We start from the raw sequence: 143,021 nt of genomic DNA on the forward strand, positions 1-143,021 counted from the left end.
TGTACACTTGGCAGCTCAAGTGTCATCAGAGAAAGTGGGCCACCAGCAAGGCCATCTCCCCACCTAGTGAGAGCTGAACTTCGTTCCATGTACTCAAATCTGTCACTCAAGGAACACCGCTGTCTACATGCGCCACAGTGTCACCCACTGCCCAACCAGCTCAAAACGGTCTCTGTGAAGCGAGACAGAGGGAGCCCTTACAAGGGCAATAAGCACACGGGTCTGTCCCTGCAGGACTGTGCTGCACAGAATGCAATGCCTGGTAGCTCTCTGGCGCAGCCACCCAAGAAAGGGTAGTCGGGTGGGGAACATGGTCCCTACCTAGCTCCCCCGTTGTCATCTCTGACCCTAAGCAAGACACTTAACCTCTCTGAGCCTCAGCTTTCTCCTCTCTGACCGTTCAGACCAATGGATGGAAAGACAGAAATGACACTACCCCTCAGGGCTATGGGCGTCAGTGAGTTACCCCTCTCTCCTCACCACAGACACAAGCCAACAGGTGACACGATGCAAGGTCATCCAGCCCCGACACGTCTAAGGGGTCAATTCCCAGGCAAAGGAGGTGAGGGTGATGGAGGAGTTTTCCTTACGTTTTCTGACACACATGGTCCTTTCACGTTCAGAGACACACAAGGGCCTATGGCTCCGGCAACCTTCAGTTCCCGCGAGGTCTGAGGCAGAATTAACATAAGAGCAGACAGTTAACAATCACCAAGAACCACCCCCTCACAAAGGACACAACTAAAACGGCAGGGTTATTATTCCACCAAGGGAAAATCCTACAGGGATTCTAGCATGCAAAAGCTTGTATATGCGTCTCCAGGGCTGCTGTGAACTGACTAAAACTTTAATAAAACCCTCCTTTAGTAACAGAGTTATCTTTGTTCCAAAGATGCAGCAGCATGTTCTACCTTCTCAACTCTGAAATTATCGTGCACACAGAAGACAGCAATTCTACCAATACTACATTCTTCTCCTGTGCCACAAACCTGTTGTAACTAGTTACAAATGTCAATCAGGGAATATGCTGTTTTGTGTTGCTTTAAAAATACTTAATTTATGAACTCCAACACAATGACGAGGCCAACATACTCAGACTTTTAAATCTGAATTCATTTCAGCAAAGTCCATCCTTCTTCAACTTTTTAAAAAAACCTCCAACATTTGACAACGTTGTTTAAAGTTTAACCTAGATGATTTAATGATTATTGCCAATTTGCAAAGTAATATTTGCCATCATATTTTCTAACGGCCCCTTTGAATGTTTTCTCAATGACTCAGAATCAAGCGTATAGAGCGATCAGTCCCTACGTGGAAAAACAAAAGCCAAACTCCCAATGCTGCCCCATTTTAGAGCGCCCTGGCTAGTCTGCAGGCAGGCGCTAAACACAAACCGGTGGCTGGGTGGGCACTTAGCCCACCACCTTCGTAAGGCCTGCTCTCCCTGCAGGGGGAGCAGACATCTCATGGTTTAAAACACTGATAAATACGCAGGTCGTTCTTGAGAAGGAAAGGGACAGAATGAATATACTTTGTTGGGATTATTTTGCTAGAAACTTTTTAACTTATCTTTAGATGCCCGTGTCCTGAGGGTGAGGCTCCCCCAACTATGACTTCTAGGTAAGTAAGAACACTATTCTTTCATTAAGGTTTTAGAAATCTATTCTACCTTTACTTCCAAGGTAGCACCAAATGCCATTCGGAAATTGCCATTAAAATCTTTACTAAAAATTCTTTGGAATGTCTGCTTGAAGAGAGAAGTGTTGAAAGAATCTCCCATCACCATGTGGCCTCTAGGAAAGAAAAAAGGGAAAAGAAAGTGAACCTTTAGGATGACTCAAAGCCATTCAGATGCTTCCTGGGTATTTATGAACAATTATTTTAGAGAAGAAGAAAAAAGCAAGCATGTCCACAGAGGTGCTACTGATCACTTACTGATAATGGAAAACAGCCAGTTCAATTTGTACTCAAGAAAGACACTATTTTTAAAACATTAAACATAGAATTCTTTAGAACAGTGCTGTATCTTGATCACTGTGGTGGTTATACAAACCTATAGAGAGGATAACAATTTCAAAGAACTAGACATGCACACAGATTTTTAAAAATGAGTGCATGTACAGACTGGTGAGAGCCAAGTACAGTCCGTGATGTATCAATAGTTAACTGTGCTGTACCAAGTCAGTTTCCTGGTTCTGACATGGTGCTGTATTTATGTAAGATGCTACCACTGGGAGATGCTAGATAAAAAGTATGGACAGACTTCACTGTACTATTTTTGCAATTTCTTGTGAATCTGTTAACTGTTTCAAAAATTAAAAGTTTAAAAAAATAAATGATGATATAATCTGGATAAGGTGTGACTACTCCCAAGGAAACCAAGACTGTGATCTTCCTTGAAGATAATGGACCCCATAACACAGCCCAGGGTCACCTCGCCTTTGCTGGAAGTCATCCCCAATGGTTGGCTCACTTCAAGCCATCAACTGAAACCTCTAAGTCTTTTTTTTTTTTCAGTGTCACTGTTCACACATTTCCCCGATACTACAGTTGTGCAACAGGTGATGTGCCCTAAATACTGTCACTCAGGGGTCAAAGGCCTCACTGAAAGTGTGAGGGAAGTGCTGGTCCCTCTTCACAGAGGAGAGACACATACACGTGAACTCTGGTGTATAAGCTCGGGGGTGTTCACAAACACATGGAAGTTTTCCTGTGATGTTTCACGACAAGAACTCCCGCAGGGCACTGGGGGGAGTCCAGCGTATTAAGTGAACTCAGCGGCACAGCCAGGCCAGCATCACTGGTCCTCTATCACCTCATGCGCCTGCTGGTCCCCAGGACAGCTGCAGATGACAAGGGTTCTACCCCGTCCCCTTTACTCAGTGAGGACCCGCAGCACCACCTGGGAGCTCCTTATAAATGCAGAACACCAGGCCCACCCACAGCTCTCTGCCACTGCTTTTCCAGCTGCGTGTGAACAAGACCCCAGGGGACTTGCACACAAATGCAGGTTCTCCAGACGCTGTCTGTGTTCAGGCATGCCTGGAGCACACACGGGCCGCACCAGTGGTTCTCAAACTCTGTTCCACGTCAGAAGTGCTCGGGAACTTTAAATATGCTGATGCCCAGGCCAGGCGCCATGCTAATTAAATCCGACTTTAGGAACAAGACCCAGACCAAAAGTAGTTTTGAATGTTCCCGGGTGATTCTGATGTTGCAGCACCTTCAGACTAGTGGTGCCACAGGTGGTTCTCACCAGAATCCCCGGAGAGCTTGTTAAAACCCGGAGAGCTTGTTAAAACCACCAGGCTGCGTCCTCAGCCTCTGACTCAGGAGGTCTGGGGTGAGGCTCGAGTGTGCCCTGGGCCCCAAAGGCAGCTGGCTGGGCACCATCCCGCTCTGAAGACTTGGGCTCCCAGCCCGCCCTGCACCGCACCCTCCAGGCTGAGTGAGTGCCGGCTGTCATGAGGTGCGGTTACTAAGCCACGTGAGGGGGCTCCTAATTGCTCTAGCATTCAGCCTACTTCCCCCCTTCTCACAAGGAAGTGCTGAAGGCCACATACTCCATGCTTGCTTTCCTGCCTTGGTGTCTGCAACAACTCTAAGAAGTTAAGTTACTCTGACACGACAAGTTCACAGTGAACCCTGACCTCCTTCTGATCACAGCTTCTTCCTCCAAGAGGCCCACAAACCCTCCCCAGGCACCGAAACTGCAGCCCAGAGCCACCTGAACGCTCATCTGAGCCAGCCTTGGCCATTCCCACGGTTCCATCACTCAAGTCTCACTCCTTAGAATAAGTACTCTCACTTTTCCCAGGGGTTCACTGTCCACATACCCAGTAAGGTTTGTGCAGCACTTCATCTCTAGAAGTCCAGTCTGATCAAGGGCACAAGCGTAAATATCAATGCAGTGACCGTTTGCAGCAGCTCGGTTAGCAAGCATCTCATAGTGCTGCAAAGAGAGAAAAATTATCTTTATGGAACAGCAACATCACTAACTAGGCGTGCCTTACCGCACCAAAGGGATGTGATCAAACAGTTTCTCTCATAACATCCAAATAAAATAAAACTGCAGTTTTCAGTCTCAAAACACTTTTAGCAGTTTTAGGGCCACCCACTCTAACCAAGGTCTCAGAACTGGGACAGATACTTAACATCAGCCGAGATCTGGAAGGTCATCTCAGCAAGAGGTACTCACTGACCACAAAGCATGGCCTCAGCAGAGCAGCTGTCACTCCAGGGCAGCCCAAACCCCACCTGGGTGACCACACTTACAGCCTTGAGCCAGGAGCACCTACCTTGGTTGCCTTTTTCATGAAGCGGGCGTTATCTTTCTCAATATCGTGCCAGGAACGAATAGGAACCTTTAGTTCATCTCCAACCACCATGCCAGGTCCTTGGGTAGGGGGACCCCCAATAAACAGCATAATCCTGGCTCCCGTGTTTGGAAAAGTGCCCTAAAGCAGTAAGTGGCAGCATTTTAGGAACATACAGCCCACCCCAAGCATGTTTCCCACAGAAATGCTCCAAATGTGAGTTGTCCTCAGCTGTCGTGACTCCTGATGATACTGCAGCAAAACGCAGATGACGCTGCCGAGAAGCAGCTTCTCTCTTCCAACCTGAGGGTCTGGCGCACTTTTATTTCCTGTGATCCTGGTGCCCTAATGGCCTTGTGAAATCTCATGAAAACTTTTTGTATTTTCAAAACACCAAGGGCTCCTTCAGTGTGGATAATAATAATCACTGAACCACCTTCTGATAAATTAACACTGCCAGCTGACTGCGGTCACAGCTGATTTTTCAGACAAGGCCAACAAACACACCTTCTGTGAGAAAGCTTGTGTGGTCCGATAGGTCCCAGTAAATTCTGAGTTACCTCCAACAAGCCAACAGCAATGGACAAAGCAACACCAGTGGATCGCAACGGTCTCTTCCCCTGAGGTACGGGCCATGGGTCCCTCTGCAGCTCCCCAAGAAGATCAGTGAGGTTCATGTCGATCTTGTGAATGGGCTGCAGAAATCTGCATGATATTGAATGGACACATCAAGCCTGATTTAATAAAGTACTCTGGTCTTCAGCCTGCATGACACATAGTTACTGCTCTTCAAAATAAGTATCAGAGTACAAAAAACTTGCAGTGTTTTTTTTTTTCCTTCAAAGTTGTCTCTAACTACAGGGCTTCCCTGGTGGCGCAGTGGTTAAGAGTCCGCCTGCCGATGCAGGGGACACAGGTTCATGCCCCGGTCGGGGAGGACCCCACATGCCGCGGAGCAGCTGGGCCCGTGAGCCATGGCTGCTGAGCCTGCGCGTCCGGAGCCTGTGCTCCGCAACGGGAGAGGCCACAACAGTAAGAGGCCCACGTACAGCAAAAAAAAAAAAAAAAAGTCTCTAACTACAAACACAAAAAACTCAAAGCAATTTTATTCAGGAATGTCATTTAAAGCCTAGTATATAGCAACCTGCATATGTAGCATGGAAAAAAAAATCAATTTCAAATAGGAGCAAATCAGTTTAATTACATTTTAAGCAGCAAAAAAACCCTAAAGACATGCTAACATGAACTCAGTCCATGTAAGGTTCATGGACGTGGACAATCTTCATCGTTCTGAAGACTCCATTTGCGTTTCTCTTGAACCTTGGGAGTCATACAGGGAGGAACACCAGTTTCTTAGAGAAGAGGCTGTGCCAGGCATGTCAGCAAAGCATCTTATCATGTTTGCCAACTGTTAACCCAGCCTTGGGCAGCCCTAGGAGCACAGCGGGCCAATCTCAGGCTTGTTAGAGGACACCCAACAGAAGCCTTTTCAGTTTCCCCAGCTTTACTTAAGAATCAAAAAGGACAAGAGCCATGTATCTAATAAGAGGGGAATGACTGCGTACAGTGGTCTCAAAATCTCTGTGATGATACAAATCTAACCAGGAAAAATATTTTGAGCAAATCTGCCCCACGTGTATGTGTGTGTGTATATATATATTTATATATTAACTTAGTTATAAATTTTAAACGTACACTGACTTGTCATGTTTGTTATTAAACATTAAATATTGGTTAGGCTGAGTCTTTTTTTCCCCTCTAAAAATAAAAAACAAAAGCCCTCCTGCTGTCCCTCCCTCCCGCCCACAGCCGCCGCTGTGCATGTGCACGTCCAAGCTCACCTGCTGGAAATGGAAGGGTGCTCCTGTGGCTGTGCCGGGCGCGCTGGGTGCACGGGCACGGCAGGCTTGGTCAGGCCCAGCATGTCCTACACAAACCAGAAAGACTCATTTCCCTTAACACTACAAGTGAATGACATTTTTTTCCCTTTTTCCTAATGAATTTTTAAGAAACATCCCTGGTCCTGCTTGGGGACAAGCAAGGCACTAACCTGTATCTGCTTTGCAGTTAAATCCTTCGTACCCCGGAAGACATAACTCTTGGAAATCCCCTCACAGCTGAGTTCATGGACCTGCACCATCCTCCCAAACGTGATCAAGCCCACCAGCGCATCGGGAGGAAGGAGACTCAGGGACATCTGCAGGGATTCCTTGAGTGCCTGGAGGTCGTCTTCTTCCAGGCATGTGTCCACCACGTAGAGAAAGATCAGAGGGGACTGAGCACCTCGCTTTATGCAAAGAAAAACAGCACAATGATCAGTATACAAGTAGACATAACCAGCTCTTTTTAAAGCAAAACAAGGGAGTTCCCTGGCGATCCACTGGTTAGGACTCCACGCTTTCACTATCGGGGCCCAGGTTCAATCCCTGGTCGGAGATCTAAGATCCTCCAAGCCACATGGCTCAGCCAAAAAAAAAAAGCAAAACAAGTTATGTAAGTAACAAGTCTTTATTTATACTGACTGTCAGTGATAAGAACATCGAAACAAACCTCTACTTACTTCATTAAACGACAAGTTTTATCAAAACAAACTAGACGTAAAGACTACTTTATATCCAACAATTTATTCCACATTTTTGAACGCCAGGCATTGTTCCAGGTCCTGCGATAGATACATCAGCGAACCAAAAGGCCAGAGATCCCTGCCTGCCTCAGGAGCTAACTTTCCAGAACAGAGAAAGGGGGAGGGATTGTGAAGGCCGGGCATGGGGGGGTGGGGGGCAGGAAGGCTCCACCATTAAATGGGAGGTCAGGGCAGCCTTATTAAGAAAGTAACATTTGAGCAAAAACCTGGAGGAGAGGGAGGGAGCAATACAGATACAGGAGAGAAAGCTCTAGCCTGAGGAAAAGCCAGAGCAAAGGCCCAGGGGCACGTCTGTTCCCAGCACGCTTGAGCAAAGTCAAGGAGGCCCATTTGGCTGAACGAGGACCCTAAAAGAAGCTGAGGTCAGAGGGGTAATACGGCCAGCTCACACAAAACTCTGAAGACTATTACTCCAGGTGAAAAGGGAGCCATTTTCGCCACTGGAGGTTTCTGAACACAGACCTAATGTGATGTTTTTAAAGGGTTACCCTGGCTGCTGGGTGAAGAACAAAATATAAGTGGGCAAGGGTAAAGTCAGGGCGAAGAGCTAGGAGACTGCCCCAATAATTCAAGTGAGAGGCGGGGGCTGGCCCAGGACAGGAGCTGTGGGGAGAAAGAAGTGGCCGGATTCTGGATCAACTGTAAATATCGACTGCAAGGGATTTCCTAACAGATTAGATATGGGATGTGAGAAAAAGAGAGACGTCAAGGATGAATCTAAGATTTCTAAGCTGAACAACTAGAAGACGGGGTACCATCAACTGAGACGGACAAGGCTGTGGAGGGCGGGTTTTGAACTGAATCAGTGCTACCTTTTTGGTAGCCTTCTATGGAGACGGGAAAATGATGCCATCACGTGCACACGTACCATGACCTAATGTTCAGGATCCTGTGGGCCTCACAGCTTTAAATCGTCCAGACAGGCAAGAGACACAGAAGACAAAGTATTTCAAAAGAAGCTCAATTTAACACTGCTCCTTAAATGCGCAGCAAACAATTACCTGTATCACGTACTCAACTGTAGAAAACTGGGGCATCAATTCAGCAGGCTGATTCACCTCAGATATGCCTGCGTAAGCCGGAGGAAACTGGAGAGAAGAAAACAAAGCAATGCTTCATGAGGGCTGAAAGATACATTATGCCTTTTATTTTCCATTTATAAAATAATGACCACATATTAATTCTGAAAGCACAAAATGTAGAACATGTTACTAAAATACAAAAATCAGAATTTAAGAGACTTCCCTGGTGGTCCAGTGGGTAAGACTGTGTGCTCCCAATGCAGGGGGCCCAGGTTCAATCCCTGATCGGGGAACAAGATTCTGCATGCGTGCCGCAACTAAAAGTTCTCATGCCGCGACTAAAGATCCTGCATTCTGCAACTAAGACCTGGGGCATCAATCAATCAATCAATCAATCATTTTTTAATCAGAATTTAAAATCTATAACCCTGTTCTATATCTATATCACACTGGAACTTTTTCTTAATGCAGTTTTAGGTTATCGTGTAACTTCTAAATCATTAAAACACACACTATTAAAAACCATTTCCAAATTGTTGCCCTGTAAATTAAGGGCTGAAATTTTAGCTGTCTCATCAATAATCTACATGGAAGACTAAAGCTTTTATTTGGGTTTACTACTCTAGCTGTTATCAATAAAGTAATACATGTTAATTGTAGAAAAACTGGCAAGTACAAGAAAAATATAAGATAAAAGATACAAACCCCCCGTGCTCCTATCACCCGGAGGCAGCTACTGTCAACATCTCAGTGTATTTCCTTCCACACTTTTTCTACCTTAAGCACAGCTGAGGTCACCTTATACACACAATTTTGCAACCTGCTTTTTGGTGCTTAACATAATGTCATAGGTGTTTTGTTTTTTCTCTACAAACATTTAAAATTTGTAGCTTGTACATTGATTTTTTTCCCCAAACTTTAAAAATCATGGTAAATTTTACCATCTTAACCTTTTTTCAGTGTACAGTTCAGTGGTCTTAAATACACTCATAATGCTGTGCACCCATTTCCACCATCCATCTCCAGAACTTTTTTCATCTTGCAAAACTGAAACTCTGAACCTGTTAAACAGTAACTCCCCATCACCCCCACCCAGCCCCTGGCAACCACCTCTCTACCTCCTCTTTCTATGAATTTGACCGCTCCAAGTACCTCATACAAGGGGGATCATACAGTATTTCTTTTGTGACTGGCTTATTTCACTCAGCAATATCATTAAGGTTCGATCACGTAGCATAAGTCAGAACACCTTGCATTTTAAGGCTATTAATATTGCATTGAACATACAGACCACATTTGCTTATCCATTCACCCGTCAGCAGACACTCGGATCAGTTGCTATGTTTTAGCTATTGTGAATAATACTGCTATGAACATGAGTGTGTAAGTATCTCTTCAAGACCCTGCTTTCAGTTCTTTTGGGTATATATCCAGAAGTGGGAATGCTGGACTATTTGGTTAACATCACTAATGAATAATACTGCTAGGAACATGAGTGTTTAAGTATCTCTTCAAGACCCCACTTTCAGTTCTTTTGGGTATATATCCAGAAGTGGGAATGCTGGACCATTTGGTAAACATCACTAATAATTAGTGACGATGAGTATCTTTTTATGTGCTTAGTGGCCATCTGTCTATCATCTCTGGAGAAATATCTATTCAAGTTCTTTGTCCATTTCTGAGTTGGGCTTTCCTGTTGCTGTTGAGTATTAGGAGTTCTCTATATATTCTGAATATTAATCCCTTATTAGACACATGATTTGTAAATATTTACACCCATCCTATGGGTTGGACTTTTACTCTGTTGACATCTTTAGATGCCTTATAATTTTAACAATAAATTACATTAAACAGACATCAATTCTGAATATAATAGGGTGTAGGAATGTTTTTAAGATCTGCAAATACTCTGAATCGCCCAGGGAGACAAATCTCGTACGGTATCTGCTTCTAATTCCCAAGACTATACTTAAAAGTCATCAACTGCACACTGGTCTCTTCACCACTGGACTCAGTGTGTGCTATCTGAGAATGAGACTGTTAATCAATTATGATCAAATATAAGAATAAACAAGTGGATGTTATTAATATCTTAAGATCTGCTAGAGCACTATATATTATGTTGGGCATAATTATTTTCTAACAGCTTTACTGAGGTATAGTTTATATACCATAAAATTCACCCATTTTAAATGTACAATTCAATGATTTTTAGTAAATGCACAGAATTGTGCAATAATCACCATAATCCACTTTCTGAACATTTCCTCCATAGGCACAGTTCATTTCAAAGAAAAGTCTCTCTCATCATTTGTGAGCTCCTAGTTTAGTAGTTAAAAATGTTTAAATCAAAACAAGATCAACTTGACCCTAAAAGTTAGAAAGATCGAAAATGAAAATCCAGTAATGTACACTATCCAATTAGAATAAACTGAAATCAAATGTAATATAAACGCCTTATCTGTTTTCTAGGGTAACATACTCAGTACTTACAGAAAACCTATTTTTAAAAAAAAAGGAAATCTATGTCCCCTCCACAGCAAAGACAAAGACTCATATAATGAAGCTGAATGACCATTCAAAACGAAAATCACATATGTTCAACATTCAATATTAGGCTTAAGAAATATCACCTTAACAGGTGCCCTGTGCCAGGGCAGACACAAATTCAACCTCACTTAATTTTTTTCAGAGTAGGACAACTAAATTGAAACACAGGAAATACTTGTAAAATAATTACAGTTCACATACCTGATTTCTTTGGAAACAGAAATTACAAGCCCAAAGCTTTGCTCGATAATCAACCTGACTGTGAGAAAAATAAATATTACAACCAGATACCGTTTTCATTTTTCAGGTAGAAAGCATTTAAGTGTGAACTTCTTGTTCAGTAAATCGCACGGATGTGTGTTCACGTATGGGCGCCTCAGTGGAGGAAGGTATGCAACACATTCTCTGCACCTAGAGCTCTGGCTGCTGAGCGCACCGAAAGGCTCCTTCAAGCAGCAACAATGAACAACGACTAAATCCTTTTTGCTCTTTTCCGATTTCCTAGATAATATTTAGAAATTCATGAGTTATAAAAATTATAGGTTATTTCCTTTTGCCCTGTTATCTAAACATACTCTTTATGATTTTTCTAATGTCTTTATTGTTCAAATATATGAAACTATGAAATTTTAATACTAAAAGGACATTTAACACACAGGAAAAACAACTCAGACTTTAACCACACTTAGTTCACTTGAAGAAGTTGAGCAGAATGCTTCTGGGTTGATACACTTCCTAGAACTGGTTCAAGATAATGCTTTATAGTTGCTTTCCCCCTCTTTCTACATTTAGAAAATTAACGATCAGCTATTATTTTAAAAGAGCAGCAGCATCTTATACATGGGTACACCAAGTAAGAGCAAGGAGAATGAAGTAAAAAATGCTCCCTCATATAAAAATTTTATCTTTTAAAGAGTATTTATGACACTCTTCACTTGCTTAAAAATTCTTTCAAAGAGTGCCCACATTTAAGAGAGCTATCAAAGGTCACCATTTCAGGCACAAAAAAGTTACACTTAGGGCTTCCCTGGTGGCGCAGTGGTTCAGAGTCCGCCTGCCGATGCATGGGACATGGGTTCGTACCCCGATCCGGGAGGATCCCACATGCCACGGAGCGGCTGGGCCCGTGAGCCATGGCCGCTGAGCCTGCGCGTCCGGAGCCTGTGCTCCGCAACAGGAGAGGCCACAACAGTGAGAGGCCTGCATACCGCAAAAAATTAAAAAGTTCCACTTAACAATAAAATCATCAAGAGTTCAAATTTCTTCTGCCTATTACCTCTTCCTGCCATACAGCATCACCATACCAGGTAGGTACAACAAAACTCTCTAAAGCTTTTGGATATTTTTTGGAAAATGCTTTGAAAGGCACCAATAAAATCAATAGTTAAGGCAAAAGCAAACTGAAAATCAGAAAAACAAAAAATTACAAATCCTTTCCCTCTACCTCCACCTCATTCCCATAAATTCTAATTCCATGTGGAATATCAGGCCAGGGAGACTTCCACAAACATTCATCACCTAAGACTCTCACCATTTACTACTCATCTCAAATTTGACATCTTGCCCAACTGAGTCACTTTTAGGAGAATCATGGGAAAGTCATAATTTACTGTATTCATCATTTTTGCTAGTTGTTAAAAGAATTCATACCAAAGTGGATTGAGAATGGCTTTGCAAGTTGGCCTGCTGCAAAGCACTGGTTCATACTGTACAGGGGGCAGGTCTGGACGTTCTTTCAAAGGAGTAAGGATACAAGCCAGGGGAACAACCATTCTTGTAGCCTCGAGACGGCTGGAAGGCCACACATTCCAACTAAAACGCACGCCATCGCGTTCTTCATTCTGCTGAATGAATTCCAGGTATGTTGCCATTGTCTAAAAAAAAAAAAACACTAAAGATAAAGTTTAATCGTATGTGAAATTCTCAACTGAACTTCAAAAAAAGATGACCACCTAACGCCACGTTTCTTAAACACTTAGTCTGGAAGAACCTGTCACTGGAGGATGACAACATCTCACTTCTCTCTGACCCCCCAAGAGCCAATTAACTTCACAGCTACCTCTCCCATTCCTTTCTCAACCCTCCTTTCTAGCCCTTAAAAAAATAAAAGGGGCGGAAGGTTTACAATCATTTGGTCATCCCTAAGCTGCATGTAGGTGAATAATAGTAATTTAAATCTCCTCTTAGATCACAGATCATCTCAGCCAAGCCAATTTCAGCCCCGTGCTCAAGGGTTAAGTCTCAAACCCTGTTTCAGCATCCAGTTACCTTCCTCCCTAACCCCCTTTCCTCCTTGCTCTATTCGAGTAAATACTGTATTATAATTTACATTCCAAGTGATCTTGGTTTTGTGCCCTTTCTCTCCTTCCGTTATTATGGAGAAAAGAACTGGATACTGAAGTGCGAATCCTATTCACAAGAACAGCTACCAGTTCTTAGCCAAGGTACTTCTACTTGGGATCACCAAAATTACAAAGGCACACTTGCTATTATGCTAAGTGAGTTCCTCACCAGCTCCTGTCCCCTCACCACAGTCGCTTGTGCTCATGCCTTGGAAGATTCCAGTTAATGAAACAGCCATTCAGACTAAGTACGTTTTTCAAACCCAAATAATGCCAACTTCATCCTGTTTACATACTAAATTCTAGGCTAACACACACTTCAGCTATTAGGGTTCAAGGGAACAAAACTCTCGAGAACAGTGGGAAAAATGGCAAATTAAAGAATCTATTATAGGGCTTCCCCGGTGGCTCAGTGGTTAAGAATCTGCCTGCCAATGCAGGGGACACGGGTTCGAGCTCTGGTCTGGGAAGATCCCACATGCCGCAGAGCAACTAAGCCCGTGAGCCACAACTACTGAGCCCGCGTGCCACAACTGCTGAAGCTCACGTACCTAGAGCCCGTGCTCCGCAACAAAAGAAGCCAAAGCAACAAGAAGCTCACGCACAGCAACGAAGAGTAGCCCACGCTCACCGCAACTAGAGAAAGCCGGTGTGCAGCAACAAAGACCCAACGCAGCCAAGAAAAAATAATTTTTTTAAAAAAAGACTCTATTATATAAGTGGCCTCTAGTGCTCACTTATGCAATGCTGAATAATGACTGTCTCCAAGCTATTTTGAGAAGTGCCATACTGTTAATTTGGACTAAGGGAACAACATAGGGCTATAAATGCAAATGAATTACTCTATTACACACAACGCGGAGCACAAAAATTCCAATGTTTGTTCCAACTGAAACTCTAAGGCATCTATTTGTTATCTCTGGCCAAAGCAGGAAACTATAGTTCTGTGTACACAGAAAACACTTCTGCAGCTTCCTGGCTAGTAAAGGGTAATTCAGGTGGGAATGAAAGCAAGTTCTAACATCCCAATTCTCAGCAAACACCTTGGCAGACTTCATTAAGTGGCTGTTTTCCTTCTCAAAACAGATCATTATTAAAAGGCACTATCTCCATCCCATGTCCCCAGGCATCCACATATTAAAACCTGCGCTCTCCATTTCCCACTGCCTCTTCCGCTCACTCCCTCCCTCAAGAGCATGGATTCATAGCCAACAGGGGACTTCACAGGGTCAATAAGTCCTCTGAAACTGTATGCAAAATTGTGTGCATGAGCCAAGGTGCACTTTTCTAGAGAGACAGGTCTACCACTAACACCATATTTTCAAAAGGGAAGGCTTTCAGAATAGGTTAACAGCTGAATGAATAAGTAAAACTGTAAAGATCCTGTAGACGTATCTGTCAAAAAAAAAAAAATCTGTACCATTCATTCCACCTTAAGGTATGATTTTTCAGGACACAACTAAGGTAAAGCAAGGTTTAATCCTTAAAGGGAGTCCGAAGACCTGGGTTCTAGCTCCGGCTCTGTCACGACGCATAAGTCATTTAACCAGCATCTCGAGTTCCTCAACTGTAAACTGGACGTTGGGTCCTTCTGTCTCCCACGACTCCGAGGGATCCTGCGCCAGAATCCGGCCAGCCGGCCGCCCCACCTGGCTGGGACCACGTCACTCTCAGCAGACCCCTGGGTCTTCGGGCCCTTCAGCTCCTCTGACCGCCGGGAAAAGGCCTCGCCCCAGGAGCAACCCACCTGCCCCTAGCAGAGACTCCGGCCCCTGCCCTCGGCCTCTCATAACCTGTGCTCCCCACTCACCTGGCCGGAGCCGCTCACCTAGCCGCAGCCGTACGCACCCACCGCTGCAAGAGCCGGGCTCCAGTTCCCACCGCCAAGTCCAGCTCAGCCCTAAGCCGATTGGTTAGCGTCCTGTGCGTCACGCCACGGCGCCGTCCGCTGGCCAATCAAAGAGCGCCTCCCCGGCGGGCGAGCGGAAGCAAGACACTTAGAAAGGCTGCGCCGCCATCTTGGAACAGGGCAAGACAGACGTGCTTGGCTCTTCAAAATCACAATACTCAGAATACACGTTTCTCCACGTTCACCTCTAAACCTTTCTGCTTCACGAAATACCGGCGCCTAGGGAACTGTTTCCTAGGCGCAGCCAGCGCGCCTCAGGAGCTCGCCCTACTCCAATAACACGTCCGCTCACTTCAGTGGGAAGTCCCTCTCATCGCCTTAGTTACCGGGAAGCGAGAACGTTGACGTGTGGCCCCGGAAGAGGGCGAGGCTCCTCGCGGAGGAAACCGAAGCTGGCCGGAAGGAGGTGTCGGCGCGCAGAAAGGGGCGAGGCTAAGGGAGCGTGAGCCTTGAGCGTGGGGACGCATGCGCGCAGGAGTACTGTCAGTTAAACAGGTGTAGTTATTCTTCCTCACCTTGCAGGGTTTCCTTCCCTCGTTCGCCCCTCGTTCGCGCACAGGTGCCTTTCGGCTCTCTGCGGAGCCTGGCCTTAGCGCACAGGCTAATCCCTCTCGATCCCTGTCATCCTTCCATGAGAAAGTGAATAATTGGGAACTGTCGTAGTCAAACGTTTTAAGAGACTAACAAAACACCAAACTGCATAGAGCACGGCTTTCTACAGCCACCATGGCCGTTTTACCACTTCTTATAAGTGGCAAAACCGAGCACGTTTATTAATCTGACCCAGCGATATGGCCCGTCTGTAGCATATAAAAATAAGCAAAATTATATAAACTTAAAAGTATGCTTAAAGCATATCAAGGCGTCCAAGAATTAATTAGCTCAATTTAATATTAGTACAAAGTTTTAAGTGACTAACAAATCATAGAAGTTAGTTTTAGGTCGATGTGCTACGAAATTAATTGCTGTTAATATAAAAATTTGTCGAATAATGGTTCAGTTTTATTGAACAAGTTTACACTTTTCGTGTATCTAAAGCATTATGTAAGAGTAATAGTGGGTTTTTTAATACTTAAACTGGTATAAGTTCAGGAAGTTCAAATCAATTATTCTCTCAGTAAAGATACACAATTAAGATACAATACACATTTGTATCATACTTCACGGTGAGAAAATGTTACCAAGTCCAAGCTGGTGCTGCTTGCCGCACAACAGGCCAATTGAGAGATGAGTTGGGGCAAGGACTAGAGACTTTATTAGGAAGGTCGCAGACCCAGGAGTCTGGTTCTGACCTCGGGTGGCCTCGGCCTGCAGCGGCTTGAAGCAGGATTTTTTCGGTTCCCAGCCAGAGATTGAGGTATGGCCGCGGCAATAAGAGCGCTGAATCCCAGCCACCAGACCACCAGGGACCAGTGGCCAGTGACAAGGCCACGGCCCGTCAGCTGTGTAGAAATGAACTTCTACATAGAGACGGAAAGTAGTGAAGCAAGTAGAGTGTTTATTAAGAGGGAAAAGGGTGCAGTACGTGTGGACAGCCACACGGGCGGGCTCAGAGAGAGAGTCACGCCCTCGTGGCAGTCTGAATCACTTTTATGGGGCATTTCTTCATGGTTTCCTCTAACCAATCATCTTGTTTCTCCTGGTTCTGAGTCCGAATTTGGTATATCTCAGGGTTCTCCCCTGTGTGGGTGCGCATTTCTTAGCCAAGATGGATAGTAGTGAAGAGGCCTATGGGTAGTTGACGTCACATACTAGGAGGTGGCACCCCCTCCCTTTTTGACCTCCAAGGAGCCTTTCTGCACATGTACAGTCGGGGAGGTCTCCTTGACTTTGAGAATGAGGAATATGTGGTCTTTTATCTCTTATCTGGGCAGGGCCCAGCCTCCTCAATCATCCTGCTTTTATGGAGTTTCTGCTATTATGGAGTTTCTGTCCGCAGGGGAGAAACTGTTCAGCCTGGGGCCCATCTACCTCCTGCCTCAGTTCCAGCCAGACTCAGGAGGGGATGTGTTAATTTCTTTTTTCCTGCAGCCATTCACAGGGGGGCCTGGTCAGGATGTTTCCTGTGAGCTAAACAAAGGTATTTTAGCTTAACACTCAGGCGTGGGAGGCAGATTAACTTGAAGCAAAAGCAATAGAACACAAAGGTTAAAGTAAAAGAAACAGATCCAATGTGGAGTCAGATTTATTCTTCTCTTTTACAGAAAGACATAGCTGGGTTTTTTTTTTAACCAAACATTAAGAAAATATCATTTGCCAAAAATTTGCTTGACTTATTTGAACCTGGATTCCTAGTACTAGAAATTTCTGTAAGGATTTTTTAAAATCTACCACATTAATGTATTAGAAGTTTAATTTACTTATTTTAGGAATAGTGGATTTATGTGACTGTATAGTTATCCTGATAGGCATTGGGAAGGAAGAAAATTTCCTCCTTCCTTCTAGGTTCTTCTGGCTGGCCTAAGAATTAGATCGACATGAGGCAGATTAACAGGAGAAAATGAAATAGAAATTTAGTAACATGTATACATGGGAGAGACCTAGGGAAAATGAGTAACTTGCTAAAATGTTTCAAGTCCTCACCTTAAAAACCATCCTCAGCTAAAGACAAAAGAGGATATTGAGGGGTGGGGAGTCAGTTATGGGAAGTCACCAGGAAAAGTGCAGTAAACAAGGGTAAGGTTGTTGAGCAGATTTAAGTCACTGCCTTCTCCACTGGTAACTTTATAGGGATGTGGCCATCCTCTTTCTAGTACAGAGAGGGAGACAACCTACAAATGGAGATTTCCCTTACAAATGTAAATGTGTCTTACAAAAGGATAATTCCTACTTGGCTAAGAGTTTTTTCCACATCTGCTGTTTCTTAGAAAATAACCAGCTTAAAATAATTAATATGGCAAGAGGCAGTGAGAACAAAGCTTCTTTAAAAGATGTAATAATCGAATTTGTTAGAACTCTAATGTTAGTAAACCACTTCATACTCTTACAAGAGGTGAAGACCTTTGCGATTACAGCCATGAAGGCATACATAGATGCACAAACACATAGAGTGTAAAACAAAGAATGTTATCTGCCATCCAGTTCTATAAGGATCAAGTCATGAGCCACTGCAGCCGCTGACCTACAACACACGCTGAAAGGAATTCAGTACAAAAACCAGGATGAACCATTCAGTGTTTTGGATATACAGACCCCTAGATATGCTAGTGAACACAAGTTCATGTGCCTGACGCAGAGCAAGGCCAAACAATATTGAAACGTCAGAGTTTAGGGCAGAGAAAGGTTTATTGAAGGGCTGTGCAAGGTAATGGGTGGCTCATGCCCCCCAAAACCCGGAAGTGCCCCGAAGGGTTTCAGCAAAGCTTTTTTTTTTTTTTTTCTTTTTTTAAGAACTAGTGTTTGAGTCCTAATTTTCTTTTGGTTTTTTGTTTTGTTTTTTGCCATGCCGCGCTGGTATTGACTGTTATTGGCTGATATTGACTATTTTATTAAGAACTATTTTGAAATCAGGAGTCATCAACAAAGAAAACGGGTTGTGTTCTGCTTCTTTGAAACTAAAACATACTTTTCTATACAAATATCAGTTAGTCTAAGTAAGAGATAACACATTCTGGGCATGTCACAGTCTGTCCCAAATAAGGGGGGGGGGGAAATGGAAGCGCCAGCAAGAGGCAAGTAAAAGGTGACTTACACAGCTACTGGAAACCCGCAAGGTTTGTCTGCGGCTGCCCTGTGCAGTAGGGAACCAGAAGCTCAGTGGGTGCGCTCTTGGCGCCCCGGAACTACAATTCCCGGAATGCCACGGGCAGGCTCCCCGGTCGCGCACGCGGTCTGAGCGCCTCAGGTCGGCTGCATTCATGGCGGCGCCCTGCAAGGCGGTGATCGTCCCCGGGAACGGGGGCGAGGATATGGCCACCCACGGCTGGTACAGCTGGGTGAAGAGGAAGCTGGAGCAGGTAGGAGACGCACCTCGCTGCACTGGGAGGTCGGGCTGGCGCGGGAGAGGCCGGAGGGCTCCCCGCTCCCACCCCCTTGTGCAGAGCCCTGCTGGGAACCCCGTCTTAGACTCTACAAGTAGTGGAGGAAGTTCGGCTGGTGAAACAGCCAGGAGGGCTACTCTCAGGACTCAGAGTACAAGCTCCACCTCTAGAAACTGGAGATCGAGCCCGCTCCCCGTATCTCCTGCGGGTTCAGATATGGGACTCCCAGATAATTCTACACCAGTCTTCTCTGCTCTCTGTCTCGGATTTTTTTTTTTTTTTTTTTTTTTTTTGCGGTACGCGGGCCTCTCACTGTTGTGGCCCCTCCCGCTGCGGAGGACAGGCCCCGGACGCGCAGGCTCAGAGGCCATGGCTCACGGGCCCAGCCGCTCCGCGGCATGTGGGATCTTCCCATACCGGGGCACGAACCCGTGTCCCCTGCATCGGCAGGCGGACTCTCAACCACTGCGCCACCAGGGAAGCACCTGTCTCGCATTTTTAAACATTTTAATATGTAATATTGATATTTACAAAAGATGTATGTAACACGTACATACATTATGAAGTATAATGTAACCAATACTTAAGGGTCCCTCACCAAACTGAAATCTAGGAACATTATCAGTACCTTCAGAGACAGCTGTATGTCCCTCCATCCCGTTTCCCTGCCGTATGAAATTTTAAAAGTTTGTTTCGCTTTTAAAACTTAATTTAAAAAATTAATGTACTTTTCAAGCTATGTATGTATCCTTTAAGCAATATGTTGTTAAATTTGGCCTCTTTGTGAGCTTTATAAAAATGGCATCTAACTGCGGGCTGTCTTGTGCATCTTGATTTTTTTTTTAAAACGTTCTTCCATAACTAGGCAATAAGACTGTGTCCTGAGTTGCCAACCTCTAGAGCTCTAGAGTGGGTCTCTAGAATAAAATTCCAGGCTTGTGGCTGAGAGCCATGGCTAGAGCTACAAACCAAAAGGTCAGGGCTGCAGCTGTCCAAGAGGATTGGATCCCCAACTTTCTGTACGACGTTTATGTACCACATTTTACTTACTCCCTGGAGCATAGTCTGATTGGCTCCAGGTCAGTTTGTCTAGAATCTGTTATGCCCTCTCTATATGTGTATGCCAGCGGTGATAAATGTACATGTGCAGTTGCACATATGAAGAGATCTGGAGAGCTGGCTAGATAGAGAACTACAGACAGATGGAGTTTATGAGGAGGGATTGTATATTCATATGTAATCCTGTAGCACTTACCCCACTTCATTTCATGATATAAACAACTACTTATTGAATTGATAAAGCTCATATCAGGTGTCTCATTTCTTATTAGCAAAGTATTAGTTGTAATTAAGCTCTTTATTATACCTTTTTTCTCCCTCTCATATCGTAGATACCTGGTTTCCAGTGTTTGGCTAAAAACATGCCTGACCCAAGTAAGTTTTTTAAATGTGTCTTTAAAAAGCCTCCTCTTGTTGGGTTTTGATCTTGTCATTTTCCGGTAGAGAAGAGGAATATCCTAGCAGAGAAGCCTAAGGGAATACATACCTCAGAGTGAATGATGGCAAGTATTTGGGGGAGGAGGGTGCAAACCAAAAAACATGATAGAAAATTCTAGTAAGGATCAAGAAGAGCACCTGGGCTCGGAAGAATTTAATTTTCAACTTTGTAAGCAACGGATTTTCCCTTCTGTAAGTCAAATCTTTTCAGGCAAAATTTATGGGTGGTTTCATTTGAGGCAGAGGTATGACAAAACTTACAGCATCTCTATGAGATCCTAATATTAGAAAATGTAACGTGGCCACTTCTGTTCTGAGTGCCTATGACTCGTCTCAGGAATTTCCTTTTTGGGAAGAAAGAATATATGTGGACATCAACTTGAGAGACAATATTGTCAAGAGGATTTTTGTTTTTAAGTTGGAAAGTTTACATTAAACTTCAGAGTTATATTTTATTTTCTTAGTATTTCCTTTCAAGAAAATGCTAAAAAATAAAAACAAAACTATTTACCAAAACTATAGATTTGAGTCTTTCAGACAGCAACACATAAAACTCTGGCCCTGGGCTTCCCTGGTGGCGCAGCGGTTGAGAGTCCGCCTGCCGATGCAGGGGACATGGATTCGTGCCCCGGTCCGGGAAGATCCCACATGCCGCGGAGCGGCTGGGCCCGTGAGCCATGGCCGCTGAGCCTGCGCATCCAGAGCCTATGCTCCGCAACGGGAGAGGCCACAACAGTGAGAGGCCCGCTTACCGCAAAAAAGAACAAAAAAAAGAAAACAAACAAAAAAAACTTTGGCCCTATTAAAACAGCCCCATCCCCCATTGCGGTCCTGCGGTTTGCTGAATGGTCCTGTGTTAGAAAGGTGGGCAGCGCTGGACTGAGACTGTCCCTGTTGAGTGACGGACTCTTTCTTTCCCCTGAACCTTAGTCACAGCTCGAGAGAGCATCTGGCTGCCCTTCATGGAGACGGAGCTGCACTGTGACGAGGAGACCATCATCATAGGCCACAGTTCTGGGGCCATTGCAGCCATGAGGTGTGGTCCTTATTGAATTGTCACCATCCCCCCTACCCCTGTGGGCTCCAGTCAAGCTTGCTTGGGCAATACTTCGTGCACATCTTAAGTTTACACTGCAGAGGAGACAGTGAGTAGTAACGTGATCTGTCCTAATTCCTTCCTGGTTTGATTAGTGGATTAAAAAGATACTTTGCTCTTACTGGGATACAGTGACCCTTCTAAAACACAAGTGCCTCCGAACCCCAGCAGCTCCCGTCACCCTCAGAAGAACTTCTCGGCCTTCAAGCCCCCCGCCCCCGATGTCGTCTCTGCCGTCTCCCCTTCGCTGCCCCCAGCCTGGTTTACAGACCTCAGTGCAGTTCCTTGAACACGCCGAGCTTGTGCCTTTCTTAGGCCTGTGCTTGCCGCTGTTCTACCTGGACCCTCTGTCCCCAGACACCTGCATGGCCTTCTCCTCTCTAGGTCTCTGCTCCATGTCCCCTTTCAGTGAGGCCTTCTGTAATCACTCCATGTGAAACAGCAGCCTCACACCACCGAATCCTACCCCCTTTATATCTTATGACCCCCCTTATTATCTGTAGCACTTTTCACCACCTGACATCCTATTCATTTCTTGTCTCTCTCCTGCCAGTCGAATGTAAGCTCCATGAGGGTGGGGCTTTGTTCACTCTGACACGAAGCCCCGGTGCCTGGCAGAGCGTCTGGCATATGGTGGGCACTGATAACTCCCCGTTGGAGGGTGGAGGCTGTTACCCGCAATGCCCTCCACTCCCCCACTACCGCCCCGGCCAGCCCCAGCCCCCGCCCCCAGGGGTCATGGGTGCCTTCCTGCTGCTCCCCATTAGAACATCACCCTGCAGGCTTATAAGGCGTGGAATGTAAGGATGGAGCTGGCTGAATAGCCTGTTAGGGTTGGGTTTCCTCTGTATTTGTGAGGCTAGATGACAAAGGATTATGGGGTTTTTTTTGTTTTAATTAATTAATTTTTGTCTGCATTGGGTCTTCGTAGCGGTGCGTGGGCTTCTCATTGCAGTGGCTTCTCTTGTTGCAGAGCACGGGCTCTGGGCGCGCGGGCTTCAGTAGTTGTGGTGCGTGGTCTTCAGTAGTTGTGGCACTTGGGCTCAGTAGTTGTGGCACACAGGCTTAGTTGCTCTGGGGCATGTGGGATCTTCCCGGACCAGGGCTCAAACCTGTGTCCCCTGCATTGGCAAGCGGATTCTTAACCACTGTGCCACCAGGGAAGTCCCAGGATTATGGTTTTTGTGTGGCTTCTTGTCCCCAGCAGCCCCTCAGGATGTCACGTGAATCGATTGTCAGAGAAATCTTGCCAAGTTCCATAACCTTTCAGCCACACCTGTGGAGGCTACGAGAATAATGCTTTCCTATGTGGACCTACAGAATTGTGGTACATAGTGTTTATAAGCTGCCAGGGGTTGTCTGGAAAATGAAGAAAGCCCTTTATGCTGAAGTCTGTGCTAACCCAAGGCCAACTGAATTTTTCTCAGGCCGCTGGCTAATAACGATGTGGCTTCTTTTAAAGACTGCTGAAATTTATTGTAGGATTGTCAGGAACTTTCTAAAAATTAACTTCTAAAGTTAAGGTAGGCAAGGAGAAAACCAGATGCTAAAGCCACGGGGCCTAAGATCATAGGGGAACAGGATACAGAGGACTACCCCACAGTTACTTATTAATCACATGGGGGAATTGTGTCTTTACAGTGGAGGGATCTGAGGGGTATCACCCTAGGGAATCTGACAGTCTCAGCAGTAATGGGACAAACTGGCATCGTGTGCCCATCGTTGTGGAGGAGTGGGAAGGACACAACATTGCCTACGTAATGGTCTTGCCAAAAGTGTTTCACGTCAGCCTAATCATGAGGAAACAAGTTCAGTTTAGGGGATAACGTACAAGAAAATGGGCCTAAAATTCTTAAAAGTCGTCAATCTCATTTAAAACAAATATAAAAGTGATTGAAGAGTCATGAAAGCAAACGCATGATCTTTGACCAGATCTAGGATTGAAAAGATGTTTTAAAGAACAGTTTGGTACAACTAGGGAAAAATGAATACAGGTCTTGGTGCTAAATTTATTAGGTGTAAGAATGATACTGTCGTTACATAAGAGCACAGCTGTGTTCTTAGGGGATACGTGCTAAAGTATTTAGGGGTGAACTGTCGCAAAATTAACGAATCTGGGTGCTTGTTCTCACTTTTTGGTAAGTTTGACATTTTTCAAAGCAAAAGATTGGGGAAAAAGTTTAGGCACGAGAACAAAATACCCTAAATCTTGCCTGGCACCAAGGCCTCCTAGAGCTCTTACCTTTCTAGGTCCTTCCTTAGCCCTGGCCTTTGCTCAGTGAGGGAACTGTCTACAGTTAGCTGAGTGTCTGTTTGCCGGGCACTGTTCTAGGGAACAGGGTCACAAAAATCGAGAAGGCTCAGACCTGCCCTTGAGGGATGCCTGTGGGGGACAGAGGTAAGACAACGCAAACAAGCGTGTGTGAGAGAGGCACAGTTCTGGGATGGTACAGTCCCAGACCACTTGCGTCTGTCACCTGGGTTGGGGAGGTGGCACGCCTTAGAATGCAGATTCCTTTGCCTCACTCACAATCCTCTGACTCAGATGCTCTGGGCTGAGCCTGGGAATCCACATGTTAACCAACCAAGTAATGCCGACGAATGCACACATCAAAGGGAATGATTACACTTTTTATGTTTATTCAGAAAGAATTAGGGAAGAGGTTTGCACTGCCTTGAAAACAGAGTAGAAACTCAGGTAGCCCAGGTGAGGTCATTAACCACCGGGCTCACATTTCTGCATTTTCCTTGCTCTTTTTCCTACTAACCTCAGCAGCCTATAGCATGTGCTTTCTGTAAGCTAAATCAAATGAGTTTTGGATGGCTTACTGACTTTCCGGGACCAGATTTAACATTAAACATCAGCTACACCCTTCCTCTCGCTCCAGGTACGCAGAGACCCACCGGGTGTGTGCTATCGTGTTAGTGTCTGCGTACACGTCTGACCTGGGGGATGACAACGAACGGGCAAGCGGTAAGTCTGAAGGCAGAAACCGGAAGAGCCCTTCCTGTAGCCACGGGGCTGCACGCTCAGGTAGTAAAACAGCACTGTCTTCCAACAGATTAACACAAAATCTAACAGCACATGAGGAATATTTACCACCCATCGTTAGGTATAAGTTAGGCACTTAGAGAGGGCAGTAAGCCACTATCTAACCCGTAGTCTAGAACTGAACCCCCGAGCCCTATCCTCCCCCTTCACCAGTAGCTATGGTATCAAGCCCTACGGATCTGAAAACTGAAGAAGGGCTTCTAACTCAACACTTGGGCTCTGATTCTCTGAGTCTCTGCCATGGTCCTCACGAGAGTGGTGAGAATGGAAAGTATCCATGACACTGAGAGGTTGTGTGTTCTTCTCATAGGATACTTCAGCCGCCCCTGGCAGTGGGAGAAGATCAAAGCCAACTGCCCTCGCATTGTGCAGTTTGGCTCCACCGACGATCCTTTCCTTCCTTGGAAGGAACAACAAGAAGTGGCCAACAGGTTGGAAGCCAAATTGTACAGATTCACTGACCGTGGCCACTTCCAGAACACAGAGTTTCATGAATTGGTTAGTGTGGTCAGGTCCATGCTGGAAGTGCCAGGATAGCCAGGGTCGTTCCTGCTGTTGTGCGTAAGGACATGGGAGTAGGGCAACGATCAGGTTATGAACAGATGACAATCATCCATTATCAGATGAATAGCAGGCATGCAAACCAGATCAAATTAAGGTCCAAAACACACACACGTTTCAATGTTCAAACTAAATTACAAACAGTATTTTCATTTTCCATAGAACCTACATCTCAAATTGCTCTGACCGAAAACAGTATTTTCCCCATTTGATAAGGGACATGGGACAGCTTAACCACCCTTACCTATCCAAAGTGAATAAGACACAAACGAAAACCAGGTTTCCTGATCCCTAGTCCAGATTAAAAATAAACAGGTTTCATGTTATGCTGTAGGAGTTGCATCATAACATGTCCTTAACATGTTGAGAGAGTGACACACAAGGAGGTTGAGGCAGGGGTCTGCAGGGTCAGGCAGGGATCGGTCTAAGACCAGACTGGCAAGGATTAGGGCGACAGGGAGAACTACTGCTGGGCCCTGTCTGGATTGTTGCCATGTGGGAATTTGGCAAGGCATTGCCAGTTTTCTCATTTTCAAGGAAAGAAATTAATACACTTTTGTATTTAGGGACCATAAGTGTATGTATATATAATCCACATGTACATGAATTCCGTTCAGTCCACAGACATATGGGTTGTTAGTTGGCAACTACAGTGTAAATAAAAAATTTGCAAACACAGCAAGACACAAAGGCCAAGCCATCCATGTGTGACCTCTGCTGTAAGTATTCACTTAGCCAGTGCTTTAGAGCTTGAGAAAAGCCTGAGAAATAGACATGATGTCAAAGGATGAAGTCATGGGAACAGTTTGGATTTTGTTACAAAGTCTTAAATATTTTTAAAAATGATCTTTGCATATCTCAGATTTTGTTCTGTAAAGTGTTCTACCTTTTAATTTCCATGGTCCTTTATATCTCTTTCAGCATCATTCCATGATTTTTCTTCTAATCATACTCCCTCAAAAATAACCCTTTTTCATTTTCCAACGTTTTTTGGCTATTATTATCCCTACGTAACATCTCAAAACAATTTCCAGTAAATTCACACCTGATACTTGCTGCAATAATGTGAATTCCCACACTGTTCATACCTAACGAAAATTCAAAGCCATCATTTGAACCTGAAAAGGCTTTTGATTTCTAGATGTGCTCAAAAAATGTCAGGAGAGATTCTCTAAATTTTTAGCAGCAGTTATCTTAGGGGATGGGAATTTTGGTAGTTATGGTGTGGTGGACGTCTCCTTTTTACATTATACACCTGGGGATTATTTGAGTTTGTGCACTGTCTTTTATAATTAAAAATAAAGATTAAAAAGTTTATTTGACAAGTTAGTGAAAAACAAAGTAGATAAGTCCATTGAATACTTTTCTTAGAGAAGCTGTTTAGCATTGATTTGACCAAGCCTATAATCAAAGCTTGATTCTATTTGAATTATTTGGAAGTAGTCATTGTTCTACGTATTCTCTGCCGTGTTTTCTGAAGTCCTTTCTTAAAAAAATTTACAAACTTATACAAATAACTGTTCATAATACTTTATTGTCCTCTTCCTCTGTAGAAAAAAACAAATATATACAATTGAGAAATAATTTGATATTCTTTATTCCTATAAAAATAACTTGAGGGGGGCTTCCCTGGTGGCGCAGTGGTTGAGAGTCCGCCTGCCGATGCAGGGGACATGGGTTCGTGCCCCGGTCCGGGAGGATCCCACATGCCGCGGAGCGGCTGGGCCCGTGAGCCATGGCCGCTGAGCCTGTGCGTCCGGAGCCTGTGCTCTGCGATGGGAGAGGCCACAACAGTGAGAGGCCCGCGTACCGCAAAAAAAAAAAGAGGGCTTCCCTGGTGGCGCAGTGGTTGAGAGTCCGCCTGCCGATGCAGGGTACACGGGTTTGTGCCCTGGTCCGGGAGGATCCCACATGCCGCGGAGCCGCTGGGCCCGTGAGCCATGGCCGCTGAGCCTGCGTGGCCGGAGCCTGTGCTCTGCAACGGGAGAGGCCGCGACAGTGAGAGCCCCGCGTACCACAAAAAAAAATAGAAAAAAAAAACCTTGAATATAGAGGCATACGATGGTTGAGTTCGGCTGATAGTACGGTAACCAGTAACCACAGGGCGCCAGCAAAGAAAATGTTCAGCTCTTCATTCACAGAAGCCACGGTTCAGATGCTCACCAGCCACGGCTGACTAGTGGCTTCCTTACTGGACACAGATATAGAGCATTTCCATCCTGATAGAAGGTTCTATTGGACAGCACTGTGCTAGAGCACGTGTTACATGCTTCCCTCACCCACCACCAACGTAGAAGTGACTCAACTTGAAGTTACTTTTGTTTGACTAGTTTGCCTATTAGTTGATCACCATAAAAATTATGATCCTATAAAACTTACTCATCACCAAACTAAGATCAGAGGAGTTTCAGGGAAGAACTCCACATGGACTATTCATTTAAACCGTCAAATCATGGCCTTTCATGATTCTGTTTGACTCTCTACAGATCTTTATAAAGCAGAGAGGGGCCTTGATAGACTCTAGGGAATATCTTTTCAGGTGAGCAAAATACCTTACACTAAATGGAAATCAAGTGTAAGGTTAGAACTTCACTTACAATTTGATTTTTTGGTGTTGTCATGAGTCTAGAGCACCACAATTTGTTTTGGTCAAAATTTACTCCTGTAGGGTAGATATCCATTTAATGATCAACAGAGGTGCTGTATTTTAAAATTATTGTCTCGGGGCTTCCCTAGTGGCTCAGTGGTTAAGAATCTGCCTGCCAATGCAGGGGACACGGGTTCGAGCCCTGGTCTGGGAAGATCCCACATGCGGCAGAGCAACTAAGCCCGTGCGCCACAGCTACTGAGCCTGCGCTCTAGAGCCCGCGAGCCACAACTACTGAGCATGTGTGCCACAACTACTAAGCCTGCGCTCTAGAGCCCGCGTGCCACAACTACTGAAGCCCACGCGCCTAGAGCCCATGCTCTGCAACAAAGAGAAGCCACCACAATGAGAAGCCCGCGCACCACAACGAAGAGTAGCCCCCACTCGCTGCAACTAGAGAAAGCCGGCACACAGCAACGAAGACCCAATGCTAAAAAAAAAAAATTTTTTTTAATTTAAAAAATAAATAAATGAATTTAAAAAAAAATATTGTCTCTATCCTTCTTTAGTTAATATTCAGAATGAAAACCATGCTAAGGGAAAAAAGTTTATAGGAGCTCTTTATTCTGGTAGGCAAGGAATACTTTTAGCTACTGATTGTAAACTTAAAAAAATCTCTGGCTGTCAAGATACAGTACAAAGTGTATTTAAAACACAAACTGCTTCCTTCGTTCCACTTCTAAGTCTCCTCCAAGCTCAGTTTTGTCATTAAATAAGACGAGCGCCCCTGTGACAGGCTAGGTCCCAGGAAGGGCAGATATTGTTCTTAGCATTCCAGCTCTCTCTGAGAGTGGATCGGAAACCCTCTGTAGTTTCAGGCTCCCAGATTCTTCTGGATCTTACACATCTTGTACTTGAAATGATCTTTGTTTCAAAGCACCAGTGTCACCAAATGCTAATTCTGTACAGCTGGCCACAGAATTTATCTGGTTCTTAAAAATTGGATACTGAGCTGAATTTTATTTTACTGTTTATCTCAAAATAACCCTTGTGTTCGTTCTCCAAACCTGGTGTTTGAACTCAGGCCCCAGCAGAGCTTTCCTTTCCCTCGGTCCCCCGCTTTTGGCCTGGACCCAGAAACTTTTAAGTGGTGCTACAAAGTGAAAATATGACAGCTGAGATCCTAAAAAGACCTATAGCTAACTTCTGTGTAACAATACATCAAGTAACCTATTGTTTTCTGTTGAGCTGAAGATTGGGACTGAAAGTGCTATTAGAACTGAGGACAATTATAATGGCTTCCTGCTTAGTTTAGACCTATTACACCATGAATTTTAGAACAGAATATGGAAAAAAATCTAAAACAGGATAAGGAAAGAAGAATGATAATCGCCCCCACCCCGCCCAATAAAGTGAATGGAGGGCAATGGATTCTCTAGTTTTAATTTTAGTTAAATACGAATCTAGGGGAAAATTCTAGCGAATAATACAATTGAGCCACAGAGTGAAACTTGTAAGACTTTTAACAAAGAAGAACCAGTGAAAATATTCCATTTAGGATGAGAGTAATTAATATTTATACACTAAAAAGATATCCTTGACAACAGCGTCATTTGGGTTTGAGGTAAGTACAGAGGCATAATCCTCTGAAAGAATACTGCGGACACAAAAAGGCATCAACAGTGTGTAGAAAAGGGATGTTCCACTGTGTCCCCCCCTCATGCCCCAAGTCTGCGTTCTCCCCTGCTATTCCTGCCCTCTTTTTCATTTCTTCTCAATGAAACCGCTGAGAAAACAGAAATGGTGACACTGGGTCATATACAAAAATTTCCCAATGAAGACCTTAATAAGTAACTTTAAAACAGGCATTTTAAAGCTCTAGCCGTTATCACAGTACTTGGTGAATATGAGCATATTTGCTTCTTTTCCCGTGAATCATCAAAAGTCTTGAAAGCTTCAGAAGGTGGTCTTCCAGGAGTTCAAAGTATTTTACTTATGAAAGAATGGATTTCACTGTTGCCTACTCTACCAATGTAAATTTAGTCTTCATAGATTAAAAAAATTTTTTTCATAGCAGCAAGTTTTTATCTTGAAGTTTGCTTTCAAGGGAATTTGATGTTCCATCATGAATCAAATTATTTGTTCCCAAAGTAACTTCATTTGCAAAATGTCAGTAAAGTTCATAGCTCTCTATTAAAATTCGAGCCACTCTGTCATGTAAATACAGTTAGATGGTGAAATCTCACCACCTTCATGGCAGTCGTCAAAAACCTTTAAAAAAGAAAAAAGGTTATATTCAAACTGAAGTTTTAAAATTATTACATTATAGGTAATGTCTTAAATATCAACTACAACAAAATTCTAACAAAATATCCAAGACCCAACCATTTATTTAAAGCAATATTAAAAACAAAACTTTCAAAGTGAAAGAGGTTAGGACTGTAAATAAGAACATACTGGAATAGGACCTGCTCTGTGATCATAGAGTGAGTGAGAGACCTTTCACTGTAGCACTAAGCCGACCATATCCACCTACCCACTGGGCAGAAGGCAGGTAACAACAGTCCAGGAAGGGAGATATATACACACTAATGACTTAATCTTAACTAACCAAATGTTTCATGTTGAGCCACCTTCCTTTTTGTGAAGGGTGCTAAATAGAATTCCCAACAGGTTAGCCTTTTTTCTAGGAGTTGAAACCAGGGCATAGAGAGCTTAGGCATGTAGACAATAAAACACGGACTAACAGCCCAAGAGTATAAATGCCACAAGGGCTGACACGGTGCCTGCAGCACACAGGTGGCTTTCAGAGACTATCTGGGAACAAAAGAATGAAGAGTGTGGGGTGGGCCTCTAGGGAAAGCACATCACCTCTGGGTGTGAGTCCTGGTTGTCGTGTCTCAGCTGAATGCTTAGGTCGCCCTCAGCCTGAGTTCCCTCACACTTAAAGGGAAGTAACATCACTAGCTCCAAGGGACGTAAGGAGGATTAAATGAGACCACAGAAATCTTCAAGAACATGTCTGGCCCATAGTAGGTTCTCAACAAATCTCATTTCCCTCCCTACTGAGGTGAAATGATTAGCCCTCATCAAAAATCGTCCATCTGGGGACTTCCCTGGCAGTCCAGTGGTCAAGACCATGCTTCCACTGCAGGGGGTGCAGGTTCGACCCCTGGTCAGGGAACTAAGATCCCACATGCCGTGCAGTGCAGCCAAGTCCATTTTGGGGCCAAGAGCAGAAAACAAATTCCCTTAACATGGTTATTCTAAGAAAGAATACAAGGTGACGATTTGCTGGTTAAAGCTCTGTCATCAAGGTTACATGGAGGTTTCCACAGTTCTTGGTCAACCCTGAGTTTGAGGAAACTAGGGTGTGCTTGCTGGTATCAATACGTCATGTGGCATCTGCACTCGGTGGCAGTGAAGTGTGAAGCGAAGCCATTGTAACTCACCGGGCAGAGTCCGCAGGGGGCCCGCACCAATCCCGTGGGCGGGATGATCGGATTGACTGCCCTGTACAGTTTCATGTGTCCGTCCACACTGCCTACGGTGCCTTCTTTTGCAGCGATGATAGTCATCTCCACTTTCCCATCATAAATGAGTGTATTTAAGATGGTCTCAATGTCCTCCATGGACAACTCTACCTACAAAAGGGATACGTTAGAAAGGACCCAAAAAGGACAAGGAGACATCATTTTGGAGGGTGTTAAAAAACGTAAAAGGCTACAATTCCTTGGTGAAATGGGGAAGGATTATGCTGGAGAGTAAATGGAGGCATAAAGAGGCTGAACAATGGCCGAAGTGAGCACAGACCCTCAAATACCAGGGGCAGGGCTCTGAGCTCGCACTGAGCTTGACACTTGCTGATGTCTTTACCCTCCCAAGGAAAATCTAGACATCTTGTAACATTCTTTGGCAAGAATTTGATGGAGGTTTATAAAATGCTTGAGCAGAAAGGTATTTTAGACATCAAATAGTCCAAATTCCTGTTTTTTTATGAAAGAGAGATCTGGAGCCCAGGAAATGAAAATGACTTGTCCAAGCAGCCACTTCAGCTTCTTCTCTGATGATGAAAAGTGTCAAGCACAGTGTGTCTGTACAGATCTTCAGAGAATGTGCTGACAATGCCACTAACATCTCATAAGTAGGAAAATACCAATAAACGACAACTGCTATGATGATGGATGTCTGGCACATATATGGAAACGTCCCCAAGAGAATCAAGAACTTGTCAGAACAGACTTTTGAATCTGGTAGTGAAATGCACTGCCAGGCTTCCACTCTGCTGCTCTGTAGCCCAAGCTCAGGTACATACAGTTCAGAAAGTGCCCGATGGCAATGACCGCCATTGCCTGACTGCCTTAGGACAGTACTTCCTCAAAGTGCGTTCTGCAGAATGTACATGGGTATCACCAGAAAAAAGGGTCTGGGTCAGCTGTGTTTGCAATACATTGTAAACTATATCCCTATGATGAAGAATAAGTTTTTAAAAATAAGATGAAAATTAGAAACCGAGTTCCAACCTTACTGATCCCCAATTCACAGATATACTTCCACACTTCATGTGATGAAGCAAATGAACTATTTCTTTGTATCATTGGATTCTGTTTGCTTTCTCGTGCTGTTTCTGCCTATAAGGGTAGAAACATAAATTTCAGGAAGAATACTGGTGCCTTCTGAATACAATTCATATAGAGTGAGAACAACAACAGGACATATTTTGTTTAGTAAAAATGACCAATTTCAATGTTTTCAATTCCTGTAAGATATGATACACAAGATTAAACATTCCTTATGAAGAAACTTAAAAAAACTATACTTGGAGTGATGTTTCCTCAATTATGCCTCACCTTGGTTTGTAGGAATTTAAAACACTGTTGGTTAAGCACCTCTACAAATTCAGATTCAAAATCCTGGTCACTGTACCAGGCTCCACCGGTCACAGAGCGGTCTGGCTGCAGGTTATAGAGCATGTACACCTTCTTTTTTGAGGCCTAGGAAAAAACACGCACAGTAGATGGTTAGAGGTAACAAAATAGTCTTCCAAAACTAAGACTTAAAAACCCCCAAAGCTTCATATTTCAGAGCAGTTTGGGATTTACAGAATTATTGTGAAGATGGGACCTTGTGCTCAGCTTCCTCTAGTACTAACACCTGACATTACCACAGTACATCTGTTATAGCTAATGAAACAATATTGATAGGTCAAAATTAATTATAAAGTCTACACTTTATTCAGATTCCCTTCGTTTTTCCCTAATGTCCTTTTAATGGTCCAGGATCCTATCCAGAATACCATATTATTACAAATTTATTATACATGAGGCAAATTTTGGTTGTGACAGTTTCTCAGACTTTCCTTGTTATTGGTGAATTTGCCATTTTTTAGAATTACTGGCAAAAAATTCTGTAGGATGTCCCTTAATTGGGATTTGTCCGAGTAGACTGGAAAAAAGACCACAGAGGAAAAGTGCACTTCTCATCATGTCATATCAAGAGTACCTGATCATCACTAAATGATGATTGATTGTCATCAATATAACATCAGCCTTGACATTATAAATCCATCACCTGGTTTGAGGTAGTGTTTCTCAGTTTTCTCCACTGTAAAGTTACCTTTTTGTCCTGACCTTTCCATATGTGGAAGGAAGCCACCACGCACAGTCCACACTTAAAGACTGGGAGTTCGCTCTACTTCCTTGAGGATGAAGAGTCTACACAAATTATTTGGAATTCTTCTGCATGAAGACTTGTCTATTCTTGCCCACTGATTTATTTATTCAAATATTTATATTAGTATGTTCTCATGAATATTTATTTTATACTTTGGGTTACAATCTAATACTACTTAAGTCTGAAACTTTGAAAACATCATGCTAAGTGAAAGAAGCCAGACACTAAAGACCATATATTGGTAGTTCCCTGGCAGTCCAGTGGTTAGGACTCGGTGCTGTCACTGTCTTGGCCCAGGTTCAATCCCTGGTCAGGGAACTAAGATCCCACAAGCCACACGGCATGGCCAAAAAAACCCCAAAACAAAACAAAACACAGCAACATTAAAAAGATATAATTTAAAAAATTAGAACAGTGTGGTGACTGCAGAACTCTGTGAATATACTAAAACCCACTGAATTAAATCTCAATAAAGCTGCTACTAAAAATAAAGATGCACAGCATGATTGGCAAAATGAAGCTAGGCATGGGTACGTGGGGATTCATTTTGTTATTTTCTATACTTTTGTACACATTTGAAATTATCCAATAAAAATGTGGAAGAGAAATAATATTCTAAATGAGGGAGTGGTAGGACATAAATACCATTGATAAATAAAACCACTGATGACTATCAAATTTTTATTTGCTGAATTTTGTGTTCAAGCACACTTTAATCTAGGAGCACCCCAGCTCCTCTGATGCCTCAATCAGTGAAATCAGCAATGTGTCTGCTGGAGCCAGCTCTGGATCCTGGAGCCCCTGGAGGATGTGACGGGGTGGCTGGCAAGAGGAGGAGGAGAAATCCCATGTGCTGGAACAGATGCTCCACCAGGGCCAGGGCAGAGAACTTTCTGTGACCTGCTCACTAATGTATTCCAAGCCCCCAGAACAGTGCCCAGCACACAGCAAATGCACAACGGGTATTTGTGGAATGGGTAATCTCATACACCAGGTTGAAATAAATTATCTTACATATCACAAAATCCAGGAAAAATGTTCGTGATCCCCCAAATTCTTTACTGAAGAGAGTAAAGTAGTTTTAGATTTTTGAGTGGGTAAGACTCTAAGAGTTAACTGGCAGTGACATATCTAAAGCAGCATCTCCAAACCATCCGATATGAGCTAAAATTTAAAAAATCTTTTTTGACCAGTTGTTTTAAATCATGACATAGCTTAAAGAATAAAAACCTGAAATATACTTGGAGTAATATATGTACAGAGAACATCCAGGGGAAGAAAAGAGATGGTTACTCACTGCCACAGACTTAACAGCTTTAATTAGCTTTTTACTTTCCAGATTCTTTAGAATTTTGTTAATTTCTGTTAATGGCAAGTTGCTTTTGTATCGGATATCTCTGCTCCATATTCCTATAAGAAAGTAAAGTAAAATAAGTTGAACACTATAGGATGTTTCTTTTCCCATTGCTTATATCTCATTATAAATCTAGCAAAATATGTATACATTCCTAGAGCATAGCTATAGGAAAAATGAATTAGAGGTAAGAGTCTCAGATAAAGTAACAAAAATATGCAAAAAAAATATGCATATAAGTTATATGTTCTATTTTCTAACTGGAAATTTCTTGGAATGCCAGTGTGGCACCTTTTAAAAAACATATGAAAAGGACATTTTTGTAATGGAAGAAAAATCTTGAATGTCACTGAATTAACATATATTGCCTTTTCCATGCCCCCCTACATCCCAACCTCTTTTTTTCTTTAAATATCACTTTAGATTGTATATGTGAAAAACAAACTTAAGTTTGGGTCTGGGTTGGCTGCCACCCTTGATGAGAGCAAAAAACACTTTATGAGAGCATCTGTGTGCATGTATGTCCATTATTTATACAGCACTATATTTGGAAAATAGAAAGATTACAGTTCCCATAGTCACTAAAAGCCTGTGCAGAAAGCTATGATTTTTCTTTCAAAGAAGGAAATATGTGTTATATGTATACAAGGAATTTATGTTAAAACATTTTGCTGTATTTTCTTCCCAACGTGAAGGCATAATAAGATAGGAAGATTTTTTTTAAATAGAGAATGACTTCTTCATATTTATTTTTAAAATTTTAATTTAACTTCCCAACACATATAAAAATTATATGACTTCAGATTACATCGTAATTGTTAAAGCTAATATCAATGACTCAAACAGATCTTAAATTGTAATAACAGCAATTTCGATAAAGTTCTTTAAGGGCAACAGGAGAGGAACTAAATAGCTCTTGAGGGAGCTACACCAGACACTGCCACACTGCACTAGGCGTCCCTCGGATTTTTGCAAAAACCAGAGAGATGTTATTATCCACCATTTACAGATAAGAGGAAGAAACGAAGCCTTCCAAAATTTAGCAAGTAAGGATTAAAAAAAAAAACTCTTAAGTTTTAATTTATTTATTTTGAATAGATAATATATTCATATGGTCCACATTCAGAAGTCTCTTTCCATCCCTGCCCACAGCCATCTAGTTCCTATCTCCCTGAAGCAACAACAGTGTCACTCCTGGGTGTCCTTCAAATGTATGTACATTATATATTGTTATATATATATGTGTGTGTGTGTGTGTTATATTTTCTTTTCCTTTTAACAAACGGCAGCATACTGAACTGACTGATCTATATCCCGGGAAGCCAGGATCTCAGTCCCCACTATCTGGTCCTAGAGACAATGTTGTTTCTGCTGTTCCTCTACATGCTTACCTTTATTTCCTGCATCCTCTATGATTTGATATACTAGTTTTTCCTGGTTATCTGATCCTTTCATTTTACTGCAGGGAAATAAAGGAGAATTAAAAAGGCAAAGAGGTACAGGATAATCTAATAATCTACAAGACTACTTAAACGAATGAGCAGACAAGGTCATCACATTGACTTATTTACCAAAAGAAGGGCTTACCTTAAAAAGAATGAGACAGGGCTGTATGTACCAAATGAAAAGATGTCCAAGATATAGTAAGTGAAAAAAAACAAGTTGCAAAACAGTATGGATATCATGATCCCATTTTTGTTAAAATAAGAAAAAAAAAAAGAGAGAGAGATTATATATAAATATATGGTATATAAATATATAATCATCTATATGTATTTATATATACCTATAAGAAAGGATATATGCCAAAATATTAACAGCAGCTATCTCTGGGAAATGGAACGCATATGGGAGGTGAGATGATACACGGGCCAGGTTTACATGATGCAATTCTGTACTGGCTTTTTTTCCCCAAACACATATTACTTTTATCATATTAAAATTTTCTTAAAATAAAAAATTAGGTGCTTACCCAGCATTCTGAGACTCCTTTATTCTATACAGAAGGCCTGTATTGCTCCTTAAGAGATCCAGCTGACCCTAAAGTTTTTTTTTTTAAAAAGAAAATAACAGTGAATTATTTTGGAGATATATCAAATCCAATGACAAACACTAATGCATTCTTCAATATTTTACAAGGACTAAAATAGCCTACCTCCCATAGTTGCCAGTTCTTCACTTGAGTACTTAAGTTTTTTCCTACATGTCACATGTGATGTACTTTTTAAAACTTAACTCTTTATCTTGCCATTTCCCCAAATATTAATACCTAACAATTTTCTACATGTTAGATCCTGGCTTGGTTATATGATCAATGTGTAAAGAATTTTAAACAAGCAGCTTTAGAATAATAAATAAAAATCCATATTTAATTCAAATAAATTCAATAAATATATATAAATATAGTAAAATGTAATTTGTCTAAAAAAGTTCAAATAAAGGCTATTCATGCAAAAATATTCTATGGTACAATGATTAAATGAAATTTACAATGTTAATAGTAACATTTACTGACATGTGTGATTTCTGTAGTGTTACATGAAAATTAGGCAGAAAGGTCAACCAATGAATAAAAAGCCTGTAGTAGTTCTGTTTTTATACAAGTCACAAGTAAAACAAAGCATGTGTGTCACGCTCCTGCATTTCCTTGGGTCTGAACTTAGGAGAACCCAGATGGCTGTACCACTGGGCTTCCAGCAGTTCAGGGAAGCACGGCTAAGAGAGGCCCCATTCCCACGAGTTAAGGCTGGGCAGACCCATGACTTGGAATTAGGTTGATATATGGATGAACAGCAATACTTTCCCTCCCTCCCTCAAACCACAAAGCCCAATTTGGAGGCTCCATTCAGTTGTTCATCTCAGCCTATGAACATTTACTGAACACCTGTACTGTGATATATGTTTGGGGGGGACAAACATGGATTCTGAAAGAGAATTACACAGCTGACTTCAATACCATCGGGTTGGCATTAAGACAGAGCTAAGTAAAGGGTGGGACGGCCTCTCAGAGAAGCAGCTTTGGCCCAGCCTGGGGGGTCAGTGAGGATCCCTGGAGTTGATAGCAGAGATGAGTCTTGAGAATAATGAGGAGTCAGTCTGTGAGGAAAGGGAAAAAGGGCCTGCTAAGCAGGGACGACAGCATGAGCAAAGGAACTGAGGCATGAAACAGCGTGATTTGCTAGGGAACCAAAAACCCATCTGTTCCTTCTGAAAACTAACTTTTGAGTTGGAGGGGTGGAGGGAGATGAGGTGGGTGCAGAAGGGAGGGGCTCAGTGTGGTAAACCCAGGAGTGTGGACTTGAATCTCTAGAGTTGAGAGAAGAGTTTTTGGTGGGAAAGTGACTTGGTCAAATCTGTATTTAAGACAGAGCAGGCTGGTTGCTCAGAGGCACATGGAGACAGGAAAGCCAGTTAAGATGCACTGTAATAGTCCAAGTAAAAGCCAAGAGCCTGAAGACATGCAGGGGTAGTAGGAATGGAAACAGTGGAACAGATTTGAGAATTGTTTAAGAGGTAAAATCAGCAACACTCGTGATTTATTAATAATTACTCCCTTGCTTAAAATTCTTCAGTAGCTCTAACACTGCCTACAGCCTGTAGCTGACAGAACTGGCAATAGGTGGGGTTGCAGAGGTGGTGAAAGAGAGTGAGGTGCTGAGCATAATTTTCAGACAGAAAGAAAAGGCTAAAAGGGAGGGTCCAAGAACAAAAACATTTTTAATTGCCACACTTCCCAGCATGCCTTGCTCTATCCATCCTGGAGTTGAAGACCTTCACAATGGTGAATTGACTAGAAAAAACCAACACTCCTTTTTCCTTTGGCTAGAACAGCGTTCAGCAATCTGGTGCACTGCTTTTTTTTTGAACTGAAGTATAGTTGAGTTACAATATTATATTAGTTTCAGGTGTACAACATAGTGAGCTCATATTTATAGATTATACTCCATTTAAAGTTATTATAAAATATTGATTATATTCCCTGTGCTGTACAATATATCCTTGTAGCCAATTTATTTTATACATAGTAGGTTGTACCTCTTAATCCCATACCCTTATCTTGCCCCTCCCTCTCCCCACTGGTAACCACTAGTTTGTTCTCTATATCTGTGAGTCTGTTTTGTTATATTCATTCCTTTGTTTACTTTTTAGATCCCACATATAAGTGATATCATATGTGTATTTGTCTTTCTCTGTCTGACTTACTTCACTAAGTATGATAATCTTTAGGTCCAACCATGTTGCTGCAAAGGGCATCATTTTGTTCTTATTTACAGCTGAGTAATATTCCACTGTATATATGTACCACATCTTCTTTATCCATTCATCTGTTGATGGACACTTAGGTTGCTTCCATATCTTGGTTATTGTAAATAATGCTGCTATGAACATTTGGGTGCATATATTTTTTGAATTAGTGTTTTCATTTTCTTTGGATATATACCCAGGAGTGGAACTGCTGGATCATATGATAGTTCTATTTTTAGTATTTTGAGGAACCTCCATACTGTTTTCCACAGCGGTGGCACCAATTTACAGTCCCACCAACAGTGTACAAGGATTACCTTTTCTCCACATCCTCACCAACATTTGTTGTTTGTGGTCTTTTTTATGATAGTCACTCTGACAGGTGTGAGGTGATATCTCATTGTTGTTTTGATTTGCATTTCTCTAAAAATGTTGCTACAATTTATGTCAGTGTTCTGCCTGTGTTTTCTTCCAGGAGTTTTACAGTTTCCAGTCTTACAGTTAAGTCTTTAATCCTTTTTGAGTTTATTTTTATATATGTGTGAGAAAAAGTCCTAATTTCATTTTTTACATGTAGCTGTCCATTTTTCCTAGCACGACTTGTTGAAGAGACTCCTTTCCCCATTGTATACCGTTGATTCCTTTGTCTTAAATTAATTGACCGTAAGTGGATGGGTTTATTTCTGGGCTCTCTATTCTGTTCCATTGATCTATGTATCTCTTTTTGTGCCAGAACTATACCGTTTTGATTACTGTGGCTTTGTAGTATAGTCTGAAGTCAGGAAGCATGACACCTCCAGCTTTGTTCTTTTTTTCTCAAGATTGCTTTGGCTATTTGGGCTCTTTTGTGGCTACCCATACATTTTCATATTATTTATTTTAGTTCTGTGAAAAATGTCCTGGGTATTTTGATAAGGATCACATTAGATCTGCAGATTGCTTTGGATAATATGGACATTTAAACAATACTAATATAGTCTTTACTTTTTATTTATTTATTTTATGGCTGCACCACGCAACATGCAGGATCTTAGATCCCCAACCAGGAATTGAACCCACGCCCCCTGAAGTGGAAGTGCGTATTCTTAACCACTGGACCACCAGGGAAGTCCCCATTTTAACAATATCAATTCCTCCAGTCCAAGAACATTGGATATCTTTCTATTTCTTTGTAGCACCTTCAATTTCCTTCATCAGTGTTTTATAATTTTCAAAGCTAGATCTTTCACCTCCTTGGTTAAGTTTATTCTTAGGTATTTTATTCCTTTTATGTGATTTTTAAACAAGATTGTTTTCTTGCTTCCTCTGATAGTTCATGATTAGTGTATAGAAAAGCAACAGATTTCTGTGTATTAATCTTGACCCTGCAACTTTACTGAATTCATTTATTAGTTCTAATAGTTTTTTGATTGAGATTTTAGGGTTTTCTATATATAGTATTATGTCATCTGCAAATAAGGACAGTTTTATTTCTTCCCTTCCCATTTGTATGCCTGGGCTCTGGCACTGAAAGCACCAAGTCCTAACCACTGGACTGCCAGGGAATTCCCTTCTTCCTGATTTTAGAGGAAAGGCTTTCAGCTTTTCACCACTGAATATGGTGTTAGCTATGGGTCTGTCATAAATGGCTTTTATTGTGTTGAAATATGTTCCCTCTATACCAACTGTGCTAAGAGTTTTTATCATGAATGGATGTTGAATTTTGCCAAATGCTTTTTCTGTGTCAATTGAGAAGATCATGTGAATTTTATCCTTCCTTTTGTTACTGTGGTGTATTACACTGATTGATTTCTGCATATTGAACCATTTTTGCCTTCCTGTAATAAATCCCATTTGGTCATGGTATATGATCCTTTTTGCATACTGTTGAATTTGGTTTGCTAATATTTTGTTGAGGATTTCTACATGTATATTCATCGGAGACACTGGCCTCTAATTTTCTTTTTTTGGTAGCATCTTTGTCTAGTTTTGGTATCAGAGTAATGGGAGCCTCATAGAACAAATTTGGGAGTGTTTCCTCCTCTTCAATTTTTTGGAAATGTTTGAGAAGGACTAGTATCTGCTCTTCTTTATATGTTTGCCAGAACTCCTCTGTGAAGCCATCCAGTCCAGGACCTTTGTTTGCTGGGAGTTTTTTGATTACTAGTTCCATTTTACTACTAGTGACTGGACTGTTCAGATTGTCTATTTCTTCCTGATCATCACATGTTTACCCCTTAACTGTTTATTGTAGTTATAGTTGATTTTTCCATTTTTTGTCTTTTAATCTTCATACTAGCTTATTTAAGTGTTTGATCCAAAGCCTTTACTATGTATTTGCCTTTACTAGCAGTAAGAAGCAAACAGAAGGTGTGAATAGACTATGCCCATAGGTAGTTGTGTGCCATTATGTAGCTTAGTGACAATTAGGTTACTAAATATAACAGTTAAAATACAAGTATTTCATTTGTCTTGTAAAATGCATATTACTTCTTCTTTCCTTAATTCAGGCAGTCTGAGCTGTTTCCTGGTTTGGAGTCTTATCAGTCACAACCTAACACACTTTTGAGAATGGTTTCGTGACTACATAACAGGAAGTAATGACAATCACAACATTTAAGTAATTACATGAACTAGTTGGGTTCACCTTACCATGGACAACAGTCTATTGATGGCCACTGCCCGCTGCTGGGCTTCTATATGCGGCATTTCATTCTGAATTACTTGGTCTGTGATTCCATGAGGGAACTGGTGACATAATTCTATAATCCTAGGAACAAAGGCATTAATGATATTCATGTTTCTACCTATCTCAAGAGGTGGTAGGGGAAAAAAATACAAGAAGAACAGTTTGGAATTGTGCCTTTTTTCACATCTGATAGATAATCTAGGTTTCTACAATGGTTCTGATTCAAAGCATATTAAAAATGAGGACGATGCTTTTGTAATACACGTTTACATTTTTATTGTATTTAAGAGAAGCATTTCTTTTCCTTATTCACATGAACTTTAAATTAGAACAAAAGTCAAATGAAAACACAGAAAGACATATTAAAGCTGAGGCTTCAGTTTTCTCAGACGGTACAAGTATGACAAAGGGAAGATACAGTGCCTTGGATAGCCATAAGTCTGTGAGCAGGAGGTAAATCAAACACTTCTGGTGGGAAGTCAAAATCTGTTATGACAATTCACCACAACTGGGACCTGCTTTTAGAATTATCCCTAAGAAACAAAAACAAACTCGAATTTTCATCTTGCCCTAGGATCATCATATGTGTTATTCATAATAGTTTTAAGAAGTGGGGGTCCTTTAAAACTATGTGGTACCCTAAAAATTGCAGTGCACGGTAGAGAACATAAAATCGGCAGAGGCTTTGGGCGCCCCCAAATCTTCACTTGTATACTGCACTAAAACCATCTGACTTGTGTTGCTTCATAATAGAAAACTGCACCCTAACTTCGGCTAAACGTTCTGCCACGGGAGTTCCCTTATTGACAAGGGCGATCCAGGATCAGAACGTGTATCCACAAGTGCTACGGGGAAAACGCCGAGTCTTCACTCTGAGCGTGGATCACCTTAATGTGGGAAAGAAGCGCATCAGTAGAGCTTCCCGAACAGCACCAGGGAAAGGTCAGCTGCACAATCTTGCAAACAGTCCGACTCGTTTCGAAATTAAGAGTTCTGTTTTCCGGGGATGAGAGGAGGGTTCCAACACCCGCGATCCCCTCCCTGCGCGTCCACTGAACTTGCGAGGGTCCCGGAGACGGGGTCCAGCGCCTCGCAGGGCCTCCCGAGCCGGGAAAAAATTCTCACCCACTGATTTACCTGTTTTCGATTTCGACCGGATCCGCGTCGGGCGGCTGCACTTTCACCTTCACCTCGGCCATGAGGGCGCAGGTCCCGGTTCCTGGGGGAAGAGACGGTCCGGAAAGCCGGACAGCAAGCGGGGGAACCCTGGAACCTGTGAAGACAGCGCCTGGCTCATGGGCCTTCTTCCTCGTGTCGCAAGCGGTCCTTCTTTGCCAGTCGCCTTGAGGTGGCCAAGCCGCGCCTGCGCCGCTACAAATTCTTATTCTGGTTTTTCCAGAATGTCAGTGCCTGTCGGACGAACGAGCCTGGTTCCCCTATTCTGAGTTGGGACGCCACCTTGTAGCACTTTCCAATCTCTGTGAGGGCAAGTTCTCGGTCGCCTACGGTGAAGCCTGACGAAAGGAGCTCGAGTCGGGTACCAGTCTCCGGGCCAAGCGCAGGGGCGGGGCTAGTTGCTAGGAAGCCGGGCTCCTGCCAATCACCTACCCGACTCTCAGGTGGCGGGGCGCGGCTCGCAGCGTCTTTGGTAACCCGGACCTCTGTGAAGGAGAGGACGAAGGGCAGTGAGCGGTGGGCTGCCTGCGTGGGGGACTGCGGAGGTACTCCGGGGTTCCCAATCAGGTCCCGGTGGCCGGAGGAGAAGGAGGAGGACGGCAGCCCTCACTCCTACTGAGAGGTAGAGGACGTCCTTGGGTGCACCTGAAGGACGGGGACAAGGACCAGGCGCGGTTCCTGATGCGGGCGGTGAGGGGGCAGTCTGGATGGAGGGGTTGCGGGGTAGGGGATGCTGTTGACGCCACACTGACATTTGGGCCTAACGGATCGGTCTACTGATTGATCCTCTTCGCTCGGGGCCCACTGGCCTACCCACTGGCAGTCTTCCAAGGGCAGCTCCTAGTCGCCGCATGAATTATTCCCTCCCCAAATGTTTTTATTTTGAACTAGCTTTTAACTGTTTTTATTTTAACTGTCTCTCACTTAAATGAAAGTGTGAGGACGGGCAAGCTCCAGAGTCCATCCCTTCTGTAGGGGCCGTTGCTCCACTATCTATATCTGTATCTGCAATTTAACTTCTTAGCCTCCGACCTGGAACTGTCCAACCAGGCATTAAGTTCACTGCTTAAGTTTAGTTATCCCACCTTTGGGTTATATTCTGTGACAAGCCTCAAACCACAGAGATGTTCAGGGCAACATTATTTATTTTAAATTTTTTTTTTTTTTTCATCGTGCCTCAGACTTGTGGGATCTTAGTTCCCCAACTGGGGATGGAACCTGGGCCCCCTGCAGTGAAAGCGTGGAGTCCTAACCACTAGACCGCCAGGGAATTCCCAGGGTAACGTTATTTAGAATAGCAAAACCCACAACTAAAAAGAAACTAGTAAATGCCTAAATGTCCAATCACAAATTTATAACTAAGATTATATAAGTACTTGGAAAATTGTAAATAATAGTGGAGGGTGCAAGAAGTACACTATAAAATTCGAGTTTTAATATAGATTTTAGTTGAGTAAAACCTATGCATCCATTATCATTGAAATTTGAACAGACCATTGGAGATGTAAATGGTTGCTGTATTAAGGTGTGGGGTTTTTTCCCCCTGAATCCTTTATGTATTAATAATTATGAGCCCCCCCCCAAGAAAAAGATCCCTAAGGTCTCCATACTTGTACTTAATTATTTATAAATACAGTAGATGGAGTGGGAGACTTTTGTGTTTTTTTGCTCACTGTTTATATCCATGCTAGCTTTCTTCCGGCTGAGGCGTGATCCTCTGCCATCCTTCTAAAGTTTCTTTTGCAGCTTTCACATGCAAGAACCAACTGGTGACAACTGCAGGGCTTTGAACCTGGAGCTCTCCCAAAGGAGTTGGCTCTAAATTAACATTTCATGCTACATACAGAGTTACTTCTGTTCCTCTTGTGTGCTGACTTGCCTGAAACCAAGAGAGGTGGCAGAAAAATGTGGTAATGATCCAGGGGTTGCTCAGGTCAGATCATCAGTGATGGTCTCTGCTCTGATGAGTTCACTTAATTTGTCCCTTTTAAAAGAATTTTGTGCTCCCATCCCATACATTCATGCTTTTTCCCCCAAAGTGAAGTAAATATTTAGATAATCAAAACCCCACGCAAGATCTCAACAGCAAAACTACAGCTGAAACAATAATTATTTCAATTAAAAATGATATTTGTGGGCTTCCCTGGTGGCGCAGTGGTTGAGAGTCCGCCTGCCGATGCAGGGGACATGGGTTTGTGACCCGGTCCGGGAAGATCCCACATGCCGCGGAGCAGCTGGGCCTGTGAGCCATGGCCGCTGAGCCTGCGCATCCGGAGCCTGTGCTCCACAACGGGAGAGGCCACAGCAGTGAGAGGCCTGCATACCGCAAAAAAAAAAAAAAGATATTTGTATTAACGCAACATTGTAAATCAACTATACTTCAATTTAAAAAAGACAAAAAAAACACAAAGAACTGAGATGAGTCTCCCAAAAAATAAAAAATATAAATGATATTTGTAGATAATGGATTAACAGTATTCTCTTTAGTTTTTACTGGTCTCACTGTATTTGAACGAGGTGCTTCTCTTCAGTGTTTGTGTTCAAATATAGGTGCCCATTGGAATTTATTTTCATCCACTGTTTTTTAATGTAAGGAGGGGAAATGACGGCTGGTTCAGTGTGTGTCCCTCAAATCATTCCCCTGCGGGTGCCTCAGCCCGGAAAAGCCAACCATGAAATTGATAACAATACGCTTTTGGAAATGAAATCAGGTAAGAATCAAATATACTTGAAATCATTTAAAATAACACTGCCATATTCTTTATATTCACCTGGTTGTTGATTTATCTCTTTACATGTTTTCTATAATCAGGATCTTGGGAAGTTTGTAAAACTTCCAAAATTTGAAACAATGGTGGTTTATAGAGTGGTATTTATACAGATTAAAACTCTTGCCAACCTTCCATTTGTGTGGGTAATAGTTGTAGCAATGCCTTGACTCACCTTAGCCAAGGGAGGATTTCCTGATGCTTCCCCAGACTTTCCCAGGATTCTCATTATTTTTCTGGGATTTCAGTTTGACCTGCTAACACAGGCTTCCCAGTCAGACAGGTTGGAGAGTGAATCCTGGCTTTGAGAACTTCTGGTGACCTTCAATACATTGCTGTGCCTTTATAAGTCTCAGCTTCCTCACTGTAAGAGAGTGATAGTATTATCTACTGTTTACAGCCATTGTGAGGTTTAATGAATCGATATGTGATGTGAGGGGCACAGGGTCTGTCACACGGTAATGCCAAAAGAAATCTTAGCTATTTCTGCAGAAATAAAGCAGTGAATGCATTTCCTATTAATGCCAGGAATACACACACACACACACACACACACATACACATATACATATATAATTAACATAAGGAGAAGGAAAAGTTTTATAGGTAGAACATATGAACAAATACTTGTTTAAAACAAACTCTGACTTGCAGCCACATGGATGGACCTAGAGATTATCATATTACATGAAGTAAGTCAGACAGAGAAAGACAGATATCATATGATATCACTTATATGTGGAATCTAAAAAAAATGATATAGATGAACTTATTTACACAACAGAAATAGGCACACAGACATAGAAAACAAACTTATGGTTACCAAAGGGGATAGCAGGAGGGGGGGAGATAAATTAGGAGTTTGGGATTAACGTATACATACTACTATATATAAAATACATAAACAAGATGGACCTTCTGTATAGCACAGGGAACTATACTCAGTATCTTGTAATAGTCTATAATGGAAATGAATCTGAAAAAGAAAAAAATAGTATACATATGTATAACTGAATCACTTTGCTGTATATGTGAAACTAATACAACATTGTAAATAAATTATACTTCGATTTAAAAAAACAGACTCTGAGACTTCAGTTATGTATTTTAATAACTAATGTGCATACAAACTATTTATCTGTAATCGATGGCGTGACACTTGGGCTTCCTAGACTAAGAGTTCCAACTAAGAATATATTACGTTATACTGTATCTCCCTTTATTTTAAAAGCCAATATTATTTTCAAAAATTCTCAAACCAAAATACAAGTCTTAGTATATGTGCCCATAACCCTCAGGAGAAGTTGGGTGATTATTGACAAATGATGACAGGATATCCAAATTCTCTAATATTGAAAATGTCTAATAAATAAAAGATTCTACAATTCAATGACAAAAATAATAATAACGCAATAGTAAAATGGACAAAGGATGTGAAAGAACACTTTATAGGAAAGGAAATACAAATATCTTTTAAACATATGAGAATATGCTTCTACTCACCCCTTCACCAGCTTGCTGAGCAGACCTTTTCCCCTGCTTTTTTTTACTCCCTTACATTTAATCACCACTTAACAGATTATATGTAATTGTTTGTTTGTTTACTGCTTGTGTGTTTTTCCTAAAATGGAAGCTCTATGACAGCGGGGACTTTGGTCATTGGTGTATCCCCAGTGTCTGGCACGTAATAGGTACTTGGTAATTATTTGTTGAATGAATGAGTGAATCTTACTCAAAATGTAAGGAATGTGAGTTAAAAGTATGAGATACTTTTCTTTTAACCTAGGAAAATATAAAAGAAATATTGGCAAAACTAAAAGAAAAAATGGTCACACACAATATGGCTGAGATTGTGGGTAAACACGCACTTCCATGCCTTGCTGATAGCAATGTGAATTGTTTCACTGTCCGTGGAGGGAAGTTTGGCACCGTTAACCAAAATTAAAAGTGCCCATAGCTTTTGACTCAACAGTACGAGTTCTACACATTTTACAGATGTACTTATAAAAAGAACTCTTTATAGGGTTATTCATTACAATGCTTGTAATAGCAAAAGAAAAAGAAAAAGAAAGAAGGAAAAGGAAAGAAGACAGTTTAGATGTTCTTCTGTAGGGATTGGCTGTTTGCCAATGATTCATCCATAGAAAGACAATACTGTGCAGCCATAATGAAGAATGGGGATGCTTTTATGTACCAATATAGGGCAATATCCAAGACAGATTGTTAAATGAAAAGAGAAATGTGTAGAACAGGGTATGATAAGCCACCATTTGTATATAAAGAGAGTGGGGAGCGCTTCCCTGGTGGCGCAGTGGTTGAGAGTCCGCTTGCCGATGCAGGGCACACGGGTTCGTGCCCCAGTCTGGGAGGATCCCACATGCCGTGGAGCGGCTGGGCCCGTGAGCCATGGCCGCTGGGCCTGCGCGTCTGGAGCCTGTGCTCTGCGGCGGGAGAGGCCACAGCAGTGAGAGGCCCGCGTACAGCAAAAAAAAAAAAAAAAAAAGGGAGGGGGGAAAAATATGTACATATATGCTTGTATGGATGTAAACTATTTTTGGAAGGATAGCTGATATTATTGGTTGCCTTTGGGCAACTTATGTCAGGGGTGGGAGGGAGAGTTTTCATTGTATATCCTTTTTTGACCTTTTGAATCTTGGATCATATGTATTTTTTACCTTTACAAATGTTCTAAGAAATGTAGGAATCATTTACCTAGTCCAAATAAAATATAACAAAAGCATTTCTTAAGCAATGCTCCAAGAATGAAAAATTAGCCTCTGCTTTCTAAGTAGGCATTGCAGTTTTAAAATTCACCCCTGCTTGATTTGTATCATTGCTCTATTGGGGAGGCAAAATACCATAGTGGTTCAAGAGCATGGCCTATGGATCCAACCTCCCATAAGTCAAACCACAACTCTGCTGTTATTTAACAAGTTTCTTAACGTCTCTGGGACTCAGTTTCCTCATCTATAATGTGGGTATAAAGTAGGACCTATCTCATAAGGTTGTACTGATAAAATTAGCTAATTCATGTAAAGCACAGTGTGTGGCACAAAGAACTCAATTATTGTTAGTTATTGTTATTCATTTCTACAGTACATTAAAAAAAAACTCATTAAATAACTGACCCATAGGTGTTATTCAGGGACTTGCTACTTTAATGTTAATACCAGATATCCTCTTTTGGGTTTTTCAGACACCCCAGATGTCAACATATATTATACCCTGGATGGCAGCAAACCTGAATTCCTAAAGAAAATTGGTTATGGTGAAAACACTACGTTGAAGTATATGAAGCCTATTACTCTGCCTGATGGAAAAATACAAGTTAAAGCTATCGCAGTGTCTAAGTAAGTTAAGAGCATAATGATTAAGATAATTTGTATTTATTATGTTTTAATTTTATTAATTTCAATGAGAATCAGTTCTGGATTAGAAGTACACTAAAGAAAAAGTTGTCTTAATTTCAGCACATATCTGTAACTTTTTTGTTTTGTTTGTCCTCTGTTGAGTTATACTGTAAAGTACACAAATCGTAAGGGTACAGCTCAGTGAAGTGCTATGTATATTAATACTGTTTTTAGTTTGAAATCCACATTGGGATTTTGGGAAGGAAGAGCCTTTTCAGGGTTTGGGACCTCCGAAGAGATTCGCCTGGCTCTGAGGAGAATTCTGTTTTTAGTGAATGGTTCTTTTATTTCCCAGGACGTGGCCTACGACCACTGTGGTTCTCTCTCTGATTTTGTATTGACTTTATTGGCCTTCAAAGCTACTGTCATTTCAGTTTGTTAAACATTAGCTACTTCACTCTTTTCTTTGTCCTTTCTTTCCTAGTCAATGATTTTTTTTTTTTCATTTTCAAATATAGAAACACCACTTAATTTGGTAAACTTCACTGTGGGTTGTAGAGAAGAAAACCCTCAAATGCTTTGCAGATTTGTGTGTCTGTGACAGAAGAATTATTTTGTGCAGCAAGACGGGTTTGGCCACATTTTTGGAAGACTTTTAAGCCCCAAACCAATACCTGGCTGGCCCAGTTAATTTAAACGAGACTCCAGGCTCCCCCTGCTGGCTGAACTACTGCGTGGCTTTTTGACAAGAGCTACAAGTTCTACACCAAAGATGATTGCTTAGGCATTAAAAAAATTTTTTTTAATAATAAAATAAAAATAAAACCAAACAAAACAACCTCCTTACACATTATTATTCTTTACTAAAGATTGGAATCTGTGTCTTTTCCCACTTGCCAAGCCATTTCTATTGAAACAAATCATCTCAATTGTTAAAAATGAATAAGCTAATTACTCTGGTGCCCAATGCTGCAAGGCAGCCCCTTTTTTTTTTTTTTGTGGTACGCGGGCCTCTCACTGTTGTGGCCTCACCCATTGCAGAGCACAGGCTCCGGACGCGCAGGCTCAGTGGCCATGGCTCATGGGCCCAGCTGTTCCACGGCATGTGGGATCTTCCGGGACTGGGGCACGATCACGTGTCCCCCGCATCGGCAGGCAGACTCTCAACCACTGCGCCACCTGGGAAGCCCCAAGGCAGGCCCCTTTATAAGCTGCAGGTGGTCATAAAGTGAAGTAGTAGTTAATGACTATGTAGTTCAAAGGAGTTAATAAAGCTTCCAAAAGAGTCTGAAAAATAAGGGCATTGTTAATGCCTCTCACCATCTTGCTCTGTGCCCACTAAGTGTCTGCTCTGAAAAACTGTTAGTATTTCAGATGCGCTCAGCTTAGGGAAAGTATCTATGCAAAAAATTTTTGAGTTTTCAAGGCAGAAAATTAGTGCTTCTATCCATTTGCGATAAAATAGTTCTTGAAAGGAAATGAATAAGAGCTTTGCCATACATGTGCTTCCATGTCCCCATATGTATGTCTATGACTTTCACATCAGAGAATGGTCTGGTAAGGAACACAGGTGGGCAGGAGGGGCCAGGGACTCGGGAACATCTCAGCAAAGGGGGAGGGTTTCAGGTTTGATGGTCTGTGTATTGATGTTCTAACCCAGGGTCTGCAAACTTTCTGACATCTGCCTTGATTCTTTAAAATCCTCCTTTGTGGTCAAGAGCTTCCTGTCTCTGATATCATCATTTTGTAGTGTTCTGGCAATGAACTTGCATGGTTCTCCTTTTTCTGTCAATGACCTTATATGGTGGCCAAGAAAAATCAAGCCTGGCTGAGGTAAAAGCTGCTTCAACTGAAGGTAGGTAACTGGGGGAGTCAGAGTCCCCTGAGAGCAACCATTTTTCTTCAGCAGAACCAAGAGGGACTTCACCGTTTGGCAGCAATGATTAATAAAGTAAACGTATCCGCAGGCTACCAGGGCATCCCACAGGCATCCATCTACCGCCCCTGGACCTAAAACCTTGCGTTTGCGTGGATGACAGATCCAACTGCCATCTCCAGAGGCAGCGACAAAGGCAAGAAGACGCTGCTTGGAGTGTGGGAAAGAGGATGGAGTTTGTTGACCTGCAGATCTGGATTTTAATCCCAGTTCTATTGCCTCCTCTTCGTGTGACCTTGGCTTAAGTTATGTGGCCTTTGGCATCTCAGTTTCTTCCTTTGTCACATGAGGTTAACAGGACGCCCTTGGAAGCCACTGTGAAGGGCAGAGGTGATACACTTGGGATCAGGCAGGTGGCAGCTGTAGTGATTGTCTTTCAAATTCTTAACAAAGGGCTAACAGATTGCTGTCATGTGACCCACCTCAGAAGGTCAGCCTCCTATTTGAAAAGTTCATGCCTGGGTGAATAAGCAGTTTCTATTCAACCCCTTCATGTTCCTAAACCAGAGGTTCTCAGTTGGGCATAATTTTGCTCCAAGGGGTCATTTAGCAACGTGGGGAAACATTTTGGTCATCACGCTGGAAACGGGAGTGTGTTAGTGGCATCTGGTGGGTGGAGGCCAAAGATGCCACTGAGCATTTTACAGTGCACAGGACAGCCCCACAGCAGCGATTACCCAGCCCCAAACATCAATAATTTCCAATAGCTTGAGAAAACCTGGCCTGGACAAGTTGCAGAATTCTTCCAGATCCAGTTTTTTTCACTCCCTTGCAATCATTCAAGTAATTATGGTGTTTTATGGAGAGGATAATAATCTTTACAGGGATAGAGCTATGAGTACTTTTTTTTAATGTCTAGTGTACCTTATATTGGTATTCCTAAAGATACATGTTTATGGCATCTGATTCCAATCCTAGCAAAAATTTATGTGTGTTCAAATGAGATTTGGGCTCTGAGTAGAATTCCTAGCTCCAACCCCAAACTTAAGCCTTTTTTGGATTACCATCAGAAAATCCTTCCACCTAGCAGGCAGTCTGAGCTGGTTTCTGGGTGACAAGGTCTATGGGTAGGAGCCCTGGCTGGGTCCCCAAGGAAAGGGCTAGCTAGGGTGGGGAGGCAACCTAGACCTTAAAAGGGGTAGAGCAAGTGGGTGGGAACCAGGCTTCTGCTCAGAGTAATGGGGCTGGTATGTGCACATTCAGGAAGCCTGGGCATTCGCCAGGATTTGAATGGTCCCTGGATGGAGACGTCTGTGAGGTCCAGGAAGTGTCTAACTAGGAGGACAGCTGTATCTTGGATGACAGACCATGGGCCAAAGATGAGCCTTCAGATGAGATGGATGTTGAGGTGAATGAGTTAAGCAGGCAGTTCATCTAAAAGACTGTCTCTATCTGCATCCACATATCCGCATCTGTAAATTTGGTTTTGTTATTAAATACAAAACAAAACATGCTTCCCCAAAGTTTAGCCACCCATGAGTCACTCCAACCAGTGAACATGCAAGTACCCACTGATCATGTTATTTCTTAAATATTGTCACTCACTGATAGGTAGTGGCCGTTTAGATCAATTGTGTATTTCTGAGAATTTTTTTCTCCTTCTAAAAATGTGGCTTACAACCTCTGCATTGCTTAGGGTTAAACATTTCTCAACTATTTTGGAACTGATGTATATTCATTTCTGAATGTTTACTTAAAGAATTTAAAGCATTTTGGGACACATATTTACTTGAAGCTTCAAGAATTTTAAGAAATATAAAAAACCGACATGTAAGAAATCTGAGAAATTGCAAAAGAAATGTTAATGAAACAGATAAAATAAATCGAAGGCCAATATGAAAATCAATGAGCAAAGCAGACAAAGAAACACCAAAGAGAGAAGGCAGCTGGCGATGTAAACAGTATTAAGTTCCTGGGCCAATCAGACAGAACCACCTGTGTTCCAGCTGTGAGCTTTCAGTGCAAATTAGTGGGAGAGAGAGTTAAACATATCAAACAAATACACCAGAGTGTGGTCACCATGATACGGCAGGGGCTGCTGGCTCTTCCCAATGTCTGTGTTTCTCTTCTTCAAGAATCATAGAGCCCATGATTTTTAGCCAGACATGTGTTTCCTAGAAGAAAGATATTTCCCAGTCCTCCTTGAAGCTAGCTGGAGCCATGTCACCTGGTGTGGCCAGTGGATGCATGTGGAAGTGATATGGCAACTTCTGGACTGTACCCTAAAGTAAGAGGCGGGCTGTGGTTCCTGCTGGCTGGAATGTGGCTGTGGTGGGCAGCCACGTTGGGTCAGAGGACACATGCAATGTCCTAGATGTGGTGGAGCAACATGGTGGAAACTTGACCCCAGACCCTGACACCATGGCTCCTCTGCACAGCTCTGGGTGGATTACAGCCCGTTGCTGCCCTCTTGTTTAAGCCACTGTTGTTTCAGTTCTGTGTTACAACAGCCAAGCCTGCATCCTAATACACTAGGGACACATCTCAAGCAAATACCTACAGAGAACATATTCAAGAGTACAGGTGATCAAAAAAGGCCGACAATATCAAGTGTTGGTGAGTGTGTGGAGAAACCGGAACTCTCAGATGATGCCGGTGGGAATGTAAGATGGAACAACCAAAGAGTTAAACCCACTGACCATATGACCCAGCAATTCTGCTCCTGTGTATCTATCCACACATGTGGCTAGACCGGGCCTTGTTCTTATTATGATTGCAAGAGGCCCTTAGCAATAATCATCAGGAAGATTTGAAAGAGATGAGGTTTATTACTTACAAGTCCTGGAAATTATGTGGCATACAGCGAGGTCACAGGTAGAGAGAGAGAGAGAGACAGAGGGAGAGACAGGGATGGAGGGAGGGAGTGAGGAAGGGAGAAATCACAGGCCAGAGGTTCTGCTTTTATTGGGGTTGAAGGAGGGGGCTAGGGTTCCATGGGCTCACTCTTTATTGGTGAATTTTAAACATAAGAGTGAGAATTTAAAGCAGGAAGAGAAAAAACAAGCAACCCAATTGGTCAGTCATTGAAACCAACCAAGATCTCTAAGATAAAGGAGCCTCCGTGGGGGGAGGTGGCCTGGATCTTTATCTAGTCCTGTGGTCGGCAGCGTGTCTACTCAAGATCGCCACCTTTGAAGTGGATGCCTCAGCAAGCGAAGCTTAAGTCAGGCACTTGTTTGTTACAAACAAGAGAAAATCCAACCTCCAGGGCTTATAGTACAAAGACTTATTTATATGTGAATGCTCATAGCAGCATTATTTATAATAATCCAAACGCTGGAAAAAATCCAAGTGACCGTCCACTTGGCAATGGATAAACAAACTATGGTACATCCATAAAATGGAATATTACTCAAGAATAAAGATGAATGAACTATTGATACATGCAACTACATGGGTGAACCTCAAAAAAAACAAAAGATGAATGAAAGCAGCCAGATATGTAAGACTATATTTGTATGATGACATTTATTTTGAATTTCTAGAAAAGGCAAAACTATGGAGACAGGAAGCAGATCAATGTTTGCCTGGAGTAGGAGGTGGAAGCAAGGAAGGACTACAAACAGGCACAAGGGAATTTTTTGGTGATGGAGCGTTCTAAAACTGGACTGCCGTGGGGGTTGCACGATTGTGTAAATTCAGGAAATATCGTCAAATTATATACTTAGAGCAGGTGAATTTTATGTGATGTACATTATACCTCAATAAAACTGTTTTTAAAACTAAAAAGTGTAGATGAGCTTCTGGTTCTGAGTTGAAATCACTGCCAGAGTTCAGTTCTGGGCCCTCTGCATTGCTTTCTCAGTGGACTCCTATTGCGTCCGAGAGGAACAAGATTCATTGTGAAATATTATGAATAAATTGAGAACTTGCTGGTATTTGAGGAATAACAGTTAAAATCTCCCAGGGCAGCATATATAGTGCTACCCACAACTGGGGTACGGAAAATCCCCATGACTCATATGGAATGAATGATACATAGGTAACCCCATTCTTTGTTTTAGAATAGGTTGAGACTTAACGTATGACATCTTTATGGTGAGTGCGATAGATGGTCCCCCAGAATGGCCCCCCATGAACCACGCCTCCCTCTGCTTGGACCTGGGCTGGCCCTGTGACTTACTTTTGACCAAGATAATGCACCAGACATGATGCTAAGGCCAGACCACAAGAAGTGTTGCAGTGTCTGCTCTGGTCTCTCGGAACATAAATGCTGGGGGAAGCCAGCCACCGTGTAGGGAGTCTGACCTCCCTGACATTTCTGTACTGTGAGGAAGCCCAAGTTCACCACCTGCAGAGGGAGATGGACAGAGAGGGAAGCAGAGAGCTGAATGGCCAGCCCAGGCCAGACTTGGAACATGAGGGGAGAGATCATTTTGGACCTCCGGCTGAGTTGGTCTTTGAATCGACTCCAGCTGACACCTGACTGCAGCCACACGAGAGATGGCAACCGGGAGCACAGATGGTGAACCCACAGCTTTGTGTTCTAAGACATTATGTTTTGGGGCAGTTTGTTGCATAGCAAGAGATAACCCGAATAAGAATAAGGTAGGGAAAGATTATAGAAGCTGTATTTTGGTTTCTCCAAATTTAAAATAGAATAAATTTAGTCTCTAGACTAAGGGGCTTTATAGAGTCATCTTAATTGCTAGGCACCTTGTCTTTGAATCTTTGTGTAACACGCAGACCTCTTCTGTTCTGAATAATGTTCAGAGACTGCAGACAGAGTGCCATGGTAACAAAGGTGTTTCAGGTGGACTATGTACTGCCAGATGCAGTCCCTTCAGAAGACGACGTGGAAAATGTTCTCAAAGACCCTCCAGAGCAGGTACGTAATGACACTCTAAGGCATTCGGATCCTCACCGCATTCTCAGCTCCCATTCTCAGTGGTCGCATCTTCCCCTTCCTTTACCACCACAGTCATTCTGCCCATTTTCAGGTCCTTATAGTTGGGGTCAGTATCAACCATTGCAAAGTATCTTTGCTGATTTCCCACCCTTTGGCCAGTCCCTCCTCCACCCTGCCCACTGGAGATTCCTAGCAAGCATCCTTGTCTCCTGTGTCCTTACCTGTCGAAGAAAGCAGGACCCTTTAGCCTGGCATCCTAAGAAGCAGTTTCTGTCCTCAGTCATTCTTTGCCTTGTGACTCCCCTGTTTATATTCCAGCCAAACTAAACTGGGCGTCAGTGCTCCGTCTCTGCTCCCCTAGCACCAGGTCTTCTCCTTTTATAAAATGCTTTGATGCTATGAATACTTTGCTCCCTGTCTGTCTCCCCCATGCAGTGTAGGCTCCCAGGTGTCAGAGAGCATGTCTGCCATACTCAGCATCTTGCACGGGGGCAGGTAGGAGAGGGCAGAGGGTGTATATTTGTTGACTAGATGCACCAGACTAGTAGAAGCCCTCAGTGGGCATGGCCTTCAATTATGTTGAAACCTTCATTGCCAAATAGCTGCAAAGCCTCATCTCTTTGGAGAATGAACTAGACCTGTCTTGAAAGGATGTTTGGGTTCTCGGCATCAGTGAGATAGATCCCAGGGTCAGAGGATGTGCCAGCCCACGACAAGGCAACCAACCAAAAAGTCTCAGTCATGGAGGTCTCGCTGGGGGTGACGGGAAGCTTTTTGGGAGTCCCTTCAGTCTAATGATTGACCAGAGGCCAGAGAGGAGGCTGTGGGAGCAGAGCAGTGGTACAGGTGTCGTGTGGGGCCCACGTGTGGTCAGGGGTCTACACTGGGCAGGGGCTGAACCCACGTGTAGCAGCAGGTGCTCAGGCTTCAACCAAGCACGAAGGACTGAGCCCAAGGAGAAGGAAGTCCAGAGAGAAGCGTGTTTATGTTTCAGGGCCACGTGTGGGCAGGTAGTGGACAGAAGTACTGTCTTGGCCTGACCCCAACCTGTCTTTGCCCCTGGGTCTGGTGGTCCCTCTGTTACTGCTCTGACTCCCATGATGGTGACATCCTGCCTGTATATGCTGCCACCTGCTTCTGGTCTTGGCCACTCAAACTGGTGGGGCTTCCCAAGCAGACAAGCTGCCCACCAAGCAGCCCAGGTTCAAAGCTGTGTGTTTCCAGGGAAAGGTGAGACAGAGGTCACTTTATGAAAACGACTGTAAACCCTTTCCAGTGAGAAGTGCAGGCTATGTCACTGTCTCTACCATGGAACTTTTAATTTTCATATCTAAATGGGAAGAATCAAGGGATTGATATGCAATCTCTTCCCTCCTAGGAACTGAAAAATGGATTTATTGAATCAAAAGGGAGGAAGAAAAATAAGAATGTTGAAAATAAACTGGGTTGGAATGTTAACCTTGGAAATTTTCCAGGTATGACGTGACAGGACGAAGATAAGATTTAATATTCTAAACCACCAAACAGGTTCAGTGCTTGTGTTCTTGTCTGCAGAAGGGTTGGATAAGAAGCACTGGAACAATAAAGTAAGCTGTAACTTGACTTTTAATGCTGTCCTAGCCAACAGCTTAAGACCATGAAGGGTAGTGCAGCTGTCCAGCAGAGTCAGATTTATCGATTCATTGCAACGTGGGAGACCACACACCAGAGGAACCATGGGATCTCATCAACCAAAGCATAGATAACAGTTATAGGGGGAAGGGTGGAGTTAGGACGAAATTTAAATGAAAGAAGAGTTTTGATAGGCTCAAGCGAAGCAGGGCTCAGTGTGAAATGGTCCTGATGTATACCTCATGAGGTATGAGGTATGGACCCGAGAAGGGGACCGGGGTTCTGTTACCTTGGAACCAACAAAGATAAATGTGGAATGTTGTGTTCAGAAACCTTTCTCTGAAGCTCTGCACCAGGGTTGGAAATTGAAGCTGCCTCTCTATGTCAAAGTGACTTGGGTCCTCCAGGCAAGAGTTGGATGTTTCATTCTTACTGATAAGATTTCAAATAGCAAAAATTCTGATAATCTGATTTTAGGGAACAAGGTTTCTTGGCAAGTAAGAAACAGTAGTCGCTCAAAGTGGGGGCTGTTACGACATGTTACAGCTGCAGTGTGTCCTTGGGACACATGATGTTTCCTGCTAACCTTGCAACTGGATTTATCCATTTTCCCAGCCTGGTGTGGAATGTTGTGGAATGTCGCAGGGCAGATTTTAATTTTCTCAGTCTGGGCTAATTCTTTTCTTTATTGCTATTAATTTAACTGAGTGGGAGCTTCTTTGTATAATTCTACTTTAGAGAAAAAATGTGATAACAGTGGTCCCTTATTAAAAGGCTCCTAACTATGAAGACACAGTTGCATGAATGCATATATAATTATAGATATTCACAGAATGATGTTTTTGATATAATCGTAGACGTGGGTGAAAGAACTGACCCTAAAACTTTGAAAGATCTTCGGTTCTCAAAAAGCCCACGGGAAATCCCAGCTTTCCGTGAAGAATCAGGCTCTCGACCAGCCACCCAGCAGCCCCAGGTAACTTCTAAAGACAATCTTTAGGGTACTAAATTCCTACTGTGGTTTTTTTTGTTTTTTTTTAAATGAATGAATTAGTTTATTTTTGGCTGCGTTGGGTCTTTGTTGCTGCGCGCGGGCTTTCTCTAGTTGTGGCGAGCAGGGGCTACTCTTCATTGCGGTGCCTGATTTTCTCATTGCAGTGGCTTCTCTTGTTGCAGAGCACAGGCTCTAGGCACGCGGGCTTCAGTATTTGTGGCACGTGGGCTCGGTAGTTGTGGCTCGTGGGCTCTAGAGCACAGGCTCAGTAGTTGTGGCGCACAGGCTTAGTTGCTCTGCGGCATGTGGGATCTTCCCGGACCAGGGCTCGAACCCGTGTCCCCTGCATTGGCAGGCAGATTCTTAACCACTGCGCCACCAGGGAAGCCCCCCCTACTGTGTTTTTAATGCTTCCCATGAAATACTTTAAGGAAGTATCCCTGCCTTGTCACCACATGCCAGGCAGTGTTCCGAAGCTGGGAATACCTGGTTGAACAAGAAAGGCCCCTGTACTCATGGAGCTCACATTTTATCGGGGGTGGGGGCAGGCAGATAATAAACATGTGAATAATCGAACAAAAAATTAAGAATAGTGATGTGTCATGAAAAAGGTAGAGCTGGGTAATGGGATGGAGCAGTGGTTCTCCAAGTGTGGTCCCCAGGCTGATACCGTCAGCATCACGTGGGAGCTCATCAGAAATGCAGGCCCTCAGGCCCCACCCCAGACCTACGGAGTCAGGGCCTCTGGGGATGGGCCCGATCATCTGTTTTAATTGGCCCTTCTTCTGAGATACACTCAAATTTGAGAACCCCTGGGACAGAGAGTGAACATGGAGGAAGAACAGTGTTCTAATTCAAGGGGATAAGAGAGGGCCCCCCCCCAGAAAGGTGACATTTTAATTGAATCTTCAAGATGAGCAGAAGCCAGCCCTGCAAAGGTCTTGGCAGAGTAACGTCAAGTTCATCAAAGTGAGGGATCACAGGGAGGCGGTAAGGATGGAGCGTGGGGAGCGGGGTGGGAGATGAGGTGTGGGGGGCCAGCGGGGCCGCAGCTCAGAGCACTGTGCTGCTCCCACGTGGCTGCCCCTCAGAGTCGCCTGAGGCCCTTCAAACCACAGCCTCAGAAATTCTGCCTTCGTTGGTCTGGTGTCAGGTTTGGGCATGGTTTTATCTTTTTAAAATTCACCCATAAGTGATTCTAATTGGCAGGCTTGGGTGGGAATCCCAGATACTGGGATGAGTCCCATTGTGAGAAGTTTGGATTTTCTTCTGATTGTAAAGGGAAACCATTTGGAGGGTAAGGCACAATCTCATTGACATTTACAAGTTTTCTCTCGGGCCACGGTGTGGAGAGTAGGCTGTACAGGCATGAGAGGAATATCGCTTATGAGGCTTTTTGCTCCACGTGAGAGGTGATGGCAGCTTGTGCCCAGGTTGTGGAAGTGCTGAGACAGGAGGCGGCGTTCTGAAGGTCGGGCCGGAGGGTTTGGCTGCGAGATCAGGCAGATGGGATCAGGGAAAGGGAGGAGCCAAGGATGGCTCTCAGGGTTCTGGCCTGAGCGTCTGGAGATGATGGCATTAGCATCTGGAGATGATGGTACCATTTGTTGGGATGAGGAAGACCAGGGAGGAGCAGGTGCTTGGGACGCATCAGACGTCCAAGTGGAGGTGTTAAGTAGACTGTTGGATATGCAGGTTCAAACTCAGGGGGAGGGTCAGGGCTGGAGATATATATTTAGAAATGTTCAATATCTATTGTAGACGGTATTTAAAGCTTGGGGCTAAGTGAGATCACCTGCCGGGGTGTACAGAAAGTGAAGAGAAGATGGCACAGACAAAATTCTTGACTTAGAGGTTGAACAGAGGAGGAAGAGCCTAAGAAGAAAGCAAAAAAAAAAAAAAAAAAATGTGCCGTAGAAGCCAAGAAAAGAAAGGGTTTCAAGGAGGAGGCAGTGGTCATCTATGCGAATGTGACTGCGCATTCGAATTAGGCAAAGATGGCGACTTGCCCATTGGATCTGACAAGATAGAGGTGGTTTACAACCTCAGTAAAAGCCACATTAATACGTTCTTACTGTGTAACACAAGAAAGATGCCCTTATACTAGTTGTCTTCTACAACTACTGTAGCACTTTGATTTTTCAGTGTTTATAGGATTCCATTTAGACTTTTGGCATCTGAGGGCACCCCAGGACACTTTGCTCTCTTCCTCCAATTCTGAGCGCCAGGTAGAGCCTTCCTGGAGTCACATTTTCTATCCAACCACAACTGCTTCTTGTGTGCCCATGATTCAAGGCTGCTCACATTAATCATCAAGAATAAGGGAGGTCAGAAGCATGAGTCCCAAACCTGGCTGCCCATCACAGCCACCTGGGGGGAATTTTAAATATGTATACAGATTGCCAGCTACCTGCTCTTGCAGTGCTTCTAGGTAGTCTAAGTCCATAAGCCTGAGACGGAGGCTGTGGATGACTGATGATCTACCCAATCTGAGAACCACCGGCCTGGAAGACCAATTATCCTGATCCTGAGGTCCACCTCCTTCCTTCCTTTCCAGTCTCCAGTGCTGCGGTATAACTCAGCCTGGCCTCCTGGGTTCTTTCATCTGCCCACCCACTGTATTTTCTGGAGGACCCCCAAAGCCCAGGCCAGAGGACTACAGACCTAGTAAGGCCTGCCTGTAAACCCCACTAAACAAAAGGATAGCCATGCCTGCAACAGAAGATTGCCCTTCCCAGTCTTCTGGGAAGGATGCTGACCTGGTTTCCAAATGGACTAGTGAGCACACACGACTCCTACGAGCAGTGCTTGCCACTGTAGCCCAAAGAAGAATACCGCTTGTGAGATGGAACAACATCATTTTGAAGAATGAATGGTATATGACAAAACATCTTCATGACTGTTTTCTGAAAAACAGTCTTATGTGTCCGTAATTATTGGTAATGTGTCAATTACTTCCTTTGTGCATGAGTATTTGGATTTCCTTGCCCACCTAGTAATTGAAAAGATAGAATAGATAGAATAAAGATCCCAAGATTCAGATTTCCCGAAAAATAGGAACATGGGGACACATTTGGGGAATTTGACTAGAGTTCAAAGGACAAAGGAGGCCAGAAAAGGACCACAAAACTTTTATCTTCCGCTCTTTTTCTTCATATGGTAAGAGATTCTTCTCAATATTCTAGCTCAGTCCTAACTGAAGCTTACTTCAGCAAACATCAGCGTTAAGGATGCTCGTGGTTGTTACAACAGGTCAATCACCAGGGAGACAGTTGTCTCTGAGCCGAGCCTCTGGCCGGGGGGGTGCCAGGGGGCGCCATCAGGGATGAGGTCACCATCGGGGCGAGGCAGCCAAGTAGCCGTGCGTTACAGCCTGGGCAGAAGGTAGATGACAGCTGACGCCTGGCTTTAGTGTCAGGGCCCAGAGCTGTGGGTTCTCTGGAACCCATACGTGGAGTGAAAGTCCAGCTGGCCACTGACGAGAAGGCCAGCAGGCTCAGCGCTGCCACATCCGAGGAATTTGCAAGAGAAACCCACTCCTGCACCTTTCTGTGTTATAACAGAATTTAAAATTTTAACAATCAAATTAAAATTTTTAAAGACACTTCTATCTCTTTTTTTAAAATAAATTTATTTATTTAATTTATTTATTTATGGCTGCGTTGGGTCCTTGTTGCTGCGCACAGGCTTTCTCTAGTTGCGGCGAGTGGGGGCTACTCTTGGTTGCGGTGCGTGGGCTTCTCATTGCGGTGGCTTCTCTTGTTGCGGAGCACGGGCTCTAGGCGTGCTGGCTTCAGGAGAGAGTCCAGATTAAGGGAGACAGAAAAGACATGACCACTAAGAGCAAAGTGTGATACTGGACTAGACCCTAGTCCAGGAGGAAATTATAGCTGGGAAGGCCATTGCCGGCACGACTAACGGAATGTGAACAAAGATATGTGGATTAGATGCTAGTATTGTATCACTGCTGACTTTTCTGGTTTTGATGTTTGCACTGTTGTGTAGGAGGACGCCCCTGTTCTTGGGAAATGCTGTAGTGTTTGTGGGGGCGAGGAGGGGAGTCATGCTGCAGGTTATTCTCATGCTTCCGAGAGAGAATGGAGCACCTGGGGCAAAATGTCAACACGAACAAAGGAGTTAGTTGTACTATCCCTGCACCTTTTCTCTATGTTGGAAATTATATCAGAAGAAAATGTTACAAAAATAAAATAAAATGGGGATAATGTTGCCTATTGACCTTAGGAGGTCACTGTGAAATGTGCCAGGCACGTTTTCCTACTCTCAGACCCTCCATAAGTGTTAGCTTCTCTCCCTCAGCCGTCCTTTCTGTTCCCTTCCCCTGCCACTCCGACCCCTGGACCATATCCGACAACCAGGATGGGCCATCACTGCCCTGCCTGTGTCTTCACACGTGGGTTTCCTCTACTTGGAATTCCCTTTGTCCTTCTGTCTACTTAACAAACTGTTCTTTACTTTCCCAGGCCCAGCTCAGACATTACAGCCCTAGGGAGCCCTTCTCCCCGAGCAGGTGAATGGGATCGTAACCTCCCCAGGTTCTCGTGGGACTCAACACAGATATGTTATGACACTGAGCCCATGTGTTTCAGTACTTTGTATGTACACCAGTTCAGCTCCTTGAGGGCAGGGACTATGTAATGTTTATCTTTGTCCCCCAACCCTGCATCAAATACAGTGCCTGGTACAAGGAGGTTGCTCAAATTAAAATATATCTAAGTGAGTTAAATGTTTCTGGATAACAGCAGATGAGTTCTCTCAGGTGAGCCCTTTTCCTAGGGATTTAATCTTTCAGAAATATGGATGCTCACTTGGGTTTCTAAATTCTGAAATCTGGTCTGTCTGATGGTAATTCAGATCTCTTTTCTTGTAAACTCTTGTTTTTAATGAAATACATGTGTCTGATGATGAACATCACTTTAATTTTTTAATTAAAATTATTAACAATTAATCATTACTTAAGACTTTCCCCATAATGGTTTTTTTTTTTTTTTTTTTTTTGCGGTACGCGGGCCTCTCACTGTTGTGGCCTCTCCCATTGCGGAGCACAGCCTCTGGAGCAGGCTCAGTGGCCATGGCTCACGGGCCCAGCTGCTCCACGGCATGTGGGATCCTCCTGGACCAGGGCACGAACCCATGTCCCCTGCATCGGCAGGCGGACTCTCAACCACTGTGCCACCAGGGAAGCCCCCCATCATGGTTTTTAAAAGATGGCTGCTGGATATGGTAGGACAAAGCACTGAAATGAACTCTTAATGTAATTTTACTGTACTGTAGCATGATTTTATACATATTCTTAATTTTAGTTCCCTGGTTTTGCACATATAACTGGCCAGAAGAGTTTGACAAGCACAGAGATCATGAGGATTCAAAGGGAGACAGACTTTCTCAAGTAAGTTTTGCATTCTCTTTACTGTTTCTTAAGTCCTGCTAAGACACAGTATGGTCAAAAAGAATTTGAGGATGGGACATAACAGTGGTATTTGCCCCAACTGTTTTTTATTAAATTTTTACAATATTTAAAGGTTCAAATGACATACAATAAACTGCACTTAAAGAGTACAATTGACATACACATATAATCTTGAAACTATCACCACAATCAAGAAAATGAACAAATCCATCACCTCCAAAAGTGTCCTACATCGCACCCTTTCGAAATCCTCCCACGTGTCCCTCCCCATCTCCAGGCAGCTGTCGGTATGCTTCTTGTCACTGCAGCTTAATTTGCATTTGATTCTGTATATAAATGGAATGATTCGGTATTTACTCCTTTGCTAGGCTTCTTTCACTCCACCTAATTACTTTGAGGTTCACCCATGTTGTTGCATGCATCAGATGTTTATTTCTTTTTAATGCTGAGTAGTATTCCATTGTACGGATACATCACAGTGTGTTTATCCTATTTCCTATTGATGTACATCTAGGTTGTTTTCAGTTTTGGGCCATTACAGATAAAGCTGCTATGAACATGTGTATACAAGTTGTCCTGTGCATATATACTTCCATTTCCCTTAGGTAAATAGCTAGGAGTGGAATGGCTGGGTCATATGGTAGGCATATGTTTAACTTTTTAAGAAAACTGTCAAACTGTTTTCCTAAGAGGTTGTACCATTGTACATTCCCACCAGTAGTGTATGATGTATGAGAGTTCCAGTCTCCCTACATTTTCACTAACACTTTTATTTCTATTTTTGGCCATTCTAATGAGGTGGTAGTTGTGGTTTTAATTTGCATCTCCCTGGGGGTTGGGAGGGTGGGTGAAATAGGTGAAGGTGGCCAAAAGGCACACACTTTCAGTTGTAAAATAAATAAGTCCTGGGGATGTAACGTACAGCATGGTGACGATAGTTAATGATACTGTGTTGCATATTTGAAAGCTGCTAAGAGAGTAGATCTAAGAAGTTCTCAGCACAAGAAAAAACATTCTGTAACTATGTTTGGTGACAGATGTTAACTAGACATTGTGGTGATCATTTTGCAGTATATACAATTACTGAATCATTCTGTTGTACCCCTGAAACTAATACAATGTTGTATTATTTAAGTCTTCTCTATCTTTACTGATTTTGTCTATTGTTTTATCAATTATTGAGAAAATTATGCTGAAATCTGTGACTATAATTATGAATTTGTCTACTTGTCCTTGTATTTCTATCGGCTCTTGCTTTATGTACTTTGAAGCTCTATTATTAAATATATAAACCTCTTGGAATCTTATGTACTGTTGCTGAATTGACCCCTTTATCATTACAGAATAGCTTTTTTTAAAAAAATTAATTTTTATTGGAGTAGAGTTGATTTACAATGTTGTGTTAGTTTCTGCTGTACAGCAAAGTGAATCAGTGATACATATACATATATCCACTCTTTTTTGGGTTCTATTCCCATACAGGTCATTACAGAGTATTGAGTAGAGTTCCCTGTGCTATACAGTAGGTTCTTATTAGGTATATATTTTAAATAGTAGTAGTCTGTATGTGTCAATCCCAATCTCCCAATTTATCCCTCCTCCCCCCCCAAAATAACCTTTTTTAACCCTGATAATATTTTTTGCTCAGAAATCAAATTTGTCTGATATTAAAATAGCCATTACTGCTTTCTTTTGATTAGTATTTGCATCTTTTTTCATCCTTTTAGTTTTAATCTATTTGTGTTTCTCTATTTAAAGTTGGTTTCTTTTAAGCAGCATATATAATCAGGTCTTGCTTTTAAAAAATCTAACAATCTCTGCACTTTAATTGGGCTGTTGAGAGTATTTATATTTATTCTGATTATTGATACGTTTGAATTTGTCAGCTGTCATGCTATTTGTTTTCTGTTTGTCTTATCTATTCTTTGTTGCCCCCCCTTTTTTTGGCTTACTTTTGGATTAATTGGGTATGTTTTATTTTATTTTGTATCCTTTGTTGGCTTATTAGCTATAAGTTTTCTTCTTAGTGGTTGCTTTAGGGTTTATAGCACACATTTTTGTTTGTGTGTGTGTGTGTGGTACGCAGGCCTCTCACTGTTGTGGCCTCTCCTGTTGCGGAGCACAGGCTCCGGACGCACAGGCTCAGCGGCCATGGCTCACGGGCCTAGCCGCTCCGCGGCATGTGGGATCTTCCCAGACCGGGGCACAAACCCGTGTCCCCTGCATCGGCAAGTGGACTCTCAACCACTGCGCCACCAGGGAAGCCCTATAGCACACATTTTTAACTTATTACAGTCTGTCTTCAAGTAGTATCATGCCACTTCATTTATAGCCTCAGAACCTTATGACAGTATACTTCCAATAACTGGATAACTACAGCCTTTGTGCTCTTGTGGTCATTTATTTTACTTCTACAAATATTATGAACCCCACAATACATTATTACTTTTATTTGACATAATCAGTTATTTTTTTACAGTCCTTTATACTTCTATTGTGGTAAAATATACATAAATAAAATTTACCATTTAAACAATGTTTAAGTGTACAATTCAGTGCGTTAAGTACATTCACAGTGTTGGGCCACCATCACCACCGTCCATTTCCAGAAATTTTTCATCATCCCAAACAGAACTCAGCTCCCATTAAACAATAACTCCCCATCCCCCTATCCCTCCAGCACCTGGTAATCTCTGTTATATTTTCTGTTTCTATGAATTTGCCTGTTCTAGTAAGCTCATATAAGTGGAATCAGACAATATTTAACCTTTTGTGTCTTATTTCACTAGCATAATATTTTCAAGGTTCATCCATGTTGTAGCATGTATCAGAATTTCATTCCATATTAAAGGTAAAAAACATTCCATTGTATATATATACCTCATTTCATTTATCCATTCATCTGTTGATAGACATTTGAATTGTTTCCACCTTTTGACTATTGTGAATAATGCTGCTATAAACATTGGTGTACAAGTATCTCTTTGAGTCCCTACTTTCAATTCTTTGGGGTATTTACCTAGAACTGAAATTTTTAGATTATGTGGTGATTTTATGTCTAACTTTTTGAGGAACTGCTAAACTGTTTTCCACAGCAGCTGCATACTTTACCTTCTCACCAGAAACGTTCAAGGGTTTCAGTTTCTCCCCATCCTCACCAATACTTATTTTCTGTTTTTCTAATAGTCATCCTAACGGGTGTAAAGTAGTATTTCATTGTGGTTTCGATTTGCATTTCCCTAATGGCAAGTGATGTTGGGCATCTTCTTTGGAGTAATGTCTACTCAAGTCCTTTGCCCATTTTTGAATTGGGTTGTTTGTTTTTTGTTGTTAGTTGCAAGAATATTTTATATATCTTGGATATTAATCCCTTATCAGATATATGATTGATAAATATTTTCTCCCATCTGTAGGTTGTCTTTTCAGTCTTGATAGTATTTTTTGATATTCAAATTTTTATGAAGTTCAATTTATCTATTTTTTTTGTTGCCTGTGCTTTTGGGATCACATCCAAGAAATCATGGCCAAATCCAGTGTCATGAAGCTTTTTTCTTATGTGTCCTTCTGGGAGATTTATAAATTTACCTCCTACATTTAGGTCCTTGGTCCATTTTGTATTAGTTTTTGTATATGGCATAAGGTATCAATCAGTCCAACCTCATTCTTTTTCATGTCACTATCCGGTTTGCCCAGCACCATTGTTGAAAAGACTGTCCTTTCCCCAAGTGGACTCAACTACAAAGGCTAGTGATTGTTGAGAGGCCGTGGTAGAGACTGGTGCAGGCTACCAAGCCATCCAGTGCACCGTATGCAAGCGTCATAGATGCTGAGCAGTTCAGATAGGTCACAGGATCGAGCAGTGTTATTCACAGGGGAGCCCAGTTCCTGGAGTCCTTTCACTTTGGCTGATATCCGGAACGAGGTAGGTGGGTGAGGGCTGAAGGATGGGACCCAACTGCCTAGGAAATGGGGCCAGACGTTGCTGGGGCAGAGCCTCGGACTCCACCCAGGTGAGTGAAGACAGAGGCAGGGCCTGACTGACAGTGACTCCGAGTGCCAGGTGAGAGGACCTCTCGCTGAGGCTGGGCTCAGTGCTCAGATGGGGAGTCAGCAAAGTGCGGCATGGACATTCCCGGAATTCCCATGTCTCACCCTCACACACGCCAGATCCAAGGTGATGGGACGACTGGGGCCCCACTTGGGAAGTGAGATGGGCCTGGCCTTCAGGTGAAGGGCACCATGAGTCCCAGCTGTACGGCCACTGTGTAATAAAATGACTAGACAAGCATCTCCCATCTTGAACTTGTTCCATAGGCTTTGAGTGTGTTCTGCTTTCTATTTTATTCAGAAAAACGTTTGAATGCTTGTCAAGATTGACACTTGACTTCTCAACGTGCACTCCTCAGAACATGGCCAGTCAGGACCCTCTTCTGTTGCAGGTGTGCCCACTGCCTTGTGCCCCGCCCATCTGACCCCTTTGCCCGCTACTGTCTAGAATGTGGCTCTTCTGTCCCGCCCATATTTGGCTGTCGTCTCCCACCCCCAGAAGGAGCTCAGGTGAGCAGCAGAATCCTTAAAACCTTCTTCCATTGGTTTATCTGATCTTTGTGTGCAGCAGGAGCAGAGTACCTGGCAAACGTGAACCACAAACGTAAATACTTGTTGAAAAAATTACTGGCAAGTGAATCTTGTACTATCCAGACTGCTACTTAGGAATGAAAAGCTTGTTTGTGATGCCATTTCTTTTGTGTGGCCTTGAAGAAGCATAGGCTCAGAAAGAGACTGAAGTCTTTTTATTTCCGTGATTCACATATGGATAAATACATGTTTCCTACTTATGTGATATTTCTCTTCATAACCTGGGGACAATAAGGAAATATATTCTAGAAATAAGTGACCAGGAGTACTAATTACAAGTCTGTATATCCATAGGATACTTCATTCTGTCCAAAGAAGCTGTTTATATAGGCTATAGATTGATCAGTATATCTAAATTTAAAAGTTTTGGCTAAGTGTAGATAATAATTGATATTATCCTACATTAAGTTTGTAGTTAGTTAGAAAACGTACTTGGCTTACTACAAATCGAAACCTTCACCAAAATGCGTCCATCTTTTATGCACATGATACTTTGGGGGTTTTTTGGACTAAGGTTTACAAAATGATATAAAAGGATCTGTGAAGTTGACTGAAAATGACCATTTAAAAAAGATAGTCACTGAGAAAAAGTCACTATTCAATAAATTCAGAGTCCAGAGTTTTAGGATTGAGTTATGCATTTAAGCAAGTGGCCAGATACTAAATGGATATGCGGTAGAAGTCACTTTACTTCCATGATATATTTTGAACTCCTCGTAAAAGATGGGACAGCAAATAAAACATGAACAGGTCTCATTGGTTTGAATTTTCCCTGCTTATATTTATGGGTGCAATGTCAAAGTTATTTTTTACTGGCCTGCAAACAGATTTTCAAGACTTTCTTTGTTATTACAGGGAGAAAAGGTTATCAGGGATTATAAATATTCAAAATGATGACATTTGCAACATCTATACTGCCTGTAAATGATATTTATTGACGTGCTCTAATGTATAAACAGCTTTGTAATTTGACCTATTGAGTTCTTATTGTGTCCTGCTCTCAGCTGGGTTTCTGGTACTCAAAGGGGCGATCCTACTCCTAGGATCCCAGACCCAAGCCACTCAGGGTCTCATTAGAGAGATGCAGAGGGGTGCCTCTTCATCCTGCCTTGTGGATTTCTCTGTAGCCAGCTGGTTGATGTTAATTTTTGTCAGTAGAGGCCCATTGCTGGGAGGGACACTGCAGGAGGAAGGTCTCGACTCCTCTTCCTGTTTCTGCTGTGCTTCCCTCTCCCTGTGCTCTGACGGTGCTCAGCTAACCTGCAGGACACCTGGTTGTGCTGAACCCCGGTGAACTGCATGGCATCTCGTGAACAGCTTCTCAGTGGGCTCCACGGGTACCCAGCCAGCTCCCAGAAAGTCTCTCAGGCATCCCAGGGGGCAGTTTCCCAGCACGTTTCATCAGCAGCCTGCACGTGGCTTCCCAGCATGTCCTGCCAGCTCCCCAGGGGGAGAGTCCTCATGAGTTTCATAGGATCCCGCCTGCTCTGGGGCCAGCTCTGGTCTGTGTCACCCCAGTGAACTTCTCTGCCATCCCGTGGGTGACAGCCACACCCAGTTCAGTAAGCGCCTCTTCCAGACCGGATCCTCTTCAGGTCCTCTGCCTCAGCCAGAGCAGCAGTGGCTCTCCCCATCCTGGGTAGTCCTGTATCCTTTAGAGTTAGCTTTACCCACTAGCAGTTAGTCCTCTGTTATTAGTTAATAACTATTTATATTAAACTGTCCCTGTTTAAATTACCCTGAGGTTTCTGTCTCCTGACTGGACTTTGACTGATACAGAGTTGGTACCAGGAGCGGCCCCAGGAACTAGACCTGCAAAGAAGGGGTTTGGTCCTTCCCTTTGCTCGGGAGCAGCGCTGAGCTCCTTGCCCATGGGAAACAGGATGCTAGTAATTCATAGCATGAAGTGGCATCACGAGAAATCAAGCTATCACGTGGGCCTGGTAGTGAGGAAGCATCACCTAAAGCAAGCCTCTTGGGTGGCCAGGTGGCCGCTGCACTTGACGGTTGTGGCAGCAATGATACCAGGGCTGTGGTGTGGACAGTTCTCCTGAGCACCTGGGAGCATCACAGAAACCGACAAGCTCAGGACCTTTCACTCATAATCCAAGAACCAGAGTGCCCCCATGACAGCCCCAAAAGAACCTATTTCTTGTAGCTCCAGGGATTTGCTGCTGAAAGCAAACACAAACTTTAGTTGAATATGTTGGTGAGTTACAGCATAAGCTGAATTCACTTTATCACCACATTTCTTTTGTGAAAGTTTGAGTATGTATTGGGACAGAACAGGACCCTGAAACTGGGAATGGAGATGTTGGCTTGGACCCAGATGAAATGCACATTCTTTCTTTTTTTTTTTTTTTTTTTTGCGGTTCATGGGCCTCTCACTGCTGTGGCCTCTCCCGTTGTGGAGCACAGGCTCCGGACGCGCAGGCTCAGCGGCCATGGCTCACGGGGCCAGCGGCTCCGCGGCACGTGGAATCTTCCCAGACCGGGGCACGAACCCGCCCCTGCATTGGCAGGTGGACTCTCAACCACTACACCACCAGGGAAGTCCGAAACGCACATTCTTGATTCCCTAAATTACTCTGCCAGCGGATGAGCTGGCCCTCCTGTCTGAGGATGCTAGCCTTCCTTTCCTTGAAATCTCTGTGATAATCTCACCTGGGGCAGTGGCTTTGAAAGGGGATGTGTATTCTCATCAAGACTCACCGTAGCCATCCTGTAGCATGACTACGGTCCAATCCCAGCTGCTCTAGAGGGACAGGTGTACTCTGTGATCCAGGACAAAAAGCTTACACATGAAAAGAAGAGCACAATTTTGCTAACATATATTGGCAGAATCTTGGGGGACAAGTCTGGGAGTGGATTTTAAATGAGGGCAGAATATAACACTAAGTTGGGCCAAATTCGCTGATATACATGCCTTTTTTATAGATTCTGGATTGATTTTAATATGTTAGCTAATGAAGCTGGCGGTGACTCCAGCTGCTTTTTGGGTTGGCTGACTAAAACTTGGACTCAGTAGTAGCCTATGGTTAGTGAGACTCGATGCTAAGTCTTTCCTGGTATCATGTTGGAGTAGGTTTGTCAGGTATATCCTGTGTGCCCCCAACTCTCAAATGCATTTCACAAGAAGGCCCAGAAGACACGTCCTTCACTAAGGCATAGACTTAGGAATACATATTAGTGAAAGGAGCGCCTGCATCCTTGAAAAGTTCCATGGCTGCTTTCCTTGGAGGCCAGACATGATCATGGGGCGATGCCACTCTTGAGCTGGGCTCCCTGATTTCAGGGGGCTAACGGGATTCCAGAGGTCAAGTGGCAGCACTTAACTGCCAAAGACAAGGTGGGCACATCTACCGTAAAAGGCCACAGCAACATATCAGTAATCAGAATCTGATCGTGGTCTTCCTAAGAATGAAACAGATGGGCAGCCTACTAGTGTCTTGCTTGGTTTATATAATAGAAAAAAAAATCACATGTTTTGTAGCCGAATACGTGACTTGAGCCACCACAGTGGAACATCCAAGGGCGTCACCCAGTTTCAAGACTTAAGTCGATTCGCAAACCCACAGCTCCCTAACTGAAGGGCGGCTGGGTGTCTTTGAGGATGGACCCTGCATCATTGCAAGTACATGTCATAGGTCATCCTTGAAGCCTTTTCCAGAGGGACCTGTGCCTTGAGGAAAAGGAAACGCCTAAACCTTTGGGGGCTTACTAGATACTAGCTCTGAGTTGATGCTGATCCTTAGAGTTCCAAAACGCCACTGTGGTCCCCCAGTAAAAGCTGGGGCTTAGAGTCGTCAGGTGATGATAGATGGAGCCTTACCTTAAGGCTGACTCATAGTTTTCGCTTCATGTATTCTGGGGACTTGTTGTTATGTTCACGTACACTTATAATTGCTGTGTCTTCCTGATTTATTGACCCTTTCATCATCAGAAAATGCCTCTCTTTGTCTCTAGGATCATTTCTTGTTTTTAAAGTCCTTTTTTCCTGATATTTACGCAGTCACTCTAGCTCCCTTACCCATACTATTTCCATTATATACCTTTTTCTATACTTGTATTTTCAACCTATTTGTATCTTTGAATCTAGGTCATGTCTCTAGTCAGGCATACCTCTCGTTTTTTTATCCCATCTGACAGTCTCTGCCTTTTGAGTGTGGTGTTATTGTCTATTCACATTTAATGTCTTTAATGATATGGTTGGATTTACATATGCTATTTTGCTGTTTGTTTTCTATTTGTCTCACGTCTTTTTTGTTCCTCTGTTCCTCCTTTACTTCCTTCTTTTGTGTTAAATAAATAATTTTTAGTATGCCATTTTCATTCCTATGTTTCCTATTTTTTTTACTATTTTGAAAAGTTCTTTTCTTTTTAAAAGTTATTTTCTAAGAGAACGCTAGAGATTACAACATACTCCTTAATTTCTCAAGTCTATTTCAGAATAATTTAATTTAAATCCAGTAATACACAGAAGCTTTGCTCCAATATATCTTCTTTTCCTCCCCTCAGAGACAATTTCTATTGACTGTTTGTTTCCCATGAGTACTGGTCACACTTTCTTGTTTTTTGCACATCTCACAATTTTTTCTTGAATTTTGGACATTTTAGAGAGTATAATAAGTCTGGATTCTGACTTTTTCTCCTTGTGTTGTTGTTTTGGTTTTTTTGTTTACTTGGATTAACTCTTTCAAGCCTGTCTTCCCTGCAATTTTCAACCACTAATATCAGGGTTTTCCCCTTGTTTTATTTATTTATTTATTTATTGCGGTACGCGGGCCTCTCACTGTTGTGGCCTCTCCCGTTGCGGAGCACAGGCTCCGGATGTGCAGGCTCAGTGGCCATGGCTCACGGGCCCAGCCGCTCCGCGGCATGTGGGATCTTCCCGGACCGGGGCACGAACCCGTGTCCTCTGCATCGGCAGGTGGACTCTCAACCACTGCACCACGAGGGAAGCCCCCCTTGTTTTATTTTTAAGCCTGGGATCAGCCCTGGGTGTGCATAGCTTAGACTTCGACTGAAGATTGGCCAGAAGTTGTGCTCAAACACCTTGGCCCTCCAAGGCTTCCAGTCTCTGCTGAGGGATCTGTTGTGGGCTGGGCGGAACATTCAAACTTCAGGCTGTTTTCAGGTCTGCCCCAGCTCCTACTTTATGCTGAGCTCTCTTGTATCTTCATGTGCAGCCAAGGATGTGTGGGTGGCTTGGACCCTCTTAGGTCTAACGCTGCACATGCGAACATCTTCCAGTCAACTGAGGGTGTGGGAGGAACTTATCAAGCCCCCTGGAGATGACCTACCTTCTGGAACTCCCCTTCAGGTCCCTGGCTAGCTGCTGGTTCATCAGTTGCCCCAGACAGGACCGTGAGCTCAGGCTAGTGGATCCACTGTCCTCCCTGTTTGCTTGCCACTGAGATCATCACCTTAACCGTGCTCCAAGTCACACGAGCCCTGCCCGTCAGCAGCCGCGAACCTCCTGCTTTTCACAGCCCTCCCTGCTCTGTGGAGCTTCCACGCTGACGGAGCTGGAGGAGGATGGGGACAGCCCAAGCAAGACCCAACAGACGTGTGGTGTCCTTGCCCAAAGTTCATTACTTTTCAGTTTGTTGTTTGTCTTTGGTTGAACTTCAGAATTTTTAAAGTTTTATCCAACTTTATGATTGCTTTTTGGAGAGAAGGTGTGTCGATTTCCTCACTCCATCATGCTGTAAGCTATTTTTTCTTTTCTTTATACCTCTCTTTTCTACAATAAACATGTTTTTACTTTAATAGGAAGGAAATAAGAATAAAAGTGGTAATTATTTAAAAGAAATTTTTACAGAAGCAAATTAAACCTTACATTTTAAGATCTACTTATACCTTCAGTTTTTGCCAACCTGACCTCGTTCTTTGTGCAGATGGGCTTATGTGCAGAATGTGAAAACCTGGTGCCCGTGAATACGCCCATCTGTGTGGTCTGTGAGGCTCCTCTCACTCCACAGCTGCAGCCACAGGCCAACCTCCGCTTGAAGGTAATGAAATGTGAATCTGTAAAAGTGTGAATAAAACACATAGAAATTAATGTTCGAACGATTAAGCATCTTTCTTCAGCTGATGGAATTGGCTAACAATTGATAAGCTAATACCTGTGAACAAAATCCACTCTCATTTTTGGAAAGGCATCTGCCCAAGAGTTTAACTTGCCAGTAGGATCTAAATATCAAGAGAGATACACAGAAATGTGTTCCCTGAACATGGATTTGGAGGACAAATTGCACTGCAGCTAACACAGACAGTTGTTTACTTCATATATTTAAACTCGAACATTGTAATTAATATTGACTTTTCATCTTGTCCTTAAAGTCACTTCATGTTTTCATTTGCTTTGTTCGATTATGGGTCTCTATTACGTAGGAAAGAAGGATTACAGCTAGTCACATGGATGAAAAAGTTAAGTATCATCATGAACATTAAAAAATCTTGTTAGACAAATGATGTCATGCCATGAAAATTTTTTTGGTAGAATTATTGAACATACAACTGTATCTTTTCTCCATTTTTCAATTTATAGTCCCATTCACCTCCTTTTTACTTGACCTCAAGTAAAGGTCACTAGAGGATGAAATAGATTTAATAAAGATAACTTTGGGGATTAAAAAAGCAAGAATTTTTAGCAATAAGGGAAGTGCGTGGACTTAACTTACAATTAGAACTGTAACACTCCAAAAATGACCTTGTGGAGTCTCTGTGGGCAAAGTTTATGAGAGAAAAGGTAAGTTCACTTTTTCTTACATGTCCCAGCTCTCCTTCACTGTGAAAAAAATGTTCAAAAGTATCCTAGGGCTTCCCAGGTGGCGCAGTGGTTGAGAGTCCACCTGCCGATGCAGGGGACGCGGGTTCGTGCCCCGGTCCGGGAAGATCCCACATGCCGCGGAGCAGCTGGGCCCGTGAGCCATGGCCGCTGAGCCTGCGCGTCCGGAGCCTGTGCTCCGCAACGGGAGAGGCCACAGCAGTGAGAGGCCCGCGTACCGCAAAAAAAAAAAAAAAAAAGTATCCCAGGCTAAGTAAACCTTCAGAAGTGAGATTTTGAAGAACTGGCTGGGCAAAAGTGAGGTAGATGAAAATTTACTAATCTTTTTGTTTGATGACTATTTTCAATCTTAAACTTTAGAAGTCACTGCAGGAAGCCACCATACAGCCCTGGAGACCTATGTCCAAACTTCCTATACATGAGAGTGAGACACCAGCTTCTCTCTTGTTTAAGTCACCATGATTTTGGCTGTTCTGTCAATCACAGCAGCACCTGTTCTCACTAATATTTACATTATCCGGGATATTTGAAGATAATAACATTTCGAACCCTTTGAACTATTCAAAACAGGAGGAGTAGGGGTAAGTGTGGGCTGAGAGCCAGGTTCAGTATATATCATGTCACTTTCAGCATTTGAAACCCAGACTTCTTCCCATGTTGTGGAAAGACAGGGGGTACAAAGGTATAAGTAAGTCCTCTGTTGAGGATAAACATAGGACTTCTATAGTGATTAGGAGTGTCAAATCCAGGAGTGACCCCCCCCCCTTTTTTTTTTTGCCTTCTCTCTTTTTTTTAACATCTCTATTGGGGTATAATTGCTTTACAATGTTGTGTTAGTTTCTGCTGTATAACAAAGTGAATCAGCTATATGCATACATATATCCCCATATCTCCTCCCTCTTGCGTCTCCCTCCCTCCCTCCCTATCCCATCCCTCTAGGTGGTCACAAAGCACGGAGCTGATCTCCCTGTGCTATGCAGCTGCTTCCCACTAGCTATCTATTTTACATTTGGTAGTGTATATATGTCAATGCTACTCTCTCACTTCGTCCCAGCTTACCCTTCCCCCTCCCCGCGTCCTCAAGTCCATTCTCTACGTCTGCGTCTTTATTTCTGAGAGTGACCCCTTTTTAAAGTACAGTTTTGATGAGAGAGAGACAATCACTTGAAACTGATTTCTACTCTATTAATGGGCCAAAGGCAGAACATATACCTTATAATGAGGAAATCAGTTGATAATTCAAAGATGAAATTTAGAAAATCAAGCCTGTTTGACATCTGATGTTGAGTTTTCAAAGAGAATCATGAAATTACTGAGTACCCAAGCTTCACATTAGCTAAAAATGCCTCAAATAGGCACAGCTTCAATAAAGGGCTCTCTGAAACATTAACTTTCTCAAGACCTTAGGAAATAATGATTTAGGGTACATTTATCATTATCTCCAGAAGTGAGAATCTCAGGACCATTTCTGTTGGCACGGTGTTTTTTTCCCTGGTGTTTTGTCTGTTTTAACATTGGACTCATACGATTTACTGTTGTTTTTAATAAAGACATGACTTCAACAGCTGTATGTCTTATACTATTAGTTACACTGCTTTAGTTGAGCTGCTTTTACCAAAGCATTTGGGTCACTCTGGGCACTCCATCCTCTTCTTTTTTGTGTACTTTACCACGTACACAATACGTTCTGCACCCTAAGAATTTACTGGAATAAGTCTGAGCTCCCAGCAGTGCCAGGTGGCACAGGGAGTGGTGTGAGCCTGAGAAGCAGTCGCTGGACACCTGCTCTAGGGTCACTGAACAGGGATGATTAGGGGAAGGAGCCTGAGGAAGGAGCGAGGTCCCCAGGCAGCTGGCATCCCTCACCAAGGCGCAGCCATGAAGCTTCCTTCAGGTTCACCCAGTGTCTCTGGGTTCCACCTTGCCCCTCCCGTGCCAGCCCTCAGGTACTGAGCAGCTTTTTCAAAGGCACCTTTTGATGTGGCTTTACCAGCTGCTGCTTCCCGGACCACCCTCTAGGGCTCTGCTCGCTGCATTCCCCGGGCTGTAACCCCTGTACCCACTGCCCCAGTGATCTGGGCCCCCGCTTGCCGTGGTGGCAGGGGGCACAGAGGAGGATTCGTCAGCTCTTATCAGGGGCCAGGGCCAGGGATAGATTTGAAGAGGGGGTGTCATCTGAGCAGAAGTTGTAGGAGGCACAGGCATTTGCCATATGGGAAGGGGTGGGACAAAGAGAAGTGATGTGTGGGTGTGTGTTCAGGTATGAGGTGGAGGAGGGGGGCGTGCCAGAAAGATGCACAGAGACCTGAAACTGCAGGATGTGCTCCAAAACTTTGCAAGCAGTTCGGTTTCGTGAGCTGCAGAAATGCTGGCGGGGGCCGTGGGCTGTGGGAAATGGCGCCTTCTCTACCCTTCTTTCCCAGTGGACCCTGGAGGGTTAAAAGCAAGGACGGCTTTTAATCAGACTTGATTTTTAGAGAGACCTTTGTCACGGTAACATCTGATCTGGTGGGAAATGCCTGATTTTTACGACGGTGGGAAATGCCTGATTTTTATTGCTGCTACCCACGGAAGGACCCTGGTTGGAAATCTTCATCCCAGTGGCTTTCCCAGAATTTATAAGGGCGACAGATTTTTAGATCACATTCTCACCCAGAGAGCCTCCTCTGAGGTCAGTGGGAACACCTGTGTAAGCTGCTCACAGAAGCCAGCGTGCCGTCCCTCCCCAAAGCGCCAGCAAGTCCAGTTGATGCCTCCCTCCCATTTCTAGGTTGGTCTCCATCTCACTCCACAAAGTGCACAAAGCACCATCGGTCCTCTTCCTGCTGTGATGCAGACAGACCCAACCGCTGTGGCAGGCTTCTCTCGTGTTGATGTAAAGCCCTTGTCAACGCTGAGGAATTTTGCTGCATCAGATACTTTTTTCTACTGCCAGGATTAGAAGATATAGTAGCAGGAGTTTCTTCTTTTATCCTCTGGCCTGTATTTCAGAATAGGAGAGGATTTTATGTTTTTAAAAATTTTCTAATTTTCAGTAACACGTGAAATAGTCCAAAGATACACAACGAAGTGTGTAATTTCCCCACCCCACCTCTGTTTCTATCCCCTGAAATAACCAATGGCAGCAGCTTAGTGAGTGTCCTTCTATGTATTTATCTAGATGCACAGAAACATATTTCTATATATTCACACATTTAAATTTGGTTTTGTTTGTTTGACTCTTCCTGCCTCCCTCCCTCCCTTTTCTTCTTTTTTTTTAAAATTAATTAATTGATTGATTTATGGCTGCATTCGGTCTTCATTGCTGCCCATGGGCTTTCTCTAGTTGCGGAGGAGGGTGCTACTCTTCGTTGCGGTACGTGGGCTTCCATTGTGGTGGCTTCTCCTTGTTGCGGCGCACGGGCTCTAGGCGCGCGGGCTTCAGTAGTTGTGGCTCGCGGGCTTAGTTGCTCCACGGCATGTGGGATCTTCCCAGACCAGGGCTCGAACCTGTGTCCCCTGCATTGGCAGGTGGATTCTTAACCACTGTGCTACCAGGGAAGTCCCTCTTTCGTTCTTTCTTTCTTTCTCTTTTTACAAAAAAACGAAGGCATCCCCTTGGCCGTTTTCTACAGTTGAAAACTAATGTCAGCATCTCCCCTTTGACCAGAACACATGAACCCTTTTGGAAAGAGACCTTCAGCTTCCTTCTGGCTCTAACTAGCAACACATGTTTTACCTCCAGGACTCCCATTGTGTCTGGGGTTCCTGGAATCTGTGAGGCTTAGGGCTGGGATCCTTGTGAAGTCATTACTCTTTGAAAGACATCTGAGGACTCACACAGCGAGGGCACAGGTACCTCCTATGAGACCCCAACCCCTCGCCCAATGATTCAGGGCTAATGCCAGTGTAACCACAGCTCTGTGTCAAGTTGACCTTGGCATCTTACAAAATCCTCTTTGAGATTAAGTTTGCCACTACCTACTGGTTTGTGTCAATTAAAGCTTATCATTTGGGAGATTAGAAAATTGTTCTTATCTTCCAGCTGCTTTGTAAGGAAAAGTTTTACCCCAGTGACTAAGCCAGGTCCACAAAATTGCTTGGAACGGTTCAACTGGTCAATGTGTTGCCAGTGCTGTGGATGAGGCAGCAAATGAGGGTATTGGCTTTTTATAAAGTGCTTGTTGTAAATGTTTAGGATCCTCATTAAGTCTGTCTGGTGGTGGCCTGAGTCCCACATCGTCCCTACGGACATACATGAATCTATGATGTAGTGATTGTGATACAAGGTTTTTATCTGTGGGTCATGGTCACTGCTCTTCAAGAAGTGAGCCACGTGGTGTCAAAAAGCCACCCCAGAAACCATGAGGAAAGCCTGTCGACCAAGAAGGCTGTACTTACTGGACCAAATACAGTGAGATAAACCAGCACGTTGACCATCTTAGCAGCATCTCAGAAGAGAGAAGATGGGGAAGGGTATTTATAGGGTTTCAGTACCGCGGTTGGGCGATTTTAAAGAGAATTTGACAGGAATGCAGCCTAAGGTAAACTGTGAGCTTTGGGAGATGAGGATGTGCCAGTGCAGGTTCATTGGTTGTGACAAATGCACCATCTGGTGTGAGATGTTCATACCGGGGGATTGTGTGTGTGGACAGGGGTGTATATGGGAACTCCCTGTAATGTCTGCTCAGTTTTGACGTGGACCTTAAACTACTCTAAAAAATAAAGATTATTAAATTAAAAAAAAACTTTTTGAATGTTATTTTATTTATTTTTTTATACAGCAGGTTCTTATTAGTTATCTATTTTATACATGTTAGTGTATATATGTCAATCCCAATCTCCCAATTCATCCCACCACCACCACCACCCCCGCTGCTTTTCCCCCCTTGGTGTCCATACGTTTGTTCTCTATGTCTGTGTCTCTATTTCTGCCCTGCAAACTGGTTCATCTGTACCATTTTTCTAGGTTCCACATATATGCGTTAATATACGATACTTATTTTTCTCTTTCTGACTTACTTCACTCTTGTTTAAAGAGAGTTTTGCAAGGCAGTATTGGGATTGGGCAGAGTTAGTTTGGACTGGGCAGAGTTATGTCATGCTAGTTGTTTTTTCTTTTAATAAATTTATTTATTTTAGGCTGCATCGGGTCTTCGTTGCTATGTGCAGGCTTTCTCTAGTTGTGGTGAGAAGGGGCTACACTTTGTTGCGGTGCACGGGCTTCTCACTGTGGTGGCTTCTCTTGTTGTGGAGCACAGGCTCTAGGCATGAGGGCTCAGTAGTTGTGGCTCGTGGTCTCTAGAGCGCAGGCTCAGCAGTTGTGGCACACAGGCTTAGATGCTCTGCAGCATGTGGGATCTTCCCGGACCAGGTCTTGAGCCCGTATCCCCTGCATTGGCAGGCGGATTCTTAACCACTGCGCCACCAAGGAAGCCCCTGTCATGCAAGTTTTCATTATTTATTTATTTTCATAAAAATTTCATATCTTTAAAGTGGTGATGTTTGTTTGTTTGTTTGTTTTTGCGGTACACGGGCCTCTCACTGTTGTGGTCTCTCCTGTTGCGGAGCACAGGCTCCGGACGCGCAGGCCCAGCGTCCATGGCTCACAGGCCCAGCCACTCCACGGCATGTGGGATCTTTCCGGACCAGGGCACGAACCTGTGTCCCCTGCATCGGCAGGCGGACTCTCAACCACTGCGCCACCAGGGAAGCCCTGGTGGTGATGTTTTGATATACATATACAGAGTGAAATGATTACTTCAGTCAAGCTAATTAACATATCCATCTTTGTATGCTGGAAATTTGCTAAGAGAGTAGATTCCAGGTGCTCTCACCACACACACACACATACACACACACACGTACACAAATGGCAGCTATGGAGGACATACTAGTTTTATTTATTTTTTTAAAGTTTACCCATTTATTTATTTATTTTTATATTTATTTATTGGGTTGCACCAGATCTTAGTTGCAGCACGTGGGCTCCTTAGTTGTGGTATGCAAGGTCTTAGTTGCGGCATGCGTGTGGGATCTAGTTCCCTGACCAGGGATCGAACCTGGGCCTCCTGCATTGGGTGTGTGGAGTCTTATCTGCTGAGCCACCAGGGAAGTCCCAGGACATACTAGTTTTAGATTGTGGGTCCTGCAAGTTGAGGGCCATTGGACTTAATAAGTAAGCAGTTTTACTTAGTTTATAGTTTTCTCTTTCCAGAGTATTTCTTGCAGCAAACAGATGGATTATTTTCATTTGATCTCACTGTATTTTAACTGAGGGACAGGAAATTTGTTTCACTTCTCAGTGGATTCTACCAGATCAGGAAGATCACTGCCTTAAATCTCACAGAAAAGCTCTGATGATCGCAGATTATGCTTTGGGGACCTTAAGCAACTGGGAAGAAAGCCGGAACCGGGAGGTGTCAGGACCCACGGAGAACAAGTCTACGGTTCTCTGCCATTTTGAGGAGCAGTGAGTCGGCCTCTGCCCTTGAGGCGTTCTCTGGGCTGGGAACTGTGGTTTTCCGAGCTGGCTGTGGCTCCTAGGAGGACCTTGGGGTCTTTTACGTAAGTGGGACTTGAGAAGGACTTGGAAAGGACAGGGGAATTATGCAGAATATTCCAGTGACTAAACAGATGTTAGTTACCAACCTCCCATGGCCGAACTCTGGCTAGGCTGTGTTAGCCATCTTTTCTTTTTCTCGTGTTGTTTTCTGTATTGCAGCTTATCCCCAGGTTCCTGACTCAGAAGGTTGAACTTACGACCCATTTTCTAAGATGGCCTTTTTACTTTTCCATTTCTAAGTGAGAAACTACAGAGCAAATCTAAATTCACATTTAATATAAAGCCCCGTGGAGTAGACCCCAGGCCAAGAACTAGGTTACTTGTAAACGTATACTCTTTTGCTGGTCTTGGGCCTTCCTGTTTATTGTTGAAGCCAGGAGATGGAGCCTACCAAGTAGCACAGTTTCCACAATGAAAAAAATAATAACTCAGAAGCAGTGCAACATAGTCAATTTGCCTTCCTAAGGCCAAATGAGTACTCTTTTTCAGTTTTTTCATTTTGGGGTTTGTTTCTTTCAAAACTATGTTCATTTGTCTGACACTATTTATGTCGTAATAATTCCTAAATCCTAAATCCAATTTCAGGGCCTGGGTGTTAGTATAGGGTCTCTAGCTGGCTGATCGGCTGGAAAGACTGCTTAATGATTTCCTTGCACAGCTGTTTGCTCAGAGGAACACCTATTTCTTTCTTTCTTTTTTTTTTTTTTTGCGGTATGCGGGCCTCTCACTGTCGTGGCCTCTCCCGTTGCGGAGCAGAGGCTCCTGACGCGCAAGCTCAGCGGCCATGGCTCACGGGCCCAGCCGCTCTGCAACATGTGGGATCTTCCCGGACTGGGGCACGAACCTGTGTCCCCTGCATTGGCAGGCGGGCTCTCAACCACTGCGCCACCAGGGAAGCCCTCTTTCTTTTTTTTTTGAACAGTACTTTGATTTATTGGACTTAAAGAATTTACATACTAAATACTGAATAAGAAAGAAATAAAAAGCATGATTAAATAAATATGAAACTTCTCAATTCTGGCTTTCATGGCTTTCAGAGTATCATGCCTTGAAATAAAACCTTAAACTTGAATCAACTTACAGATGCCACTTCAAATCAGCACAGCTACATATGGTTTCCCTTTTTGCATGGTGTGTGTGTGTGTGTTCAAACTTGTGTTCCATGTAAGTTATTTTGAAAGATAAGTTTTAGATCATGAAATCATCAGAATATCTGACTGGTAGTCATCATGGTGGTAGATAACGTACCTCTTATATTATTCCACCTTATTAACACCCTTTAGTCCCAGTATGCTATACTATGCAGATGAATTGGCAGGAAAAATGAATACATTTATCTGTGAAGAAATGAGAGAGCCTCCATGGAAACACGTATTTCTCATTCTCTGTTTTCAAGGAGAAAGTGATCTGCCGCACCTGCGGCACAGGGAACCCTGCTCACCTGAGATACTGTGTCACCTGTGAGGGGCCCCTGCCGTCATCACAAGAGGTAGGTTGATTGCATGTGCCAGTCCTGTATTTTAATGGCTGATAAATGTTCAGTGTTAGTCTGCAGAGGGGAGAGGAAGTTTGTAGGGGAGGAGAGGGGAGAGACCAAAAGAAGCTGCTCATGGTAAAGTGAAAGCAACATTTCTGTGTTCACCAGTACAAAACTGTTTTCAAAGTCTTCAGGGTGATTCAATCAAGTCGGCAGTTTCTTACAATTTCATTTAGTGACTGCACAGCAGCCAGTGGGGTAGGGGCCGTTCACATTTCACTCACGGGCAGGCACGTCTGTGTGGACTGTGCCTGCTGTGTTTTTTTGTTTTTGTTTTGTTTTGTTTTTTTAAGAAAAAATTTAAGCTTTATCTTGGTAAAACATTCCAGATTCCCTCAGATCACAGCATATCAATAAACAAAATGTATACATACTGATTTTATACTGCATGTCAAGTCCCAAATTCCCGATCCTAGGAAAGCAAGTTGCAAAGTACAAGTGCTGGTAACAACTATAGGTAGTATTTTAAACAAAAATAAGTGAGTTTTCAGCACTTAAGTGAAATGAGGCTTTAATCAAAAAGAGACTCAATTCCACAGTGTGCCTGCTGTGTTTTGAAATTGAGAACATGGTGGGCACCCATCGTTGGGTTTCCTGCCAGCCTAACTTGAGTGTTTAAAATGAAGGAATTTAAATATAGTGAATAGGTTCCGTGTAGCTGATCTGTTTTATGTTTATAAAATGCTCTGATGAAGTTTAAAATTACTTCCTGGTGGCTCTTGCCCTGGCCTAACAATTCCATGAAGAAGTCGGCATTTACTAGCCAATTTAGAAGAAAAATACTTGCTTCCTTGGGGGCGTTGTATAATATTTCTCTCTGTTTGGGGGGTTCTCATCTCGGAGCAATTACTTGGGAAGCTGGACAAGCATGTGATGGTCAGTGTAGTCAGCACGTTAGTATCAGCAGGCAGGGGGTTGCGATCCCGGGGCCGCCAACACAAAGTACCGCAAACCGAGTGGCTGGAAACAGCAGAATTTCATTGTCTCACAGTTTTGGGCACCTGAAGTCCAGAATCAAGATGCTGCCAGAGCCCTGTTGTCCGTGACGCTCTAGGGAAGGAACTCTCTCCAGCTCCCTGTGGAGTGCATCACCCCAGTCACCTGGCCACCTTCTCCCTGTATGACTTCACACCCTCTTCCCTCTGGGTGTGTATCTCTCTGTCTCCCTTTTTTATAAGGACACCAGTTATACTGGATGAGGGCCCCCCCTAATGACCTCATTTTATAATAACTTGATTACCTCTGTAAAGATCCTATTTCCAAATAAGGTCACATTTTTTAAAGAAAAAATTTAACCCTAGGTGCTGGGGTTAGGACTCCTCTTTGGAGGAGACACAATTTACCTTTAAAAAAATCTATGTATACAAGTATACTTGTAACTTTTCTCTGCTTTTATTTAAATTTTTCTTTTTAATTGTTGATTTACAACAATTCACCCCTTAACAGGAAGGTTGGCCAAGATATCTTTTTTTTTTTTTTTTAATTGGCCACACCACGTGGCTTGTGGGATCTTAGTTCCCGACAAGGGGTTGGACCCGTGCACCCCTGCTGTGGAAGCACAGAGTATTAACCACTAGATGGCCAGGGAATTCCCCAAGGTATCTGTTAATGCTTTGTCTAATTACTGATAGTCTAAGACTAGCTGATTTAAAGGAACTCTTTTTGTTCCAAGTTTTATAGAGGTATTATTTATAAGCAATAAAACTCACCTATTTTAATTTTACAGGTTAATGACTGTTGGTAGTTATATACAGTCATTTAAACCACCACCACCGTAAAGATACAGAACAGTCCCGTTACCGTAAAAAGTTTCCTTATGTTCCTTGGCAGCTGAGCCCCTCCCATAACCACCAGCCCCAGAAAATACTCATCATTTTGGACACTGTGGCATTGCCTTTTAAGGAAGTATGTAGCTCTTGTGTGTGTGTGTTTGATTTCCTTCACTTACCATAATGTTTCGAGGTTCATTCATGTTGTATGTATTAATTTTTAAAAAATTTTGATAATTGGGCTTCCCTGGTGGCACAGTGGTTGGGAGTCCACCTGCCGATGCAGGGGACACAGGTTCGTGCCCCAGTCCAGGAAGATCCCACATGCCGTGGAGCGGCTGGGCCCGTGAGTCATGGCCGCTGAGCCTGTGCGTCCGGAGCCTGTGCTCCGCAACGGGAGAGGCCACGGCAGTGAGAGGCCCGCATACCGCAAAAAAAAAAAAAAAAAAATTTTGATAATTGAGTACTATTCCACTGTATGGATATAATATAACGAATTCATCCATTCACCAGTTAACAGGCACTTGGGTTGTTTCCAGTTTCAGGCTATTATGAATAATGCTGCTGTGAACATTCCACATGCAAGTTTGTGTGTGGACGTAGTTTTCATTTCTCTTGGGTCAATACATAGGACTGGGATTGCTGGTTCCATCTAAGTTCCCCTTTAATTTTATAAGATGTTGCCGTACTTTTTCCCCAAAGTGTCTATACCGTTTTACATTCCTACCAGTGAGATATGGAGGTTCCAGTTTCTCTGCATTGTCACCAACACTTGGTATTATCAGGAGTTTTTTTCATGACTTCCCCTCTTTACCATTTTAATGTCTGTAGGATCTGTAGTGCGACCGCCTCTTTCGTTCCAGATGTTTGTAATTTGTGTTCTCAGTTTCCTCTCTCTCTCTCATCCTTTCTCTGCCTTTTCTCTCTTTTTCTCAGTCTCTCTCTCCAGCTAGAGACTTATAATTTTTTTAAAATTTATTTATTTATTTATTTTTGGCTGTGTTGGGTCTTCATTGCGTGTGGGCTTTCTCTAGTTGCGGTGGGGGGGGCTACTCTTCGTTGTGGTGAGTGGGCTTCTCGTTGTGGTGGCTTCTCTTGCTGTGGAGCACGGGCTCTAGGTGCACAGGCTTCAGTAGTTGTGGCACATGGGCTCAGTAGTTGTGGCTCACGAGCTCTAGAGCACAGGCTCAGTAGTTGTGGCGCATGGGCATGTGGCTCCTTGGCATGTGGGATCTTCCCAGACAAGGGCTCGAACCTGTGTCCCCTGCATTGGCAGGTGGATTCTTAACCACTGCACCACCAGGGAAGTCCCATAGAGACTTAAAACTTTTATGGATCTTTTCGGAGAACTAGCTTCTGGTTCACTGATTTTCTTTATTTTTTGGTTTCATTTTTTGGAATTTTGCTCTTTATTGTTTCCTTTCTTCTCTTTGTTTTAGATTTTATTTAATATTCTCTTTCTGATTTCTTAAGGTGAGAATTCAAATCTTTGATTTAAAATTTTTCTTCTTTTTAAAAAGAGACTACAAATTTATCTCTAAGAACTTCTTTAGCAATATTCCACAAATTTATGTAAGTTGTGTTTTTATTATAATTCAGTTTAGTTTTATTAAAATTTTATTAAAGTATATTTTCTAACATCCCTTGTGATTTCTCCTTTGACCTATGATTTATTTATAGGTTGGTTGTTTAATTTCCAAATATATGGGGTTTCCCTCATCTTATTGTTACTCATTTATAATTTTATTCCATTATAGTCAGAGAACATACCCTGTATGATCTGAGTTATTTTCAGTCAATGAAAATTGTTTTATGGCCCAGTATATAATCTAACCTGGAAAACATACCAGCTGCACTTAAAAGTGTGTTCTGTCATTGTGGGTATTCTATAAATATCACTGAAGTCAAAGTGTAATGTTGCACAGATCTTATATGTCTTTGCTGATCATATTCTAATTGTTCTGATAAATGCTGAGAAAGGGGTATTAAAACCTCCAACAATGATTCTGGAATTGTTCACTTCTGTCTTTAATTCTGTCACTTTTTGCATCATGTATTTTGTTAAGCACATAAACATTTTTTATTGTTATGTCTTCCTGGTGAATCTAACCTTTATCATTATGAAATTTCCCTCTCTATCTCTTGTAATACATTTTTCCCCCTAAACTTGTTTCAGCCTATATTGATACAGAACCACTCCAGCCTTCTTTTTTATTGTTTACATGGAATATTTTAATCTATGTATTTACTTTCAGCCTGTATAGTTGGACCTTGTCTGTGGCTTCCATATAGTTGTTTTTCCTTTTTATTTTTTAATTTTTTAAATTTTGTTTTTCCTTTTTAAAAAAAAATCCATTGTGATAATTTCTGCCTTAAAAGTGGAATGTTTTGTCCATCAAAGGTTAATATAATTATTGATATGTTTGGGTTTTGAGCTACCATTTTATTATTGATTTCTAGTTTTCCCATCTGTTTTGTTTCCTTTGTTCCTACTTTCTTGACTTTTGGGGGTTTTTGAATACTTTTTAGAATTATATTTTAAGTTTCTCGTTGGCTTTTTAGCTGTATTTCTTGGCATTATTTTTTAGTAGTTGCCCTAGTGATTCAAATATACATTTTTAACTTTTTAGTCTAATTAGTTATTATTGTACCACATCAGGTTAAATACAGAAATCTTGCACCTATATAGGTTCATATCCTTTCCCCCATCCTTTATGTTACAGTTATACATATTACACCTTTATACATCATAAACCCTTCAAGAATGTTGCGGTTTATGTTTTAAACAATTGTATGGCTTATAAAGAAATTAAGAGAAAAAAGAATATATATATATATACGCATATACGTATGAATGTATATATGTAAAACTGAATCACTGTGCATTTCATTGGAAGGTCTGAAGGCTTTGTATTTAGAAACCCAGATTAGCAAGTTTTCTATCAAAACCCTGCTTTAACAGCAGGATAAATTGAAATTTAAGTCTGAAGGAAAAGTTTCCAAAGGGTTTCTCCTTTGATTTTATCCCAAATAGTCTTCCTTTAATTGCACATAAATGGGGCGAGGATAAGTGTATATTAAAGGGGTCTTCTTTCTCAGAATCTGTGGTTGTTGGGAGCTGGTGTAGCCTCTTTCTGGATAGATGTCTGTTTTAGGACAACGGAGCAGTCCCTGAAGTAAAACAGGATACACTGGGCGCATAGTTTTCTTTGAGGAAAAATTATCCTTAGTAAACACTTTCTATAATGTGTGCACACATTCCGTTATCAATGGAGTCAGTTATTCATTGATCGATTGATTCATTCAGTAACTACTTGAATGGCTCCCAGGTGCCAGGTCCCAGGTCCTGTGATTGTGGGGAAAAGTGTGAAATGAGAGTCCTTTCCCTTCAGGAAATCAGGTCTAGTGGGAAGGAAGCTGACACAGGGAGCCTGACCCTGTGCTGAGCACTCCAGCGGACTGCGCTGCGCTTAACCAGGTGAAATCCCGCTGCAGGAGCGCCCCGTGAGGGAGCCACTGTGTTGAAGAGGCTTCGTGGAGTCGTGGATGAAAGCCAGGCTATAGCGTAGAGTCGGCTGGCCTGGGTTCAGATCGCGGGGCTCACCCCCGCGGTGCCTCGCTTTCCCTCGTCTGTAAACAGAGCCGACCAGGGCACCCGCGTGCCACCTCTGCCGTGGGGTTTAGCAGCGGGAGCAAAGATTCTAGTCCAGGTCCACCTGCCAGAGTCTCAGAAAGTCTCACGAGACAATCCCAACTCCCTCCCGCAAAGAAAATAATTCTTCTCCTGTGTCAGGAGTGGCAAGTAAGTTGACATTGCCAGATGGAAACCAGAGTCCGAAGGAGAGAGGATGAGCCTCGGCCGTGACCTCTCAGGCTGCCCCCTCTCCTCAGGCTTTTTCTCTAGTAACATCCTCACAGCGAGGGCGGTAGGCACGCTGTCTTTGGCGTCCCAGGTAACGGGGGCTTCAAGATATGTGAGGCACCAGTTCCCTCGACTTTCCATGAAGGAGCGCATGTTCTTTGTTCTAATTTATTCACTGGTGAAGCTCATCATAGTTTTACTCTTTGGGGCAGAAGTACCACCGTATTTCCAGGGTTTGCACTGGTCTGGGGCTTCCTTCTCTTCTGGATGGGGAGGGGGATTGGTGTATTGACCCCCCTGTGCGGCCCTGTGTCCACCCGTCCACGTGAGAGCAGGGGAAGCTTGATATGGAGCCTCCATGGGGGTTTTAACACAGCTTCTCTGTGCCTCAGGGTCCCCCAGAGCCAGGCTTCTCCCTTCCACAGCCTTGCTGAAATCGCTTCTTGGGATTTGGGTCCTAGCACCTATTTCCCTAAGAATCTGCAGACAGAGATCATTAGTTCTCTCAAATTGAGAAGGTCTCTCATTGCTGTTTTCATCTGCATTTTTTGAGGTTAAACCTTTTCATTCATCTATTGACTCCTGGTGTTTTCTTCTTTTATGAATTGTCTACTTACCTTTTTAATGAAACACTCAGAATTATTTATTGGAGTAAGGGTCACATGTAAATAATGCAAGAGGTTTTGTGTGAAGGGTTAGTCTCCCTTCCCATCCTAGTCCCACAGCTCCTACCCCCAGAAGTAATCACTGTTACCCACTTTCTAGAGGTCTTCTTTCAGCCATTCGATGCTTTAATAAGTAACTGGTAGTCTAATATGAACACAGACCCAGTTCTTTGCTCCTAGCAGTGTATCTCATTAGTAACCTCCTCATTTTTTCTGCTGTCTGTATGTCCCGTGGTGCGTTTAGACCATCCCCTGGTGCTGGACGTTTAGGGCTGGCTGTTTCCAGTTATTTCCTCTAAAACCACAATCCTGCAGGGAATCATCTTGAATATACTTCTTTGTGAATTTGTCCATCTGTAGGATAAATTCTAGAAGGTAGAATTACAGGGTCAGAGGGTATGGGCATGTGTTCTTTGGACGGCTGCAGATTGTATGGTATGGGCGTAATTTGTATGGGAAAATTGTGTCTCTGATATTCATGAAAATATAAAAGTATTTTCTATTCTCTAGCCTGGCGTTGCAACTTGCTACTCCGTTTGTTATAAATGTGGAGCCAGCAATCACCCATCTGCACGATTCTGTGGCTCCTGTGGTATTTACGTGAAGTCCTTGGCAAGACCTAGTGTGGAGAACAGCTTGGCTCCAGCTGCTGGAGAACCTGGCCCTTTTGCTGAGGTGAGGCCTCCATGGTAGTAAGAACTGGACCCAGGAAGGGGTTGTGACTCTGAATTTGTGTTCTCGACCCTGTGAGCCAACCCAGGGGAAGAGAGCCGAAACACTTAGACCTTTCTCGTGGACTTTCAACTGGGTGTGTAAATACCTTCAACCACGTTATGTTTTAAACACTCGAGTGATTTCTTCAGAATTCAAAGATGTAAATATGCATTTATCTATAGTAAATCGAAGTCTAACTGCGTGTGCAAGGTAATAGATGTAATGTCATTAGGGAGCTTTAAAATACATGGGATAGAATGTACTCTCGTCTCGTGAATTTCTTATGTAGCACGCCAAGAACTTTCCCCCTGCTCTTTTATATTTTAGAAAACTTATATTGGGTTCGTAAAATTGCTTTTGCCACTTATAACAACTGGGCATATTTGAGGAAAATCTCACAAGGTTATTTTCGGAAGGACTTAATCTGTAACCAGCTTTGTGTTAGACTTTTATGAATTTGTCTAAGCTACAGAAAGACTTTTCGGGTTTCTTCTCTTCTTTAGATTCTTCAGATCTCTTCATTAGAAGAATTTGAAGCTTGATGATTGTTAGAATGCACGTGCACTCAGCAACTTTGCATTCATTTTTAGGGAGTTCATGGTTTCTTAACCCAAATGAAAACACTTGCAGATCCCGGGACTGCCAATAACCAAGGTGGCACCTTTGTGCAAATGAGACATGGTGTTTTTTTTCTCAAGACAATTGACTGCCATCTGTTGGAAATTGATTGTAATTTACTAATTTTGTTAGACATTTTATTTTGCCATAAAAATTGTCCTAATAAATATGCAAGCATACAATGTCCACTATGTGAATATTACCCCTTTAGATGCAATGCTTTTGTGCAGTGTGCAACGTACATATCCTTGCGTGGTGGTCCTCTCAGGTCCCCAGGCCCAGATGCAGGAGAGTGTCTCAGAGAAAATGTTGGTGCCCAGTAGTTGAGTGTGGATGGGTAGTAAAGTCTATGCTCCTCTGGATTGTAGGGCTGAGAGGATAGATTTCCAGTCCTCAGGTGGCAGGACAGGGAGCGTCAGTTGATTTGCCGAATTTGAGACAGTCAGTGGACAAGGGGTGGGGCTGGCTTCAGGGCTCAGGCTGGGAGTTGCTGCGAAAAACAAGCAAAGAAGGTGAGGCAAGGCCTGAAAACCCCTTTTAGTTCAAGGTACAGTGTTTTGGAGATACTTTTACTCCTGATTAGAATTGTTTTCTGTGATAAAATGGAGAATTAATTTATATTATAGTTTGTTTTTTTTTTAATGTTTTCTGCCTTGCTTATACAGCCTCGATCTGCCTGGCAGCCCCTAAATGTTCCTTTGCCCAAGCCTGATGCTGGGCATAAGAAGGATGTGGGCACACAGACCACTGGCCTGTTCTACCCGTCTGGAACCCTCCTGGCAAAAAAAGAACTGGAAATGGCTTCCCAGAAGCAGAGGCAGGAGAAAATGAGTGACCATAAACCTCTCCTCACAGCCGTCAGCCCAGGGAGAGGTGAGACACCCTCTCCTCTCAGAAGGGAACCCACTCTTTCCCTGAAAGAAAATTACATTTTTTATCTTCCTTTCGGTTCATTTTTATGTACAAGAAGTGCCTTTATTTTTCTTTCTTCAAGTAATTTTGCTTTGTATGAATAATAGCACTTCCTTAAACTTTTAGCATGTTTTGACTCTTAGCCCCGTTGTCACGTTGGTAAATGAAGTCGCACATAAGAACGTGTACTACTGGGCTTCCCTGGTGGCGCAGTGGTTGAGAGTCCGCCTGCCGATGCAGGGGACGCGGGTTCGTGCCCCGGTCCGGGAAGATCCCACGTGCCGCGGAGCGGCTGGGCCCGTGAGCCATGGCCGCTGAGCCTGAGCGTCTGGAGCCTGTGCTCCACAACGGGAGAGGCCACAACAGTGAGAGGCCCGCGTACTGCAAAAAAAAAAAAAAAAGAATGTGTACTACTAACACAGGAATGTGCTTAGTCTGCGTCGTTACTGCTGACTGCCATAATCTCTTTTTCTATTGTGGCAAATTCACATGACACAAGATTCACCATCTTAACCATTTTAAAGGGTACAATTCAGTGGCATTTAGTACATGAGCAGTACAGCCATCACCGCTGCATTTCTAGAACCTTTTCATCCCCCCAGAAGTAAACACTGTACATCCCCCTCCCAAGGATGTAACGATCACTCATCTACTTTCTGCCTTTATGGATTTGCTTATTCTGCACATATAAGTGGAAGCATATAATATGGTCTTTTGTGACCGGCTTCTTTCACTTAGTATGACGTTTTCAAGTTTTGTCCATGTAACATGTTTTCAGTACTTATTCATTTTTTTAATGACTCAGTGATATTCTATTGTGTGGATATATGACATTTGTTTGTATGTTCACTAGTAATAGACATTTGAGTTGTGTCCAGCTTTGTGTGTGTGTGTGTGTGTGAACAGGTTTGACTGTTAAGAATAATGGTGCTCCGAACATTCACGTAGAAAGTTTTCTGTGGCATATGTTTTCATTTCTCTTGGATATGTACATAGGAGTGCAGTTGCTGGGTCAAATGGTAACATGTTTAACTTTCTGAGGAACTTCTGGACTGTTTTCCAACGTGGCTGCACTATTTTACATTCTGACTGGCAGTGTATGAGGGTACCGATTTTTCCACATCTTTATAAGCACTTGTTATTATTTGACGTTTTCATTACAAGCATCCTAGTGGGTGTGGAGCAGTGTCTCATTATGGGTTTTTTTGTTTGTTTGTTTGGTGTTTTTGCGGTACGCGGGCCTCTCACTGTTGTGGCCTCTCCCGTTGCGGAGCACAGGCTCCGGACGCGCAGGCTCAGCGTCCATGGCTCACGGGCCCAGCCGCTCCGCGGCATGTGGGATCTTCCCGGACCGGGGCACGAACCCGTGTCCCCTGCATCGGCAGGCGGACTCTCAACCACTGCGCCACCAGGGAAGCCCTCATTATGGTTTTGATCAGCGTTTCCCTGATGACTAATGATGCTGACCATCATTTCATCTGAGTTGCCTGATTTATTAGCATCCAGCTGTCCATAGTATCCCTTTATAATCCATTTTATTTCAATAAGGTTGGTGGTAATATCCCCTGTTTAATTTCTGATTCTAGCAATTTGAGTCACTTCTCTTTTTCTTGGTGAGTCTAGATAAAGATTTGCCAATTTTGCTGATCTCTTTTCAAGAACCAACTTCGGGTTTTGTTGATTTTTTGTATTGCTTTTCTGTTCTGTCTTTCGTTAATTTCCACTCTAATCTTCATTATTTCCTTATTTCTTCTTGCTTTAGGTGGAGTTTGCTCTTTTTCTAGTTTCTCAAGGTCAAAGGTTCAGGTCTTTTTTCTTTTTTTAGGTGAAATTATTTATTTATTTATTTCGTGGAGTTCAGGTCTTGATTTGAGACCTTTCTTCTTTTTTAATGTAGGCATTTACAACTATAAATTTCCCTGGGAGTGCTGCTTTCACTGCATCCCAGAAGTTTTGGTGTTGTATCTTCATTTTCTTTCAACAATGAATTTTCTAGTTTCCCCTGTGGTTTCTTCTTTGACCCACTGGTTGTTTAAGAATTATTTAATTTCCAAATATTTGTGAGTTCCCCAAATTTCTGTCTGTTATTGATTTCTAGTTTCATTCTATTGTGATCAGAAACATACTTTGTATGATTTTAACCCTTTTAAATTTATTGAGACTTGACATGGCCTAACATATGGTCTATCTTGGAGAATCCATTGAGAGAATGTGCCCTTGAGAAGAATATATATTCTCTTGGGAGTGGAATATTCTGTAGATGTCCATTAGGTCCTGCTAGTTTAGAGTGCTGTTCAAGTGTTCTATTTCTTGCTGACCTTCTGCCTAGTTGTTCTATCCATTTTGAAAATAGGATATTAAAGTGTCCAACCATTGTTGCTGAGTTGTCTTTCTCCCATCATTTCCCTCAGTTTTTGCTTCATGTATTTTGGTTATCTGTTATTAGGTACATACTTACAATTGTTTATCATTGTTATACCTTCATGATACCCTTTTTCATTATAAAATGTCCCTATTTTTATCTAGTAACATTTTGTTTGGTCTTAAAATCTATTTTGTCTGGTATTAGTATAGTCAGTCCAGCTTTCTTGTGGTTGCTGTTTGCATGATATATATACTTCCATATTTTTTACTTTTAATCTGTTTGTATTTTTGAATCTAAAGTGTCTAAAATCTCTGTTTTTTGATTGGGTTGTTAAATTCATTCACATTTAATGTTATTGATAAAGTTGGATTTGTATCTTCCATTTTACTCATTCTTTTCTAAATGTTTGTATCTTTTTGTTCCTGTATTCCTCCTTTACTGCTTGCTTTTGTGTTGCATATTTTCTAATGTAAGATTTGAATGTTTAATGGGTTTTTTCCCCTGTATATTGGGTTGACCAAAAAGTTCGTTCAGGTTTTTCCATACCAGCTTATTCCCTTAGTTGTTGCTCTAGGGCTTACATTATACATCTTTTTTATAAAAATTTTATTTATTTTATTTTTGGCTGCGTTGGGTCTTTATTGCTGCGTGGGCTTTCTCTAGTTGTGGCAAGCAGGGGCTACTCTTCATTGTGGTGTGTGGGCTTCTCATCGTGGTGGCTTCTCTTGTTGCAGAGCACAGGCTCTAGGTGCGTGGGCTTCAGTAGTTGTGGCATGCAGCCTCAGTAGTTGTGGCTCACGGGCTCTAGAGCCCAGGCTCAGTAGTTGTGGCACACAGGCTTAGTTGCTTCTCAGCGTGTGGGATCTTTCCAGACCAGGGCTTGAACCTGTGTCCCCTGCATTAGCAGGCAGATTCTTAACCACTGCACCACCAGGGAAGCCCCTTACCTTACACATCTTATCAGAATATGTTTCAGATTTATAGTAATTTAATTCCAGTGTGACACAGAAATGCTACTCCTATATAGCTCTGTTCTTTCTTCCTGGTTTTATAGGTATATATAACAACAATGCCTACATATATATATTACATCTATATATGTTGCAAACCCAACAAAACACTGTTATATTTATTACTTTATATAACCTTATGTCTTTTAAAAATGCTGAAAGAAGAAAGAACTACAGTTGACCCTTGAACAACATGGCTTTGAACTGTGTGGGTCTGTTTATATGTGGATTTTTTGTTTTCACTGTATGCTTACTTCAGTACTACATGATCCACAGTTGGTTGAGTGCACGGATGTGGGACCATGGATACGGAGGGCCAAGTATAAAGTTATATACAGATTTTCAACTGCATGGGGGGTTGGTGCCCATAACCCCTGTGTTGTTCAAGGGTCAACTTTATTATATATTTATGACTTTTATTATATTAGCCTCCTTTCTTCCCATTTCTAGTCGTCTTTGTTTACTCCTGTGGATTTGAGTTACCATCTGGAGCCATTTCCTTAGCCCAATCAAGCTTTGCTCCTGTCCACCTCTTTTGTGCTCTTATTGGCCAAGATATTACATTTCTATATGTTATAGGACAAATACTACACCTATATACATATTATTTTATGCAATATATTATTATATTTTTTAGGAGAAGAAAAGAAATAGGCATTTATAATGTCTTTTATAGTTACATGGTTACTTTATCAGTGCTCTTTGTTTTTTTGTGTGTATGGATTCACATTACTGTCTGGAGTCATTTGCTTTGAGCCTGAAGGGCTTTCTTTAGTGTTTCTTATAGGGTGGTCTGATAGCAATGACTTCCCTCAGTTTTGTAGTGTCTGGTGATGTCTTCACTTTGCCTTCATTTTTGAAAGATAACTTCTGGGAATAGGATTCTTGGTTGACAGGTTTTTTTTTTCTTTTGAGCGCTTTGAATATGATATCCCACTGTCTTCTGGCCTCCATGATTTCTGGTGAGAAATCTGCTGTTAATTTCTTGCAGATCCCTTGTATGTGATGAGTCACTTCTCTCCTGCTGCTCTCAAGATTCTCTGTTTTTGTCTCTCAAAATTGTGTCTTTTGGTGTGGACCCTACTTGGAATTTGTTGAGCTGCTTGGATGTGTAAATTCACGCCTTTCATCAAATTTGGGAAGTTTGGGGCCATTGTTTCTTCAAATATTTTTTCTGCATTTTGCTCTGTCCCCTCTTCTGGGATTCTCATTATGCATATGTTGGTATGTTTGATAGTTTCCTGCAGGTTTCTTAGGCTCTGTTCATTTTTCTTCATTCTTTTTTTCTCTCTGTTTTTTGCATTGCATAATGTCTGTTGATCTGTTTCTGAATTTGCTAATTCTTTCTTTTGTCAGTTCAAATTAACTTCTGAGTCTCTCTAGTGAATTTTTAATTTCAGTCATTATGCTTTTCTGCTACACAATATCTATTTGGTTCTCTTTATATATAATTTCTATGTATTTATTGATATTCTGTATTTCATGAGGCACCTTCTTTTACTTCTTCATGCATCGTTTCTTTTAGTTCTTTGGATATATTTACAATGGCTGCTTTGAAATCTTTGTTAAATCTCCAACATGTGACCTCTCTCACAGTTTCTGTTGCCTGTTTTTTTTCCTGTGTGTGAATCACAGTTTCTTGTTTCTTTGCATTCTTTTTTTGTCTCTTAAATTTTCTTTTTTTTTTTTTTGGAACCTGGGTATTTAAAATAACATATTGTAGCAACTCTGGGTACTGACCTCACCTCCAGGCTTGTTACTGTTATTTGCTTGTCTGTTTGTTTAGTGACCAGCTGGACCAGGTTCCTGAGCTCTGTCTCACCCCCACAGTGGGACACCTCTGAAGTTGCTCCTTGGAGAGTGAGGCCTTGGCCATGCACCCTGTCACCCTAGGATGACCGCGATTTTAGCAAGGCTCCCTTTGACCATCTCTTTCCCTGACCATAACCAGCCTTTAAGTTCCACTTATTGCTGGCTGATTGCTTTATTACTTTCCACCACACTCTGGGGGTGTAAATTGCTCTACAGGCTGATCCAATTACTTTTTTTTTTTTTTTGGATGTGGGTAAACTCACTTTAATTGCAAATGGCTTCATTTACAGCACATTCAATAATGAACAAACAGGAGAGCTGTGACTTTTGAACATACGAATATATAAAAGTCCCTTGAAATTCAGGTAGTCAAGATAAGGGCATTTTGCAAGGAAAGCACCCCCGCCACCTCCCATTTTTCTGAAGTCTGTATTACACTCATTTTAAAAGATGACGAGGCATACTCAGAAATTCAAAGTAGTAGGATGTGCCTTGCAGGGAGAGAAGAAAACCTTTTTACAGATTGTTGGGTAAATACATATCAGCAATTCCACTTGACAAAAGCTGATGGATGTCCTCCCTGAGTCAGGCTAGGCTCTGAGTGGGGATGGGAAACTGTGAGAAAGGGAGAACCTGATACAACACAGTACCAATCGGTTCTCCTCTAACACACCGTGCTGTGACCCCAGACATGGGTGTACAAGAGCAGCCACCGGGGTGGTGACTGACTGTCCCCACTGCCGGCAATTGACAAAGGGCCTCAATTTAACCTGTGGACAAAATCCTTGACCAGCAAACTCAAATTGTCACTGAATTTAAATCATAAAGGATCTAAGGAAATTCTTGTTTTATTTATGTGTATATATGGACTCCTTACACGATTAACATTCCTTTTCTCCTAACGGTTTGTTCTATAAACTGGAGTGGCCTAAGAAAAGCATTGTATAATTTTGATTTTATTTTACGCTTTCAAAAGAGAAAGGAGGAAATGGAGAGAAAAGTGTCACAAATTCTTCAACTCTGGGGCTCAGCACGTACAACAGACTCCTCGGACAAAAGGTTCATCCGGATTGTTGGGTAATTTCAATGCTGAGGAAAGACTAGGGGAGCCCACCCCAACCCCACAGAAAGAATTCTACAGTTACTCTATCACGGTGCTCTAGCTAAAGCATAGGTTTCAAACTACAGAGAGTTTCAACTTAACATCTAAAATTTTAAATTGTAGCCTTTCAGCAACAAATAGGCACAGAGAGCTCACCTCAGAAGTAAAATTAAAGAACTATTTCTCTGATGTATGAAAGTCAAGCCATCGCTCCCAGCTATGCCACACTTCCAGGCTTAGGCAGACACATAAGGTGGTGGCGGCTCCTTGGCAGCGCCATTCACAGTGGCATCATTGTACGGGGGTAACAGCACCATAGTGTCATTGCTGGTAACATAAACCAGGACAGCAGAGGAGTTCCTGCCATTGATGTATTGGTAGCAGTTCCAAACACAGCTAATCAAGTAACCCTTAAAAGTCAAGATGATGCTGATAAACAGAAGAATAATAAGAACCAAACAGGTAGGATTCACTGACATGATATCATCTTTGTAAGGAAAATCAGGAGGCAGCTGTCGTATGTATTCCTGGATGGAGTTTGGATAAACAAGCACAGTGACTGCAACCAAGGTGTTCAGGGCAAAATCAAAGATCTGGTAACAGAAAAATGGGATGATCCAAGCTGCGTGTTGCTTGTATGCACCATAAGTAGCCATTGCACAGATCAGGATCATGAGAAGAGAAATTGCGATAGCAATGCACATGTTGGCATCATCCATGAGCTCCAAGTCACCTCCGAGTTCAGAACTTGAAAAGCGATACTGATCTGGATCAGCCAGGGCGGGCGCTCAGTAGAATCAGCAGTGCCACGGCATTGATGATCAGGTACCAGACGCCGAGCAGGATGGTGCCGGTGTGGACATGGCAGCACAGGCAGCAGCTGTTGGAGTAGAACCGCGTCTAGGGGGCCACCGTCTTCATCGCTCGGGCCGCCGGCGCAGTGGTGCGAGCGTGCGCCCAAGTTTGCAGGAGCTTCGGTCACGTGGGTCTGGGCCCGCTGCGCGGCTGCTGTCGGCTCCCTAATCCAATTAAATTTGAGATTCTTTATAGGGATAGTTTTTGAGATCAGTGTTTGAGATACTTTTCAGACTTCAGGAGAGCTCTTCTTAGCTGTTTACTTCTGTGGTTCTCTTTGGTAAACTGGCCAGCCTATGGTTTAACTCCTATCTCTAGGCTTCTTTTACTTGCTTTTTACCACATCATTCACTGTTATCCTTAGGCCTGAACTTCCTCACACTCTTGCCAAAGGAGTGGGTTCCTGTGGAGATTCGGAGCTCTCTGTCTTATCTTCCCTTGTGCAAAATATCTGAGCCAATGCTCTGGATCAGGGGGTGGGGACAATGGTGTGTTTCTCTTCAGCGGCTGGGCACTCAGTGAAGGGGGTGCAGCTGTCACCTCTGGTCTTCTTGACTTGCCTCTTCTGCTATGAGACCTCTGCTTTACAAATAAGCCTGTACGAGGATGACCTGGACCGCAGTATTCTCAGTGTACCAGACCCAAAGGAGAGCGTCCATCCCATAAATGGTGGCTGGACAGAGGAGGGGGGCCCCCACTCCTGACTGCACTTGCCCAGAATTTGGTCTCTGCAGCAGGTAATTGGGGGCGGGATGAGAAACACTGAAATCCTGCTTCTTCTGGGAAGATTCCGTGGCTCTCCAGCTGGGATCTGGGAGCTGGGAGGAGAGGGAGCTGTGTGTTTATGGTTGAACCATGTGGAATGAAGTTTTCATCGTGCTCAGCTGAGAGAGAGGAGGAGAGGGTGGGTCATCGTTCAAACACCACAGACTCTTGCTGTTCTGAGTTTTGGCACAGTTTCTTCTTCAGATGTTTCTGTATTTGCTCTATGTCCCTAGAACCATTTCCAGACACTTTATTTTTTATTATTTTTTTGCTGTACGCGGGCCTCTCACTGTTGTGGCCTCTCCCGTTGCGGAGCACAGGCTCCGGACGCGCAGGCCCAGTGGCCATGGCTCACGGGCCCAGCTGCTCTGCGGCATGTGGGATCTTCCCGGACTGGGGCACGAACCCACGTCCCCTGCATCGGCAGGCGGACCCTCAACCACTGGGCCACCAGGGAAGCCCCAGACACTTTAAATGTTTGTTTATTTTATAGTTCCACGGGAATGAGGTCCCCTGAGTTCCTTGGGCTGCAGAGCTGGGAGTCAGTCATTCCCAGCTCTTCTCTTGCCTCATGGATTTCCCAACTGGGAGTCAGGACCCAGTCCACTGTCTTCCAGGCATGAGTGTCCTGGTCGATCGTCTGCAGAGATGACCAGAATGACCTCTCCCACCCCTGTATGCTGTTTCCCTTCCTTTGGAATCTAGACTGGCCTTGCGAGTTGCTTTCATCAGCAGAAGTGGCAGAAGAGACACCACGACAGTTCCGGGCCTGGACCTAGGAGGGCTGGGAGCTTGCACTTACTCCCCAGGAAGTGAGTGCCGTGTAAAGAGGTCAGGACAGATCACTGAATGAGGACAGATGCCTCAAGGCCCAGCCAACAGCCACCACAAAGACTGCTGACGTTTGAAAGGGTGCAGGCGGCAGTCACGGGAAAAGAGAGGCCAGGCGACCCCCAGCTCTGTGCCATCTTAGCCGAGGCCACAGCTACAGGGATGAGGCCATCTCGGAGCCCCAGCCTCAGCTGATGGCTCGGCTGATACCATGTGGGGCAGAGATGAGCCGTCCCTGCTGGGCGCTGACCATACTCCGGACCCACAGAAGTGTGAGGCCTCAGGTGGTTGACGTTTTAAACCACCAAGTTCTGGGGCACTTTGCTTGGCACCAACAGAAAATAGACATGGGACCTCAGTTCCCTATAGCAGAAGGCAGCCCCTGGAACACCCTCTTTCATCCCAAGCTGGGAGGGAGCAGACCTCACCCCCCAAAAGAGGACTTAGGTCTTGCCAGGACCTTTTCCAAAAGACCCCCTCACCCCTCCCAGCCTTTCCATAAAGCCCTCCCTGTAGGCTTTTTTGAGAGTTGACATTTGATCTTGGAATTGTACATCTGTTGTAGATTCTCAGTCAGATCTTCGTGTTTAGCATACTCCTGCCTGCGTATTTATTTATTTACCTGTATTTTCTCTGGGTCCACCTGTGAACTCCTCAAGGGCAAGAACTTTGTTCACTGCTGTATCCCCAGCCCTCATGTGTGGCACACAGGAGGTGCTCAGTGACTGTTTGTGGGGTGAATGTGCCTACTTTGTGCCAAACCCTGTGCTGGGCTCAGTGCTCCCTCTGGTGTTATGTCAGCTACTGGCAGCCGACTCTCGTGATGCCCAGACCCCTCTGCCCTCCTGATTCCAGCACAGCGTGGTGGTTGGTTCTGCGCATCTTAGCTCGCGTCCCTCGTCAAACGTGCCACGGCATCTCTTTGCTTTGCTGCCTCAGAGCAGTAGAAGACTGCCGGTCCACAGGCGGGTGCAGTTCAGAAGTGCTGGAGCTCACACACGGGGCCGGGGGCGGAGAGTGAATGCCTCGGTCCTTCTGTCCAGCACACAGACCTGGGGTGTGTTCTGCCTGGTTCCTCTTAGGTCCCAGCAGGACGGAGCCCCACTGCCCACGGCGTTGACCAGCTTTTAACAGATTCTTAATTGACTTCCCTTCCTGCCCTGTCCTGCTGTTTCTGCTCCATCATTCGTGCTTCCCAGGGTCACCTTCAAAAGAAACTACGTGTCCTAAATATTCGTCTCAGGCTCTGCTGTCAGGGGAACCCAAACTAAGACACTGAGGTTCTCTTATTTGGTGTCACAATAACGTATGAGGTAAGAGGTATTAGTCCCATTTTATAGGTAAGGAAAGTAAGGCTGAGTAAGATTTAGATGTCTGGATGACCTTGCAAAAGCCACCCAATTGCTCTCAGCTTTACTGTCCTCACTGGTAAAATGATGAGGTGGGATCCGATGCAGGCTTTCATACTCAAGTGGCCACAGAGCAGAGCCAGGAAGTAAAGGCAGGCAGCCAGGCCTGCAAGGGCTGTGGCCGGCTGGAGCGCCCTGCCCCGTCCAAAGAGGGCAGCCACCCCTCGGCCCCAGGCAGCCAGGCCTGGCAGAAGGGCAGGCCCAGTGCTGCTGTATCGCCCACCTGTGCACGAGAAACCAGACTCATGTGAACTCTCTCAGGCCTTAAATGGTGGCAATAAATTCGAATTATTTTAAACCCTGTGCAGACTGAAAGGGGCACAGGAAGCTTTCTGGAGTGATGGGAATGTTCTCCATATCGATGGGATGTATACACTTTCCAAAACTCAAAATAGGGGCACTTACCTTTAAAATAGGGGCACTTTATTAGTAAGTTGTTTCTCAATATGGTTAATTTTAAAAGAATAAAAGAAAAAGACCCCAGATATGGCAAACAAAATACGTTCCTTTGGAATTCTATAATATTCATGGAACTTATTCCAGTGCACAGTCGAGGTTCAGAAAGCAAAAAACATCACAGAGTTTGGCAAAGAGAAATGAGCTCTCTGAAAATGCATGTTGCATGCTGACACTTTTCCTCCTTCACCCCAGAAGAATCATCCATGTGTTTGGGTTTCTCTCCTTCTTTAGGATACTGGAGAAAACAGGTGGACCATATCTCCGCTCACCTCAGGTCTTACGCTCAGAACAACCCCGAATTCCGGGCCTTGATTGCAGAGCCCAGGATGGGAAAGGTGGGTGGCCTCTGAGCAGGACTTCCTCTCTGGAGCATAACATGGGATCAGGCTGAGGCTGCTCACACAGACTGTCCTGAAATTGCACTTTACTTGCCCTTTCTCTTTTTCCTGCCCCACCTTCCATGCCTCCTTGCCTTATTTGACATCCAGGAAAACTGGCTCAGAGAGATTTGGTGACCTGCCCAAGACTACACTCTGGGTCTCAGGGGATTCAGGATTTGAAGCAGGTCTGTCAGACCCCAGGGATACTGCTGTTATAAAGACACACATCTGTGAGAAGACCTTTTCCTCTGTCATGAGACTAAAAGAACCTTTCAAAGTTAGCCCATCCCCTCCTCTGCCACCAAGTTAGGCCAACACTGGAACTGTGTCATTGTCAAGTAGTGCTCAGTTTCCTTTGATAATCTATTTTGGTGGTTTATTAATTCCTTGGCCTAATCTAGGGGTCTCAAAACTGTGGCCTGTGGGGCAAATCTGGCCTGCCACCAGTTTTGTAAATCAAGTTTTATTGGGTCACAGCTACACTCATTCATTTACTTATTGTCTGTAGCTGCTTTTGCACTGCAATGGCAAGGAGCGTATGGCCCACAAAACCTAAATATTTACTATCTGATCCTTAAAGCATTTGCTGAGCCCCATTGATCTAAATTCCTCCCGCTATTTACAGAGACAGCTTCTCATCTGAATACTTGGCCCTTGATTGCCAAGGCCTGGCCCTCCCAGGTTACTTTTTGCCAGGTGATGACTTGCAGCCATGTGGCTTCATTAAAGTGTGTCTCTTATAGAGAGTATCAATTTGGGTCTTGCTTTCTTAACCAATCTGGCAGTCGCTCTTTGATTGGAGTATTTAGTTCATTTATAATTAACGGAATTATAGAGAAGGCTGGATTTGTGTCTGCCATTTTGCCATTTGTGTCCTATTTCATCTAGTTTTTGTTTCTCTTTTCCTGCCTGCCTTTGTGTTAATTAAATGTTTGATTAAATGTACAGCTTAGCATCTCATAATTTCTTGGCCGTGGCTCCGGGCTTTGAGTCCCACACTCATGGTTGTGAATTCTCTCTAATACTTTTTTACAAGCTCATCTCTGCTACCATCCATGAGGATGGCTATGAAGTTAGCATCAGGCTGAATTATATTCAAGTCTCAAACAAGGTGAGTAAAACCGCCGGAAGTTATTCATTTCAAAATTGACTGACCTAGTAAATGGTAGCTTATGATTTATTGAAATCCTTCTGCATAATCCATAGAAAGGAAGAGTTTAGAATATTATGAAACTTAACTGGAGGCCAGCAATTTCATAGAATTAGATAAATAACTGAGCTAAACCTCAGAGAAGCCAGCTTTCAGGCACATAAAGATGTCATAAGAACAGAAAGAAATTATCACCTACCCTGTTGGTCCTGTAGTTCTCAGGTTTATTTATACCCACTGAAGTCTGAGTATAGGCGAAAGACTGACAGAAATGTTTGCTGATATGTACTTGGACCTATTTGCCTATAAAAATAAGCCGTACTTTGTGGCCATGTCTCCCTTGATCTTCCGTCTCATTTGGTAACTGGAGCATTGCCATGGAGCCCATAAGTGTGTGACAAACATTAACTGATACAGGCAGCTTTAGTTTCATTGGACAAGAAGTCACAACATACAAAAGGATAATTAATGGATTGAGAAGAGAGTGAAGAAGGCAAGGAAAAGGAGGGGAACTGGGGCCTGGCCGTGACCTGGCAGGGTGCTCACGATGTCTCTAAAACTGGGACAGATAGCTGGGCCCTGCCTGACCCACAGGGAGGCTGGGAGTGTCCAGTGGGAAGATACATGTGAATGTGCTTTGTAACCAAGGAAAGCACTAAATGCTGTGTTTTCGGTTGTGTGGCTGCAGCAGAGCTTGGGTGAGGAGGTGCTTCAGGAGAATGGGACTGAGGGACACAGAACACGGCGAGTCACACCACACAGTTGTCCCCACTTGAGGCTGGGGGGAGGGGCATAACCGCTAGGGCAGGTCAGCACCCATCTACTGAGGGCAGCTGGAGACGGGGGTCAGCTGTGAGCTGTTAGCAGCCAACGTGGCAGCTGGGATGGTACCTGACTGGTTAAGGGGAACTGGACAGACACGAGAGCACCTGCAATATGCTGTCCATAGCGTAGAAGTCAGGGATGTGTCCCCGGTTCTGTGTGTGTTTTTTCTTAGCCTGCGTGTTCTGTGCTCAGGAAGTAGCAGGTGGCTCCCGATGGCAGGAGCAGGGTGCCACGCTGTGGAACCGGTCCAGTGGATACAGAATCCTGGGTCTGGCCTGTGTATCACCCATCCTCATTTTATAGACATCCATGTAACCTCATTTTGCTTTGACAACCTCTCTTTGAGGCTGGTCATAATATTTCCGCTTTACGGGTGAGGAAACTGAGGCTCAGAGAAGTTAAGCAACTTGCTTCTTCCAAGGCCCCTAAGCTACTAAGTGACCAAACCAGGATACAGACTCTGCAGCCTGAGCCTCCCCATCAGGCCACCCTAATCCCAAGACATGGAAGGGTTGTAAGCACAGAGGGACACAGTTACGTATACATTCATTGTATAAAGGGGCTGGGGCAGCCACAGGGAAGGTGGGCTGTCAGGAACCTGTTTGGAGGCTGTTGCAATGATCTCGCTGTGAGAAGAGGGGCCAGAATGAGGAGTTGCGTAAGAGGCAGAATGGACAAAACATCACGGTGAGGTGAGAGAGGTGTCTGGAAGCATGGTCACGCTGCAGGCTTGACTGTCTGGGTAGACAGGGCTGTCGTTAACAGAAAGAGGAGCAGGTGAGCAGGGAGACCATTCTGCTGGGACGCGGCAGCCTCATCTTTCATGGTGCTGGAATTTTTTCATTGGCCAGAACCTTTACCTGAACAAGGCGGTGAAGTTCAGCGACCACTTTCTGAGCAGTGTCACCGAGGGAGGGAACGGGCTTTTCAGCAGCGGGTCCAACCTGGGTGAGTTGTCCCCTTCTGGGGACTTTAAAGCAGTTGACCAGTTCTATATGGATGTTGTTACAGGAAAGTAAATCCTACACGTTCTCATCACGAGGAAAAAATTTTTTTTCTATTTCTTTCATTTTGTTTCTATATGAGATGACGATGTTCACTAAACTTCTGGCGGTCATCATTTCATGGTGTATGTAAGTCAAATCATTCTGCTGTGCCCCTGAAACTCATACAGTGCTGCTGTATGTCAGTTACGTCTCAGTAAACCTGGAAGAAAAAATAATAATTAAAAAAGAGAAACCTAAAGAACTGTTGACCAAAAACAACACAGTGACTTGGCGAGGATGGAGAGAACTGCTTAAGATTTGCCGGCCCAGCCAGGCCTCTTACTTTCACGTTCCACCCATGTTATTCCTCTGGCCACCCCAAAGTCAGGCCTGAGACCTTTGCAGTCTTTCACAGGAACTGGGGAGATAAATTGGGGCAGGGGGTGCTCTTTGGGGCCTGAGAACTATAGCCCCTTTTATTCCCCTCCCTCCTCCCATCCTCTGGTTCTGGACCAAGAAGGACAGCCCCAGGAGTCCTTCGGGCCAGGTTTCATCAAATAGAAATTTCTATAAAAGCCTTTTCCTCCTTCCGACCTCTTGAGGGAGGGCATGGCAGGAGAGTGGCTCTTTACATGATGGGAGTGGCGGGGGACTTCACTTTGGTCCTCGACTCCTGTCATTCCAGTGAGTGACTACAGCCAGAACACCCCAGACACCACGGAGAAGGTCACAAGGACCAAGAATTTCAAGACCAAAACGTTTCAAGAGAAGGAGCAGCAGCTTACGGTATGTGTTCTCCTTGATCCTTAGAGCTGTCTTCTTCAGCCTGTGCATCTAATGTTTTATTTTGAGATTGTTTAAACGGAAGAATACTTTTTCATTTTCTGTTCCCTTTTTTATAGCAGTGTGTTTTTACTTTATGGAGGCAAAACCTTTAAAATCTCTCAAGATTATTCACTGGAATTATTTTAAAGTTCTCCTCAGTCTCCTGATCACCTGTTTCCTCTGGGGTCAGTTCTATCTGCTCATCTTTCTCTTTCTTGATTTTGGTTTGTCTCGAACATGTGATGATCCTTGGTTGCTAGGTCATGTTGATAAATGAAGGGCTAGTGTGATTAGCACGGGTGCCCAGCTGGGTCTGTGGGCCTGAGGTCTCTGTGGGTGGAGGAGGGTCCTCGAAGTTGCCAGCACGGGAAGGCCTTTGCTCTGCCTGTGAGCGCGGTAGTGGGAGTGCCGTGGTGGTTTCCACTCCTTCCTGGCTCTCCAAACCCGTGCCACGTCTGGGCTCTGCCCTTCGCCCTTCCCAGGCCCAGTGCTCCCAGGAGAAGCCTCTGTTAGGCCAATTGTGAACTGTATGGAAAATAGTATCAGGGTTTAAGCAGGGAGAGCGGAGAGGATGCCAGCCATCCCCGTGATTCATGGTAAAGCCCTTTAATAACACGCTGTGGATTCAGCCACACCCAACGCCCGCCCTCCTGCTGGGCTCCCGGGAGAGAACACACTCACATGTCTGGGGTCTGCAGCTGGTTTTCCTCTTGGCTTTGATTTCCCTGTCAGTCTGATTCCATCTGCTTTCAATCTTTGGGATTCTTCACCATTTCTGATCCATGCATGGTACCCTTTCCCGGTTTCCCTCAGCTGTTAAGAGTTTTGTTTTTCACAATTATGGACCATGAATAGTTTTAATGGGAGCTTTGGAGAGACAGTGGGTGCCCTTGCTCACCCACCACCTTGCCCTCCGGTCGGCCGTCTTTGGCTGTGGCAGCGAGCTGGAGGTGGACACAGGGTCAGTTCCCCCCTCCAGCCCCACCACTTCAGTCACGCGGGGCCCTGGGGCCTGCTGGCAGGCACACGGGCACCCAGCCTGGTCGGGGGCGGGGGAGGGTTCTCCGCAGGCAGGTGGTCACACTCGGGCTGATTTCGAACACCTTATAAAGCATGCAGCGTAAACTTTAGGATTCACCTGGTTGCTTTTCCTCGAAATATTCATAATAAAACTAGTGTGTGGTTTCTGAGGTTTTACGAGGTTTCTCATTGCATCCCTGCCCTTAATAACATGAAAAAATGTCAGTGTGGTGTCCTTCCCCCAGGCAAGACCTCAAAGACTGGCTAGATTTACATTAGATGTGTTTATTTGTGCTGCTGGCTGTTGAAGACCACACACACATACACACACACCCCACACACACATCACACACACACATACACACTTGTGCTCACACTCACCTGTCCCTGGGACTCAGAACTTACCCAGGAGAGGAAACATTTGCCCTGAGGGTTGAGCCTGGACAAGTGGGGCGTGACAGTAAAAAGATTTTGCGGCCGTGCAAATGACCACCTTCTGTGATTCTGCAGCCTGAAAACAGGCTTCTGCTGAAGGAAGTCGGACCAGCAGGGGAAGGAAGAGTGTCTGTGATGGAACAGCTATGTGATGAAGTAAGTGCAGCCCAAGAACACGCCTCCCTGAGGCTCTCAGCCAGGCCTGCCACCCCGTCTCTTTCAGATGGAAGTTTCGTTCGATATTGTGATAATCACAGTGCCGCTTAACTTAAAACCGTCTGGAAGTGGGCTAAACGGCTAGTCAAAAACTTTACCTTAATTGTTACCTGTTGCTAATTTTTATAGCAAAGAAAATAGGCAGAAAAGTGCACAGGAGCCCAAATAAAGTGCAGGAAGGTGGACAGAATCCCTGGTCTGTGACCCTGTGTGACCATGATGTTTCCTAAAGAAACAAGGTTGTCCATCCAGGTGGCTGGCCTCCTGCTGGGGGAGCAGAAACACAAGTTTTATCACGCACATGACTTGGCAGCTCTGTCTTTGTAGGTTGGGTCTTGGGGTTCCTGCTTCTTTTGAGTTAAAGCAGTTTAGTTCCATCAAGGGTTTGTTATACTTACTAGGATGGCGAGCGGGTGACGTTGAGCTTAGGCCTTGTGCAAGTTTGTCCTTTTCTACACGCGGCAGGGAGCAGATCCCAACTGCAGTGACAGCAAAGACCAGCCCGTTCTGAGCCCGGCGGTCACGAACAAGCACCATGAAGCGATCCCGGTTCTCGTGCAGAGGGGAGCGGACGTGGACCAGCAGTGGGGCCCGTAAGTGAAACTCGAGGAAGGGCGAGTTGTGGTGAGGTCGCAGCCAGCTGGTACTTGGTGGGGCTCCTCCGAGCAGTCAGTTTGCAGGCCGTGTTCAACTTGAACCACTTAGGAACCATTTCAACCCGTTCTGGCCCTTAATGAGAGACTTAACTGCTTCTGTTTTCCAAATCTGGGTAAAACAAAGGTTTTTAAATGGACTACTGGATTGTCTAACTTTTAGTAGCTTTGATAAATGATGATCCATTTTGTTAACTCATTTATATTTGTGGGCCTGCAAATCCTTAGCCGTTGGGTGTTAAGCATTGTTTTCATCATGGTGGAAACGTACCCATGAAGTTACTGCAGAAAGAAAACCTTATCCGGTCGTCCCTGGATGCGAACAGCCCAGGGGAGAGGCGGTGCATGTGGGTTCACCACGTCGTCTCCTGTTTCCACAGCTGGGAAGCGGGATGACGAAATCCCCAGCCACGTGGGATGGTTTTGTTCCTTTCCCACCCTTGACCCCACCCGGCCTTGTGAGTCCACTGTTCTCTTGCAAATTACTCTGGGGACCTGGGGTGGACAGTGTTTTGAGTCCAGGTCCTCGCTGTTAACTGCTTACATCCCGCTGACCAAGCTGTTGAACTGGAAGTCATCTGGGGGAATCGCAGGTCAACCACTCTGCCGCCCGCACTGTTACTGAGGCAGCTGGGGGCCCCGGTCTGTGAATCGTGCTGCCGAGGATGGCAAGGAGCACAGGGGACAAAAGTTAAATAGCTTTGCTTCTGTTCTCCTCTGTTTCAAAATTTCCTCTAGCGTTTTTACTCAAAATATCTCTCTCTTAATTTTTCTATGTGCGGTTTTTAAAGTTTCTGCCCAGCAGGACTCCTGTGTCAGTAGACACGACCCCCTTTTTATCAGTAGTTTAATTTTATAGCAGAGTGTTTGGCCTGTGGGTGTACACACTTGATGGCTGGAATTTACTTTCTCAAGTTCTCTTGGGGTTCACAGGCGTCATACCTTGTCAGCTTCGTCATTTACATTCCCACACTTTTATCATTATTAATAGAAATAATGACACCTTGTTTTGTGTGAAGGTATACTTTATGTTTGGATAATTCAGATAAGGATTTTTTATAGCATTTACATATAATGTTTGTGGTTGATACAAAAATCGCTTGAGCACATTTTGAATTGTTGCTTGAGTGTGATGAGTCCTGGCTTTATGAAGAGTCCGGCTAACAGGATGAACCTAACTCTGGACGTGGAACAGGCAACCTGTCTCTTTTTGGTGTTCCTCAGTTCCCATGGTTGCTTCATTACCATTCTGTAAACTGACATCTATCCACATGTGATCTCCTTGCATTTCTACTAAGTCTAACGCTGTGGTTATATGGTCTAGCTGAATGGTGTGTAATAGCCCTTTGTCACTCCCCCTGCATTGTCATGGTTACTGTTAGCAGAATATAGCTCATGTGGGGTCAGGGAGGGGCGGGTTCAGAAAGCAGGTTTTTCCACTGAGAGCCAATTCTGCTGAGTGTGGTTTATATTTGTTGGTTCACAGTGTTTGGGCCTGGGTCCACCCGGCCTCTGCCCCACAGCTGGACCTCTGTAGACTCAGGAACATGACCTCAAGGCTCCACTATCTACAGCTCTTCAGGCACAAGCCATCTGGCGATCTGACTTTCCTGTAAAAGAGGCTCCGTGACTTGTCCTTTGCAAACAAGGATTAACATTCTCTTCTCACCCTGAGCCTGTTTAGCTAATGGCGAGAGGCAGCCCAGGTGGTCTCCATACAGGTAACTTCTGTCCAGCAGCTTGGCCGGTAGCAGAAAGCCCCTCCCTAGGGTTTCTGGTTCCCATGTTTGTGTCTTTCTTACCAGAATAAACTCATACTCAGCAGAAAGGGGATGGCTGAGGAGAAATACACATCTTCCACCAAAGCTGACACCTCTTACCAGCAGACTTCAGAAACATGGATTCAAAAAGTCTTGCGAGGAGAGGGACACAGAGAGATGCTGTTTGCTTTTGGACAGTAGATGCCCTTCTTCACTGGCAGTTTCAAATATTGAGCCCCTGAGCTCTACCCTAGCAGGCAAGTGAGGAAAATGCAACCATCAGTTTACTTAGAGGTTCACCTGTGGAGATTTATTCTATTAGGTAATTCAGGATTTACAAAGAGAGAGTGTACCTTAGCTCACCGTGATACTTAGATTGGAGTAAACAGTTTGAGTTGCTTGTGCATTAGTAGAAAAGTGTCTTTATGATACAAACTCACAGAGCACCACAGTACTTGCTGTGCCAGCCGCGTTCTGGAAGGTCTGCCGTGACAACGACAAGCTCCTCGGAGGAGGAGCCTCACAGCATGGAGTTCTGGTGGCAGGACGCGCTCCGTCTCGTGCCCTCGCCGTGTTGCAGTTAACTTGTTTGGGGAGCTAAGAGCTGGCAGAGTCATGATTCATCATCTTCCAAAAACCCAACTGTGGTTACGCAGGAAACCACCAACCCAGAAAAGCTAGCCATCAGAGACCCCGCCCCCAGCCCCGTTATTGAGTAAATAGAACCTAGCCATCAGAGACCCCCGCCCCCAGCCCCGTTATTGAGTAAATAGAATCTAGCCATCAGAGACCCCCGCCCCCAGCCCCATTACTGAGTAAATAGAATCTAGCCATCAGAGACCCCCGCCCTCAGCCCCATTATTGAGTAAATAGAATCTAGCCATCAGAGGTCCCCGCCCCCAGCCCCGTTATTGAGTAAATAGAACACTGCACTCTGCTCTCAGCCTGGGGAGAGTTGTGAAGACAGAACGTCTTGAGTCCACCTAGGAGATGCCGCAACCCTGTGAATACATCTGAGTTCAAATGGTAAATGCGTGATGAAGCCCCAGGAACTTGAGGGGGGTGAAGTGACAGTGAAGCCTTATTTATGCCACTGGGGAGGCAGGAAAGATGAAAGCTGAGGAGGAGATTGGTGTCTGGTGTGACTGAGACCTCCGTGGTCAGACCCCCGTAGCACACTGTGTACCCCTCCACCCTGAATTTACAGCCAGGTCCTCTGAGCTCCCCGCGAGAGGAACAAGCACTGTGTCACAGGTGACCAGGTGGCCCTGGCACATCTGGGGGCACCAGGTTGGCACTCACACATGTGCTGAGTAGCTGAACAAATAATTCAAATGACTTAGAGCCCAGGAGAGGTCATCTGAAAGACCTCGTGAGAAATGTACACTTTGAATGTGACCACTGGGAATTGTGCTAAAGGAGGGGAAAGTAGATTCTTCTGTGGTGACAGGGGACAGTTTGGAGGCAGGAGAGAGCAAAATGTGGAGAAAATGAACATATTCCTCTTGCTAGGTCTTCTCATCTGTAAAATGGGGATAATCGAACTCGGGTCATAGAGTTAGTGGAGGATGAAATGAGATCGTTTGTAGTGCCCGGAGCCTGATGATTGGACTTTAATGGTGGCAGTCGTGAAGCTGCGATTATGAAAAAAGAGGATTATCAGGATTTGCGTGGAAAGTGTCAACTGCACGATGATTGACATAGGATATGGGGATGGGTGAGTTGGCTCTGGGAGAAGAGCCACGTGGGGCTTAAATAACAGAAGCCCTGGGTGAAAGGTGTCACAACTGGATTTAAGTTCTAAGTTCTATTTCTGTTAACAGATGTCACCAAGCCTTCCCAAGTCCAAGTTTTCACATTAAGGAAAGGGCATGTGTATTTTTTTAATGCACCAAACTCTAAGAAGATGAACTTGATAAATGCTTCTCATACTTTAATGTGTATGTAAATCAGCCAAGGATCTTGTGAAAATGCACATTTGGTAGGTCTGGGTGGGGCCGGGCCTGAGATCCACCATCTCTAGCAAGCTCTCAGGAGATGCCAATGGTCCAGGTGCCACAGTCTGAGTAGCGAGGGTCCAGAGACCGTTCTTACAAACACTGAGACGTTAAGAATCATCCCAGCATGGTCCGTGGTAAGGAGTGACCTCATAGTGCTGTTGGACACGGGACTGTCCCCCGTGCCTGACTGCTCAGTTATGTTGATCTGATCAAACTAATCACAATAATGTCACCACCACCAACAGCAATATGAAGGGTGATCCCCAAATCTTAGTTGCTTGCAGGAACTGTTTGTATCAAACCAAAGGCAGATCTTTGGAAAGTCATGGAAATTCTGTCATAAGGCACGTGGCCTTGCCGCTTTCACTTACTGCCTCTGCAGAAATATGAGGAGAAACTAACCAATCATACCACTCAGATTTAGTTGGCACCAGGAGCCTTGGCCAGATAAGTTAGCTGAAATTACATGAATGATAAGATCTAAACTTAGACAAGGTCTAAGACCATTAGGGTGTTTGGACACTTAGAGTTCTGCTGCAACACAAAACCGGTGAAAGTGCTAAGTTTCTCATTTACTTTGGAAAGTGGAAAGCCTTCTCATTACCTGGTCAGTTCGGATTCTGGAGCCCGAATCAGGCAGAGGATTGCCCTCCCACAGGTGGATGCAGAGTTCTTAGGTATGTTTTCCTGCGATTCACATGGGTTTCAATCTTGGAGGCAATACTCCTTCCCTAAATTTGTCTATTCATTCTTTTCATTGATGTATTCATTTTACTAGTGGTTTCTGAGCACCTACTGTGTGCTGGTCAGCATTCTAGGTGATGGAGATACAGCAGTGATGAAGACATCACTTCCCTTCCGTCATGGAGCTTACAGTTTAGTGGAGGAGACAGGCAATAAACAAGTAAACAAATGAATGAGTAATTTCAGAGCATGATAAGTGCTACAAAGAAAATAAAGCCAGGTAAGAGAATCGAGTGTGGTGTGGTCAGGAAAGGCCCCCACCCCCATCCCCCAGGACCAGAGACTCCCAGAATTAGTCTGGGACTTGATTTAGGTACAGAGCAGTATGGGGAGGTTTAGTCACCAATTTCATTATTCATTTCTGGCCTAGTCGTACTGACGTTGCCTTATTTATGGCTAGTCTGGCAGAAAGATTTCTTAAATTGTGTATGTTTATTGAAACTATTTATACGCACCAAATCACTTTTTAATTGTATCGAAGTAAGACGTGGACATGATTGAAAAATCAAATCCTGTGGAAGGGCCTGGCGGTCCTCTGCCGCCCTCAACTCTTCACCCCCAGTCCTTGTCTCCAAGGACAACTACATGTAAATGTCTTAAAGTTCTCCCGAGAGTCACCTATATCTCTGTCACTAAACAATGCACTTAAACCGATCACTCGTGATTTAGCATGCTTAGACAGTATCTGCTGATTCTTGCTGTCATAGGTGATGACTTTGCTTGCTGACTGGACCTTCATGTTTTGATCATTCTGTTCCGGTTTTTTTTTTTTTTTTTTTTTGCGGTACGCGGGCCTCTCACTGCTGTGGCCCCTCCCGTCGCGGAGCGCAGACTCAGCGGCCATGGCTCACAGGCGCAGCCGCTCCACGGCATGTGGGATCTTCCCGGACCGGGGCACGAATCCGTGTCCCCTGCATCGGCAGGCGCACTCCCAACCACTGCGCCACCAGGGAAGCCCTCTGTTCCGGTTTTTGTTCTTTATTAATTACTGTTAAAATATAAATGATATGCCTAAACTCCTGTATTTCAATCATCATCTTTCAATGATGTCAGTGGTGTCTCTTGATTCACCTGGATGTAAGTGCATATAAGTGTATATTAGTGCTCTCTACCTTAACCTCTACCTTTCCTTCCCCTTCCATCTCACAACTTCTATTAGTATATGCTTACTTTTTACAACACTAATCACAGATATATTTACTTGTGTTAACATAATGAAGACATCCATTCTTCATCCATAGGTTGATTGCAATAGTTGAACAGCATGAAGGGCAATTGCATTATAATAGCTACATAAATATTGTTCATTGGTATACTCTGATTACATTTTTGTTTGTAGGTTCAAGAAAACAACACTTAGGCCACTCAAAGTAAAATTTTCTTACCAGAAATGTCAAGTAGATTCTCCTTACACACCATAAATTATTCAAAATCAGGTCACATTTCATTTCCTTTCATAAACCATGAACAACTTGTGTGTTTTTGTGTGTGACTTTGATTTTCCTGGACTTTCTGATTGCCTTTGTTTTTTTCTCATTTGAAAAAGAACATGCCTTCACCGCATCCATAATCTTACCTGGTTTCTTACTTTTTCAGTGTTTTTTTTCTTAGAGACTTTCCTTTGGAGTATACTTCCTACTCGGATTTTGCCTGACAGCCCTCTGGCCCTGCTGCACAGTGGTCATCATGGGATTTCTTTTCACTGGAATCCACCTATAGTTATTGTTCACATTTTCCTCTTTCTTGGTTTTGACCCTTGTCAGGCTAGAGTGTGGCCTTAGGTAACTTCTTCAGAAAGGGTATGTAGAAAAAAACTTTTGAGTCCTTGAATATCAAAAATGACTTTCTTTTCTCTTCACTCTTGACTACTAATACCTTGATATTAATTTCTGTGTTCAAAATAATCAAGCCTTGCTCTCATGATTTCTAGCACCTAGCATAGCCCATGAAAATGCTACAGCAAATTCTTATTCATTTCTGACCTGTTTGTTCCTTCTGGAAGCATGTATTCCTGATGTTCTGAAATTTCATAGGGGTATTTTTTTGATGTGCTGTTGTTCATTCATCCACTTGGCCCTTTCAGTCTGAAAAGTCATGTGTTTCTTCAGCTCAGGGAAATTTTATCTCTTTGGTATTTTCTCTCCTCCATTTTTTTTGATTCTCTCTTTCTAGAATTCCTATTAGTTAGGTGGTGGACCACTCAAATTGACCCTCTCTGTCTGTCTTTTTAATTTTTTCCCCCATATTTTTCATTTCCCTTTTTCTCTCTGTTTTAAGAGATTTTCTTGACCCTCCTGCTGAATACTTTTTCTTTCAACAGTCATATTTTTACTTTCTAAGAGCTCCTTTTTATTCTGACTGTTTCTTCTTCATAGCCTTCTGTTTTTGTCTGATATTGTCTTCAGTCATTTTTAATTTCTTACATTTGTATTTGATTTTTCTTTGATGCTGCAGATTTTTCTCAGATGTGTGTGACCCTTTGTCATCCGTCCATGTTTGAGAATGCGGAATGGGCTAGATGAGTGGGAATTCTGTGTGTATGACAGGAGCTTATCATCTAGGGTGGGGGTGGGGTGGGTTGTGGGTGTATGAAGCTGCTCTCAGGCTGGGACAAGTGGAAAGCTTCCCTCTGGGCATGGACGTTGCCAGAGGCTCCGTTTATCTCCTTCAGGAAAGAGGCCACCATCCTGTTTCTCTATTGGGATAAACATATGGCAGCAGGTACATCTGCAGGTGCAGGGGACAGGGTGGGGGTGTCGAGGGAAAGATCAGGGCCAGGAGAATGCAGACCTCCAGTTGCTCATCTCATCTCTGTCTTCAGCCATGACTCCTGCCTCCATCACTCCTGCCACCTCTGGGCAGGAGCCTTTCATGAACTCTAGAATGCAGGTAGCACCCCATCCTCCACTGCAGCATCCACTGCTCACTCACTGGGCCAAAGCTGACCAGGCAAGGTAGAGACAGTCTGGCAGATCCGCAAAATATGCTGTCTGACCTCTCGGACCTGCCCTCTGGGTTCTAAGATTGGTGTTTATTTTCATATCACACAAGCCAAACTCACTGAAGCCAAGGTCATTGTCCCTACACAAGAATAGGAGCCATAGTCCTGAAAGGTTATTGTCATACAGACAGTGCCCAAAGGGTCAAGCCAAGGGTGAGACCGTGTCCAATGCGTTCCATGAACTCTTGGAGGAAATATACTAACATAGTATTTATTAGCATTTGCTAAATTGACTACAAACCATATCCTTGTGGGGTTTCTCACTTTAAAAAATGAATATGTGTATAGATTTTCACTTTCTATCTAATATGAAAGTTTACCCTCCAAATCCTCCAAGGAAAGGAGCAGAGAGGGCAGAGTCAAGAGATTTTCCTGGGTTAAATAGGTCATGGGTGAAACCAAGGCCCCTTTGATCACCTGCTCCTTCTCCAGTTTCTCGAGGATGCGAACCAAGGATTTAGCCAGGGATTTTTTTCCCATCCAAACAGACTCCAAAATACAGCTCTTCATGGAGCAGCTGTGCTGGGCCTGGCAGGAAGGGAGTGCATCGCTGCCTTACTGGGGTATGTTCCTTGGCCTCCGAGGGACACTGATGGCCACAGTGATCCCCCTGTTGGCCTGTGAGGATTTCAGAGGGTCCTGGTTCCTGAACAGCTGACCCAGTAATGGAGCCACAATCCCCCCATGGCTCCCAGGGCACTAAGGGCTTTTAAAAGCACGATGAAAACGTTGCCCCCTTAAACCCATTTGGTTGTGGGTCGTTGATGCAATGGGAACCCACGGCCAGGATTGGCACTGGATGTGTGAGATCACAGCGCCCCTCAGGTCTCAGGGTAGAGCTGCCCTTGAGGGCTGGTCACGGTGGCCTCTTGGGGGAAGTTTGGGACGGGGGCCAGGAGCTCCCAGACTGGCCTCCAAGGCAGGGAAGGTTCGGAGACCTGAGTCCGTCCGCTCACCCCCATTTCCTTCGCAGATGCAACGCAAGCGTTCAGAAGAAGAACGCGAGAGACCAGACGGCGTATGACCTGGCCCTGGAAACTGGGGATGACCCCGTCATCTCGCTCTTTGCTTCTAAGCTCAGCCTGGATGACCGTTAGCCCTGAGGGCCCCGCAGGCTTCCTTTAAAGAAACCATCCAGCTCTGGCTGTGCTTCGTTCTCTTCCTTCTGAAATGTGTATTTGAGGTTTGAAAACTGAGCTCGAGAGGCACTCATAAGCTTTTAAAAGTTATGTGACAGTATAAGCCCCCAACACCCCATGAGTATTTCCCCAAATGCCCTGAAGTGATGAATTTAGTGTATGCTCTCAGTGGTGTATTGCTGCTTGTCTTAGAATTTGCTCTTTAATTTTATTTCTCAGTAGATAACATTACACACGGTTCTAAGCCAAAAGGTATAAAATGTTGTGAAGTCTCCCTCTCGTCCCTGCCCCACAACCACCCACGTCCCCTCCACAGAGGCCACCAGTGACATCCGTGTCCATCGTGTCTTTCCAGAAGTAGTGTAGGATTATATAAGCAAATGTACGTAGTATGTGTATGTGTTCATACAGAGTACACGTAAAATATAAGTAGAGGTAACACATATATTCTGTCCCCTTGTCTAAGACAAATGGTGGGAAGCCACGTACTGTTCTGCATGTCGTTTGCTTAATATATCTAGTAAGTGGTTCCAAATTAGTTGGTGCATAAAGATTGAGCTTAGTAGAATTTTTCCTTATTAAGCTAAACTCATCAATATTCCTGTTGTTATGGCTTGTTCTTTGGTTGACACATAAGCTTCGAATAAACCAGTTGCAGGAATGTGTAATTTTGACTCATTTCTGTTTTTCAGATCGTCATTTCAATCTTTGGGTGCTAATGCCGCAGTAGGAGTCCCTAAATTGTTTCTGTTAACATTTGTAAACAGGATATTTGTTAATTTAGAATAATTCACTCACGACAATAAGTAATAGACTCTGCTGGCATCACTGCCTACACTTTATTTCCCCAGGGTGGGTGACTGTCTGCAGGCGGACAGGTGCAGAGTGGGACCCAAGCCCCACTGGGGTTGGGCGGTGCCGACCCTGGCTTCCCAGGTAGATGCCTGGCCTGGTGGCCTGCAGAAGGGGAGGGAGCGGCTGCCAGGGTAACCAGTGTCTGGAGAGCCCCGCCAAGGACAGTCATCTGGTTTGGTGTCTGGGTGGTTTGCACAGTGTCTGCTTCGTGTAGCCAGGACGACCTTACCAGAATTCTCTTCCTTTAAGGTTGGGCTCAGGGTTGGCTGCAAGAGAAACTGCACAAGGTTCAGGATTCAGAAGATGGAAGGGATGCAGCGGCCACTACCCCGGGAAGGTGGGTTAGGGCACCCGACACTGTGGCTCGCACCCCACGGGCTCTGGAATCGACAGTGGGGGAGGAGGGTGTGCAGTTCTAGGCCATTTCCCCAGACCTCAGGGAGCAGGGAGGGCCCCAGGGACCTGCAGGTTCCACCACAATCCCCTCGGGGCTCTTGGGCAAAGCTTTCATACCCTGAGCGCAGGAAACATTGCTCCCTGGGTTTTCTGCGCTTCTTGGTGGAGGGTCCCGCCCTCCCTACCCAGAGGCCCTCCCAGCACCAGCTGCCTGACATCTCACGCTGAAACTGCCCTTGAATTTAACTCCTTCAGAATCAAACCTCATTTAAAAAGGGAACAGGTAGCTTAGTAGTTAAGATGCAGGAACACAGTTTCAAATCCAGAAACTTTCTTGGTGAAATCCTACAAGGTTACATAAAATATAAACATTGAACTACATGTTTGGAAGAAAATTAAAATCAAACCCACGTTTTTAAGGCAGGACCTTTCTGGTTTCAAAAATCATGTTTTTTCTTATCCTTTATAGAGCTTTCTTTTTCTTTGCCTAATGACGGTGTATCAGGGCTTGACGAGGGAGAGGAACTGCTATAGTGATAAAAAGTCAGGGCTTTAATAAAGGAACCGGATGGTAGGCAGCCGGGTGGTGAGAGGGCCTGACTGCGGCCAACTGGCAGCAGCTCAGCAGGGCCGCAGTGGGGAACAAAGGGCGGGTGTGATGTGGGGAGGGGTGGAGCCACGTGAGCTCTGGACGTGTCTCCCTCCCCCTCCTCACCGTGGAGCCTGCTCTGAGCCGGGCTCTCCAGAAGCAGGTGCCGTGATGGTTTGGGATGGAAGGGCATGAGTGTTTACTGGTGATTGACACCCCTGAGAGGAGGAGAAGGAGACTGCGCAGCGGGAGCGGCTGGTGGCCCCGCATCCCCGACAGAGCCTCCCGGGCTGCTTGAGTGGCCTCACAACATGGCGGCCGCTTGCCCTCGAGTGGGGGTTCCAGAGAGTAAGGCCGGGTCCCGTTGTTCTTTATCACCTGCCTCAGGACCACCCACCGTCATTCCCAAGGCATCCTGCTGTGCTCAGCTCCACGTGGCACAAATACCAGAGGCAAGGATCATGAGGGGCCATCTTGGAAGCTACTTGGGTGAGTAAATAAACAGAATGAGTAAATGAGAGCGGGTTAGAGCGTTGTCTAGAGAACAAGGCTCTGCGCTCGTCAATAAGCTTCAGAAAACACTTTCCTTACTTTTCCATATGCGGCCACCTGAAACAGAAGTTTACTCCGTAGATAAATATAAAAAGCACACATGAATAAAGTATGAAGACTAAGATGTTAGCTCTTTTATTCGCTAATTTAAGTGGACATCTTTACAACAGATATATCTGGATTTGAGTCCTCACGTTAAAAGAAATTAGTTTACCCGGCTCCCTGCTCCTGCTTCCATCTTTCTACAATCAGCGTTATCCTAGGATGGTAATGGGAAAACAATCACAGCGCCCACTGGGCTCCCCGGTGCCCTCAGGCCTCGGACGATTTCCTCCTCACCAGACAGGCGACCCCAGGCTTCTCTTCCATCCAAGCCCCACCACCACCTGCTATGTGCCCTGGCCCGTGCCAGCTCCCACTTTGGTGGCATCACACGAGGGTATGGGAGTTAACAAGGCGGGGGAAGGCAGAATTCACTCTCTCTGCCCGGCCCTTGATCTGGGACCGCCGTCTCCTCCTGCCCTCAGACTGGGCCCAAACCAGTGCCCCTGGTTCTCCGGCCTTTGGACTCAAACCAGAACTACATCACCAGCTTTCCTGAGTTTTGGCTGCAGAGGGCAAGCTGTGAGAATTCTCAGCCTTCGTGAGAGCACGAGCCGGTTCCGATAATAAATCTCTCTCTCTGTGTTTATCCAATTGGCTGTTTCTCTGGAGAACGCTGACTAATCACTTCTGTAATTTACTGTCTTTTTTTTCTTTGATATTCATCCCCGTATTCACTCTCTTTTTTCCCTTCAAACTGGGGGTACAAAGTGCTGAGGACCAGGCATGACAGGCAGCTCTATGATGACGCCCAGTGAGTCCCTCTCATGGACACCGTGGGGTGCCCCTCCTGTCATTGGATGTTATGTGGCAAAGGTGACTTGAGTCTGTAATGTAATTAAAAAACATAATCAATTGATTTAAAGTTAATCAAACAGGAGGTGATCCTGGGTGGGCCTGACCTTATCAGTGGAGCCCTTTAAAAGAGTGGCTCAAGGTCAGAGACTCGAAACAGCCGAGTCCTTTTGGTTCTGAAGAAGCACACTGCAGGCTGTGGGGACCCATGGGTGGCCGCCTGGAGCTCAAGGCCTCCCTGCTGGGAGCTGAACTCGGCTGCGAGCCTGCTGGGGCGGGAGCTGCAGGGGGCCTGTCTCCCCTCGGCCCCTCCTGCCCACAACACCTCTCCCCGCAGTGTCTCCGCCCGCCCAGGGAGGGGTGTTGGTGGCAGCATTCGCTCCTCTGCACGGTTCACCTTCTGTCTTTTCCCTTTTCTGTGGCCTTTGGCTTTGGTGCTGCTGGGCTTTCAGGTCATCTTGCTCTGTTCTGTCCCCGCCCACCTAGGGCCACCCCAGTGCATCCCCCGTGGGTCCCCCCTGCGGCCGCTGTGTCCAGGATGCCCATACCCGTGGGCTGGGACGATCTCTCTGGGCTCCCGACCCCGTCTGCCCACCTCCAGACCCTGCCCTTGCTCAGGCCTGGCCTCCCCTCCTCCCCCGGGCCCCCCAGCCTCCTTCTTCCCATCCTGCCCACGTCCCTCCTGCCCTTCACCAGGCGGCCCCATCTGTCCTTGTGAGAAAACCAAACCCCCTTCCCGAGTTGACCAGGGACTCCTGGACCAGAGGCTGAGGCCATCATGCAGGCTCTTCTCTGGTTCTGCTCCTGACGTCCTACCTGGGCCCCAAAAAGTTACCTGGCCCCTCAGCTCCGGGCCGGGCAGGACTGGCTGCCCTCCTGCCCCTCCACCACTGGCCCCAGACGCGTGTGCCTCTCCCCCCAGCAGAGATGACGCGTCCAGCTGGTACCTCCCGGGTCACAGGCCCGTCTCCCCGGAGACTAAACACCTGCGGGCGCAGACTCTTGGCGCCTCCTCCCAGTTCCCGGCACATGGGTGATGAGTCTGATCCACTTCACCTGCCGGCACTAATCAAGGTCATTTTCAGATTCGCACGTCCTCCAAGCCGCATGGAGCCTGAACAGTAAGATGTTTGCCCGAGCTGTTTCCAGGAGCTTGGAGTCAGATGCGTCTGTGTGAGGTCAGCCAGTTAAGACGCGCCAGCGTCGTGGGGTGACCTTTGGAAGGTGCGGAGCCTGAAGCCTAGGGACACCTGCGCAGAATGACGATTATCACACCTTTTCCCAGTCACCTCTCCCCACGCTCCCCACGCTTCAGACCGCCTTGCTGCTTGATTGGTTATACCATAAAGACCCCAGCCCCTCGCCTTCCGGGAGGTGGATTTGAGATTTGTTCTCCCGGTTCCTCGCTCGGCTGCTTTGTGAATAAATCCTCTCTTTGCTGCAAACCGCGGCGTCTCGGCTCCTGCGTGTCTGGCAAAATGAACATGGTGAGGTAGGTTCTCAGCAAAGAGCTGTGGAGAAAATTCACTGTGGCTTTTGGGTTTGGGCAAAAGAATTTTGTAGCCAAACTGCAGGTTTTGCAGCAGGGGTATCCTGGCTGTGAGGTTTGAAAAACACGTTATTTTTTTTTATCATATAGTTCTGATATAACGTTGTAGATAAAAATAAAAGTACGTGTGTCAGTAGACTAGAAAATGTTTGGGTATCAACTGTTTTATAACCTAAAAAAAACCCTTCAAAATATTTTAAATTTCAGATAATATCCTGGTTACGTGGGTTTATGTGTTGTTATAAAACGGGTAACGTTGCCGTATGTTTTGTCTCTTAGACACATTTATAATCAAGGTAGATATTTACGCTTCATCAAATTTTGACAGACTAAATGATTTACTAATTCTCTTACTGAGGTAATTTATTGTTTTTGCAAACCATTACATGCTTATTGTAAGAAATTAAAACAATGCAGAAAATTCAAATGAAGAGGGAAAAATTGTACATCCAGAGAGTTTTCTAACGTCTCTGTGGATAGACTCTTTTACGTAAGTATTTTTGCACACTAATAATATTGAAATCGATTTCCTTGTTAAAAAAAACAATATCCCGACTCTTTGCTCCATATACGAAGAAATATGTTACCTGTTGGGAAAGAATACCTGCTTCTCCTACTCTCTTTTTTCCTTAAGATCAGGAACAGCTTTTACAAGGGAAGTGAAATTATCCCATCAAAAGGTGTTTAAAGAGCATTTAGCGTGTCTGCCCTTCGGTGACCGTGACAGTGACAGCTTAGTCCGTGAGTCCCTCCACTTGTCAGGAAGGCAAGTTCCTCAAAGGGCACCAGCTTCGCTCTGTCTTCCTGTCTTCCCTCAGCTCCAGGATCCGTTCCCAGCGAATCCCTGTAGACTTGTAGCTCCGTGTAAACAGCAAGCAGAACCTGCAGGTGTGCAGGATGTGGGTTTACCCACCTCTGATCACAGCTGTGATCAAATGGAGCTGGTCACAGCCAGCGAGAAGGGGAGAAGGCAGATCCAGTCTCTCTTGATTTGAGAGAAATCAGAGGCTTCATTCCTTAGCTCTCTTATAATTTGTCCTGATTCTCTGGTTTCCAGAAGCTGGGGAGCCACTGTGTCTGTGGAGCCGTTTGCTTACTTATCCAAGCCCCGGGGGAGGAGGCCGAGGCTCGGCAGGCTGGTGATAGTGTAGCTGCAGCAAAACCGACATGCCACCAAGTGTCATTGAAATGAGGTTGGGGGTGGCTGGAGGAGGAGGCCTGTATGCGTCAGATTTACTAGAAATGGAAAAAGGAAATCTCTAACAAAGCATTAAATTATTACATGTTCCAAAAATATTTGTGCTAAGCCTCAGGGGTTTTTTGGGTTTGTTTTTTGTGGAATGACTATCGGAATTCCAGCTTTTCTCAGTGGTTGGCACAATTTTCATTATAGCAGGACAGATGCTAGCCTGGTCTGCATTTCTGTGCCTCTCCTTTCGATTTATACATTCACTCACACATTCATTAACTTTAAAAAAAAAAATTTATTTTATTTATTTATTTTTGGCTGCATTGGGTCTTCGTTGCTGCACTTGGGCCCTCTCCAGTTGCTGTGAGCAGGGGGTTGCAGAGCACGGACTCTAGGCGCGCGGGCCTCAGCAGTTGTAGCACGCGGGCTCTAGAGCGCAGGCTCAGTAGTTGTGGCGCACGGGCTTAGTTGCTCCGTGGCATGTGGGATCTTCCCGGACCAGGGCTCGAACCCGCTGTGCCACCAGGGAAGCCCTCATTAAGTTTTCAAAGTAAATTTTTATAGAGCACATACCAAATGCAATGTGCCATATTAAGTTTTTTCAAACAGTTTTCTTGAGGATTTAGAGGTGTTCTGTGATGAAGAATGGAGAAGAAGCTTGATATTATGCTACAATGACGGGAGGTGGGGAAGCTGCCTGGATCAAGTTAGATGATCATTCTGATAAGCTTTTTCTCTGAAAACTGTTCAACTGAGGTGCCCAAAGTTACATAAGCATATTGGGTAGAAAACATATTTAAGGTCTTCACAATTGAGATCCTTAAACCGTCTGTAACTTAGAATGTTTTTACTTAAAACGGTGTTTGCTGTGGCTGGTTTCCAGGGGACTGTGCCTGGTTTCCAGGGGACTGTGCCCGTGGTGTTCCAGAACCTCCTGTCTGATGTAACAATACACCAAGAGGTCACTACATCCTGAGTCCACATGGCAGGGACACCAGGACCACAAACTCGCCAGTCATGGCTTCTGTGGATGGTGGGACTCTCTGGCCTGATCCAGTGACGGTGAAGTCCCTGCCTGGAGCTGGGACCCCAGCTTCAGGCATCCTGGCCTTGGGCCATGGAGGTACATCTCTGGTTGGACTGTGTCCCAAACACCATTTTTCATTTTTCTTTAATTTACTTCTGCAGGGGGTCCCAAGAACTCACTCCAGTTGCTTTTTTCCCCTTGTCTGTTTACAAATGCTCCAGTCCCAGGTTCCTGCTCGTCCTTGACCAATTACAAAATTGAAAAGAGTTTCTCCCAACACTGCAGTCAGTGAGCTGCATTCCCAGCAACCTCAGGGGGCTTCCTTTACATCAAAGACACGGACCGGGCTTCCCTGGTGGCGCAGTGGTTGGGAGTCCGCCTGCCGATTCAGGGGACGTGGGTTCGTGCCCCGGTCCGGGAACATCCCACATGCCGCAGAGCGGCTGGGTCCGTGAGCCATGGCCGCTGGGCCTGCGCGTCTGGAGCCTGTGCTCCGCAACGGGAGAGGCCACAACGGTGAGAGGCCCGCGTACCGCAAAAAAAAAAAAAAAAAAGACACGGACCGGAAGACTCTGTACTCTGCTCCTCCCTCCTCCATTTGATCCTGAAGTGACGGACAGAAGGGCACAGATGCTTTCAGGCTCGAATTGTACAGAGAGCTGGACCGTCTCCTGCCTTTCCAGCGAAGAACTGGACACCACAAACTGCTGGTGGTTTTGTCCCAGGAAATGGGTAGGGGGCTCAGGAGAACAGAGCTGGGCCCGGGGAGCAGCTGTGGGCTCCCCGCAAAGGCAGCCCTGTCACCCCCTTGCTGCCCCCTTCTGTTGAGGACCCTTTCCTGGGTGAGTCGGGAGTGGGCATTGCATGTGGTGGGGATCCAAGCCTGGGGGTGGCGCAGGGCTCTTGTTGCCCTTTGGTTGGGCGACGGGCTGTGTCTGTAGCGAAAGCTCTCAAATACGTGGGTCATCTGATGACTGAGGAACTTACACATTTCTTAAAACAGGCTTTTTCTGGGTTTTGGCCAAGTTTTTTATTAGAATGCAAATCCAATCTAACACGGTTCCGTTCGGATAGGACCTAAGAAACATCTTCATGGAATTTGCTGAACATTTTGGACCCTGCTTTGCTGCCTTCTCCCCTAAAATTCCTTCCTCATTTCTTACATCAACTCTTTCCCCCCACTTACCTTCATCTCTCTGTTCACCCTTCCTGTCTCCTCCCTCCCCGCCCCCCTTAACCTTCTCCCCTCCCCTCTCACTCCCCTCCCCCATCCTCCTACCCACCCCCTCCTTCCCCTCCTCACCTGTATTTCTAAGTGTTACCCACCCCACCATCTCTTCCTCGCCCTCTTGTTTCCCAGAGGCGGTATTTTGTATTTACCTTAATAGACTCATTGCTTTAACTTGTTCATTTCTCCTCAATGAAGACTCATGTCAGTGTTTCTCGGAGGGACCCCCTTGTTTATTTAGGGAATACGAATTTGAACTGGGACACTCACCTCACGTGAATATAAACTCGCTATGTAAGTTTTCACATATGTAAAACATATGTAAATTTTCACACAATACAGAAATCTAGCTACTGAAAACTGTCAATGTGTACAGTGTCTAGAAGTTTCATTCCTGGAATTCTCACTAATCCCCCATTCTTTCCCCAAAGGAACAACTGGAAAGTTTTTAATTCTCTTAAACCACATGGACGTAATCAAATACGTGTGTACACCTGGCTGCCACGCGTGATGTCATGCTCACTTACATGTACTATTGTTGATGGTCATCAGTGGCTGGTGGGCCTTTGTGGGTGGTCAGTATTAGTATGTGACTGGCAGGATTGGTACATACAGGTTCATAGTGATGCTGGGCCTGTGTCGGGGCCTTGTCAGCTCCCAGGCTTTGCTCTAAGGGGCACAGATATGGAGCAGGCAGGTAGGTGGTTCTTCCCCATTCCAGACTACTGAGTCGGTGAAGGAATTTAACTCACTTCCTCCAGGGCAAGGCTGACTTCCTTACTCTCACCCTACTCACGTGGTTGGAGATGGCCCAGAGTGCCCTGTGCTTGAGCTCTGTGCCTCTGACATCCTTACATCCATACTAGACTGTTTGTTAAAGTGTTCTATTTCTTTACTTGTTTAGATTTTCTATTTCTTCTTGAATCAATTTCTGTAGTTCATCGTTTTCTAGGAATTTGAACATTGCATCTAGATTATCTAATTAGTTGAAGAGCATACAGTTCATAGTATTTCCCTGTATTCCCTATAATTTTTGTAAGGTCAGTAACAATGTCCTCACTTTAATTTCTGATGTTAGTTATTTGCATCTTTCTCTTTTTTTCTTTTGTTGATGTTTTTCAAAGAACAAACTTTGGGGTTCACTGATTCTGTTGTTTTCTATTCTCTCATTTTTCTCCACTCTAAACCTTATTTCCTTCCTTCTGCTAACTTTGAGTGTACTTTTAACTTTTCTAGTTTCTTAAGGTGGAAGTTTGTTACTGATGAGATCTTTTTAAATTTAGGCATTTATAGCTGTAAATTGTCCCTGAGCGCTACTTTCACAGTTTCCCTTATCTCTCGATATGTTCTGTTTTCATTTTCATTCATCTCAAAGTACTTTCTAATTTCCTTTGTGATATCTTCTTTGAACCATTGGTTATATAAGAGGGTGTTATTTAAATTTCCACAGGTTTGTGAACATGGATTCTGCTGCCGCTGTGTGATGTGCTCTGTAGAGCTACACGGTCTGTTAGGTCTGGTTGGGTTAGAGTGGTATTCAGTTCCTGTTTCCTTACTGAGCTGTTAATTGTTTTGGCCACTCTTGAAAGTAGAGTATTGAAATCTCCAGTGACTATTGTTGAGTTTATTTCTCCCTTCTGTCTTGTCAGTTTTGCCTCATGTGTTTTGAGGCTCTGTGGTTAGGTGCGAATTATGCTGACAGAAAGAGCTGTTTGGGGCAAGTTAGTCAATCCCTTTAATTTTCTCTAAACTCTATTGAAAATGGCAACAATGATATAAATTTAAAACTCGGGAATATTGGGTAGAAACAAATCCTCAATGGTGGCACACCCAACTTGAATTACTCCTGGGTCCTTTGTGAGATGGTCTTGCCTTGGAAATTGCATTGGTGGTGGTTAGTTGCCACAGAAGCCCAGAGATGCCGCCTTGCTGACTTATTAATGGTCCAAAACGTCCTTCCGTGAGGTCCATGCGTTCTGTGTTTCAGACAACTTGAATATAAGGAGCACACACAGCTCAAAGTGAGGGCTGCCTCTGGGGAGGGCAGTGCGAGTTTTTCCAGCTGTAATTCTGTAATGCTGATCCCCTCAACTTGCAACAAGTGTCCAGAGTCGAATGTCCTGTCTCTCCTCCTAGAGTAAATGGCCAGAAGCTTTGCTTTGTTCCCCCCGAGACATCTCTTTAGTAGGTACGACTTAGTACCTTTATTAGTACTAAGAACTTGCTTCCCAGAATTTATGTTGGGGAGGGCTATAAAATAGGCAACCTAACTTACATTTTCCAAAAGAGAGGTATAGCTTATAACAATACTTTAAAAATGCTTCCTTTTAAACTCACAAGTATGTGGAGACATACTACTAAACATGCTACTTAAACAACCAATGGGTCAATGAAGAAATCAAAAGCAAAATAAAATACCTTGAGACAAACTAAAGTGGACATACAAGGTACAAAAACTTAAGGGATCAGCAAAAGCAATTCTAACGAGAGAAGTTCATAGCAATAAATGCCTACCTCAAGAAACAAGAAAAACCTCAACCTTTATACATCAAGGAACTAGAAAAAGAACAAAGCCCAAAGTTAGTAGAAGAAAGAGAATAACAGAGATAATAGAAAAGTTCAATGAAACTAAGAACTGGTTCATTGAAAAGATAAACAAGACTGACAAACCTTTAACTAGACTCACCAACAAAAAAGATAGAGGGCTCAAATCAGAAACAAAAGGTGTTAAACTGAAACTACAGAAATACAAAGGCTAATAAGAGACTACTATGAACAATTATACACCAACAAATTGGACAACCTAGAAGAAACAGACAAATTCCTAGAAACAGACAGCCTTCCAAGACTAAATCATGAAGATATAGAAAATCTGAACAGATTACTAGTAAAGAAATTGAATCAGTAGTCAAAAACATCCCAAGAAAAGTTCAGCACCAGATGGCATCACTGAATTCTCTCAAATATTCAAAGATGATTTAATACCTATGCTCTCAAACTCTTCCAAAAATTGAAGAGGAATACATGCTTCCAAACTCATTTTGAGACCAATACTACCCTGATATCAAAACCAGACAAAGACATTACAAAGAAAGAAAATTACAGGCCAATATTCCTGAAGGACATGGATGCAAAAATCCTTGAAATTTAACAAACCAAACAAAACAGTACATTAAAAGGGTCATACACCATGATTAAGTGGGATTTTTTTCCCAGGGACTCAAGGATGGTTCAACATGTGCAAATTAGTCGGTGTGATACACAAAATGAAGGATAAAAATCATATGAGCATCACAATAGTTGCAGAAAAAGCATTTGACAAATTCATCTGTTTTGATTAAAAACTCCACTAAGTGGGTAGAGAGGAAACATACCTCAACATAATAAAGGTCATATATGAGAAGCCCACAGCTAATATCATACTTGATGGTGAAAAGCTGAAAGATTTTCCTCGAAGATCAGAAACAAGACAAGAATGCCCACTCCTGCCACTTTTATTCAACATAGTATTGGAAGTCCTAGCCAGGGCAATTAGGCAAGAAAAACATAAGAGGCATCCAAATTTGAAAATGAGAAGTAAAACTCACTATTTGCAGGTGACAAGATATTATATGTAGAAAACCCTAAAGACGCCACCAAAAACTGTTAGAATAAATGAATTCAGTAAAGTTGCAGAGTAGCAAGCAATATATAGAAATCTGTTGCATTTCTGTATACTAGTAACAAACTATCAAAGAAATTAAAAATCCTATTTACAATTGTGTAAAAAAGTATTAAATACCTAGGAATAAATTTAACCAAGATAGTGAAAAAACTGTATACTGAAAACTATCAGACATTGATGAAAGAAGTTGAAGACACAAATAGAAAAATATTCCATACTCATGGACTGGAAGAATTAATATTCTTAAAATAGCCATACTACCCAAAGCAATCTACAGATTAAATGCAATTTCTATCAAAATTCCAATGGCATTTTTCACAGAAGTAGAACAAACAATCATAAAATCTATACGGAACCACAAAAGACCCTGAATAGCCAAAGCAATATTGAGAAAAAAGAACAAAGCCAGAGGTATCACGTTCTGTGATTTCAGACTATGTTACAAAGCCACACTAATCAAAACAGTATGGTACTGGCCTAAAGCCAGACCCGTATCAATGGAACAGAATAGAGAGTTCAGAAATAAACCCATGCATATATGGTCAATTAATTTACAACAAAGGAGCCAAGAATATACAATGGGAAAAGACAGTCTCTTTAATAAATGGTACTGGGAAAACTGAACAGCCACATGTAAAATAAACTGGACCACTGTCTTACACCATACACAAAAAGTAACTCAGAATGGACTAAAGGCTTGAATGTAAGACCTGAAACCATAAAACTCCTAGAAGAAAACATAGGCAGTAAGCTCTGTGACACTGGTCTTGGCAGTGATTTTTTGGATTTGACACTGAAAGCATAGTCAACAAAAGCAAAAATAAATGAGTCTCCATCAAACTGAAATGTCTCCTTTGCTGTGCACAGAAGCTATCAACAAAACGAAAAGGCAACCAACTGAATAGGATAAAATATTTGCAAATCATATCTATTAAGGGATTAATATCCAAAATACATAAAGAACTCACATAACTCAATAGCAAAACACCAAACAATCTGATTAAAAAATGGGCAAAGGATCTGAATCGACATTTTTCCAAAGAAGACATACAGGTACATGAAGAGATAATGGCTCAACATCACTAATCATCAAGGAAATGCAAATCAAAACCACAATGAGATATCACCTCACAGCTGTTAGAATGGTTATTATCAAAATGACAAGAAATAACAAGTGTTGGTGAGGATGTGGAAAAAAGGGAACCCTTGTGCACTGTTGGTGGGAATGTAAATTGATGCAGCCACTATGGAAAAATATTATGGAGGTTCCTCAAAAAATTAAAAATAGAACTATATATGATCCAGCAATTCCACTTCTGGGTATTTATCCAAAAAAAAAACCTGAAAGTACTAACTTGAAAAGATATATGCAACACCCCATAGTCATTGCAGCATTGTTTACATTAGCCAAGATATGGAATCAACCTAAGTGTATATCAACAAATGAATAAAGAAGATTTATATATATATATACACATGCAATGGAATATTTTTCAGTTGGAAAAAGAAGGAAAGCTTGCCATTTGTTACAACATGGATGGACCTCGAGGGCATTATGCTAAGTGAAATATCAGAAAAAGAAAAATCAGGTATTATCTCACATACATGTGGAATCTAAAAGAAAAAACACCAAAAACATTTTAGATATAGAGAACAAATTGGTGGTTGCCAGAGGCCGGGTGGTGGGCAAAATGGGTGAAGGTGGTCAAAAGGTACAAAATTTCAGTTAATAAAGTAAGTCCTGGGATGTGATGTACAGCATGGTGACTATAGTTAGTAACACTGTATTGTAGATTTAAAGTTGCTAAGAGGGTAAATCTTAAAAGTTATCATCATAATAAAAAATTTTGTAACTATGGTGACAAATGTTAACTAGACTTATTGTGGTGATCATTTCACAATATATACAAATATCAAATCATGTTTTACACCCAAAACTAATATAACGTTGTATGTCAATTATACTTCAAAAAAAAATCTTTCCTTTTGCTCCTGCTTTGAAATGCAGTATTTCTTATAAACCCAACGCCGGCATGTATAGGAATCTGTCTTACTTATTACAGCTCTATAGTATGTTTTTGAAATATCTTAGAGGAGGTCTCCCACCATTTATCAAAATTCTTTGCTTTTCTCCAAAATTTGCTCTTTTAGATGAAACTTGAAATCTATGATGGTCTACTAAAAATTTTATGAAATTATTTTTACTTTATTGTATTTATAGATCAAGGGAGGAATATACACCTCTAAAATATTGTCTTTTCCAGAATTCATGTTTGTGTCTTTTCAATTATATGTGCCTTTTAAAATATCCTCAGTAAAATCTTACAGTGTTCTTCTTTTAAACCTTAGATATTTCTTCATAGGTTAATGGTAGGTAAAGTGTTTCTTGATGTCAAAATTATGTTATCTTCAACGATATTTTCTCATTGGATTTTGCAGATATATAAGAATTTTTATGTGTTTCTCATGGTTTTACTTAAAACCTCTTTAAAAATTTAAGACTTTTTTTAGAGCAGTTTTAGGTTTGCAGAAAATTGTGGCTGAGTTCTTGTAGATAGTTTCCCCTAGTTTAACGTCTGTTAATGTGGCACATTTGTTACATTGGAACCACTATTGATAAGTCATTACTAACTGAAGTCCGTAGTTTACATTAGGGTTCACTTTGTGTTTTACGTTCTATGGGTTTTGACAAATGCATAACGTCACATATCCATCCCAGAACCAGACAGGGTAGTTTCAGTGCCCTGAAAATCCCATGTGCTCCACCTCCTCAGTCCTTCCCTTTTTCCTCCTGAACGCCTGGCAACCACTGATCTTTTTATGGTTTCCATAGTTTTGCCTTTTCCAGAATGTCATACAGTTGGAATCATACATTATATAGCCTTTTCAGACTTGCTTCTTTTAAAAAATTTTTTAATTGAAGTAAATGTACAATATTATGCTACAGGTACAATATAGTGATTCACAATTTTTAAAAGATATACTCCATTTATCGCTAATAAAACATTTGCTATATTCCCTGCATTGTATAGTATATCCCTGTAGCTTATTTTATACATAATAGTTTGTACTTCTTAATCCCCTACCCCTGTCTAGCCCCTCCCCCTTCCCTCTCCCCACTGGTAACCGCTAGTTTGTTCTCTATATCTGAGTCTGCTGCTGCTTTATAAAAATTTTTTTAATTAATTAATTTTATTTATTTTATTTTTGGCTGCATTGGGTCTTCATTGCTGCACACAGGCTTTCTCTAGTTGCGGCAAGCAGGGGCTACTCTTCATTGCAGAGCATGGGCTTCTCATAGTGGTGGCTTCTCTTTGTTGCAGAGCATGGGCTCTAGGCACGTGGGCTTCAGTAGTTGTGGCACGTGGGCTCAGTAGTTGTGGCACACTGACTTAGTTGCTCCGTGGCATGTGGAATCTTCCCGGACCAGGGATCAAACCCATGTCCCCTACATTGGCAGGCAGATTCTTAACCACCGCACCACCAGGGAAGTCCCTGCTTTTATGCTAAGTGAAATAAGTCAGAGAAAGTATTTGTCTTTCTCTGACTTATTTCACTTAGCATAATGCCCTCCAAGTCCATCCATGTTGCTGCAAATGGCAAAATTTCATTTTTTATGGCTTAGTATTCCATTTTGTGTGTGTGTGTGTGTGTATACACCATATCTTCTTTATCCATTTGTCTGTTGTTGGACACTTACGTTACTTCCATATCTTGCCAATTGTAAATAATACTGCTATGAACGTTGGGGTGCAAGTATCTTTTTGAATGAGTGTTTTTGCTTTTTACAGATATATACCTAGGAGTGGAATTCCTGGGCCATATGGTAGTTCTATTTCTAGATTTTTGAGGAACCTCCATACTGTTTTCCACAGCTGCTGTACCAATTTACATTCCCAGCAACAGTGTATGAAGGTTCCCTTTTCTCCACATCCTTGCCAATATTTGTTATTTGTGTTCTTTTTGATGATAGCCATTCTGACAGGTGTGAGGTGACATCTCATTGTGGTTTTGATTTACATTTCCCCTATGATTAGCAATGTTGAGCATCTTTCCATGTGCCTGTTAGCCGTCGCATTTCCTCTTTGGAAAAATGTCTATTCAGTTCTTCTGCCCACTTTTTAAGTGGGTTTATTTTTTGATATTGAGTTGTATGAGCTGTTTATATATTTTGGATATTAACCCCTTATTGATCATATCATTTGCAAATATTTTCTCTCATTCAGTACGTTGTCTTTTTGTCAATGGTTTCCTTTGCTATGCAGAAGCTTTTAAATTTAATTAGGTTCCATTTGTTTTTGCTTTTATTTCCTTTGCTTTAGGAGATAGATCTGAAAAAATATTGCTACGATTTATGTCAAAGAGCATTCTGCCTATGTTTTCCTCTAGGAGTTTTATGGTTTCTGGTCTTAGGCCTTTAACCCATTTTGAGTTTATTTTTGTGTATGGTGTTAGGGAGTGTTCTAATTTCATCCTTTTACATGTAGCTGTCCAGTTTTCCTGGCACCACTTATTGAAGAGACTGTCTTTTCGCCATCGTATATTTTTGCCTCATTTGTCATAGACTACTTGACCATAAGTGTATGGGTTTATTTCTGAGCTTTCTATCCTGTTCCATTGATCTGTGTGTCCTTTTTTTTGTGCCAGTACCATACTCTTCTGATGACTCTAGCTTTTTTTTAATTGATTCCTCCTGTTTCTTTTTACTTTTTAAAAAATATATTTATTTATTTATTTTTCTGCACCAGGTCTTAGTTTCTGCATGCGGGATCTTCATTGTGGCATGAGGGCTCTTTTAGTTATGGCATGCAGGTTCTTAGTTGCAGCATGCAGGATCTAGTTCCAGGGATTGAACCTGGGCCTCCTGCACTGGGAGTGTGGAATCTTAACCACTGGACCACCAGGGAAGTCCCGATGACTGTAGCTTTGTAGTATAGTCTGAAGTCAGGGAGTGTGATTCCTCCAGCTCAGTTCTTCTTTCTCAAGATGGTTTTGGCTATTTGGGGTCTTTTGTGTTTCCATACAAATTTTAAAACTATTTGTTCTATTTCTGTGAAAAATGCTATTGGTATTTTTTTAAGAGAGAAATTTTATTTATTTGTTTGGTTGCACCAGGTCTTAGTTGTTGCTCACGGGCTCCTTAGTTGTTGCATGTGAACTCTTAGTTGCAGCATGCATGTGGGATCTTGTTCCTTGAGCAGGGATCGAAGCCAGGCCCCCTGCATTAGGAGTGCGGAGTATTAACCACTGAGCCACTAGGGAAGTCCTGCTATTGGTATTTTGATAGGGATTGCATTTAATCTATAGATTGCCTTGGGTAGTATGGTCATTTTAATGATATTGATTCTTCAATCCAGGAACACAGTATATCTTTCCATCTGTTTTTGTCGTCTTCAATTTCTTTCATCAGCATCTTATAGTTTTCAGAGTACAAGTCTTTTGCCTCCTTAGGTAGGTTTATTCCTACATATTTTAGTCTTTTTGATGTGATGAAACTGGCTTCTTTTTTTTGCGGTACGCGGGCCTCTCACTGTTGTGGCCTCTCCCGTTGCGGAGCACAGGCTCTGGACGCGCAGACTCAGCGGCCATGGCTCACGGGTCCAGCCGCTCCGCGGCATGTGGGATCTTCCCAGACCGGGGCACGAACCCGTGTCCCCTGCATCGGCAGGCGGACTCTCAATCACTGCGCCACCAGGGAAGCCCTGGCTTCTTTTTTTTATTGAAGTATAGTTGATTTACAATGTTAGTTTCAGGTGTATAGCATAGTGATTCAGTATTTTTACAGGTTATACTCCATTAAAAGTTATTACGAGGTAATGGCTATAATTCCCTGTGTACAATATATCCTTGTTGTTTATCTATCTTATACATAGTAGTTTGTATCTCTTAATCCTCACCCCTAACTTGCCCCTCACCTTCCCTCTCCCGTCTGGTAACCATTAGTTTGTTTTCTGTATCTTTGAGTCTGTTTCTATTTTGCTATGTACATTCATTTGTATTTTTTATATTCCACATATGCATATTTGTCTGTCTGACTTATTTCAGTAGGCATAATATTCTCTAGGTCCAACCATGTTGCTGCAAATGGCAGAAGTTCGTTCTTTTTTATTGCTGAGTAACATTTCATTGTGTATATATACCACATCTTCTTTATCTATTTTTCTGTTGATGGCCTCTTGGGTTGCTTTCATATCTTGGCTATTATACTGGCTTCTTTCACTTAGCAATATGCATTTAAGCCTCAAAGTGTTCTTCAAAAAATAATTCTTAGCTTTAAACAGAAAGACTAGAAATTAACAAGGTATGTGTACAAATCAAGAACCTAGGAAAAAATTCAGCCAAAGAAACCCAAGAAAAAAGATGAAAGAAATAAAAATATTATTCAAACTAATGCAATAAAAAAGGACTAGGGCTTCCCTGGTGGCGCAGTGGTTGACAGTCCACCTGCCGATGCAGGGGACACGGGTTCGTGCCCCGGTCCGGGAAGATCCCACATGAGCCCGTGAGCCATGGCCGCTGAGCCTGCGCATTCGGAGCCTGTGCTCCGCAACGGGAGAGACCACAACAGTGAGAGGCCTGCGTACCGCAAAAAAAAAAAAAAAAAAAAAAAAGCCTAATTAGTAGTGACTAGTAGGGCAACCACAATACTTGGCTAAGTATGGATTTTCAGTTATAAGCTTACCAATATTCGTATTCTTTATTCTTTAACATAATTTTCAGATGCGATTTATGAACCAATAGGCTATGAGAAATTGCCATTAAATTTGTGTTTCGATAGATTATTTTTAAACTGAGAGTGATTTCAAATTTGTTGCCGTTTTCTCAGGGAATATGGCTGAAACAGGTTCTGTTTCAGAGAACTGGAAGCAGAGATACAGATTATAAATTCTCTTCTTGGGTACAGAAGGGAAGGCAGGGGAGCCTTGGTATTTATATTGACTCAAACCTAGGCAGCTTCACCACTTATTGTTATACTATCTAGACTCAAATCATGAGGAATAAAAGAACGTCGTCAATCAGGACCTCAGACTCTGGGTCAGTCAGCAAGTGTCTCCCTTCAAGTAAAGAACACATATTTGGGGTTGTATTAATTTAACATGAAGGAACTATCTGAAAAGGGTCATCAACACTACACACTAAAATTTTACAAATCAGGACCTAATCGTCTCTTGGTTCCCACATTCTCCTATCAAAGCTCAGGGCAGTGGGGCAGCAGAGCACACGTTTTTCAGGATGGAAGACACCATTGTTTACTCAGAAGTCTGAGCCCTGGTGGGAATCTCTGCAGTTAGACACATGAAGGAGAGTGGAGATGTGTTTAAAAAAAAAAAAAAAAAGCTACAGATGCAGTTGGAAGCATAGGGTATCCTCTGGATTTGAGATAAATTAAAATAGTAAAAGTAGAAAAGTATACTAGCACTGAAAGATATTTAATGGTTGACTTGGAAAAGGCCAGGCATCTTACCTTTTCTCTCCTACCTCTATATCCAGATTTGAGTACCACTTATTGTCAGGCTGTTGGTGGTGTTTTTTTCCGCCTTTCACTGAATTTCTGCCACAGTTTAAGTGCCTCAGCATTTTGTTTATTTTATTTTGTCCCTTTCCTTTATAATTCCAATTCTAGACTCCTCAAACTGGCTTCTGAAGCCTCTAGAATTTTCCAGGCAAAGCAGTCTCTTTGTGGAAACTATAGCTGTTATTTCCATGCCTAAAAATTCTACTTCCGGTTTTTCCTGGGTTATTCTTCCTCTCCTCTGACTTTCCAAGTCCTTGTCATCATTCCCTGATCTCTCCCTAAAGTTCCACACCTTTAATGAAAACTTTCTTGGCTAACCCTCTCCTCTATGAAGGCATCCCCTTTGGCTCACCAGTAGCACTGAGAGACTGGGGTACAGAAATGAGCCTTTCACTGTGGACTGTCTCAATATTCTGTAAGGACTGCGTTGTTCTTCTCTATAATACTGTATGGAGCTTGAGAACAGGGATTAGAACACAAAATTTTGCTTCTCCCGAGAAAGGCTCCCTGCAAATTGACATCACAAAGCCAAGCACTCATTCTGGCCGGCCAGCAGGATGGTCCACCTGCTTCTGAGATGTTTGCTTTCACACTTTATAGATTGATAAACAGGTACTCAGAGGGTTTAACAATCCCAAACAATCAGCTGTGCGCCATAAACACAGCAACGGTTTTTCAGAACTGTTTCTCTCAATTTGTTTTGGAAAAACTTAAGAAAACAATTGAAATGCTGTTGCTGCCAGTTTAGGATTTTACCAAGTGTGTGTGAGCTTTATTTTATTTTTTAAAAAATATTTATTTGGCCGCACCAGGTCTTAGTTGCAGCATGCGGGATCTAGTTCCCTGACCAGGGATCGAACCCGGGCCCCTGCATGGGGAGCACAGAGTCCTAACCACTGGACCACCAGGGAAGTCCCGTACGCTGTATTTTACATCGGCAATTTTAGGCCTCAAATATTTTTGTGGCACCAGATTTGTCCCTAGATTTTTATTCTTCTACCTATTATAGGATTTGGGTAGGTAAGATTTTTTAAATTTTTAACTGAGATAAGGTTCAGATAATATAAAATTTATCATTTTAACCATTTTTAAAGTATACAGTTCAATGGCTTTTGACACATTCACAGTGTTCTGCGGCCATCATCACTGTCTAGTTCCAGAACATTTTTATTACCCCAAATGGCAGCCCTTTATCACTAACAGGGAAGTTACTCCCTATTTCCCCCTTCTCCTTAGCCGCTCGCAACCACTAATTTGCCTTCTGTCTCTTTGGATTGGCTTATTCTGGATATTTCATATAAATGGAATGGGTGCATGTTTGTGTGTGTGTTTTAACCATCATTCTATGAACGTGGTGTATTGTATTGATAGATTTTCCTGTGCTGAACCAGGAAGCCACTCCGTCATAGTGTAAAATCCTTGTAACATGCTGCTGGATTTGGTTGCTAGCATTTTGTTGGGGGTTTTTCCATCTATGTCTATAAAGGATATTGGTCTGTAGTTTTCTCGTGTTGTCTCTGTCAGGCTTTGCTATCAGGGTAATACTGGCCTCACAGAATGAATTAGGGAGAGGTTTTGTAAGATTTTGAGAACTGGTGTAAAATCTTTAAATGGTAGAAGTCGCCAGTGAAGTCATCTGATTCCGGGCTTTACTTTGTTGGAAGGTTTTTGATTACTGACTCGATCGCCTTGTTCGTATTGGTCTGTTCAGATTTCCTATTTATACAGGATTAAGGGTTTGTATGTTTCAAGCTATCTGTTCATCTAGGTTAACTAATTTGTTGACACAATAATTCACGGCATGCTCTTATAATCCTTTTCGATTCTGTAAAGTCATTAGTAATGGCCCATTTTAATTTCTAATTTTAGTCATTTGAGGCTCCTCTTTTTGTCTTGGTCAGTCTCGCTAAAAGTTTGTCGGTGTTGTTGCTCTTTTCAAAGAAACTTTTGGTTTCATTGATTTGTGTCTATTAATTTCTATTGTCTATGTTAATTTCCACTCTAATCTTTGTTCTTTTATCCTTGCTTCAAGTTTGAGTTTGCCCTTTTCCTAGTTTCCTAAGTTCAAAGCTTAGGTCCATGATTTGAGATCTTCCTTCTTTTTATTTTTTAAAATCTATTTATTTTTGGCTGCGTTGTGTCTTCATTGCTGCGTGCGGGCTTTCCCTAGTTGTGGCGAGCGGGGGCTACTCTTTGTTGTGGTGCACGGGCTCAGTAGTTGTGGCTCACAGGCTCAGTAGTTGCAGCGCGAGGGCTTAGTTGCTCCACGGCATGTGGGATATTCCCTGACCAGGGCTCAAACCCATGTCCCCTGCATTGGCAGGCAGATTCTTAACCACTGCACCACCAGGGAAGCCCCTAGATCTTCCTTCTTTTTAAACGTAGGCCTTTATAGCTATAAATTTCCTGAGCACTACTTTTGCTGTACCCTGTAAGTTTCGTTGTGTTTTCATTTCATTCATCTCAAAGCAATTTAAAATTGAATAGTCATTAGTTTCCTTTTATCTAAATTAATTTTGACAAAAAATTAATTTTGATCTTTTAGTTTTTGAAGTGGAATCAACCAGAAGGCAAGGGTGTAAGGGAAATAATTTTCCAGCATTGCTAATATAAACTCAAATTTTAGATTCCTTTTTTTCACTTTTTACATTTTTTGGAGTATAACAGGCTCTGCTGTTTACAAGGTTGAGTTGAAAAATTATCTGCCCCCTCTGTGTTTTAAAATTCCCATGTTTCCCCATTTGATTTTAGCTGTCATAATCAGACAAATGGCATCAGAAAACTTCTTCCTTGCACCCATGGTGGAAACCTTAGCAGCAGCCATTCATTGCTCCATTCAAAGCATTTTCTAGTTTCCCTTGCGATTCCTTCTTTGACCCATTGGTTGTTTGCAAGTGTGTTGTTTCCACACATCTGTGGAATTTCCAGTTTTCCTTGTTACTGATTTCTAGTTTCATTTTATTGTGGTCAGACAGAGAAGATACCCAGTATGATTTCAGTCTTTTAGTATTTATTGAGAACTTTTCTATGGCCCTACATATTGTGGAGAATATTCCGCATGCACTGGAGAAGCATGTGTATTCCACTGTTGTTGGGTGGAGTGTTCTGTGCACGTCTGTTGGGTCTAGTTGGTTTACAGTAATGCTCAAGTCCTCTGTTTCCTTATTGATCTTCTGTCTAGTTTCTCCATCCATTATTTAAGGTGGGGCATTGAAATCTTCAGTTGTTATTGTAGAACTATTCCTCCCTTCAATTCTGTTAATTTTCTACTTCATATGTTGCGGGGCACTGTTACTAGGTGTGTACGTAATTGTTACATCTTCTTGATGGATTATAACGCTTTTATCAACATAGAATGTCATTGTCTCTTGAAACTTTTTTTTGCGTTACGCGGGCCTCTCACTGTTGTGGCCTCTCCCGTTGCAGAGCACAGGGTCCGGACACGCAGGCCCAGCGGCCATGGCTTATGGGCCCAGCCGCTCCGCAGCATGTGGGATCTTCCTGGACCGGGGCACGAACCCGTGTCCCCTGCATCAGCAGGTGGACTCTCAGCCACTGCGCCACCAGGGAAGCCCCCTTGAAACAATTTTTGACTTGAAGTCCAGTATTGTGATATTAGTATAGCTGCCTCACCTCTGTTTTGGTTATTATTTGCATGGAATATCCTTTTTTCCATTCATTCACTTTCAACCTGTTTGTGCCTTTGGATCTAAAGTGAGTATCTCTGAGATAGCATATAGTTGGATCATGTGTTTTTTAATCCATTCTGCTGGTGTCCCTCTTCATTGGAGAGCTTAATCCATCTATATTCAAAGTAATTACTGATAAGGACATACTTTTGCAACTGTGGTATTTTCTGTATAGCTTATGTTTTGTTCCCCAATTCATCCAATACTGCCTTCTTTTGTGTTTAAATTTTTCAAGTGTATAATTTTGATTTTTTTCCTCAAAATATAAATTCTGTATATTTCTGTATGTACTTTTTTACATATGTACAGGATATACTTCTGTATATTTTTTCTAGTTATTTTCTTCAAAATTACCCTGGAGATTACAATTATCATCTTAATTTTCTAACCATCTAGTTTGAATTAATGCCAACTTAATTTCAATAGCATATAAAAATTATTCTATACAATTCCATCCCATCTTATGTTGTGTTGTCACAACTTATATCTTTATACATTACATGCTCATTAACAGGTTTATGATTGTTCATTTGTCTTTTAAATCACATATAAGAAAGTTACAAGCCAAAAATATGATAATACTGACTTCATACATAACTATGCAGCTACCTTTACTGGCATTATTATCATTTTGTATAGCTTCAAGTTACTATTCCAGTGTCCTTTTGTTCCAGCCTTGAGCATTTCTTGTAGGTCATGTCTATTAGTTATGAACTCCCTCAAACCTTCTGAGAATGTCTTAACTTCTCTACTTTTGCCAGACATAGAATTCTTGGTTGACCTTTTTTTTCTTTCAAGCACGTTAAATATGCTGCCTTCTGGCATCCATGGTGTCTAACGAAAACCGGCTGTCAATCTTACTGAGGATCTCTTGTATGTCGCATGTCTCTTTCCATGCTTTCAAGATTCTCTCTTTTGACAGTCTGACCACGTGTCCTGGTGTGGGCTGTGAAGTTGAGCCGGGCACATGCCATCAGTTCCTTGACAAGTGCCTGGTACTGCCCCCTGGGAGTGACTCTCATGGCTTTTGTGTCTGCACTGTTATTCTTCCTTTTCCCTAAGAAATGGCCTGTTTACAGATCAGTATATTTCTCAGCCTGCTTCCCTGCCCATATAAACGTAGGCATTTTTCTCTGCCCTTTTCAGACTAAGCTGGTGTTTCTATTTCAAATGTCTTGGGTTTCCTATGCCTCTTAACTGAATTTCACTCCATTAGATGAAACCAAACCTACAAACCTTTTCAAGTCAGGCCCCTCTCTGGTTTGGGTTGAGTGTAGGGTGCCGTGGGATGATACCCTTAAAACTCATAGAAACCATTTTGTGGAGGTGGTAGGGTCTAGGAGCTGCACACTGAAATCTCCTGAAGTCTTAAAGGTTTTCATAGCTGCAACCTTGAGATGATCCTTACCTTAAAGGCCACTTGTTTAGAGCAAAACCACTGTGGATGGGAACACAATGAAGGAAGTATGGTTGAGAATCTTCAAATATGATTAAATATCTTTTCACTATGATAAACAGCCTTGTGGTTGGAGAACTAAGTTCTAACTCTTGAGGGTGTGTGGCTAAGGGACCTTAGACCAGTTACTGGATGGATGGCATGAGGGCTGGGCATGGGGTGGAGTGCCAAGGAGCATAACCGGAAGTTCTAACCCTGACGTTACAGGGCTGATTTGGGAATGTGGCTTCAAGTCTTATTCCTGTTACCGAAGGGCTTAGGAGGGCACCTGCTTACAGGCTGTCTCATTATCGGAGCACCATGTTCTTGGTGATCTGAATGGGTGTGACTGGAGACCCAAGGTTGTCATAGCTGGAGGACCAGGCTCTGAGACTGGAGTGCTGGGGACAATATGTTGTCAAGGGGGCCCCAAGACATGAGGACTAGGGACTAAAGCCTGAAAAAAAGCAATAAAGGTAGCTAGGGGATGATTCAGCAAAGGCAACACTGTAGATGTTTCGGAGCCAGGAGGAGAGGGGCAAGAAAGGGGGCTGCAGATGAGAGGAATGGCTAGGGGCAGCCATATTTCCTGGAAGATTCCCTCCCCTCACCTAAATGCCCTGAATACAGTCCCCAGATTCTCTCCCTATACAGGGGACCAGACTTTTCCAGTAAATACGGAGTGACTCAGTTCTTATGTCTTACAAGGAATTGAATTGTTATGGAATAGCGGACTCAGAAGCTTAAGATTTCCGTTAACACCCCTTATTCCCTGTCTTCATCGAGGAGTGAATGAAATACATAGCGAAGGCTGGTAAAGAAGCAGTTTATTAGAGCAAAAGACCACAAAACATGAAGACTTAGCATGGAGGAAGTAAATGAAGGCAAATGTCCTTTGACCACTTACGGAATGCATTTCATGAAAGTGTAAGATGTTTGATTATCCAGTCCTCACCACTGTCTTCACTCTCAAAGAGAGTGCAAGGGGTCAGAAGATTGCTCCGAGTAGGCCTCGGGGTCAGACTGAAGTCGC

General features: G+C 43.4%; 5 protein-coding genes and 1 pseudogene across 12 annotated transcripts in view; 2 read left to right on the forward strand and 4 right to left on the reverse strand.

Annotated features, from left to right (window-relative positions):
* SEC23B (SEC23 homolog B, coat complex II component) overlaps positions 1 to 15,124 on the reverse strand; it is a 39,768-nt gene extending 24,644 nt beyond the window's left edge. Inside the window, exons 1-11 of one of the 4 annotated variants that reach the window (XM_029220904.1) lie at positions 15,110 to 15,124; positions 12,183 to 12,406; positions 10,734 to 10,791; positions 7,962 to 8,048; positions 6,367 to 6,603; positions 6,158 to 6,243; positions 4,877 to 5,021; positions 4,299 to 4,457; positions 3,837 to 3,952; positions 1,670 to 1,793; positions 591 to 671 (exon numbers count right to left, since the gene is read on the reverse strand). In XM_029220904.1, coding sequence (XP_029076737.1) covers positions 591 to 671; positions 1,670 to 1,793; positions 3,837 to 3,952; positions 4,299 to 4,457; positions 4,877 to 5,021; positions 6,158 to 6,243; positions 6,367 to 6,603; positions 7,962 to 8,048; positions 10,734 to 10,791; positions 12,183 to 12,403 — 1,314 coding nt within the window. In that variant the 5' untranslated portion in view covers positions 12,404 to 12,406; positions 15,110 to 15,124. Of the gene's footprint in view, positions 1 to 590; positions 672 to 1,669; positions 1,794 to 3,836; positions 3,953 to 4,298; positions 4,458 to 4,876; positions 5,022 to 6,157; positions 6,244 to 6,366; positions 6,604 to 7,961; positions 8,350 to 10,733; positions 10,792 to 12,182; positions 12,407 to 14,684 lie in introns of those variants that run through there. The other 3 variants (XM_029220902.1, XM_029220903.1, XM_029220905.1) reach the window with 3 other exon arrangements.
* Positions 15,125 to 18,623: 3,499 nt separating this feature from the next.
* On the forward strand, positions 18,624 to 26,610 carry RBBP9 (RB binding protein 9, serine hydrolase). The gene is made up of 5 exons (XM_029222036.1): positions 18,624 to 18,739; positions 20,155 to 20,197; positions 21,191 to 21,296; positions 24,245 to 24,330; positions 24,719 to 26,610. The coding sequence occupies exons 1-5, from the start codon at positions 18,641 to 18,643 to the stop codon at positions 24,943 to 24,945; spliced, it is 561 nt and encodes a 186-aa protein (XP_029077869.1). The 5' UTR covers positions 18,624 to 18,640; the 3' UTR covers positions 24,946 to 26,610.
* A 1,353-nt stretch (positions 26,611 to 27,963) lies between these two features.
* Positions 27,964 to 42,783, reverse strand: POLR3F (RNA polymerase III subunit F). Its single transcript, XM_029222299.1, has 9 exons — positions 42,634 to 42,783; positions 41,460 to 41,577; positions 36,556 to 36,623; positions 35,975 to 36,042; positions 34,527 to 34,639; positions 32,407 to 32,550; positions 32,080 to 32,187; positions 31,009 to 31,200; positions 27,964 to 29,827 (listed from the first exon to the last, which is right to left on the reverse strand). The coding sequence occupies exons 1-9, from the start codon at positions 42,693 to 42,695 to the stop codon at positions 29,750 to 29,752; spliced, it is 951 nt and encodes a 316-aa protein (XP_029078132.1). The 5' UTR covers positions 42,696 to 42,783; the 3' UTR covers positions 27,964 to 29,749.
* A 320-nt stretch (positions 42,784 to 43,103) lies between these two features.
* Positions 43,104 to 118,054, forward strand: DZANK1 (double zinc ribbon and ankyrin repeat domains 1). 5 transcript variants are annotated; one of them, XM_029221864.1, is made up of 19 exons: positions 43,104 to 43,294; positions 45,267 to 45,383; positions 48,637 to 48,790; positions 55,440 to 55,554; positions 56,954 to 57,050; positions 58,044 to 58,162; positions 63,502 to 63,587; positions 68,048 to 68,165; positions 74,147 to 74,260; positions 82,980 to 83,072; positions 89,927 to 90,091; positions 91,414 to 91,621; positions 102,500 to 102,603; positions 103,685 to 103,759; positions 105,475 to 105,571; positions 106,295 to 106,395; positions 107,965 to 108,045; positions 108,571 to 108,698; positions 117,237 to 118,054. In XM_029221864.1, exons 2-19 carry the CDS (start codon positions 45,275 to 45,277, stop codon positions 117,358 to 117,360), a joined length of 2,088 nt encoding a protein of 695 aa, XP_029077697.1. In that variant the 5' UTR covers positions 43,104 to 43,294; positions 45,267 to 45,274; the 3' UTR covers positions 117,361 to 118,054. The 5 variants fall into 5 exon arrangements, with proteins under 5 accessions (XP_029077697.1, XP_029077696.1, XP_029077698.1 ...); XM_029221863.1 differs by having other exon boundaries at positions 43,126 to 43,362; XM_029221865.1 differs by lacking the exon at positions 43,104 to 43,294 and adding an exon at positions 43,351 to 43,362 and having other exon boundaries at positions 45,223 to 45,383.
* On the reverse strand, positions 98,130 to 98,885 carry LOC114894813 (annotated as a pseudogene).
* Positions 118,055 to 142,804: 24,750 nt separating the features above from the next.
* ZNF133 (zinc finger protein 133) overlaps positions 142,805 to 143,021 on the reverse strand; it is a 31,297-nt gene continuing 31,080 nt past the window's right edge. Inside the window, 1 exon segment of the mRNA XM_029221970.1 lies at positions 142,805 to 143,021. This exon segment is cut by the window's right edge and continues 1,684 nt beyond it. Coding sequence (XP_029077803.1) covers positions 142,958 to 143,021 — 64 coding nt within the window. The 3' untranslated portion in view covers positions 142,805 to 142,957.

This window comes from Monodon monoceros, unplaced genomic scaffold (assembly GCF_005190385.1).
Source record: "Monodon monoceros isolate NGI ecotype Baffin Bay Population unplaced genomic scaffold, NGI_Narwhal_1 Super_Scaffold_13, whole genome shotgun sequence".
NCBI lineage: Eukaryota > Metazoa > Chordata > Mammalia > Artiodactyla > Monodontidae > Monodon > Monodon monoceros.

Coding starts and splice junctions, on each gene's coding strand:
- POLR3F (XM_029222299.1), bottom strand. CDS start 42,695: ATGGCCGAGGTGAAGGTGAAAGTGCAGCCGCCCGACGCGGATCCGGTC. Junction 41,578..42,633: donor CCGGTCGAAATCGAAAACAG/GTAAATCAGTGG, acceptor CTTTGTTCCTAG/GATTATAGAATTATGTCACC. Junction 34,640..35,974: donor AGAGGATGCAGGAAATAAAG/GTAAGCATGTAG, acceptor ACTTTCTTATAG/GAATATGGAGCAGAGATATC.
- DZANK1 (XM_029221864.1), top strand. CDS start 45,275: ATGACGGCTGGTTCAGTGTGTGTCCCTCAAATCATTCCCCTGCGGGTG. Junction 102,604..103,684: donor CAGAGCCCAGGATGGGAAAG/GTGGGTGGCCTC, acceptor CTTTTTTACAAG/CTCATCTCTGCTACCATCCA. Junction 108,699..117,236: donor GTGGACCAGCAGTGGGGCCC/GTAAGTGAAACT, acceptor TTTCCTTCGCAG/ATGCAACGCAAGCGTTCAGA.
- RBBP9 (XM_029222036.1), top strand. CDS start 18,641: ATGGCGGCGCCCTGCAAGGCGGTGATCGTCCCCGGGAACGGGGGCGAG. Junction 18,740..20,154: donor TGAAGAGGAAGCTGGAGCAG/GTAGGAGACGCA, acceptor CTCATATCGTAG/ATACCTGGTTTCCAGTGTTT. Junction 20,198..21,190: donor TAAAAACATGCCTGACCCAA/GTAAGTTTTTTA, acceptor CCTGAACCTTAG/TCACAGCTCGAGAGAGCATC.